At 37.4% G+C, this 133,835-nt stretch overlaps 1 protein-coding gene and 1 pseudogene across 1 annotated transcript; one reads left to right on the top strand and one right to left on the bottom strand.

Annotated features, from left to right (window-relative positions):
* Nucleotides 1-18,426: 18,426 nt before the first annotated feature.
* On the bottom strand, nucleotides 18,427-87,829 carry LOC138171483 (Golgi phosphoprotein 3-like). The gene is made up of 4 exons (XM_069100990.1): nucleotides 87,334-87,829; nucleotides 61,373-61,504; nucleotides 42,386-42,500; nucleotides 18,427-20,409 (listed from the first exon to the last, which is right to left on the bottom strand). The coding sequence occupies exons 1-4, from the start codon at nucleotides 87,559-87,561 to the stop codon at nucleotides 19,985-19,987; spliced, it is 900 nt and encodes a 299-aa protein (XP_068957091.1). The 5' UTR covers nucleotides 87,562-87,829; the 3' UTR covers nucleotides 18,427-19,984.
* LOC138171478 (splicing factor 3A subunit 3 pseudogene) lies at nucleotides 47,057-48,783 on the top strand (annotated as a pseudogene).
* Nucleotides 87,830-133,835: the final 46,006 nt, after the last annotated feature.

Genomic DNA, 133,835 nt, shown 5'->3' with positions numbered 1-133,835 from the left:
TTTCTCTAATCAATAGTGATTTAGAGCATTTCTTCATGTGCTTATAGATATCTTTAATTTCTTTCTCTAAAAATTGCCTGTTCATATCCTTTGACCATTTATCAATTGGGGAATGACTTGTATTGTTATAAATTTGACTCAATTCTCTGTATATTTTAGAAATGAGTCCTTTGTCAGAGACATAGATTGTAAAGATTCTTTCCCAATTTCTCACCTCCCTCTTAATCTTGGTTACATTGGCTTTGTTTGTACAGAAGCTTTTCAATTTCATGTAGTAAAAACTATCCATTTTACATTTTATAATGTTCTCTAATTCTTGTTTAGTCATGAAGTCTTTCCCTCTCCACAAGTCTGATAGGTAAACTATTCCTTGTTTTCTAAGACTGCTTACAGTATCAACCTTTATACCTAGATTATGCACCCATTTAGACTTGATTTTGGTATATGGTGTTAGATAATGATCTATGCCCAGTTTCTGCCAAACTACAATCCAGTTTTCCCAGCAGTTTTTGTCAAATAGTGAGTTCTTATCCCAAAAACTAGGGTCTTAGGGTTTATCAAACAATAGATTACTATAGTCCTTGACTTCTGAATCTCATGTGCCTAATCTATTCCATTGATCCACTCCTCTATTCCTCAGCCAGTACCAAGTAGTTTTGATGACTGCTGCTTTATAATACATATTGAAATCTGGCATAGCTAGTCCACCTTCCCTAGCATTTCTTTTCATTAATTCCCTTGATATTCTGGACCATTTATTCTTCCAAATGACTTTTGTTACTATTTTTTCTAACTCTATAAAGTAGTTTTTTGGTAAATTAATTGGTATGGCATTAAATATATAATTTAATTTAGGTAAAATTGTCATTTTTATTATATTAGCTCGACCCAGCCATGAGCAATTGATATTTTTCCAATTAGTTAGATCTGACTTTATTTGTGTGAAAAGTGTTTTGTAGTTGTGGTCATATAGGCCCTGGGTTTGTTTTGGCAGGTAAATTCCCAAATATTTTATAATGTCTACAGTAACTTTAAATGGGATTTCTCTTTCTATCTCTTGCTGTTGAATTTCATTGGAAATATATAGGAATGCCGAGGATTTATGTGGGTTTATTTTATATCCTGCAACTTTGCCAAATTTATTTATTGTCTGAGTAGTTTTTTACTTGGTTCTCTAGGATTCTCCAAGTATATCATTATCATCTGCAAAGAGTGATAGCTTAGTCTTTTCTTTGCCTAATTTGATTCCTTTGATTTCTTCTTCTTCTCTAATTGCTACTGCTAACATTTCTAGTACCAGATTGAATAAGAGGGGTGATAGCGGACACCCTTGTTTCACCCCTGATCTTATGAGAAATGCTTCCAGCTTCTCCCCATTACATATAATACTTGCTGATGGCTTTAAATAGATGCTACCTATTATTTTAAGGAAGGATCCATTTATTCCTATACTTTCTAATGTTTTTAATAGGAATGGATGTTGTATTTTGTCAAAAGCCTTTTCTGCATCTATTGAGATGATCATATGGTTTCTGCTAGTTTTGTTGTTGATATGATCAATTATACTGATGGTTTTCCTAAAATTAATCCATCCTTGCATTGCTGGAATAAATCCTACCTGATCAAAGTGTATTATTCTTGAGATAAGTTGCTGTAGTCTTTTTGCTAGCATTTTATTTAGAATTTTTGCATCTATATTCATGAAGGAGACTGGTCTATAAATTTCTTTCTCTGTTTTATCTCTTCCTGATTTAGGTATCAGTACCATATTTGTGTCATAAAAAGAATTTGGTAGGACTCCTTCTTCACTAATTTTCCCAAATGGTTTGTAGAGTATTGGAATCAATTGTTCTTTAAATGTTTGATAGAATTCACTACTAAATCCATCTGGTCCTGGAGATTTTTTCCTAGGGAGCTGACTGATAGCTTGTTCAATTTCTTTTTCTGAGATGGGGTTATTTAAGTAATTTACTTCCTCTTCAGTTAATCTGGGCAACTTGTATTTTTGTAAATATTCATCCATTTCCCTAAGATTGTCAAATTTATGTGCATACAATTGGGAAAAATAATTCCTAATTATTGTTTTGATTTCCTCTTCACTGGAGGTAGATTCACCCTTTTAATTTTTGATACTCATAATTTGGTTTTGTTCTTTCTTTTTTTATCATATTGACTAAGGGTCTATCAATTTTATTGGGTTTTTTTTTTCATAAAACCTGCTCTTAGTTTTATTTATTCATTTGATAGTTCTCTTAATTTCAATTTTATTAATCTCTCATTTGGTTTTCAATATTTCTCATTTAGTATTTAATTGGGGATTTTGAATTTGTTCTTTTTCTAGGTTTTTCAATTGCATGCCCAATTCATTGACCTCCCTTTTCTCTAATTTAATCATGTATGCACTCAGGGATATAAAACTTCCCCTAGGAACTGCCTTTAATGCATCCCACAAATTTTGGTATGTTGTCTCATTATAATCATTCTCTTGAATGAAATTACTGATTGTTTCTATAGTTTCTTGTTTGACCCACTCATTCTTTAGGATTAAATTGGTTAATTTCCAATTAGTTTTTAGTCTGTCTTTCCATGGCCCTTTATTGCATATAATTTTTATTGCATCATTATCTGAAAAGGATGCATTTAATATTTCTGCCTTACTGCACAGAACTGTGAGGTTTTTATGCCCTAGAACGTGGTCAATTTTTTTGAGTATGTGCCATGAACCGCTGAGAAGAAAGTATATTCCTTTTTATCCCCATTCAGTTTTCTCCAGAGATCTATCATATCTATCCTCTCTAAAATCCTGTTCACCTCCTTAACTTCTTTCTTGTTTATTTTGAGGTTAGATTTATCAAGTTCAGAGAGGGGGAGATTAAGGTCTCCCACTAGTATAGTTTTGCTATCTATTTCTTCCTCTAATTCCTTTACCTTCTCCTCTAGGAATCTGGATGCTATACCACTTGGTGCATATATGTTAAGTAATGATCTTGCTTCATTCTCAATGGTGCCTTTTAACAGGATATAGTTTCCTGCCTTATCTCTTTTAATTAGGTCAATTTTTGCTTTTGCTTTATCTGAGATAAGGATTACTACCCCTGCTTTTTTACTTTAGCTGAGGCATGATATATTTTACACCAGCCTTTTACCTTTACCCTGTGTGTATCCCTCTGTTTCAGATGTGTTTCTTGTAAACATTATATTGTAGGATTATGATTTCTAATCCATTCTGCTATCCATCTCCATTTTATGGGAGAGTTCATTCCATTCACATTTACAGTTATGATTGTTATCTGTTTCTTTCCCTCCATCCTATTCCCTCCCCTATTAATGCTCATATTTTCCCCCTTCTCCCTTCCCCCCTTAATAGTTTTCCTTTTTACCACCCCCTCCCCCAGTATTCCCTTTTCCTCCCCCCTCCCCTTTCCTTCCCCTTCCCCCTTCCTCTTCCCCCCCCCCCAACCCCCCCCCCCCGCTTTCGTAGCCCTTACCCCTCCTACTGCCTGTAGGATATTTTTATACTTAATGAAGTATGTTATTTCTTCTTTGCACTAAGAGTGACAGGAACAAATCTTATGTGAAGCTCCTTTCCCTCCCCTCTTTCCCTCTAAAATGATACTTTTTGCATTTCTTCTCCATAGAGTCCTATGCTTAACTGGTTGTTATTCCCTCCTTGCACCATAACTAATGAGGCAAAAGCTCATATGATTCCCATCTCCCTCCCTTCTTTTCCTCTGCTATACAGTTTTTATGCCTCTTTATGTGGCATAATTTACCCTTTTCCACTCATTCATTCCCTTTCTTCCATTGCAGTCCCTTTGTAGCCCTTAATAAGATTTTTTTTAATTGTCGTTTTGTATTTTATACTCATACCCTCTACTTGTCTATTACCAGTTTGCTCTTATCAAATAGCAGCGTGTGTGTGTTTTCCTTGTTTACCTTTCAACGTCACTGTTGCATCTCATAATTGGAGGGTGAATTTTCCACTGAGCTCTGGCTTTTTTTATCAGGAAGTTCTGGAACTCTGTTATATCATTGAATGACCATTTCTTTGCCTGGAAGAATATGTGCTCAGTCTTGTTGCGTATATGTTCCTTGGTTGTAACCTGTGAACTCATGTGTTCTTGACTCCAGACTTCGTGCTCTCTCCACTGTGCCACTTAGCAGCCCAATGGATACATGACCCAGATACAAAAAGTCACATTATAAACTAATAATTATAAACTTGTAAATCTATGGATGGGTTAAGAGTTCATGATCAAACAAGGGATAGAGGGAATCACTGAAGATAGAATGGCCAATTTAGATTACATAAAATTTAAAAGGTTTTGCACAAGCAAATCCAATGTAATTCAGATTAGAAAAAAATCTTTGGAGTAAGTTTCTCTGATAAAAGCCTAATTTTTCAGCTATATAAGGAACTGACTCACATTTATAAGAATGTGAAGCATTTTCTAGTTGACAAACAGTTGAAGGATATGAACAGGTAGTTTTCAAGAGAAGAAATCTAAGCTCTTTACAACCATGTGACAGGACACTCCAAACCGCTAACTATGGAAATGCAAATTAAAATCAACTCTGGTTCTACCTCACAACCACGTTTGACAAAAGCTGACAAGAAAGGACAATGACAGATGTTGGAGGTGCTGCAGGAAAACAAGTACACTGAAGTAGTGATGGAGCTGTGAATTAACTCAGCCATTCTGGAGGTCAACTTAGAACTATGTCTAAAAAGTTAGATAACTATGTCTCCCTTTAACCATTATTAGGCCTATACTCCAAAGAGATCCATGAAAGTAAAAAAAGGCTGTTATGTCTCAAAATATTTATAGCAGATCTCTTTGAAGAGGCAAAAACTGGAAATTAAGGGGTACCTATCAAGTGGGGTATAGTTGAATAAATTGTGATATAATACCATGAAATATTATGCCTTAAGATATTAAAAAAGAAGTGGTTTCAGAGCTGACTAGTATAAATTGATGAAAAGTGAAGTGAGCAGAACCAGAATAATTTATACTATAATATCACTATAAATATAAATAACTTTGAAAGACTAAAAAACTCAGAGCAATTCAACAATCAACAATTCCAGATGACTAGTATTGAAAATTATTTCCTACATCCTGATGGAGAGGTTACAAACTAATGCATAGAAAGAAGGAAAAAAGGAAGAAAGGAAGGGGGGAAGGGAAGAAGGGAAGAAGCAAGGAAGGGAAAGAAAGGAATGAAAAAGCATTTATTAGGTGTTTATTATGTGCAAAACTCTTTGCTAAGAGCTAGGGATACAAATAGAAGTCAGTCCCTCCTCTCAAGGAGCTCAAATTCTACTAGAGGAAACAATGTATTTGTAAGGTTTAACTGCAAGTCAAATGGAAAGGTACCACATTCCTTAGATTGCAGTGGCAAAGCAGCATAATGAGTCTTCTTTAATTATAAAAATCCTATCAGTCTCTGATGTTGAATTGATGACAAGTTGCAGCTGCCAGGCTGCTTTTCAACAGGAGTTGCTTCTGAGGATGATGGCATTGGACACCATACTGGAAGCATTTGCTATTCTCCAGATCATGGCTTCTTAATCCCGGGCTGTCTATTAGGATCTGAAGGAAGATAGTGATAAAAGTGATGAGATGATACATTTACTTGACTGGCACACGTTGCCTCCCACTTTACCCCTCAGGGTACCCTGATGCTTCAGCTCAGTTGGTTTGCCTGCAATGTCTGTGGCAGGTGGTGATAAATGAGATAAAAATAATTAATAATTGAAAACAAATGTATTTTAGGAATTTTTTAGAAGATTAAGTAATTACATAGCATATACAATATTTGAGACTCTATCTACCAAGACACACATAGGAAATAGATCAATACAACAGCAAAACATTCTTTGCAGAAATATACAGGCCTAAATAAGTAAAAAAAAAAACAAAACGCTTATATGCTAGTTCCTTAATGCTAGTTTCTTCTGTCTTTTTTCTATAATTTTTCCTGGTTTATTTATCTTTGCATAAAGCTCTTTGTATATTATCTCCCCTTTCAACTGTGAGTTCCTTGAAAGCAGGGACTGTTTTCTTCACTTTTTTTTGTATGTCCAGCCCTTAGCACAGTGACTGGTACATGGCAGATGCTTAATAAATGATAACTGAAAGGAAATAATGACAAGTAGGAAGGGGGCTTGGCAGCACCAGATCTCAAGCTGTATTACAAATCAGGAATAATCAGAACAAGTCAGTATTCCGTAAAAATGGGAAAAGTCAATCACTGGAAAGGATGTGATATACAATATAAAGAAGTAAACAAACTCAGTAACCTAGTAATTTATAAACTCAAAGACCCAGCTGCCTGAATAAGGACTAGCTATTTGACAAAAACTGTTGGGGAAATTGAATGGCAGTCTGTCAGAAACCAAGCTTAGATCAACACTTCATACTGTATACTAAGATAAACTCCAAACAGATGCAAGATCTAAATACAAAAGGTTACTTTATAAACAAATTAGAGGAATAAGAAAGAAATTACTCTGTAGATCTACAGACAGGGCAAGTGTTTATGACCAAACAAGAGACTGAGAGGATCAAAGAAGATTAAAAAATAGACAACTTAGATTACATAAAATTAAAAAGGTTTTGCACAAATAAACCCAATTAATCTAATATCAGAAAGGGAAACAGTTAACTGGGGGAAAATCTTTGGATCAAATTTTCCTGAAAAAAGATCTCATTTTCAAGCTATATAAAGGAAGTGATTCAAACTTAAAAGAATAAGAACCATCCCTAGGCAAAGGAAAGATGGTGGAGTAACAAGCAGAAATAGTGAGCTCTCTATCCCTACTCCCAGGATGGGGATGAGAAAAGTTCAACAGAACTAAAATATGTACCAGATCAAATCTATTCAGGAAATGCAAGAAAACATAACCAGTCACTTCTTCCACTGAAACTGGCAAAGCGAGATAGGTCTGCAAACAGTGGGGACAGGATCTAGCCAAGAGTATATCCATGGAACACTTCAGCAGAAGGAGGTGTGCAACCAGGCAAGAAGAAGGTCCCACAACTGTACCATGGTTCTTTGACTTCATTCATGCAGGGTATGGGAAAAAGTGACAACTGGTAGCTTTTTCTCCCACTACCCAGTTCTGGGTCACAGATCCAGGGCAGACTGAGAAGGGGAAATGTGTCCATGGGTGACATTCTGGGATGAGGAGCAGTAATGGATCCTAGGCTGTGTAGTGAGACAGGAAAAAGTTCAAAGGCAAGCAGTATGAATGAAGTACCGACCCTGGAGTCAGGAGTACCTGAGTTTAATCTGGCTTCAGACACACACACAAAGACATTTCACCAAACAGGGAAACAGGTGGGAAAGGGGAGAAGGGAAGAGTGAGAATTAAAGGAAGAATAGGATAAGGGAGATATTAGCCCTAAATAAAACAAACTCTAAGGAAGTAAAAAAAAAAATTATAGTTCTTTTTGAAGTGGCAAAGAATAAGAAATCTAAGGGGGATCATCAATTGGAGGAATGGTTGAACAAGTTATGTTATAAATGTAACCGAATTAGTGCTATAAGAAATGATGAAGGCGATGATTTCAGAGACCTGAAAGAATTGCATGAATACACAGTAAAGTGAAACAGAACAATTTATATAATGAGAATAATATTGCAATAACAACTCTGAAAGACACAGAAACTCTGATCAACACAAGGACCATCATTCCAGAGGAGGAATGATAAAACAAATTACCTACCTCCTGTTATCAGTAAAAGATTCTGAGTAAAGAATAAGGCATAGACATAGACACAATCTTTTGGACAAAGTCAAAGCAAAAATCTGTTTTGACTACATACATTTGTATAGTTTGTTTTTCTTTCATTCTCAACTGGGGATGGGATGAGAGAAGAGAGGACAAATTTTTTATTGAAAAAACTGAATTTTAAAAAACTTTTTTAAAAATTAAAAAAAAAGAGCCATTCCCCAATTGATAAATGGTCAAAGAATTTCTTTAATGGAAAAAAAATTAAGCTATTTGTATAAAAAGAATGTTCCAAATCAATATTACAGAAACACAAATTAAATAAACTCTGTGCTTCTATTTTATACTTATCAGGGTTGCAAAGTTAACAAAACAGAAAAATGACAAATGTTGAAGGGACTGCAGGAAAATATGGATACTGAAGGGATCTGTGAATTGGTTTGGTCATTCTGGAAAGCTACTTAGAACTATACTCAAATAAAACTTATATGAACTGATGCTGAGAGGCAGCTAGGTAGCGCAGTGAAGGTCCTAGAGTGAAGAGGACCTGAGTTGAGGGAAACACACTAAACAGATTTAGTGAGGGGAAACACACTAAAGTGAGGGAAACACACTAAACAGATTTAGTTTCACGTGGAATCCTATTTTTTGTGTTATGGTATGTATATCGAAATGTTCCTTTAATGATGTTAAGGTTAAAAACAAAATAAATAAACTTTAAAATGTAATTTTTCCTAAAAATCATGAAATATGCAGGTGAAATACTCTTACAGAATATTTAGCTGAAAAGATTGGAAGTTTTCTTATAACATCTGGTTCAATTATGAAAATAAAACTATACCATTTCAATTCGAACAGGTTCTTATAGACCATTTGAAGGCAAAATTCGCCATCATACTATGGAATTTTAAATTGAGTTAACTTGTGATAGAAAACAACAGTATGTTGTCATAAAAGTTTGATCTACATACTACTAGCTCACAAGTATTTTGTTCTTGGTTTGTTTCAATGAATGGCAAGTGGTAGCAATGATTAGAGAAATGAATTTTAGTCATACTAGGACATGCTCCATTCAGTGCGAAATATTGTTGTTTTGATAAGTGAAAATACCTGCCATTTCTTCAGTGCATCTTCCTTTATCCACATGATATGGTCAAAGGTAATAGAATTCCTTTTTTTTAAAAGCTGAGAATCAATCTGCAGCTTTTAGAATGCATGCACTGTTATGCTTTTTAACCTTTTGCCAAACAATGCTTCCATATTTCTTGAAAACATGTGTCTCATTTTCAAGATCTGAGGATTTTCCACTGGAAAAGGGGAAAGAGAAGGCTTGAGGAAAACAAACACACAACTTGGCTGATTTCACAGGGAACAGATTTAACAATACAAACTACATTAAGTTAAAATGAACTAGGCCAAGGATTCTTAACCTTTTTTTTCTGCTGTGCCCCTCTCTATCAGTCTGATGAAACCAATGGACCTTTTCTCAGAATGTTTTTAAATGCCTAAAATAAATACACAGAATTATAAAGGAAACCAATTATACTGAAATAATTGCAAAAAAAAAGTTTACAGATTCCAGGTTAAAAACTTCTACACTAGACACTGTTCTTTGCAACTAATCCCCTAGTACCATTTCTGAATTGGATGGTCACTAACTAACCTCTTCTTCAATCCCACTTATTACCTGAGTGGTTCTGTACTGGAGAGGAACTCTAGCACTCTCTAGATGAAACCAACACCTTCAGACTCCATACTAACATTTTTCATTAAAATGCAATTACATTAGAAAAAACTTTTTACAAATAGAACTCATTTCTGTAGCTCACAATTCAGTAGTGGAAAACAAAAACAAAAATAAAAATAAAAATATCCTAAGATTTACTTAGTAAGAGGCAAGAGAAATCTATATATACTGACTCATAAAAAAAAAACAGGATATTAAAAAGGAATCAGAAAGTTTCAGTGTATATTGAACAAGGCCAAAAAAAACAGGCCAATGGGATTAGCATCCCCAAACAAAAGCAGAAGGATAACTTTTTAGAGTGGACAGTACCATACAAAGGAAGGGAGGGCTAGACAAATCTTCCTACACAGTAGACATGGTGGACAGCAGACACCTTGGCTGTGGTAGACAGTAGGCACCTTTCCTTTTGTATTCATTCTGAGAAGAATTCACTGCTGCACCTTTCTTCTAAGTTGAAGTCAAAATATTTTCCCTATATTCCCCTTCATGGTATAACTTACCTCTTTGAGACAATGGATATAAGTAGAAGTTCTGGAAAAGCAAAGTGGCAAACTTTGGCAAGTGGCAAACATAAGTTAGAAGAATTCCTAAAGGTTCTGTGCTGCATGTTAGAGATTTTCTACCAAAGTAATTATCTTTTCTTAAAGCCATACTTTCTGGAAGATCAAAACCTCTAGAAACTGAACTGATAATCTAACCTAACTAAGCTCAAGCAAGAACATTCAGCCTCAAAAATTAGTCAGTAAGACTAGACACCAAATCCTGCAGAAGAAACTAGTCAATCTAAACCTTGATCTCTCAAAAGACAATGGTGGGGGGTGGCCAGGTGGCGCAGTAAGAGCACCGGCCCAGGCACTGGGAGACCCAGGATCAGTTCCAGCCTCAGATACTTGGCACCTACACAAAAAATAACTGGCCGTGTAACCTTGAGCAAGTTACTTAACCCCAATTGCTTAAAAAAAAAAAAAAGACAATGGTGGGATGGAACCAAGATGGTAGAGTAAAGTGAGCATTTTTGCTGAGCTCTCTCAATATACCCCTCAAAAAAAAAACCAGACTTTAAAAAGCTTATCAAACTGAATTCTGAGGATAACCAACAAAACATCATGCTAAGTTACTTTTCCAGCCCAAGACAGAGTGGAAGATGGAGAGGTCTTTGAACAACAGAGTGGAAACTGGGTAGGAGCTCATTGTGGCAGAAGTGGCACCAGCTGCGGGCTGGTGTTTGTAGCAGCAGCAGCACCCACATCACACAGGGATGATAAAGGAACTGAAAACCTGGTCAGAAATCCTAGAGTGCCTGTACTAGCACTGGGTGCAGGATCTGGCACCACTTGGCAGCTCCATCACCCAATATCCAGGGCAGAGAGGAATTATTGTAATCTCTGTAAGGGCCAGAGCGTAAACCAGGAGAGCACTGACCAGAGCACTCTCCAGATCATATCGCTCTACAAGCACTGAAAAATTACAGGCTCTCAGACCTGGCTATAAAAGCAGCATAGGGACATAAAAGCCTGTAGATCAAGATAATCACCTCCAGAATGGAGAAGGACACAACTCAAATATAAAGTCCAAAGTCAAGAAACACATTGAAAAAATAAATAACAACAACAAAAAAGAACCTGATCATAAAAAGCTAATATCGTGACAAGGAAGGTCAAGACAAAACTCAAAAGATAATGACTTTAAAACATTTACAAGCAAAGCCTCAAAGAAAAACGCATATTAGACACAAGCCCAAAAGAATCCTTAGAAAAACTGGATAGATATTTTCAAGGGAGGAAAAAAATTAATTTTAAAAATAAAACAAAAGTAGTAGAGGAAAAACTGGGTAAAGAAATGAAAATACAAGAAAATTATGAAGAAAATTAACAACCAATAAAGATAAAATTAAAACAATTATGCTATTTTACCCAATTACAGGCTGGTAAAACTGTCATTCTAAGTGAGCTGGATGAAGTTTTTAAAATGTAAACTATCCAGATTAACAAAAGAAAAAAAATGCTTAAATAGCTCTGTTTTTTTAAAAAAGAAATTGAATAAGCCATCAATGTGCTGCCTAAAAAAAAATTCCCAGGACCAGATGAGTGAATAAAGAACTAGTAATCTCAATACTATATAAACTATTTGAGAAAAACAGGTAAATAGGGATCCTACCAAATTCCTTTTATAACACAATGGTAGTTTTGATACCTAACCAAGGGAGAGTGAAAACAGAAAAAGAAAACTATAGACCAATCTCCTTAATAATTGTCAATGCAAAAACTTTTAAATAGTAGCAAAGAGATTACAGAAATATAGCACAAAATTCATTTACTCTGACGAGGTAGGATTTATATTAGTAACGAAGAATAGGCTCAATATTAGGAAAACTATGAAAAATTGACCTTATCAATAACAAAAACAACAAAAACCTTACAATTACATCAAGAGATTCAGAAAAAGCCTTATACAACTCATTCCTGTAAAAAAAAACAAAACACTAGAAATCATAGGAACCAATGGAGCATTTTTTGTTTGTTTGTATATTTTATTTTCCCCATTTACATGTAAAGATAATTTTTAACATTCACTTAAAAACCTTTTCCCTCACTATAAAATATTCTCTCTATATCCCTTCTCCCTTCCCTGAGATAGGAAGCAATTTGGCATGGATTATACATGATCAATTATGCAAAACATTTTATCATTATTAGTCATGTTATGAAAGAAACAAATCTTAAGGAAAAAATACAGAAAGTGAAAAATAATATGCTTCGATTGGAGCATTTCTTAAAATAACAAGTAGTATCTATCTAAAACCAAGAGCAAGCATTATGTATAATGGGGATATAAACTCGATGCCTTCCAAATAAGATCAGGAGTTAAGCAAGGACACTAATAACACTATTATTCAATATTAAACTGGAATGCTAGCTACAGCTATAAGAAAAAGAAATTGAAGGAATAAAAATAAACTACAAGGAAACAAAAATATCACTCTTTGAAGATGATAATGATGGTACAGAGAACCCTAGAGAAACAACGAAAAGATCAGCTGAAACTATTAACAACTTCAGTAAGTTGCAAGATATAAAGTAAATCCACATAAATTGTCAGTATTTTTACATACTACCAACAAAAGCCAGCAGAAAGAGACAGAAAGAAAAAATTCATTTAAAATAATGGCAGACAATATAAACTACTTGGGCACCTACCTGCCAAGATAAACCCAGGGATTTTATGAACACAATTACAAAAAGCTTCACAGAAATAACAGATCTAAACAATTAGAGAAATATTAACTACTCATGGGTAGATTGAACTAAATGTGTTAAACAAAAAACCCAACCTCATTTGTAAAATGAGCTGGAGGGAAATGACAAACCACTCTGGTATCTTTGCCAAGAAAATCCAAATGGGAGCACAGACGAGGAAAAGGCTAGGCCAAGATAAAACAATTCTACCTAATTTACTTATTCAATGCCATACCAAACTACCAAGAAATTATTTTATATAGCTAGAAAAAATAGTAACAAAATTCATCTGGAAGAACAAAAGGTTAAGAATATCAAGGGAATAAAAAAAAAAAAACAAGATGGCAGCCTAGTAGTACCATATTTCAAACTATATTTTAAAGAGATAATCAAAATAATCTGGTACTGGCTAAGAAACAGATGGTAGATCAGTGAAATAGATTAGGCACACAATACAGGGCAGGAAATGATCATAGCAATCTTGGTGTTTGATAAACCCAGAGATTCAAACTTTTAGGGTAAGAAGAATTCAACATGACAAAAATTGCTGGGAAACTTCTAGAAAACAATTTAGCAGAAAACTAGGTGTAGATCAGCATCTCACACCACATAACAAGACTATATCAAAATGGATAAATGATTTTAGACATTAAAAGGGTCATTAGTAAATTAGGAGAGCATGGAAAAATCAGTCAGATCTGTGGACAAGGTAAGTTTATGACCAAACAAGATATAGACAGAATCATTGGAAATACACAATTTTGATGACATAAATTTTAGAAACTTTTGCACTAAAATTGAGAGTCAAAATTAGAAGGAAAAAGGGAGCAAACTTAAACAGCAAGTTTCTCTGATAAAGGCCTTATTTTTTCAAATATAATAGGGAGCTGAACAAAACTTGTAAAAATATGAACTATGTCCCAGCTGATTACTAGTCAAAGATATAAACAGGTAGTTTTTAGAAGAAATCAAAGCTATTAAGTCATATGAAAAAATGCTCTTAACCACTGATTAGAGAAATCCAAATTATAACAATTCTAAGATGCCACCTCATACCTAATCAGACAGGCTAACATGACAGAAAAAGAAAATGACAAATGCTGGCAGGGATACAGAAAAACTGGAACACTAATACTCTGTGGGTGGAGTTGTGAACTAGTTCAACCATTCTGGAGAACAATCTGGAAATATGCTCCAAGACATATAAAACTCTGCATATACTACTACTAGGTCTGTCTCCCAGAGATCAAAGAAAAGGGAAAAGGACCTATTTGTATAAAAATATTTATAGTAGCTTTCTTTGTAGTAGCAAAACATTGAAAATTAAGGAGATGACCATCAATTTAGGGAACAGCTGAATAAGTTGTGGTACATTATTGTGATAGAATACTATTGCACTATAAAAAAAATGGTCAAAAAAGCCTGAGATTTATGCATACTCATGCAAAATGAAGTGAGCAGAACCAGAAAAAAATACCGTGCACAATAACAGCAATATTGTAAAAATGATCAACTGTGAAAGAATTAGTTACACTAATCGAGACAATCATCCAAAACAATCCCAAAGGACCCATGATAAAAAAATATGCTATACACCTCAAGAGAGAATTGCAGATCGAAGCATGCTTTTATTTTCTTTGTTTTCTTTTACAAATATGGCTAACATGGAAATAGTCTGCATGATTTCACATGTATCATCTTTATAAAATTATCTTCTTAAAGAGGAAATTTGGAACTCAACATTTTAAAAATTCTTATATTGCTAGTGCCATTAAGAGAAATCAAGATGCTGTTAAACAGATCCAAACAAATGAAAGAATAGAAGGTAGTGTGAAACATCTAATGGGAAAAACCACTGACCTGGAAAACAGATCCAGGAGAGATCATTTAAAAATTATTGGAAAGCCATGATCTAAGAAAGAACCTAGAAATCATCCGATCACCTCCTGAAAAAGATCCCAAAAACTCCAAGGAATATTATAGCTAGGTTCCAGAATTCCCAGATCAAAGAGAGAATATTACAAGCAGCTAGGAAGAAATGAGTTGAATATTGTGGAAACACAATCAGGATAATACAGGATCTGGCAGCTTCTACACTTAGGGATCAAAGGGCTTGGAATATGATATTCCAGAGGGCAAAGGAGCTGGGATTAAAACCAAGATGTCACCTACCCAGCAAAACTGAGTATCATGTTTCAGGGGAAAATGTTTATTCAGTGGAATAGAGGACTTTCAAGCATTTTTAATGAAAAAACCAGAGTTGACTAGAAAATTTGACATTCAGATACAAGAAGCAAGAGAAGCTTGAGAAGGTAAACAGGGAAAAGAAATCAGAAGCCACTTATCAAAGTTGAACTATTAAAATTCCTACATGGAAAAACAATAATTGTAACTGATGAAACTTTTCTCAGTATGAAAATAGTTGAAGGAAATATATATGCATATGTATATCGAAGGGTATATAGGCGTATGAATACATGTGTGGATGTGTGTATATATGCTTACAGGTATACATAGATAGAGGGCACAGGTCCAATTTAATTGGAAGGGATGATATTAAAAGGTGAAATTAAGAGGTGAGAGAAGAGAGGAGATGGGGAGAGACAGAATGGGGTAAACTATCTTATTTAGAAGAGGCAAGGGAAAATGGTTTCAATGGAGGGGAAGAATAGGAAGGCAAAAGGGAATGGGTCAGCCTTATTCTCGTTGAATTTGGCTTGGGTAGGGAATGAAATATACACTAAATAGTGTATATTTCCCTACAGGAAAGTATATTGTATAGTGTATATTTCTCCTACAGGAGAGTAGGGGGGAAGGGGATGAGAGGGGGGATGATGGAAGGGAGGGCAGGCTGGGGGGGAGGGAAGTTGGAAGCACCCATTTTTGAAAAGGGATGGGATCAAAGTGGGAGGTGGGATAGGAGGGAGTCTTTCACAAGTCAATCTTTCACAATATATCTACTATGTTAATGTTTTGCATTAGCTACACATGTACAACCTAGACTGAACTGCTTATCTTCCGAGTAAGGGTGGGTGACAAAGGAGGAAGGAAATGAATCCACCATGCCCTACTGGAAAAAATGAAGGGGGTATCGGAGAAGATATGGGAGAGAGCAGATTGGAAGAGGGGATATCCTGGGGATTGCTATTTTGGGGTTGGTGGGTAGGGGAAAAACGGGGAGAAAATTTGTAACTCAAAATCTGGCAGAAATGAATGATGTAAATCAGAAGTTAATAAAGCATTTGAAAAATGAAAAAATAAAAAACAATAACTCACAATCAAAAAATAAAGATCCTTATATTTTACATGCAAATGGGAAATATTTAAATAAATTTAAAAGAATTTAAAAATAGAAAAAATAATTCAGTTTAGTAAAAGATGCACAAAAAAAACCTGAAGAAAGTAATTCCTTAAAAATCAGTATTGGTCAAATGGTAAAAGTACAAAGACCTCAGTAAAGAAATAAGTCCTTAAAAATAAGAATTGGCCAACTAGAGGCTAATAACTCAGAAATAAAATAAAAGACTTTGGGAATAGCTAATCTTTATGAACTGCAAGAATGAAAAGTAAAGCACAGGGATAAAGATACATGTATTTGAGTAAAGTGCAGGCCAAGTAATGCCATCTGCCAACTAAGGCCTTAATTCTAAAACAAAAAACATTTATTAAGGTTTGCAAAATGCTATATTTAGAATCACAGATTCAATAGCACTGTATAACCTGGAAAGAGACTGTCAATCAGCTGCCTTGTGGTTCCATTCATCATCCCTAAGATTTCCCTGACTGAAACACCTTTGTCTAGTCACCATTTTGGGCCTACCCTCTTACAATGTTAATTCCTTGAGGGAAAGGCCTGCTTTGTTCAATTTTCATCTATGTATCCCCACAACTTAGAATAGTGACTGGCAAATAAAAAGGGATTAAAAAAATCATTTTTTTCCCATAAGAGGGAACTTCTCATAGTAAGTCTCAATGAGCAACAGAGAATACATTTTAAATGAATGTTTTCACTTAAAATGATACTGACCCCTTGGCAAGAGCCCAGTAATACATTAGAAGTAAACCAAATGGATTCTAGTATAATGAAGAGAGCACTAGCTCTGGAGTCAGAGGCGCTGGGTTCAAATTTCATCTGTTACTTACTAAAGTGACACTGGACAGGTCACTTCGGTCTCTGTGGGTTTCTGCTATCATATTTGTAAAATTAGGGAGGTAGACATCTAGAACTCTGAGGTCCTTTAGAGCTCTAAAACTATGAATTTATACAGTAATTAAGGCCTGCCTTAAGCCAAGAACAGCAACTATCCAGGCAGCAGTAATGTTTAGTAATTGCAATTTAATATATGAGTCTCTGGCTCAATTTCAGTCCTGTATTATTAGATCACGTTATTTAAAAGTAATACTAATCTTTTCCCACATATTCAACTAACTCAGATGATAAGTGTGAGTTATCAGATGGATTTTTATAGATTACTCTTAAAAAATCCTCAGATTATTTGATTCTCAGACCTGCGGAGCAACATCTACAAATCCATGAAAGAATATTCAACAAGCAGAGAGAGTAACATAGTCACATAGTCACTCTTCTGCTTCTCACAGGAAAATTTTTATTCTTCCAGGAAATAAAGTATTGGGACTTAGTGACCTTCTATGCCTCTATTTTTTGAGTTTCAAAAATGAGTAATAGTACTAGAATTCCAATTCAGATACACAAGAAGGAAATGATCCAGCAGCACCAGGACTTGGTGCACTATGTTCTGAGGTAATACCTTAGAGGGATTATACTTCTTTCCTCTCTATGCTTAGGAATAAGCACTTCATTATGTGAAGGAGAGTATCATATTCAACATGCCTGAGTATCTAGATATTATCCTTCTAAAAGAATTCTCTAAAAATGACACAAACTTTTAAATAACCTCACTATAAGTTTTTTTTAATGCAGTAAAGTGATGAACTCTCTCAAGATAATAACAATATAATATCAGCATTTATGTAACACTTTAAGAACTGTAAAGCACTTTACAAATATTTCACTTGATCCTCACAACAACCATTGGAGGTAAGTGCTTTTATTATGCCCACTAACCCAATCATGTAGCCAATTCTGAGGCTGGATTTGAATTCAGGTCTCCCTGACTACTGTGATAGCTACCTGCCTCAACAGATATACAAAATACTGGAAATGGTTTACTCATTTTATGAGGGAGAAAAAATACATTAAATTAGCATCTCACACTTTTTGTCACTTTAAGTGAACTTTGAGGAAAAATGGAAAATATGTTACAGCTGCTGGGGCGGCCAGGTAGCACAGCGAGTAAGAGCACTGGCTCCAGTGTTGAGAAGACCTGGAGATCGAATCCCGGGCTCAGACACTTAGCACCCACCCAGAAACACCTGGCCGTGTAACCTTGAGCAAGTCACTTAAGCCCAATTGCTTAGGGGCGGCCAGGTGGCTCAGCGAGTAAGAGCATCGGCTCCAGTGTCGGGATGACCTGGATCAAATCCGGGCTCAGATACTCAGCACCACACCCAGAAATAACTGGCCATGTAACCTTGAGCAAGTTACTTAACCCCGATTGCTTTAAAAAAAAAAATGTTACAGCTGCACAAAAAAATAATTACAATTATACAATGTAACATCAAGTTACTAATTTCCTACAAATGAAACCTATCTGGAAAACAAAATTACAAATGACATGCTTGCTCTGGTTCAGGCACTTTCAAGATCATAGTTTATTTATTATTTCAGGTAAAAAGCTAGTATACAGATTAGGGATCCCTTAAATTTCAACTCTAGAATTATACACCATCTAGTATTTTTGCCCTCAATGTTAAACAAAATAATTCTAAACACCTGAAACCCCAATATTAGTAGGTACTATGGTGATAAAAAAAATCTGATGTTTTATTCTTCAATGTTTAGTATTTACATTATGAAATCAATGGTGGTATGATAAGCAGTGGTAAAGTAATGATAAGTAAATTTTATAAAGCCAAAGTTTATAATTTTACAATAATGAGCAAATCATCATAATTATAATATATAAAAAATGAAAACATAGCAGAGCTTCCTGTTACATAAATCTTAATCATCTGAGCTGTAGTCATTACTCGCTAACAATTTACATGCAACACCTGCGAGGATTGACATTTGCTTCCCACCTCCCCGACCCTGTCCCCCCCCAAAAAGTGTTAAGTAGGTAAATGACATTTAAGAGACAAACATTAACTTACTTGCAGACAAAATTTTTTTAAAAAAAACCATACTCAAGATCAGTACTGGTCACAAGCCTATTTCCATACAGAAATTATATGAACGGGATGATAAATGTCCAAAATGTAGATGCATAGGCAGAGTACCATGAATGGCACAGCTCAGTAGATACTGGGATCAATTATAAACATAAATGTAGCCACACACACACATTCTTTCTTCCCCTTAGTAAGGAGGTCACGGTTTTGACCAAATGGCAATGGTTGAAGCAAGGGGACATACAGGTGTATAACTAATAAAATCTTGAAAAAATACTTTGATTGAGAGGAATAGGATCAGAAGGGGACTGTTAATATACAATTCAAACTATATACAGAATATACTGGAATGCATATTTCATTCCAAACCTGTTACGTGAAACAACTGGACCTTTAGACACAAACTTTCATTTTGATTTTTAACTATTAAACCATAGTATATGTATATAATAAGATTTACATTAGAAGCAAAACTTCAAGGGGGCATTTTACATAAGTATTTAATGTGCTGTTTTAATTTAAAAATAACTTTGCTAAATACACATCTCAACTGAGGTCTATGTATAAAATGTCCTAATAGATACAGATATTTACCTTTGGTGAGTTAAAGGCCTTTTTTGTGAACTTGTCTGAATTGTACTGCAGAACGCTAGAAATACAGACACATATGGAACAACTCAAAGTGAGGTAATCCAAAAGATGTGCATGTGGGAGTGGAGGTACTTTGAAAGTAAAAGCATAGTAGAAACAAACAAAAATTTACATTAAGAACAGCAAGCAACTTGAGTTCAATACTAAATGGAATGCCAATATGGCAGCATTTTTTTTAATAACAGAAATAGGAAGGTGTCTCGTACCAGCAGAATCTTGCACACACACAACATACAGGAAAAGCCATCTCTATTGTTTCCATAAAACAAGATCCGGTTCATATTGTGAGAAAAGTACGAATTACAGAAAACAAGAAGTCAATAGAAGAGAAACAATATGAAAGGAAAGTCCAACAACAGTTATTTTGTAAAGGCTGCAACTACAGCCCACAGGACCTCATTTGTGTTGGCCTTCATACATTCAACTTCTGGGTCTAAATCCAGAAGCTGTCGCACTCTCTTTGTGGCTAAATCATATTGCTCATCCAGAAGAGGGGCAAAAGCGTTCTCAAGGACATCAGAAGCATGGGCGAGGTAAATAAGAGCCAGCAAGCGCTTGTCCATTCGATGAGGGTCATTCACCCATTTGTCAAGAACAGCTTCTTGAACTTTCTTGATGAGGCGTTGCTTAATGTTGTTGTTGGTGAGTGGATGTGTTGTCATGTCAAAAAGGAGGAAGTTCTGTTTCTCTGTTGTCAGTACACCTTTTTCCACCAGGTTTTTAGCTAATCTTTCACGAACATTTCTTAACTGGTAGTGCAATTTCAACGGATTCCATGTCTCACCTAAACAAAAGATTTCAGAAGTTAGAAAATAATTAAAATTTCTGATCAAAGGTAAACTTAATACTCTGATAGTGAACAAGAAAATTAATTTTAGCAAATATGTTTTTCTAGAGTAATGGAATATACATATCCTACTATTAAAGCACTCTTCAAACCAAAGAGCCAATACAGAAAATTGCAGGCTTTAACTCAGTATAGAAATGAATTAATTTTTTTGGCATCTTTAAAAGTACCAAAGATAGCAAGGCATATCTAAAAGCTAAATGAGAAGATTTTACTCTCTAAAAAATTCATTTTGGGAATCTGAGACAGATTAGAAAAAACAATTGACTTCCACCGTAATAATCTATTCCCCAAACAACTTTAGAGGTGATGAAATTGAGAACCAGCCTTTCTCAGTCACTGCCAGGCTCTGAACAAACATGTAAAGTGAATTCTGGTCAAGGATAAATTTCTGATGATTTTAAATGTACATTTCCTTTTGGGAGACAAATACAAAAAGCATTATCTGTCTAGAATGACAGAAAATTACAATGCCTCATTTAAAACCAGATAAGCTCATCTCAATGGCCTTTCCTTTCTACAGTAATTATACCACTTTGCAGATCATTCATGGCACTTCAGTGCACTAAGAGTGCAGAAACTTGAAGTGGTAATATTTCTACTTGAGAACAAATATAATTTGCTTTTCTTGAAGAGATTAAAGGCTCCACTTGATGAATGATAATTTTATCTATTTTATGATTTATTTTTGGTGCAAATTTCAAATTTGTAATAATTCCTATTCAATTTTCCTATTAAAAGCAACTTAAAATTTTTTCAAGTTTATTGTATTGCTCTTAGCAGAAAATGTAATCAATAAAATAAATGCAATTGTTTACTTCAGTACCTACTGTAAAAAATAATGCTATATTTTAACATTAAGAAATTAGCAGTTATAGGGTGCTAGGTGGTACTGCAGTTAGTAAGGGCACCGGCCCGGAGTCGGGAGACCCAGGATCAGTTCCAGCCTCAGATACTAAACACCCACACAAAATAACTGGCCGTATAACCTTGAGCAAGTTACTCAACCCCAATTGCTTAAAAAAAAGAAAAGAAAAGAAAACAAATTAGCAGTTGTAACCCCTATCAATAGGCAGGTTTAGTGGTACTGAATATACAAACCCTACAAACCAGAAATTCACAGATTCCATAAAGGGAATTGGAAATACATACTCTAAAAGGGCCTGATTTTCAGAAATCAGATTCTCTGCCCACTCACTGAGAAGCAAAAGGAAAGATCTAAAATCTCTAGTCTATTACACAGGATCAAACTGCTGCCCATCCCTTGTCACTGTTAACTTTTGATTTATCCATGAAGGCAATTCTAGAGAAGAAAGTAGGCAGCCTAAAATATTGCATACAGCAGCCTTTGGGGGTATGAAGACTGAGTCACTCCCAAATATAATGTCTAGGTAGGGCCCATCTAGGTTTGACATTTTAAATAGTGTATAATGCAAACATTTATTAATCAGTGTTTGTTAAATGATACTAACTTTAAAATTTAAAAATATTTTGTGGTCCAATATGTAATCGATCAAATTCTATTTATGTTAAGAGGAACATTTGACATTTCTCTAGTGTCCAAGACTTTAAGTACACATTGTTAAACAATATACATTACTGAGAAAAAAATCAATATACATTACTGAGAAAATTCCAGTGTCTGTGAAGGTCTACAAAAAGTTATCATATCAACTGCTTTAATATTGTACTCTGAACCAGGTCTCAAGATCTACAGTTCAATTCAAGAGTGCCAGTAGCACTCCAACTTTATTAAGCCTACCAATATCTCAAATGGATGGTTTCCTATTTGGTGTCTTTTTCCCATGGTGGTGTCTTTTAAGAAGTGAATGAAAGTCACTGCATCAATCTGCACATTCTAATAACCACTTTGTATTATCACAAGAGGTTTTTACTTATAATAGTAAGTATACAACTGGTAAAACCAGATTACATCCAATACTATTACTAAGAAATACTGTTCACCTATATTGCACATGTATGAAAATGATACTTTAACAAGCCTCCCACTTTCTGTTGGAGAGTACAATAATGTGAAACCTAAAAGCATGGTTATTTTAGCAAAATAAAAGTTTCTACTAGTCCAAAGACTACTACAGATAACTGCTTCTTTGATATTTGAAACTTACTATAAGTCATTTTTACTATACCAAAGCACTTTTACCACAGCTATCATTTTTTTTGGGATTTTCTTTTAAACCTATGGAGACAGCAATCTTAACATAAAATAGTCCTCTCAGCATGTCATAGATAAAAGATGTTGCCTGTAGCATCTGTTGGTAAAAAAAAAAAAAGGACTTTTTAAAAAACTATATGCTTCCAGGGGCAGCCAGGTGGTGCAGTGAGTAAGAGCACCAGCCCCAGAGTCAGGAGACCCGGGATCGGTTCCAGCCTCAGATACTTAGCACCCACACAAAATAACTGGCTGTGTAACCTTGAGCAAGTTACTTAACCCCAACTGCTTTAAAAAAATTATATGCTTCTTTATGCATTCATAGGAAACAATGTTTAGAAATGTATTGTTTTCAGATAATTTTTAATGATTTAATAATTTTCTCAAATAATGTATAGGCTTCTTTCTGTAACTGTAGATTCTCATTGTGAATTCCCTGCTTGTTCATACATTAAGTGCATATGCAATATTAAACATGCAAGTTTAGTACTTTTGCCTGTTAATAACAATTTCATATGTGTAACATTTTGGTTGAGGTGTTTAATGGTGGAAAAGTACTACTGATAAGGGAAAGCCCCAGGAATGGCATGGCCAAAACTCAAGAAAAAAAATACTATGCTAAGCATCCAGAAAGTAGCAGTTCAAGTACCAAGGAACCACAATCAGGATTACATAAAGACCTGGAAGCCTGTATTTTGAATGAGGGGGTGGGTCTTGGAATACAGTATTATAAGAGGCTAAAATAGATTTAAAACTAAAAATAACATCTTGCAAAGTTGAGTATAAACGTATAGTAGGCAAAAGAGGAAATTTTAATGGAAGAGGACTTTCAAGCATTTCTGATGAAAAGACTAGAGTAGGAATTTTAAAATACAACAGTCAAGAGAAACTCAAAAAGGTAAATTTATCGAAGCTACCAAAAGAACTGCACAATGATGTATTGTCAACATTCTAAAAGGGAGACAAGAAAGAAGTGTCCTTTCTGAACTTTAATGTCATCAATGGATATTGAGGGAGCTAAATAACTTGAACACGGGAAAGAGAATGGAAGCTAAAAGGTATATATATACTAGTGTAGAAGAGTAAAAAGGGGCAGAATTTGCTATTTCTCACACGAGAGAAGAGTCTACAAACACAGATGAATAAGTTGGGGGAGTAGACATCAGATACCTGAAACAAAAGAAGATTGTGTGCATACACCACACACACACACACACACACACACACACACTTCTCTGTCTCCTTGGTATAGAAACATACCAAACTTAAAATGGAAACAGTGATGAGCGGTGTTAATAGGTAGAAAAGGGAGAGAGAAATTAAAGGGAGCAAAGAACTAGAGCATAAAGGTACCTTAGATTGCTTTTAGACAACTGGAGAATAACTAAAAATGTGAATGTAGTGAATGTAGAATATTGCCCTGTAAGAAAAGAAAAAGAAAACTTCAGAGAATCCTTGGTAATATGAATTAAATGGGAACAATGACTAGAATATGTTCTAGAAGGGCAACTACATTGTAAAGAAAACTTAACACTTAAACTTTGGTCAATCATGTTACTAAAGACCTATGATAAGTTACTCATCTCCTGACAAAAAGGTGATATTGTTTGAGCTTTCTTTCCTTTTGGTTTTTAACTGGGAACAAGGGGAATGCAAAGGGGAGGCGGGTGTTACATAGACCTTTTTTAGTACTTAGAGTAAAGTTGGAAAGGAAGAAAAACAAGATGGTTTTAAAAGTAAAATATAGTATTACCTATTTTTTCAAAGCAAGGTGTACGAAAGATGCAGCTTCACATAGAAATCATTTTTTTGAATCTGTTATGTATACAGAAACGTTCTCTTTTTTGGTGCTTACGGTCAGAAGGAAAAAAATTCCAAGGAAGGCAGTACATTGGACTGTATCTAAGAAGAGAAGACCAGTAAAAAAAAGCTTAATGATGACAGGACAAAACGATTAAGGGAGGAGGTAGAGGGAGAGAGATAAAAGGAAAATGTCAAGTGGCATATTTAGGTTCATCAAGTAGACAAGGAGAAGATGTAGAAAGTATGATTAGGCATTAATTCAAGTGAAAAAGACACAGGGTTTTTAAGAGGAACACAAAGAGTGTGACTTGAGCCAAAAAAGTTAAACTACATTAAGAGAATTGTACTATCTCAATCTGGTGATAGAACTGTCATCCTTTCTACCTTACTCAGGTGACATCTGAAGTCTTGTGCTCAGTTCTAGCTAACACAACTTAAATATGATAGGCTACAGTGGATCCACCAGAGTGTTGGAAGGACTGAGGAACAAGCCTTGGTCCCCTTGCCTAAGGATCCACCCCGTGTTTCAAAGCCCACCTGATGATAAAACAGGGTAGGCTAGATACTGAAAGGACCTAGGGGGGGCGGCCAGGTAGCACAAAGCGTAAGAGCACTGGCTCCAGTGTTGGGATAACCTGGGATCGAATCCAGGCTCTGATACTTAGCACCACACCCAGAAATAACTGGCCGTGTAATCTTGAGCAAGTTATTTAACCCAGATTGCTTAAAAAAAAAAAAAAAGGACCTGGGGGGGAAAAAAAAACATCTAGGACATCCTGAGATCAGGTTGAAGGGAAGAAACATGTAAACTACCAAAAATTATATATAGGCATAGAAAGAATTGCTTTTTTAAAAATCCTAATTATAACAACAGTTGGTATAATTTAATTCAATTCAACATTAAGTACCTACTGTGTACTGGTGATATGAAGGAAAAATGACATAACATGTTCACAAATAACTATAATTAAAGTCAGAATATGGTAAATGCACCAGAAAGATAACTATCTAAGGACTAGGAGAGGATTAAGAAAGAAAAGCTTCACGTAGTGGGCTATACCTGATCAGAGAATAGAAAGATATTTCAGAAGGCTGAGATATAGTAACAACACTTACATAGTGCATACTACTTATCCGGCACTGTCTTAAGTGCTTTACAAATATTATTTCATTTGAGTCCCCCAACAACCCTTATAATCCCCATTTTACTGACGAGGAAACTGAGATTGAGGTTAAGCAACTTGCCCAGAGCACAAACACATACACAGCTAGTAAGTGTCAAAGGCCAAATTTGAACTTGGATCTTCCTGACTTCATCCACTGTGCCACCTAGCTACAGAGACTGATTTCAGGTAGGGGTAAAATGGCCTGTGCAAAAGAAGGCAGTAGAGTTCACCTAGTAAACTATGGAGCACGTGAAGAGACTTAGGAGACCTCACATTAAGAACTGTGCTTTAGAGTATAGAGAAAAATAAGAAAAGGAAAAAGACTGCTAAATCAAATAGAAAGAATTCTTTTGAAAATGGAACAGTCCATAACAGATTTCATTCCCAAGAAAAAAATAAATTATTAGTGCTACTTGATATATTTTCTTTCTAGAAAGAAATAAAACTATCTTCTTTTATCTAGGACATAGCTACTGTGTTGCCAAAGGAGAGGAAAAAAGATTGGCTTCCAGAAATGAAAAGGTAATGGGCAGGCTGGCTGTTTCCCAAATCAGGGAGCTAGGATACCATTAGTTGTAAATTGAGGGTGACTGTGGGCCCAGTTTAGAAAATAAATTGCCACACCACTGAGATCTTGGCTGGCCAGTGGGGAAAGGGGGAGAAACAGGAGGGACATCTCTATCTCAAATTTACTAGTATAACACCACTATAGCCAAAGTCAGAAAAAAAGATTCCCAAGCCCATAGGATCCTGGAGTATAAAAAGGGCCTCAAAAGTCATCCAGGCCAACCCAGAACTGACAAGGAATCTCCTCTATAACATTACTGATAAATGGTCATCTAGTCTCTGTTTTAAATCTCTCCAGGGAGAGTATATATCACTCCATGAGGCAATTTATTCCACTTCTGAATAGCCCTAGTGATCAGGAAGTGTTGCTTTATATTAAACCTACCTCTTAACAACATCCACCTTTGCTCCTACTGCTGTCTTCTGCAGCCAAGCTGAACAAATCTAATTCCCCTCCAATAAGACTTCTATCCTCACAAAGTTAGATGACTGCTATTCTATTCTGAGTAGCAGAAAATGAAAATTAGAGGTAAAATGAAGGAGTCCTATCTAGAAGGGTATAGTTAAACAGAAAGAAAGACAATATAAACTTTTCATTAGGAAACTTAAAAGGGAAACCTAGGACAAAGCTAAAAATCCTACCTACTCTGGTAGGTAAAATTCCACTGACTTAGAACACAGTATCATTCTCACACGCGCATGCGTGTGTATACACATACACACGAATATACACAGGACAAATTTAAAATTCTACACATATACAAAATATATAAATGTTTATATGTTGGTACAAATCATTACATAAGAGATGAAATTTGAGGGAACTGTCAATCAAAATTTTTTATATGAAATTACAAAAGAGGGTAGAATTTGTTTTATAAATCTCAATAAAACCTTTTTGTAAAGGAAATTTTTGCCCAAGTTATCTTTAGTAAATATATGAAATTTCATATAATTCTAATATATTGGGGTATACTGGTATGCCTTAAGCAAAATGGGAGTAGAAGACAAATTAAACCTAAGTCCATATGAGATGACATTTATTAGGGCTAAAATATCAGTAGGACTGGAAAAATTCCATAAGTCATTTAAAATTTCTGGCCAATCTTTAAGAAGAAACTATGTTAGACTGATAGTTTGCTTCATGATTCTCATGAAAGAAAATTTTTAAATTCACTCATAGTGATGTCACAAAACTGGGTAAATGTGGTAGTCTGATGACACCTTCTGACCAAACCACTCAACTGCAGGACAAAAAAAAAAAAAGGAATAGTATCGTTTTTCAAAAACTCAAGTTTTTTTCCCATTAACCTGCCTATATAAACTTCTGCTGTACGTAAGCTACTTCTCTTTATTAAAATCCAATCATATGCAAATCAATGAACAAGTATTTATAAGTATCTAATATTAAATAAGGTAAACACAAAGGCAAAAAGGAGTGTTATCCACGTAAACAATATATACACACATATGTAAAAAAGTAACTGCAATAAAGGAAGAGCATTAGCAGCTGGGGGGATCGGCAAAGCCCCATGTGAGACACTGTTCTTTAGCTGAGCTTAGAAAGACACTAGGACAACAAAGAGATGAGGACAAGAGTGCATTCGAGGCCTGCAAAAAGCACAAGTCTCAAGGATTTCCACAAGGCCAGTGTGAACTACGTGTGAGTGAAGGGGATTAAGGTGAGATAAATGTGGAAAAGTACTGTAGATTGATTAGTGGTGGCAAAGAAATGGAAACAGGGAGCGCCCATCAAATGGAGATGGCTGAACAAATTATCATTTACAAATGTAATAGAACACTACTATACCACAAAAAACGATAAAAGGCATGGTTTCAGAGAAACCTGGAAGTCTTGTATGAACTGATGCAAACTGAGGCAGAACCAGGAAAATAATTTATAGCAACAACAAAACTGTAAAAATGAACTTCAGAAAACTTAAAAACTATGAACAATGAAATGATCAAGTATGACTCCAGAGGGCCAAAAATGAAAAATTGTACCTATCTCCTGACACTTGTGCAATCAACTAAACACACAGGCTAAGACACACATTTTGGAATGTGATCAACATAGGAATACTTTGGCTGACTAATAAGCATGTCTGTTATACAGATTTTACTACGGTTTTTCCCCCTAGCGTAAAACAGTTCTTACACATTTCCCTAAATCCAATCACTATCCCTCTCGGTATCATGGCTTTTCTAAATAAAACTTGATATTCCTTCTAGAATATCCTCTCCCTTTCCCCAGCCTCTCAGAGGAAAGCTTTGCTCTCCTATTTCACTGAAACAAATGAGGCCATTTCTCTTCTTCCCTCCTCCTCATCCCACACAGATGCCTTCACCCATTATTTCCTCCTTGACCTGACTCACATGAAAAGATGGCTCTTCTTGCCAAGGCACACTCTCTTACTGCTTGTACAAATGTTTCCATTCCATCTTGTCTTCTCTAGCGACTGCCTCCTCTATCATTCCTAACTCTCTTGTTAATCTTCAATCTCTCCCCATCTACTAATTGCTTCCAAACTGCTCACATACATACTCGTATCTCTCAACCTCAAAAAACTTCCACTAGATCGCTCTCACGTATCTCTTTAGCCTCTTTTGTAGCTAAACTCCATGAAAAAGTTGTCTAATGGGCATCTTCACTTTGCTTCCTCTCATTCTCTGCAGACTGGCTTGTGACTTAAACACTAAACTGCAAGTATTCTCTGCAACGTTACCAATGAACTTTTAGACAACAAAACTAATGTCCTTTTTTGAATACTTATGCTTCCTACAGTCTTCGGGACACTGCTGACGGCCCTCTTCTCTTGGATACATTTTTTCTCTATAGGTTTTTGCAGCACTACCATCTTGGGTTTCTTCCTCCAAGCAGAATTGTTCTTCTTCCGCTTCCTTTGCTGGATCTTCATCTGCATCATGCCCTCTAACCACAGGTGCCCCTTCAAGGTTCTGTCCTAAGCCCTTTTCTCTTTTTCCTCTACACCATTTCATCTGATGATCTCAACAGCTACCAAGGGTGCAATTACAATATCTTTAATGACTCCCAAATCTATTTATTCAGCCCTAACCTTTTTCTTCTAATCTTGTCCTGCATGTCCAACTTCCTATTAGACATCTTAAACCAAATGCTCCATAGACATCTTAAACACATCCAAAAAAAGGAACTCACTATCTTCACCCTCCAGCCCTCCCTTCTTTTTAGTTTTCCTACTGCTGCTCAGGACCCCACCATTCTCCCAGTCACCCAGGCTTACACACTAGCGATTACCTCCCAACCTCTGTCATTTCTGCCTTGGTAGCATCTTACACACACCCCTTTATCTCTTCTAACACTGCCATCATCCTGGTACAGGTCCTCATCCCTTCAGGCCTGAACTATTTCAACCACCCTTTGGTTGGCATCTCTTCCTCAAGCCTCTTACCACTCTGGTCAGTTTTCTGCCCAGCTTTCAAACTGAACTTCCTAAAGTGCAGATTTGACACTCTCTCTCTTTATCTTTCTCTCTGTCTCACACACAGCCTCCTCCCTGCTCCCCATTCAATAAAATCCCGTTCTATTATCTACATGATCAGACATAAAATCCTCTGTTTAGCATATAAAGTTCTCCATGACCTGGCCCTCTTCTACCTTTCCAGTCTTCTTCTATCTCACCCCCACATATTCTATGAGTCTGTGACACTGATCTCCTTGGATATTTCCTGACTCTAGGTATTTCCACTGGCTATGTTGCATATACAGAATGCTGTCTCCATCTCCTATCTCCTGGCCTCCCTTGTTTCCAGTCTCAGCTAAAATCCTACCTTCTACAAGCAGTCTTTCCTGATCTGCCCATTCCAATTTATTGCATATACTGTCCATGCACAGCTGTTTTTATGTTTTCTCCCCCACTGGACTGTGAGCTCCTTTGAGGGAAGTGACAGGGTTTTGGGGGTTTTTTTGTTTTGTCCTTTTTTTGCCTTTCTTTGTATTTCTAGAGCTAAGTACAGTGCCTGGAACAAGTCAAGTGCTAAAATGCTTCATGACAGACTAGGGAGTGGAGGTGGGGAGAAGCGAAGAAAACATTAATTTTTAAAAAGCATACTAGAGTAAATGGTAAAGGACTTTAACTGCCAGATGGGGGAGTTTGTACTTTATCTTAGCAGCAGCAGGAGACTACTGGAGCTTTCTGAGCAGAGGAGTAATAACAGTCATTGCTGTGCATTAGTAATATAACTTTGGCAGTTGTGAAGAATGAGGAGAAACGAGGTAGAAAGGCCATTTAAAAGTCCACCAAAATAATTCAGGCTACAGATGATAAAAGTATGAAGCAGGGAGTTTGCCATGCAAGTAGAGAAAACAAGAGATGGAATATGTGCTATGACTTCCTCTGGGCAGCATACTTCAGCTCGGCATTAAGAAGACAGATGGTAGAGGTAACCCATTTTAGAGGAACATCATTAAGGGAAGAGCAAATAGACACAGGGGCAAGATATTCAAGTGATCAAGGCAGTATATAGTTAGGTAGTTTAGCAGAGGGCAATTACTGGAAAGGAAGGAAGGAACGGGACAAGAAAACTTTACTGCAATAACTGAGGAAGATGTAGGAATCGAAAGTGTTTCACTGAAAATGAAAACTAACTTGGGAAGAATAAAGCAAAGGGAAAGATGGAAGAACATGACAATATAATTAGAGAGGAATTTCTGAATTCAAGATTATGGAGGTATGATAATTTAGGTAGATGTATATCTTTCCAATGTCACAGATTCAGGAAAGGTTAGCAAGCCTTCCAATGAGAATATGCACTCAAAGAACACAGATCCTGGAAGTTTAGTCACTTCCCCCAAAGCTGAAAGGTACAGTATCTAAAGTATAAAAAAATTAGAAATATACATGAACAGTAGACTGGAACACTGGGTTTCTCATCAGTGAGAATTCTCCATATTCATTCAGACCTGGCTATCTTCATGCTTCCCTGCAAAGTTCTATTACTCCTGAGCTCCAGGCTCTGACTCTGATTCAAAATTCAAGCTTCCACTCTAGTACCCTGGTATTCTAATCTCCATATATCCAGGCCAGACCCACATCCCCCACCTTCCAGTTATTTTTTTGGCCTGCATATATATATATATATATATATATATATACACACTCTTCTGTAATAGTAATGGGAATTTGAAGATCTTCCCTGCCCCTTAATAAGCCAAATGTAATCACATGGAACCTGTGGTGAGAAGAATTTGCAGGAAGGGTGGAGCAGAGCCCAGAAGAAGCTGGGAGTCAGAGCACTTAGTATGGGGGGGGAGGATAGAGGGAGAGAGAGAGAGAAGATGCAGGCAAGGAGACTTGGGGGGAAGTTGTGGTATGGTGTTGCCCTCTCCAGTGTTAATTTGCATAGATTTCTTTGCTGTTATGATGGATTTGTTTTTCTGGTGTCTGAATAAATAAATGTTTTGCTTCTGTCTTCTATATGGAGTCTATTATATTTTGCAATTCAGAACTACACCGGCATATTCAGTCGCTGTCAGTGCTGTGAATATTGCTTTGGTGATACACCTTCTCACCTCCTTACCGCTCAGCTTTCCAACTCTTAGCTCTAAGAATAATCAAATCAACACTACTACCATTACTAGAAAGAAAATATCAATGAATAACTCAACAACTCCAATCACAATCCAAATCCAATCCATCCATGGGACTTTCTGACTGAAACACTCCTCCCCTTACTGTTTTTAATTAGTCTTCTATATCAGAATACAGGCAGCTTAAAATTATTAACTGTTTTGCTTGTTTATAGTAGTATCACCAACACTCATCAGAATCTGGAATATAGTTAGCCCTTAATAGATGCTTTTTCATTCATTTTTTGTTTATATGTGTGTATATGCATATATATGGACACACACACAGATAACATGTAAGTATAGATATACGCATATAAATTGAGGCACAGCAATTAAGTGACTTACCTATATTAAAAGCATACTCGGAACTCCTGATTGATAGTCTCTAAATGGTAACATTTATGCTATAAAAGGGGTCTATATGTGGAAGGTCAATTTGAACTTTGATACTATAATTTTACCTGTTATTCAGAGGAAGAATGCACTGGTGAAAATTCAAATCTGTGAAAATTTAATTTGCTGCATTTTGTACTCAGCCTTTTCTTCAGCAGAGCTTTGATTTTATCACCTCCGGAATTCTTACCCAACAGTTCAAATCACAACTTTACCACATCTTCTCATCCTGTGCTGTTCTAATCCATATCCTCCTATAATATTATACAGAACAGAGAGGCTGTCCATCCATTAACTTTCATTTTACTTGTCATGACTGACCTACCTTTCTTTTTGATCATACATGCTGTGACCACATCTTTTATGCCACTTCATAAAGACAAATCATTAACAATAAAATGCTAAACTCTACTTATGCCCACCATACATCTTCTCCAATACTCTTTAAGTCACTTAAGATTCTGACTCTATAGGTATTGTCATGTTCCATAAATCAAAGCCATATGCCTATAGTAGAAAAATACTGGTGGGTTTTTTTTTTCAACTTATTCATTTATTTTTAGTTTTCAACATTCATTTCCACAAGATTTTGAGTTAGATTTTTCTCTACTCCCCACCCCAAGATAGCAAGCCTACTGAATACCCCTTCCCCCAATCTGTTCTCTCTTATATCCCTCCCTCCCCCATTTTCTAGGGCAAGATGGATTTCTATACCCCAGTGCCTGTATATCTTATTTAGGAGAGCAAATCTTGCCTCAGAAATGTCCTACTGTATGATTCTGGGCAAATCATTTAAACTCACTCAGCCTCAGTTTCTTTATCTCTAAAAATAGGGATGATAATAGCACCTGCTTCATAAGATAATTGTGTGAAGGTCAAATAATATAACATCCATAAAGGGTTTTGTGAATCTTAAAAGTGCTATATAAGTCTCTCTGTACCACGCCGCCCTTCAAGTTTCCTCATCTATAAAATGGGTATAATAATACTTGTATGACATCTCAGAAGAATAATACTGGTGTTTTAAAAAGAGTTTTTGTGTCATATTAATCTAAGACAGTTGAAAGAGCTTCCTCCAATGAAATCCATACCACTTTTCTTCATATTCAGTTCTGGGTCCAGATAGTCTATTTGAAGTATCTGTCCAAGGCCTATGTAACTTATGCCTTAACAGGCTGACAGCTATATAAAAGTCTGGGCAATCAGTATTGTCCCATCTTTTTCTATTTTTCCTAAGTGGATTGGTAAGTCAGTTTCAATTTCTTTTGAATGACCATGGACTTCACTGAAAAAGCTCTACAGTAATTTGGGCCTCAGATGTAAAAAGCAGTATGTCATCTGAAAACATGAACTCACCATTTTATAGGGAATCCCTTCTTTATTTGAATTCTGTCTAGGATATTCCCTTAAGACAGAGTCATTATCTTGTACTGATAATCAGGAGGACACTTTAGAGGAAGCAGAAGAGTCTGTCATACTATTTGCTGCTCTAAATTAAATACTTCAAGAACATAACCAGACAATAATACAAAAATCTTGTATTCTCTATAGCTTTCAAATGGGACTACTGTAGAAAATCGCTTAGTGAAAGCCTATTTCTTTTTCATCAAGGGTACCCAGTAATATGTGTGTAGATAGTAGGGACGAGAAAAGAGAATAGGTAAGTAGTTACTATTGTCTTCTGGATTTATCATTTTTGTAATAATATCACCCTGTATTTTTTTCTAGCTATTCAGAATATTCCCCCTCTTTCAGAGGGGTTAGAAATTGATTCCTTAATGCTTTTAACATTGTGTCACCACTGAGATTTCACCTGCATGTATCTGGTGTAGCTGTTCCTCTCATGTCTGTCTTCTTTAGTGATATTTCAATTATTTTATCCATACAGTATATTAGGGACAAAGATCATACCCTCATGTATCTAGAGCCTGAAGGGATCTTAAAGGTCTTCTCCTTCATGTTGAGGTCCATGGTGTGTGCAAGCAGACCACAATATAAAAATAATCAAATTCCAAAGCCATCCTTTGGACAGTCCAACAACTCCACTAGTATCTTTGTGATGATAGGAGAAAACAAGAAAGGTTCCCAGAACTCTGGATGGACTCCCTTCCTATGGTGAATTTGTTGGGAAGAACTGAAGGAGGATTAGGAAACTGTCACAGGATGGACAGGCATCCTGCATGGGTTGACATCTACATTATTTGAAAAATATCCTAATTGTTAATAAGATCAGAAAATACTGAGCTCCTCAAGGGTAGTAACTATCTCATTGTGTCTTTGTATTCCCAGAGCTATATAAGACTATTGTGCCTTGCACATTCAGCTACTAATTAATAATTTAAATCCATAGATCACACTCATAGATTAAATCTGGAAGGTACCTTGGAGATTATTTACTCCCAGTGTGTAGTCCTAGGGTTCAGCAACTTTTAAAAAAGTTTGATAACTATATTTCAATATAATAGATTTCCTTTATAGTCTTATGTCTTTTAATTTGTGCATTTAAAAATATTATTCTCAGAGAAAGTCCATAAAGTTCACAAGACTAACAAAGGCGTCTGTAGCACCAAAAAAAGTTAAAAATCCCTGCTCTGGTCTAACAGGCTTATTTTTTAGGTAAGGAAACCAAAGCCCAGAGATGTTAGTGACGTACCTCAAGTCACAAAAGTAGCAAGCCAAAGAACTGGGCTTCAAATCCTAGTCCTCTAACTTCAAATCCAGTTTTCTTTTCACTGTATTGTTTAGCTCTATTTCAAAAGGTAATATTAAGTTTCATAACAAATGCAACTTAGGGATAATTTTGTCCAATGAAACAGATTAACAATTTAACTGTGGCATTAACAGGAAAAAAAATGACTGCCAAATTGAGTATTATGCCAAACTTTCAGTATTTCTACTCCACCAGTACTGTTTTATGAAGTGATAACTGTTCTGTGTCTTCTATGATCTCCTATAACATTTTGCTAGTAAGTTTATATTTTAAATCATTGTGGTCCTTGGTTGCCGTGTCTCTGGTAAGATCATGTATTCACTGAAGCGATGTATGGGCTTTTTTAGTTTTCTTGTGGTGATGACTGCTTTGTATCATTTGAATTTCTAGAGGAAATGGTTATGGTCCATATTAGTGTCTTTTTCATGACACATTTTTCCATTTTTTTTTTCACCACCAATCTCTGGATAGGACAGGTGGAGGTACTTTAACTGTTTATGGTTAACATCTCCTCTTTATCCTCCAAAATTTGATATTTTTAGTTTGGTTCTAAGCAAGTCAATTGTTTCACAGATACCTGATTTGTAAATGATGCCTACACTGGTCACCAGTTATTTTCTGTTTTTTAAGATGAGATAACTTTCTTTATTGTGAGTACTGGTTAGTACTTGCCATGTCTAGTACCTCCTGATTCTCTTCTTAAAAAAGTCGTCAACAAGCCTTTGACCTCTTTGTCCTTAAACACACTTTCCAAAAATTTTCAGTGTCTTTATGCCCACTTTTGCATTGAAGTCATGAGGTATTAATATACGTTGACTTGATTTGGAGGACCTTGTAAAGTTCTTCATCGAATTTTCTTTCTTTAGCTTCTGCAACATGTTGGTTCAAAAACTACAATTAGCAATATAATGCTCTTTTTGCATTTGTTCATGTTATAACCATTGCAAGGTGAGGTAAGATTCTTATGAAATGAAGTTTCACATTCTATTTAGGTGCATAATGAAACCAACTCTTGATAACTCCTTTCTTTGTCTCTAAATAAGAAATTATGAGCCATCCTCCCTTCATTTATCATGAGAATTTTAATATTCTTGGGGTTCAGTTCTTCCAATACCATATCAACAGTCTGATTGTCATATTCAAGCTACCAGTGGTCTGAAATCTATGTGACTCTTAGTATCTCCTGCCCTCCTTTTCACCTCTGTTACTCTCATAGAAGAATAGAAAGGATGCAGTAAAATCTTAAGGGCCATTTAATATTCTACTTATGGGATATCAAGGACCCAAACCTACTAGAGATGCACTTCCCTGAAATTAGCTAGGCTTGCCTTTAGAGACTGCCATCTATTTCAAGGACCATATTCAAAGCCTTTACTACTTGCACGCCTTTTTTTTAGCAGTCTCAAAAAACTGAGCATTAGATGGGCATGGCAGCACATGTCAGTAGTCTCTGCTGGGGGGGAGGCTGAAACTGGTGACCACTCAATATTTGATCACTTGAGTTCCAGAGTTCTGAGCTGCAATATGACTAAATTCTGAATGGGTGTCCACACTAAGTCCAGCACCAATATGTGAGCCCCCAGGAATGGAGAGCCATCAGGCTGCATAAGAAGGAGCAAACTGGCCCCACTTAGAAAAATGGCACAGTATAAAGTTTCTGTGCCAAGCAGTACTAGGGTCAGAAAAGGCTTGCTGCACTTCCAGCATGGATAAGATAAGAAGATTCAGTGTCACCAGATCCCTCAAAGAAGAACTCAATGCCATATTGAATCACTGGAATGGGACTTTTATGGAAGATTCAACCTATGTAATTATACATTTTCAAAATCAAACTAGATTTTGGGGATGAGTATACAACTCAATATAAAGCATTGTGTGTGTGTGTGTGTGTGTGTGTGTATTTTAGTCAGTATTTAATAATATAAACCCTTCTTTCTGATATCCTGGAACACTCTCCTCTGCTTCATATATATTTATTTAGTTAATAAAGCTTCTGTAAACAAAATGTGTCAGTAGGATGCACAGACCACTAGACACTTAAATGTTTGCTAAATTCAATTGTTACCAAAGGCATGACAGACGTAGCAAACCTATTCACCTTGTTAAGCAACTAAAAACTCTATTATAATCAAGTGGATTTTTAAACAATTTGTGTTATCTTTGCTAAACAAAATTACTAATACTCATCCAGAAACCAGATAATGAACTTAGTTCTGATGTAATTTTAGTAACAGAAGGGATTTACTGAATTACTCCCATCTAAGAATTTCTAATAAGAAACTTATGAAAACCTGCCCTGTGAAAATCAGTACTCTATTTTTGCCACTAAAAAAAAATTGTAAAATAGTAGAGATATACATACAAGTTCATAGGATTTAGAGTTGGAAGGAACCTCAACAATCATCTAGTCCAACAAAGAAATCCCCATTCTAATATACTTGATAAGTAAGTTTATCGAGCATCTCTCTGCTTGATGAATTTCTAGAGGTAACTTTCACAAGACAGCACATTCCATTTTCAGATGGCTTTAACTGTTAGAAAGTTCTTCCTGACATCAAGCCTAAATCTAACTTTTTTATAACTTCCCATCCAATGCTTTGGTTTGTTTTCTAGAGTCAAAAAGAACAAGTGTAATCCCCTTTCCACAGAACAGTTCTTCCAAAAATTACAGACAGCATCATTTTAACTCCTTAGTATTTATTTTCTTTTACAAGCTCAGTTCCTTTTACTTTCTTTTACTCCTCAGTTCCCTTAAAAAAAGTCCCATGACATGGACTCAGGGTCCTTCATCAAACTGATCAATGAGATTGAAAACACACAAACACACACACACACACACACACACACAAAATGCTTTATATTGAGACTATTACCTAACTTTCCTTTTATATAAGTTAAGTAATTATTTGTTGCTAAATAGTACCGCTGAATCACACCATGAATAACTCTAGGCTACTTTAATTTCAACTCTTTCCTAATCTTTCAGAATAGGATGACATTTCTGAAACTCTTAAGAATAATTAGCTGTATAAAACCTACAATGACTAGTTATCCATTTCTACACCCCATAAGGTGGAATCAACTAATGAAGTAAAAAGGGGGTAAGGTGGTGTAAACTATAGGCTGACTTCACCCTCCAGAAGGGGAAGAAGGAAATGGGTAAGCATTCTATACTTTCCCCTCCATATCAACAAGATTGGAATCTAAATGCTTTCCAACTTATGTCTCATTAACTGAAGATCATACTTCAGATGTAGTCTGATTAGGACAAGGGTTCTTAAGTTTTTTTGTGTGGTGGTTCTCTTGGGAATCTAATGAAACCTACAGATTCTTTCTCAGAATGTTTTTAAATGCATAAAATAAAATAGGATTGCAAAGGAAAGTTACAGTGAAATACAGTCATTGAAACAATGAAAAATAAATTCAAAGGCTCCAAATTAAAAACTTGTGGATCTGAGGATAGTACACGACTACCACCTCTCTATTCCTGAGTTCCCTTACTGTAGGCAAATATAGGTTTGACTGAGACTATGCCCATTCAGTACTTAAGGCTAGGTTAGAAATGAAGCAGAGAAATGGACTCTTTACCTGGTTAAAAAAAAATATATATATATATATATCTGGAAGGGGGAAGACCCTCAGGGTTTTTGGCCAAAACAGAAACAATTACTATTTACATTCACTCTGAGCCAAACAGGGTCCAAACAATGACTAAGTAGGCCTTGGCCTGGAACCTATAGGTGGACCAATCAATAAGAGTCAGAGTGATTTGGGTTTAAGGTTTGATCCTTCAGAAAAAAAAGATTTCGGCAATTTTTACATTTCCTTTGAGCAGAACACACAGCAGTATGAGTATGACGCCCAAGGAAGAAAGGAAATAAGACTCCAATTCATTTTCATGTCATGGCATCACCCACCTGATGGGAGAATGAAGGACCAGCAGCAGCAGCCAAACAATATCTCATTAGCTGTTTTGGCTTATACATCACACTGAACATACGTATCACAAAGACCCCTAGATATTTTTCAGAGAAACTACTATCTACCCCATGTTTCTTTCCTGTACCTGTGAAGTTGGTTTTTTAACTCTATTGAATTTCATCTTTTTAGATTCAGCTCAATGCTCCAGCCCAGAGGTTCTCAAAACTTCTTTGGCTTACCACCCCCTTTTCAAAAAAAGAAAAATTACTCAGAAATCTACTTTCTTTAATCCTTTAATGTTTTTTTTAATCTGCATCATTTTATTTATTTTAGTTTTTTTAATTTATTTTTAGTTTTCAACATTCATTTCCACAAGATTTTGAGTTACAAATTTTCTCCCAGTCTTTCCCCCACCCTCCACCCCAAGATAGCGAGCCTACTGAGTACCCCTTCCCCCAATCTGCTCTCTCATATCCTCCTCCATCCCCTCTGTAACTTTTTAGTAGGGCAAGATGGATTTCCATACCCCAGTGCCTGTATATCTTATTTCCCAGTAAATCTGCATCATCTAAAAAAATATATTTTTAAAGGATGCATCTCAAATTTAATAATTTATTGTAAATTTTAGGGTTCTTTCCTGCATTGAAATTTTGATGACACAATATTTCATCACGTAACCTGATAGTAGCTTTGTAAACAAGTCACTACATGCCCATATTCCTACTCACCTATGCTAGACTTCCCGACAATGCACAACACCTCCCCTGCCAATTGCTTAAGACTTGTTCACGAACTTGACCACTGGGTCAGTTATAACTTTTATTTGGAAAACAGCATGACTACTACAGCTTTAACTCTGTTATATAACAGATGAAACATGTATGGTTTTTTAAAATGTTCTTCTCTTCTTTCCTTTTGCTTCCACTGACACCATTATTTTTATTCAATGCCCTCCAATTGCATCCAAGGCTACTATCCCACTCCCCCATCATTCCAGCACTTCCCAGAGGGCAGTATTACCACTTTTGGGAACCTCTGCCTAGTCTTTCAAGATCCTTTTGCATCTCGATTCTTCCATTCAGTGTGTTAGCTAGCCCTTACAGGTGAATGTCATCTGTAAGTCTCCAAGATATCCAGCATACTATTCATAAATTTTACCCAAGTCATTGCTTGGATGTTAACAACTTGTTCAGCAGAAGCACAAAAATCAAACATTCTTGGTCCCAGAAAAGGAAGCAAAAAATTGAGATGCAGGCTGCACAATAGTACAATTAAGTGGAATTAGAGATGGTCAGACCCAAAGAGGAGTTAATTACTATTTAACTAATTACTAGTTCAATGTAAACTTGGAAGTCTCCAGTGGACTGGTACTTGGCAGTTTGTTGTCCACCGTTTTTATCAATGATTTGGATAAAGACATAGATGCAAACTCATTACATTTGCATGTAAAACAAATCTGGGACAGAATGCTAACAGAATGATTAACAGAATCAGCATTTAAAAAGATCTAGGTAGGTGGCAATACAGGAATTAATCTAAAATAAAAGTCATGGGGAAATCTTATGCTTAGGTTTAAAAAAAATCAACTTCAAGTTTGAGATGATAGGAAAGTTAGATGGCAATTTAGAAAATATCTTGGTGTGAATGAACTACAAATATTAATGACCCAAGAGTATGATATGGCAGTTAAAAAAAATAAATCTAGGGGCGGCTAGGTGGTGCAGTGATTAAAGCACTGGCCCCGGAGTCCTGAGTTCGGTTCTGGCCTCAGACACTTAACACCCACACAAAAAAAACTAGCCGTGTAACCTTGGGCAAGTTACTTAACCCCAATTGCCCTCCAAAAGGCAAAAAAAAAAAAAATGAATCTAATCTTGTACCAAATTAAGAAAAATTGTACTGTCGAACACTGCTACCACCTCCTGACAGAGAAGCAGTGGACTCAGGGTGCCAAATAAAGCATATTTTGGGGGCGTGGCCAATGCAGAAATTTGTTTTCTTTGACTATACATATTACAAAAATTTTGTTTCCTTCTTTTTCTTATGGAAGGAAAACAGATTTTTGTTCAGTGAAAAAAATCTAATTAAAAAAAATAAAAATTGCATTATGTAAATCTTAGTGTTAACAAGCAGAATCCACTATTATTTTTAGCTCATGTGTTTCAAAGTCAACTCTAGTTCCCTCAGTAGATAAACTGTCTTAAGAAGATTTCTTATGGAAGTACAATAATGTTTTAGATGACTACATCCTCTGAAACATCCACCATTTACCCTTTTGTAAAATGCCCATATTGAAGTAGGTGATCTTTGAATACAGATTAAAAATTTATCCTTCTGTAACAAATAAAATCAGTAGTCTAAGTTAAAGAATTTTCAGCATATAGGTTCAAAGGTTGTTTCCTTGGAAGGTTTCAACATTTCAGAAAAAGTATAAAACCAAATATCTTACCAAGTACCAAGTTCAACAACACTGGAATCTTGTTTATTCTTTTCTATTTTAAATAAAGGAGTTATTTGACCAATTCTTAAATTTGCACCTTTAAAAATCTTTCCAATAGCATCACCTTCCTCCCAATTACCAGTACTAAACCAAAAAGTTCATTAGGGGCAATCAAAGGCTACACTTTAGATGAGGATGAAGACTGGCTTTACTGGCTATACTCAATATATACCATAATGTACAATATAAGACATATGAGGTGTAAGCCTTCCTATTATAAACAAATTCCTGTGATTACAGTCATCTACAAAGTTCTTCCTACATATACTTAACAAAAAAGTGTATGGTATGGAGGTGACATCTTTCTTTACCTCTCCTGAAGTACATACAAATTACACTGTCATATGAGACACTTTCCACTAAAACTGACTCTATTCCAAGTGACAAAGTTTGTAGTAAATGGGACCGTTTAAATTATTCAGGATATAAAGTTGGAATAGATAAGCATCAGTCAGTAACTGAAATCTTGTTTGTTTTCTTTTTTCATTTAACTGATACATTATTGAGGAAACAAAATCTTTGAATATCTTTTTCCATTTGAAACATTTCTAGACACACATGTCACACACTAACAATCCAGTTTATTCTCATATAGAGACGATTCCTCAAAGTAATTATAAACCTTTCAAAATAAGCAGTTTTAAATATACTACTTTGAATACTAACAGGGTCAGAAAATAAATTCACATACAAGTTATGATTTATATAAAGAGGAGATATTTTGGCTAATGAATGTGATTTTCTAGTTTTTATATAATGAACTAATTCTTTTAAGTTTTATATTATTTTACATATATTTTTTTCTAAAAACAAAACCCACTGTCTATTCCAACCTCTGTTCTTCCCCCAATCACCCAAAACACCTAGGGTCCCTAGAATAAGAATTCTGAAAACCATTATCATATCAACTCATTACTTAATTTCTTTCAAGTTCTGTTTATATAAATGTTACAGTAATCTATTTAAATAAGCTTATAATTATGAAACAAGATTATTTCCAAATAACTACAGTAATTTTAAAAAATTGTTAACAAAATTCAATGTTCATTTTTTTATCTTTACAGCTTACCACTAAGCAGTTCGATCCAATTCTGGACTGTTTCTGGAGGCTGAGTTTCTTTAACATGTTTCAAAGCTTCATCGAGTAAAACATCCCCAGTTGGAGCATCTGACTTACAAATCACCTAAAGCAGAAGCAGTAGTAAATGAAAAAAATGCAGATTTTAAAAATTATTTTATCATTTGATGAAAATTGAGGAAAAGTTAAATTGCTTATTTGTTTACTGGGACTGGGTCTTCCTGTCTTTCCCAGGCTGGAAGTTGGTTCCTCAAACATGGGAGCTTTGACTTCCTTTTTCTAACCTGGGCTGGTTAGATCATTCTTATTAAGTCTGGTAATCCCCCACTCCTGGAGGCTGACCAGGAGACCTAATCAGCAAAGCCTACAGCAGCCCAAAACTCAGAAACTAAAGTGATCCACTAGCCTCCCCAGCAGCAGGAATCAAATAACCAGAAATGCCCCCAATAAAGTAACCCATAACCATGAAAAAGCACATTTTACATTTCAGTGCATTATTAAGCAGTGACATTTTATTATTCAGTGGTTATTTACAGCTATTTTTTAAATAAAAGGCCAAAAACTCACAACATAAAATTTAAATAGAGAAGGTTCCTCTAAAGACACGAGTGGTATCAGTAATTACCCAAAAAGGAAAAAAATGTCCAGCAATAAGGGCAGCTAAAAGAAAGGAAATGGGGATAATTCAGATAAGGCAATATTTGGAAGACTGTAAGAATTGATGATATTATGTCACAGGCATTTTAAATTAAGAGTAAAATAGTGGAAAGAATCCCATCCTGCAGGGTGGGAGGAGAGAGGTTAGGGAAGGAGAAGAAGGTATGGCTCAAAGATTTATCTCCTTGAGACAATGAAGTGATTATCACTGAGAGGAGTATGAGATAAAAGTGTCCAGGACTCACAGGTCCAAGGGTAGGGGTATAAGGAGCCAAGTGAAGGAAAGGGTGTCAGGGGAAAGAGATTAGAACTTCAGTTGGACCCCAGAGGAAAGACCTAAAAGTAGCTAGCTACAGAAACAATTTAGGCTCGGTGTCAGAAAAAATTTCTTAACAATTAGCATGGTTCAAAAGTTAAATAGGTTGCCTTGAGAAGTGTGTGTAGGGGGGGGCGGGGCCAGCGGTAGTACTCAACCAGAGGTTAAAATGACCATTTATCAGGTTATAGTATAAGGGTCTTGTATAGTCTAAGTCTTGTCTAGTCTAGTCTAGTCTAAGTATAGCATAGCATAGCATAGCATACCATAGGTATTAGGATTCTTTAGTAAGGGAATATATTTGAATAAGGAAGATGATTCACTTCATCTGAACTGTCTTAGGAAGATTCTGAAGATCACCTGGCAAGATATCATACCCCACACTGAGGTTCTCAAGCTAAACTTCCAAGCATTCAAATCTACTGCAGGGAGCACAACTCCAATGGAGGGGGAGGGGGGAGAAAAAGGGGGGAGAAAGAGAGGGAGAGGATATGTTGTTCAAATACCAAACAGGTTTGCCTAAAATAATTATTCTACACAGAACTCACACAAACAAGGCAAGTGCTCAAACTGGGGTCAGAAGTGACACAAGGACACTTCCAAGATCTCTCTAAAGAACTCTGGAATCAATTGTGAGACATGGGAGAAACTGACACAGGATCCTGTGGCATGCCCTCACCGAAGAGGGTGCCGTGTTCTGTAAGTAAAGCAGAATTGCAGCAGCCCAAAGGAAATGTGAGATGCACAAATTTAGAGACCTATGTTCGTATGAACTATCTGTTTCTAACCTGTGGTAGAGCCTTCTGAGCTCATATTGGTTTGACCAGCCACAATCTGTTACACTGTACCATGACCCAGACATAGCAATGCCATTTTGCTCCTCCTCAAAAACAAAGGACAACAAACAACTATAATATAGTATAAGGGTTCTTTTTTTTTTGGAGGGGGGAAGGCAAGGCAATAAGGGTTAAGTGACTTGCCCAAGGTCACACAGCTAATAAGTGTGTCAAGTGTCTGAGTCCACATTTGAACTCAGGTCCTCCTAACTTCAGGGCCCATACGCTATTTACTGCACCACCTAGCCACCCCTAGTATAAGGGTTCTTGATAGAAGATCTAGTCCTTTTCAGCTCAAAAATGCTGATTTTCATTTGGTGATCCATTTGGTAAATAACATGTGATATGGAGATATGAAGCCTATGACATAGGTGGAAGAGTCATTTAAAAGCAAAGTCAGTCTAGAAAATCCAGTGCAATCTGATTCAGGTAGCTACACAAAAATAAAGCCTGTGGGAATGAGGTAAGAAAGAAAGCAGCTTCCAAAGACTTCAAGGAAATAGAGCGTGAGGATCTAAAAGATCTCTAAGTAAGGTGTGAGGGAAGCATTATAGCCTGGAAAGAAGTAGGTGATGATGATGAAAAACATGATGAGAAAACAGAGACTATGTCCTGGAGGAACGTACACTCTTGGCCCTTCTTTCTCCTAAATGGTGACTGGCTTTCCCTGAACTTTATTTCAGCAAAGGCCCAACTATCCTGCACTTTACTCCTTCTTCTGAAACCACCTTTCCTCTCAAACCATACTCCTATCAATTCTTCCAATATTCCTAGTTGGACTATCAATCAACTCCCCCAAAGCCCCACTCCCCAACTCAGTGAAGTGCCCTTCCTTGTCCACTTCAGTTAAGTGGTCCAATGAACACAGCAAGGGACCTGGAGTCAAGAAGGCTTAAGTTCAAATTTCACCTCAGACATTAGCTATGTAACTACCATGGGCAAGTCATTTAACTTGCCTCAGTTTCTTCATCTATAAAATGGAGATAATAATGGCACCTACGTCCCAGGGCCATTGAGAGGATCAAATGAGTTAACCTAAAGCAATCCTGATGTAGGTCCCCACCACCTCAAACATGGATCAGCCTTCTGATGGTCTCCCTTCCTCAAGTTTATCACCACTTCAGTCCATCTTTTACTCAGTCAGATTTATTTTCTAAAGGTCAAAAGCTGATTGTGCTAAAGTGTAGGTCTGACCATGCCTCTCTGTCCCTTTTCAATAAACTCTACTGGCTCCCTATTTTCTCCAGGATCAAATATAAAACATAGTTGAAGGGAATATATGTGTGTGTATACACATACATATATATGTATGTACAGCAGGGTATATGTGTGCATGAATATATGTCAGTGTGTGTATGTGTGTACATGTATACATAGACACAAGACACAGACTCAGTTGAATATGAAGGGATGATATCTAAAAAATAAAATTAAGAGGTGAAAGAAGAATATATTGGGAGAAGGAGAAAGGGAGATAGAATAGGATAAATTATCTCAAATAAAAGAGGCAAGAGAAAACTGTTACAATGAAGGGGAAGAGCAAGAAGGTGAAAGGGTCAACCTTACTCTCACTGAATTTAGCTTAAGGAGGGAATAACATACACACTCAATTTGGTATTTTACTCTACAGGAAAGTAGGGGGGGAAGGGGATAAGAAAGGGGATGACAGAAGGGAGGCCAGATTGGGGGAGACAGTAGTTAGAAGCAAACATTTTTGAAAAGGGAGAGGGTCAAAGTAGAAAATCGAGTAAGTGGGGGCGGGATAGGATGGCGGGAAATATAGTTACTCTTTCACAATATAACTACTATGGAAATGTTTTTTGCAACTACACATGTACAACCTATATTGAATTACCTGTCTTCCCAGTGGGGGTGGGTGAGGAGGGAAGAAGGGAAAGAATCTGGAAATCAAAGTTTTAAAAACAAATACTTAAAATAATTATTTTTTACATGCAACTGGGAAATAAGATATATAGTCACTGGAGTATAGAAATCCATCTTGCCCCACTAGAAAGTTGGGGAGGATATAAGAGAGAACATATTGGGAGAAAGGGTATTCAGTAGGCTTGCTATCTTGAGGTGGGGGGTAGGGGAGAGATGGAGAGAAAATTTGAAAATCAAAATGTTATGGAAATGAATGCAGAAAACTAAAAATAGGGGCGGCTAGGTGGCTCAGTCAGTAGAAGGCCAGCCCTGGAGTCAGGAGGACCTGAGTTCAAATCTGGCCTCAGACACTTAACACAAATACTAGCTGTGTGACCTTGGGCAAGTTACTTAACCCCAATTGTCCTCCAAAAAGAAAAAAAAACTAAAAATAAATAAATATATTTTTTTAAAGTATTAAAAAATTATAAAACCAGGGGTGGCCAGGTGGCTCAGCGAGTAAGAGCACCGGCTCCAGTGTAGGGATGACCTGGAGATCGAATCCCGGGCTCAGACACTCAGCACCACACCCAGAAATAACTGGCCGTGTAACCTTGAGCAAGTTACTTAACCCTGATTGCTTAAAAAAAAATTATATATATCCCTTCATAACCCAGCCCCTCCTTGCCTTTCCAGTCTTCTTACACTCTCCATCAAACTCCCTCCCTGACACTTATTCTTCATTCAGTTGACAATGGTTTTCCTTGAGGTTCCTCAAACAAGATACTCCATCTCCTAGCTCCAGGCACTGAAACTGGCTATCACCCCTGCCTGAAATTCTTTCCCTCCTTATCTCTGCTTCCTGACTTCCTTCAATAAGTAAAAAGCCATAAATGTTTACTGACTGATTCCCCTACATATGCTAGTTTCCCCATTAGAATGTAAGCCCCTTAAAAATCTTGGGATGGGCGGGGGGGGTGGGATGGGGGTGGAGGCAAGATGGAGACCATATTGGAGCAGCAGCGGCGGCGCTACCATGAAGAGAAGGAGCGCCTCATGGACGTCAGGGCCAAGGAGATGCTCATTAAGAAGTCCACGCTCCGGGACCAGATCAACTCAGACCATCGCACTCGGGCTATGCAGGACAGGTATATGGAAGTCAGTGGGAACCTGAGAGATTTGTATGATGACAAGGATGGGTTAAGAAAGGAGGAGCTCAGTGCCATTTCAGGACCAAATGAATTTGCAGAACTCTATAATAGACTCAAACAGATAAAAGAATTCCACTGGAAGCACCCAAACGAGATTTGTGTGCCAATGTCAGTGGAATTTGAGGAGCTCCTGAAAGCCAGAGAAAATCCTAGTGAAGAGGCACAAAACTTGGTGGAGTTCACAGATGAAGAAGGATATGGCCGTTACCTGGATCTGCATGACTGCTATCTTAAGTACATTAACTTGAAAGCGTCTGAGAAACTGGATTATATCACATACCTGTCTATCTTTGACCAGTTATTTGATAGTCCCAAGGAAAGGAAGAATGCAGAATATAAGAGGTACCTGGAGATGCTGCTTGAGTACCTCCAGGACTACACAGACAGGGTGAAGCCCCTCCAAGACCAGAATGAACTGTTTGGGAAGATTCAGAATGAGTTTGAGAAGAAGTGGGACAATGGTACCCTCCCCAGGTTGGCCGAAAGAGACAAGCAATGCACTGACCCATGCTGGAGCCCATCTTGACCTCTCTGCATTTTCCTCCTGGGAGGAGTTGGCCTCCTTGGGTCTGGACAGATTGAAATCTGCACTCTTGGCTTTAGGACTGAAATGTGGCGGTACACTGGAAGAGCGAGCCCAGAGGCTGTTCAGCACTAAGGGCAAGTCCCTGGAATCACTTGACTCTTCTCTGTTTGCAAAGAATCCCAAATCAAAAGGAACCAAGAGGGACACTGAGAGGAATAAAGACATTGCTTTCCTTGAAGCCCAGATCTATGAATATGTAGAGATTCTTGGGGAACAGTGGCATCTCCCTCATGAAAATGTGCAGCACAAACAGGCACGGACAGGAGAGGAAAGAGAGGAGGAAGAGGAAGAGCAAATAAGTGAGAGTGAAAGTGAAGACGAAGAGAATGAGATTATCTACAACCCCAAAAACCTGCCCCTGGGTTGGGACAGCAAACCCATTCCCTACTGGCTGTATAAGCTGCACGGACTCAATATCAACTATAACTGTGAGATCTGTGGCAACTACCCCTACCGAGGACCCAAGGCCTTCCAGCGGCATTTTGCAGAGTGGCGTCATGCTCATGGCATGAGGTGCTTGGGCATTCCAAATACAGCCCACTTTGCTAATGTGACCCAGATTGAAGATGCTGTCTCTTCGTGGGCCAAACTGAAACTGCAGAAGGCTTCTGAACGGTGGCAGCCTGACACTGAGGAGGAAGATGAGGACTCCAGTGGAAATGTTGTGAAAAAGAAAACATCTGAGGACTTGAAACGCCAGGGACTGCTCTAGTGTCGTGAGTCCAAGCTCCGTGACTTGGTTGAGCATCCTAGGATTTGACATTTTTTATTCCACACAGGCACATGTTCCCAAAGACTGCTGCGTGATCCAACATTCTAGCATGTGTCTTGTGAAGATAAGAATTGTGGACATAGTGAAGATTTGAAATATGTTTAAATTTTTGTTTTATATTAAAAAGAGTTCTGCAAAAAAAAAATCTTGGTATCAAATTTCTCAGATAAGTGTTTCATATTTAACATACATAAACACCCGATACATGTGAAACCAAAAGATATTACCCAAACAAAAGTGGTCAAAAAATAATCAGTTCTCAAAAGAAGAATTACAAACCATTAACAACCAAATGAGAAAATGCTCCAAGTAACTAATAGTAAAGGAAATGAAAATCAATACATTGCTGAGGTTTCAATTCACACCCAGCAAATTGGCAAAGATAACAGAAGATTGGAAGTCAATGTTGGAGAAGTGAGAAGACACACTAGAGGATTATTTGGTGGAACATGAACTGGTTTAACCATTTTGGAAAGCAATTTGGAATTATGCAAGTAAAATGCCTAAAACATCCATACTTTTTTGACCCAGAAATTCTACTACAAAGACTATACCCCAGGAAATCAATTTTAAAGGTCAAAGTCCCTATGTGTGTCAAAATACTTATAGCAACCCTCTCTGTGATAGCAAAGAAATGGAAATAAAGTGGATGCCAATTAACTGGGGAATGGCCAAATAAACACTGGTATATGGAGTGTAATCCAATATTATTATGCCCGAAAGAAGATTAACAAATGATAAAGCCAAAGAAACGGGAAGATTTACATGAACTGAATAGATATAAAATAAAGGAAAGTGAAGAAAACGATGTGCAAATGCAAAAACATAGGAGCGCTCCAGCGGAAATTCCACCTTCCCCAATCAATGTAAAAAAGGGACTCTGAACAAACTTTGGAGATGCAGAACCCACAAAACGACACAGAGAAGCTAACCTCCCACTGAGGACAGCCTGGCAGGCCGGCAAGAATCAGCCAGCTCAATGCTCTGGGAGCCAAGCCCAGGCCCCTGTGAGCCAGGGGTTTTAACCCCAGGGCAGGCCTGACCAGCCACCTGCTGGAGGGACTCCAGATCAGCAGCAGATGTGGCCATTTCCAAAATTATCAACACAGATGCAAAGGACAAAGTGAGACATCAGTGTAGTCTGGTCTTTAGGACGTAGTAAGTAGAAGTACATGGCTTTTGCCCCCGGGGCAAGAAGCTGCCTCTCCCCCACCTTTCCATAGCCAGCCAGCACCATGTGGCAGCTTCAGCTCTTGGCCTGCAGAGTGTACGGGGACCAAGCACCAGTCTGAGGGGTAATCACTCTTGCTTTAACCTGCTTGGATCTGGATTGCAGTCTAGGGTGAAGGTCCTGGGGTGTGTGTACAGCTTGCCAGAGTGTGTGAAGGCCTCGGACAGGGCATCCATGTGATACCTCCAGCAGCTGAGAAAACCCCAGCACTGGGGACGAAAGCTCCCCAGTCTGGTGGCAGAGTCCTACTGTGGCAAAAAGTCCAGGGGTCAAGTGACTGAGGGGCAACATGACCAGGCAAAGGAAACAAAGCAGACAGAAGATTCCAACATTACACTCCCCTTTTGGGGACAAAAAGGAGCAAAGCATGGAACAGGAGGGAGACAGTGAAGTCAGAACTCCCACATCAAAAGCTTCCAAGGAAAACTCAAGCTGGTTACAGGCCATAGAGGACCTTAAGAAGCAGATAAAAGAAGTGGAGGAAAAATTGGGAAGAGAAATGAGAATGATGCAATAAACTTATGAAATGAGAGTCAACAGCCTGACTGAGGAATATACCACCTTAAAAAAATAGACTAATTCAAATGGCAAAAGAGGCTCAAAAAGGCAATGAGGAGAAGAATGCCTTAAAAAAAATTTGCCGGATGGAGTCTCAAAAGCTCACTGAGGAGATTCGTTGCTTCACAATTAGACTGAAGCAAATGGAAGCTAATGACTTTATGAGAAATCAAGATGCTGTTAAACAGATCCAAACGAATGAAAGAACAGAAGGCAATGTGAAATATCTCATGGGAAAAACCACTGACCTGTAAAATAGATCCAGGAGAGATAATTTTAAAATTATCACACTACCTGAAAGCCATGATCAAAATAAGAACCTAGAAATCATCCTCCAGGAAGTTCTCAAAGAAAACTGCCCTGATGTTTTAGAACCAGAGGGCAAAACAGAGGTTGAAAGAATCCACCAATCACCTCCTGAAAAAGATCCCAAAAAGAGAACTCCTAGGAATATTATAGCCAGGTTCCAGAATTCCCAGATTAAGGAGAGAATATTACAAGCAGCCAGGAAGAAACAATTTGAATATTGTGGAAACAGAAGCAGGATAACACAGGATCTGACAGCTTCTACACTGAGGGATCGAAGGGCTTGGAATAGGATATTCCAGAGGGCAGAGGAGCTGGGATTAAAACCAAGAATCACCTACCCAGCAAAACTGAGTATCATGTTTCAGGGGAAAATATGGCATTCAGTGGAATAGAGGACTTTCAAGCATTCTTGCTGAAAAAAACAGAGTTGAATAAAAAATCTGACATTTAGATTCAAGAAGCAAGAGAAGCATGAGAAGGTAAACAGGGAAAAGAAATCATAAGGAACTTATCAAAGTTGAACTACTTACATTCCTACATGGAAAAACAATATTGTAATTGATGAAACTTTTCTCAGTATGAAAATAGTTGAAGGGAATAGAAATATATATATGTCTATACATGAAGGTATATGGGCATATGAATACATAAAAAAAATGAGTTGATGTTTTCTAGTTATAGTCCTTCCAGCTTCTTAAAGGGATCTGTTTCTCAAAAGGAGCATCAGACCCAGTGTCCTAGGGAAAATTTTAGGTGTGCTAGAGTCAGCTCTGAATGACTTACTACATTTTCACTGTAAGCATTTACACCTCAGAGACCACACACACTACAAATCAGGACTTGATTTGTTGTTCTGTTGATACGTGCATATATCTGGGCTTAGAGTAAGGAAGACAGGAGTTCAAATGTGGACTCAGGCACTTATTAGCTGTGTGACCCTGGGCAAGTCAACTCTGTTGGCCTCAATTTCTTCATCTGTAAAATCAGCTGAAGAAGGAAATGGCAAACCACTCCAGTATCTTTGCCAAGAAAACTCCAAGTGGGGTCACAAAGTCAGACACAAGTGAAATGACTGAACAACAACAAATATATCTGGAAGGAAAGCTTGTTGTTAAACATTTATTAGCATATCCCTAGCATAGGTAGAATAGTACAGATTCCCATTTGCTGGCAAGTCTGGCTCTGAGAGTTTCCAATCTATCAATCTTTACATCCATCTATATAGTAGGAAAGTGGGAAATAGGGAATACATAACTAATTTTGCCCTCTCTTTGCAGAGGCAGGGAATTTTAAAAATGTCTTGAATTTAACAGAAAAAGAGGTAGAAAACATTTCCAGGTACAAAGCAGAACATAAAAAGAGGAATATACGTGAAACTATGAGCCTCTGTTATGAACTTGCTTTTAAAATAAAATATTTATAATCAATTCAGCTTATTACTTTCAAAGTTTCCTTCCTGTCTGTATTTTTCCCTGTAAATGTCCTCCTGTTCCTTTCTATGGATTTTTAAAGATACTTCCATGACCCTCTTTTATCATTTTCTTTTTTTTTTTAACAACCCTATCAATAGCTGCCCCTCCCCAGTATGCCATTTTACCTTCCTGTCTGCCCCCCACATCAAAAAGGGAGAAACATAATCCCTGCCACAAATAAGCCTAGCCAAGCAGAACAAATCCTCACATTTGCTATGTTTGTATATATGACTCACTCCTAACTTACCTCTTTTGGAGGCAGGAAGTCCACAGGTGTTACACTTGTTTTCAGATTTTTTTCAATGTAGCTGTCAGTTATCTGTTAGGTGGGGGGGAGGGGGGCCTCTAAAAATGCTATTTGTCATATGGGATGGCTCTTTGGGGGAGGGAAGATACTTGGGATACTATGGCAATGTAAAAGCCAAAATGTGAATAAAAAGTTTTAAACATAAAAAAAAAACAAATGCAAAAATATACAAATTACATATACATACACACATACAATATACAAATGTAAAAAGGAAAAAAAAAATAAAAACCAAAAATGAATGTTGCAAAATTTAAAAAAGACAGGGGCAGCCAGGTGGCTCAGCGAGTAAGAGCACCAGCCCCAGAGTCGGGATGACCTGGGATCGAATCTGGGCTCTGATACTTAGCACCACACCCAGAAATAACTGGCCATGTAACCTTGAGCAAGTTACTTAACCCCAACTGCTTTAAAAAAAAAAAAAAGAATGGACTGGAGTGGGGAGAACTGGGTGGCAATCAGACGAACTAGCAGGCTACTGTAAAAATTCAGGAGGTGTGGGCATGAACAGGGTGGTAACCATTTTGGAAGAGAGAGGTAGTGTATGCAAGAGAATTGCAGAAATAGGCAACAGATGGTTATAGGTAGGGATGAAAGGTAATACGGAGTCATGGGTGGCACCTAAGTTCTGAGCCTGAGGCAGGTAGGTGGATGGTGGTACCCTTGACAGTAGAAGGGAAGAATGAAAAGGCAGAGGGTTTAGGGATAATGAGTTCAGTTTTGCATATATGAATTCAAATAGGTTCTGGGTAATCAAGGGTTGCCTGTTATCTTGCTGTAGAATTTTGGGAGAGGAAACTAAATAGCAACACTGTGATTTTTTGGATCAGTATGTTCAGTTTCACTGTCACTGATTTCATTCCTGAAATTCAAGAATCATTACTGTTACACTCGATAGCAGCAGCTCCTTTTTAAACAGCTAATTAAGATTTGTAATAAACTTTTTACAAGCATTATCTCATCTGATCCTCATAACAACAACAACAACAACAAAAAAGCAAGCATTGTTATCCCATTTTACAGACCAGGAAAGTGGGGCTCAGAAAGATTGTGACTTGCCCAGGATTATAAAACTAGTAGAACTCGGGTCTCCTCTTCATTACAAATTCATGCTGTTTCTTAATATACTATATACACTATATACATGTATATACACACATATACATATGTGTATATATAAGGTACATACAGATAGATGAAAAATACATGGTTCCTGCCCTCCAGAAGCCAACAATCTAGTAACATTTAAACTATACTGCACCACAGAAAAATAACTCTACTTGGGACTAACATTTTGTGACTTGTCACTGATAAATCAGAAATTTTTTCTTTTTTTTTTCCTTTTAAATGTATAATTCAAAAAAATGTGCTTTATTAAATGTTATGTCTCAGGCAAGTCAGGCTTTGGTTACAACAAATGCTCTTCTTCCTCAGATGCCATAATCTCCTTCTCTTTAGCAGAGGCTCCACCACGGCAGCAAGAAAGGCTAACTGTCTGCCAGAGGCTGTATAAGTGGTAGGCCCCAGTGGGGCAGCATCAGTGTGACTCCTGCTGCACTGTGAGCCTTTCTATACAAAGCAGGTAATGAAGCCCACATGGAAGAAATACTTGGTCTTTCTCTTCCTTTGTCTTACTGAGAGCCACACACTTCCTAGTAAGCAGATGGATGAGTTTGCAGTAAAGCCATTCAGCTTGCTGTGCAACCCTTAGGGCCCCACGTACTGGACCATGAAGCCTTGCTATCTCCCTTTAGAACATACCTCCTACATTAAAATATTAGAACTTAATGAGAACAAGGACTTTGCTCACATTTCCCCCAGGGATTAGCAAAGTTCTTGGTACACAGGAAATACTTAAGCAAATTATTTCCCTTTCCTTCAATGATTATTTTCTGAGGGTCTAAAATGTGCTTTCTGTTCATGAACCTCAGCAAACTAGACAGGTCCATCACCTATACCTAAAGCCTTTCTGACTTAGTAGGACCTATCAGAACCATGACTCTGCTGAGATGGCCTTTGAGAGCAGAGGGTGACTTATCTGCCGTAAGTCTTCATGATATACTTTGGCCACAACAACTCAAAACCATCTACTAAGGCTCTGTGATCTGTATCAGTAAAAAGAATACCCAAACCACTGAAAACACAAGTTCTTGAGCTTCTGTAAATTACATAATACTTAAGTTTTCCAAATAAGGGAATCCAAATAACTGGAGCTAATCAACTTACATACCAAAACTTTTAAAAATTTCCCAATTACTTTGATATGTATCTTCCCAAAACATATCACATACTTAATCTCATCTAAGTAATCTAACAAAATATGTTAAATAAGTAATTTCACAGCTATCACTTAAAGCAAGTCTTCTAAAGAAGTAATCTGATCCATAAAGAATGTGTAGGTCTGATTCCAATTAGTGAAAGATAACATTTTTTTAAAAAGCTTTAAAAAATTTCATTAAAAAAACCCAAGCTTATTAATTAGCAAGAAATAAAACATTTTATTCTTTATTTCCAAATAGCTCTCTGTATCTTTAAAATCCAATATCCTCTTCTCTCTTTTAAAAATATACATAAGATAAAAGTCAAAATTGAATGGTTATAGAACCAATCTTCAATACATATTTGTATGAAAATGGTTTGGAGCAAAAGACTTATCAGGATAAGAATTATTTATGTTCCTCTTTAAATGGAAATTCAATCTGATAGAGGAAAATTATCTTAAAATGTCAAGAATATTTTTAAAACATAAAAGTGCTATTCAATTATCACTAACATCTTTTAAGTGTTCGAATTTTTAAAAGATAGGAAAGAAAACTTTGCATCTCTCAAGTCATTTAGGAAATTAGCATAAAAGAGAAGAGTAGGAACTTAGTGCCTCATATTTACTTCTATATTTATTAAGCAGTAAAATATAATAAATGTTTTAACATGCTACAGTTCAAGAAAATCAGGAATTTTGACTTCATACTTTCATTATTTATGATCAATGACAATGTAACTACTTAATTTTCCTTCCTTTTCCCCCCTTTTGAATCTCACCCTACCTTAGTTTTTCATAATTCACAGATCTAGAACTGGAAGGGAGAGACGTGACAACAGACCACCTAGTCCAATCCCCTCCTTATTTTACAACTGAGGCCGACGGAAACTAAGTGACTTACCCAAAGTCACCCAAGTAGCAAGCTGTCAGAGGCAGGTTTTGAATTGGGTCCTGGAAGAGGCAGAGTAGAAGCACGACCTCCGAGCGGCTCCGGCTTCCACCTTCCCCAATCAATGTAAAAAGGGGACTCTGAACAAACTTTGGAGCTGCAGAACCCACAAAATGACACAGAGAAGCTAACCTCCAGCTGAGGACAGCCCGGCAGGCTGGCATGAATCGGCCAGTGCAGGGCTCTGGGAGCCAAGACCAGGCCCCACGAGCTGAGGTTTTAGCCCCAGGGCGGATCGGACCAGACACCTGCCAGAGGGACTCCAGATCAGCAGCAGCTGTGGCTATTTCCAGAATTATCAACAAACAGATGCAAAGGACAAAGGGAGAGGTCAATGCAGTCTGGACTTGGGACCCAGTAAGTGGGAGTGCATGGCTTTTGCCCCTGGGGCAAGAAGTCACTGAGATGCCTGCACAGCCAGCCAGCACCATCTGGTAACTTCAGCTCCTGGCCTACAGAGTGTAGGGGAACCAAGCAACCAGTCTGAGGGGAAATCACTCTTGCTTTAACCTGCTTGGATCTGGATTGCAGTCTAGGATGGAGGTCCTGGGGTGTGTATCCAGTTTGCCAGAGCCCATAGAGGCCTCAAGAGAGGGCACCCATTTAATACCTCTGGCAGCTGAGAAAACCCCTGTGTTTGGGACGAAAGCTCCCCAGTCTGTTGGCAGAGTCCTACTGTGGAAAAAGCCCAGGGGTCAAGTGACTGAGGGGCGACATGACCAGGCAAAGGAAACAAAGCAGACAGAAGATTCCAACGTTAGACTCCTATTTTGGGGACAAAAAAGGAGCAAAGCATGGAACAGGAGGAAGACAATGAAGTCAGAACTCCCACATCAAAAGCTTCCAAGGAAAATTTGAGCTGCTTACAGGCCATAGAGGACCGTAAGAAGCAGATAAGAGAAGTGGAGGAAAAATTGGGAAGAGAAATGAGAACAATGCAAGAAAATTATGAAATGAGAGTCAACAGCCTGACTGAGGAAAATCACACCTTAAAAAATAGACTAACTTACAATTGGCAAAAGAGGCTCAAAAAGGCAATGAGGAGAAGAATGCCTTAAAAAGCCAAATTTGCCAGATGGAAAAAGAATCTCAAAAGCTCAATGAGGAGAATCACTGCTTCAGAATTAGATTGGAGCAAATGGAAGCTAATGACTTTATGAGAAATCAAGATGCTGTTAAACAGATCCAAACAAATGAAAGAATACAAGGCAATGTGAAATATCTCATGGGAAAAACCACTGATCTGAAAAATAGATCCAGGACCCCAATTGATAAATGGTCAAAGGATATGAACAGGTAATTTTCAGAGAAAGAAATGAAAGATATCTATAAGCACATGAAGAAATGCTCTAAATCACTACTGATTAGAGAAATGCAAATCAAAACAACTCTGAGGTACCACATCTCACCAGTCAGATTGGCTAAGATGACAAAACAGGAAAATGACAAATGCTGGAGAGGATGTGGGCAAATTGGAACACTAATGCATTGCTGGTGGAGTTGTGAACTGATCCAGCCTCTATGGACAGCAATCTGGACTTATGCCCAAAGAGTTATAAATACTTTCATATCCTTTGACCCAGCAATACCACTCCTAGGGTTAAATCCCAAAGAGATCATAGAAGTGGGAGGAAGACCCATATGTACAAAAATGTTCAAAGCAGCTCTTTTTGTGGTGGCAAAGAACTGGAAATTAAAGGGGTGCCCATCAATTGGGGAATGGCTGAACAAGTTGTAGTATATGCATGTAATGGAATACTATTGTGCTATAAGAAATGAGGAGCAGACAGTCTTCATATTTACCTGGGGAGGCTTATTATACAAAGTGATGCTGAGTGAGAAGAGTAGAACCAGGAGAAATTTGTACACAATTACAGACACAACGTATGTGTGATGACCTGAAGTGATATAAGTCAATCCCAAAAGACTCACGATGGAGAGAAATATATGCATCCAGAGAAAGAACTAGAAAGAACTGAGTTTATATCCAGGTAGAAGCAAAATACCTGATCTTTTTCCTTCTCTTGTTTGCTTTTATGTCCTCTTTACCATTTTTTATTCCATCTGATACAATCCGTCTTTATAACCTGACTAATGTATAATGTGAAAGTATTTACAGATCCTATACTTGACTATATGCAGCCATGCGGGGGAGGAGAGAGAGGGGGACAAAATGTGAAACTCAAGGAACTGAATCCTGTAAACTAAAAGGAAACAAACAAATTAATTAAAAATAAAAATTTTAAAAAAGGAAAATAGATCCAGGAGAGATAATTTTAAAATTGCACTACCTGAAAGCCATGATCAAAATAAGAACCTAGAAATCATCCTCCAGGAAGTTCTCAAAGAAAATTGCCCTGATGTTGTAGAACCAGAGGGCAAAACAGAGGTTGAAAGAATCCACCAATCACCTCCTGAAAAAGATCCCAAAAAGAAAACTCCTAGGAATTTTATATCTAGGTTCCGGAATTCCCAGATCAAGGAGAGAATATTAATAATAGCATATTATAATAATATATATAATATAATAATAGCATAATATAATAATAGCAGCCAGGAAGAAACAATTTGAATATTGTGTAAACACAATCAGGATAACCCAGGATCTGGCAGCTTCTACACTGAGGGATTGAAGGGCTTGGAATATGATATTCCGGAGGGCAAAGGAGCTGGGATTAAAAGCAAGAGTCACCTAACCAGCAAAACTGAGTATCATTGTTTCAGGGGAAAATATGGTCATTCAGTGGAATAGAGGACTTTCAAGCATTCTTGCTGGAAAAAAGAGAGTTGAATAGAAAATGTGACATTCGGATACAAGAAGCAAGAGAAGGTAAACAGGGAAAAGAAATCATAAGGAACTTATCAAAGTTGAACTATTAACATTCCTACATGGAAAAACAATAATTGTAACTGATGAAACTTTTCTCAGTAGTTGAAGGGAATAGAAATACATATATGTCTATATATGAGGGTATATGGGCATATGAATACATATGTAAATGTGTGTTTATATGTTTACAGGTATACATTATCTAGATAGAGGGCACAGGACCAATTTAACAGGAAAGGATGATACTTAAAAGGTGAAATTAAGAGGTGAGAGAGGAATATAATGAGAGGAGATGGGGAGAGACAGAATGGGATAAACTATCTCATATAGAAGAGGCAAGGGAAAATGGTCACAATGGAGGGGAAGAATAGGAAGGCAAAAGGGAATGGGTCAACCTTATTCCCATTGAATTTGGCTTGAGGAGGGAATGAAATACACACTAAATAGGGTATCTCACTCTCCAGGAGAGTAGGGGGGGAAGGGGATGAGAGGAGAGATGATAGAAGGGGGCAAGCTGGGGGGGGAGGGAAGTTGGAAGCACCCACTCTTGAAAAAGGGACAGGATTAAAGTAGAGAATAGAACAAGTGGGAGGTGGGATAGGAGGGAGGGAAATATAGTCAATCTTTTACAATATATCTACTATGTTATTGTTTTGCATTAGCCACACATGTGCTATCAACTGCTTATCTTCCCAGTAAGGGTGGGTGACAAGGGAGGAAGGGAATGAATCTTTAATTCAAAGTTTTAAAATCAAATGTTTAAATATATATATATACTATTATTAATACTATTTTACAAGTAACTGGGTAATAAGATATACAGGCACTGGGGCATAGAGATCCACCATGCCCTACTGGAAAGGGGTATGGGAGAAAATATGGGAGAGAGCAGATTGGAGGAGGGGATATCCTGTGGGACTGCTATTTTGAGGCGGTGGGTAGGGGAAAAACGGGGAGAAAATTTGCAACTCAAAATCCGGCAGAAATGAATGATGTAAATCAGAAGTTAATAAAGCATTTAAAAATGGAAAAAAAAAAAAAGAATTGGGTCCTGATTTCCAGATAAGCACTCCTTCCCCTTTAACACACTTCACCAGCTTCATATTCTCTAATCAAATTAATTTTAGGAAACTTCATGTCTGGGCATAACATTTTAGGAAGAATATGGAGGTCAGCGTTTAAAGGATGTAAACAAGGATGGTAATAATGGGTCTCCAGCTCATAACATGAGGACTAGATAAAGAAACTGGGTAGTTTACTCTAAGCAACAATGACCTTGAGGTATGTGATAGCTGTTCTAATGGGCTGTTTTACAGAGGAGGGATTAGATATGTTTTGTTCCAGAGGGCTAAGAGCAGTGGTCAGACATTACAAAGAGGAAAATTTAAGGGGAAAGTGAAAACTGGGGTTTCTCCTTACTAGACGTCTCCAAGCAAAAACTCACATGTCATTTCTTTGAGTATGTTACAAAAAGAATTCTTGCTTAGATATAGATTTGATTATATAGTGTTTGGGGTCTCTTCCAACTCTGAGATTCTGTGATGTTAAGACAAAAACAATCTGATTAAATTAACTAGCACTAAGGTATGAATGACTGATAGCCCCTTTAACAATCTTACCAAAAGTGTTTTCATTTTTTAAATGAGAGTGGTTAACACACATTTCTATCAGGCACTATGAAAAATCATGAAATAGTATTACTTACAAAAATGAAAACACTTAGTATAACTTTTACACAGAAAAAAAATAACTTTTACACAGACAAATAGTTCTGGTTTTAGGATTGGAGGTAATTTGGAGAAGAAGCCAATTCTAGGAACCGGACAAAGAAGATTTTGTGGTCCCTACCTAGTTCTTTTCTCTACAAGAAGAAAATGAGTACCATGATAAATTCCACATTTTCTAATAGTGCCACATTTTTATTTATAAGCATTCTAAGTGTTAAGGTATAAATATCAAGAATCTCTACAGTACAAAACAGGAATATTCATTTCATTCATATATACATATATATGTGTGTGTGTGTGTGTGCATACACACATTTAATTTTAAGAAGGTGATGTTCTAAACTTCCCCTCAAAAAAAAAAAAAAAACAACACTCCCCACTAAGGAATATGGTAATGCAGATTACACAAAATAAATATGGTTTTCTTATATTCAAGAACATTTTAGAATTTTCTGAGAAAAATCCAAGGCACTATACTCTGCTTTAAGAAGAGGAGGAAAGGAAGAAAGGGGTGAAAGACTCACTATAGAGTAACCAACACTGAACACTTTCATTACATCAAGAGAAGTAAGAGCTGTCTACCTACACAGAGACTTAATTCTTAAGAGTGTTGAAAGCTGAATTCTGGCAAGTATTCAAATGTTACTAAAAAAGATAAATAGAAACAGGATAGCTGGCTCATGAATAGCAAACTTTTGTGGAAAAAAGAAACATTTTGCCAATTCTTTCAGAATTATGATTTCAGAAGCAGTAATTACAGCTGACACTCTATGAAAAGACCTCTCCTAACTTAGCTTAATGAAATGAAATATATTATAAAGCACAAATGTACAATAACCTAATATATTAGTCAGAGGTTGGAATCTTTTTAAGGCAAGAAAGGATGGATACAGACTACTTTGAGATAATGTTAGAAACATTTTAATTTAACTGAACCAATGTTTACCTATATCACATATGGGTTTTGATGGAGAAAAAAAAGTTTCCTCTTTAATTTCAAAACGTTTAATTAGTTGTAATATTTTTCATTTGGAGACAGTTTCCATGTTTAAGTTTCTTATCCAAACACTAAACAAAAATACCCTTTATCTTACCTTTCTTGTTAAAAGACTTTTGCGCCTCATTCCACAAGGCTCCAGTTGAAGGCGCCCTCTCAAAGCTAATTCAATTAACATACAGCCCCGTAATCCAGATGATATACAGTCATTCCAAAATGATGTGTAGCCCTGTTTAAAAAAAAAATAGTGGTGGTAAAATATTTAATTTTCTTTTAATTCAAAATCAAAACTGCTGTGGGTATACAACAAAGTTTCTTGCAAAATGCTATGTCTTTCTAGCCCTTTACTAGTCATACCCTCAATATTCATACAAAATATATCGCAGCATAAATATATTTATATCTCAACATATCTCTATATAAAATATTGAGAAAGTCTACTTAAGGGAAATTATTCTTCTAAATTTAGTTCCCTTATATTCTTTTAAGTAGAGATGAAAAACTAGCTTCACAAACAGAAATTTAATGCATACCACTGAGAGGAAAAGTTTTGTCTCCCCCTATAAGGTATTCCTTACATTTATTATGACCAAAACTTCTGATTTTAAATATTGTTCTTTTTTCTTTACAAATCATCTAACTGCCCCAGAAGTTCAAATATTTTGACAAATACTGAAATCAATCTAGTCAGGAATACTACAATGAAAGTATGCACAAGTCACAAGAAAATAAAAGCAATTTAAAATAGAAAAGAAGAAACATTACAAGTACTCATGTCTGTCTATATATGTAGCGAATGGAACAAAGCAGTGGCAAATCTGACTATTGTATACCACCTCCATATAAAATATCACATTATGATATGTGTACACATAAATACATATATATGTATGCATGTATATACATATATATGTCCAAAAGGATTTAACTTTTATCAGTGTAACTAAGAATTCTCAACTAAACCAAGGGATAGAGATGATAAAAAAAAAAGACAATTTCAATTACATAAATTTAAAATTTGCGCATGAACAAAATCAATAAAGCTATTAATAAGTAGCAGTGGATGAGAAATACTGGCACCAATTATCTCTGAAGCAAGTCTGATATCCGAAATACATAATGGAATTTACATACATACATAACATAACCAACATCCAGGTCCAAATAGATAAGTAGTCTAACAAAGGAGGTGAGCAAAGCTTTCAAAAGTACTTTAATCAACTACCACATAGAAGACTGATCCAAATCATTGATTACAAAAACAAAACTGAGGTCTCTCCTAACTAGCAAATTAACAAAAATAACAGAAGCCAGGAATAATAAACATTAGTGAGGCTGTCAAAGGATAGACAAATTGGGACAATGAGGTGGCACAGTGCATAGAGCAGCAGCCCTGGATTCAAGAGTCCCTGAGTTCAAATTTGACGTCAGACACTAGCTATGTGACCCTGGACCAAGTCACTTAACTCTAACTGTGTGCTGCCCCCCCAAAAAGACAAATTAATAGGTTATATTGATGAAGCTATGAAATGGCCCAACTATTCTGGAAAATGAGTGGGAACTAAAGTGTTCTTACCTTTTAACCAATTAGACTACTGAGAATATACCCTCAAAAGGTCAAAGACATGACAGTGATATAACACAGTCTTTTATCATTTTCAAGGAAAGATGTGTGTCTTTAGTAGGATATCCAATGGATCCTTGTATTCTGATTAATTTCACTGCTTTCTGTTTACAAATTTCATCCACTTCAGAAACCTAACAAGAATAAGGGACTTTACCATCAAAAACACTGTAATAATTTAGAACTCAAGCACTTCTGTTCAATTGAAAGAGGAGACTATCTGGATGCTAAAATAAGTCTGTGATTGTGAAATCACTGCAAAAAGAATTTTTCCTTAAAAAAAAAAAATGCTTTACAAGTCAGAAAAATAACCTACTCATCCTAAACCCCTGTTATCTATGTTAACAGAGCCTTGTACAATTGATGAGTGAATGAAAAAGCATCCCTTAAGTACTTAAATTTCTCCCAGCCCCTCCCCCCCACTTAAGAAAGGTTAAAATTCTTGTTTTATCTCTGTTAAGATTGCTTTCCCAGCTAAGTTTAATAAAATAAAGTTTCTCCGCCTACTAGGCCAGTAACTTCTAATCATCAGTGAAGCTAAATGTTATTGAAGTGCCCACCAGAAATTATACATCAAAGCCCCCTAAAACCTGCCAGAAGGGGCCCCTACCAGGGTCCCTGGAAACCACCTGATAGGCTATAATAGTGAGGGAACTTTTCACATGTGTTGCTAGAAACATACCCCAGAAACAAGTCTGTTCTTGTTAGGTACCCAAGACCTTACTAGAAATGGTACCCCTCTTGGAACCGCATTTTGTTGATTAGCAACACCTAGTTCTATAAAAATGCATCTTACAGGAGGCTTGGGGCTGTCTCCCTTATTAGGGAGGCAGTCACCGAGGTTAATAAACACTCCTATAAACTGTAATTGGCACTGCTGTCTTGTTATTTCACAGATGTCCACTTCATTATCTTTGTTGTAATATGGTCTTAACTAATTTTCAATATACGATATAAGAGTTATGATTTGCCGTTAGGAAAGTATTTGAATGGATATTCAAAAACTCACAAGAGCTGTATGTTTAACATATTTAGTTTATACTGGAACTATTACTTCTAGGCTATGCATACTTGTTTGTCAGAAGTACATTGACTAAAAGGGCTAAACTGGCCTTTACTATATGACATCTATTATAAGATCTCACTTAAAAGTTCTGTAGAGTAGTATTTAGATTTAACTTTTACTAAAGCCTAGAATAAACAACTGTATCTGCCCACCTTCAAGCTTTCATTTCAGGATCTAAATAAATATAGTTAAACAGAAAATGCTCCTCTGTTTATGGTCCTTGATACCAATTTGCCTAGGGACCATCTCGAAGTCTTCAGTAAAAACTTTCTGGAGTCCAGATCACAGGTCTACCACCATCACTCAACAATCTACTCCCTTTGAAGTTCAAACCCTTTGACATCACCCCTTCCTCATCATTATGTGGTCATCTACTAACCAGGACACTCCTACCTTCCTCATTAACTTCAGCACCTAGCAGGCAGTCAGTCTATATCCTGCTTCATTATCTTATGACCCTTCTCCAGAGTTTAGTTTCACAGTTCCTACACCACGTCAACTTCTTTGACATTGATCTTGACAACTTTAGCAACACATGGGGATGATTGTACTTCCAATTTCAGTAACACTTAAACTGCTGCACTGCCACCATTACACTCAACTCCAAAACTGCCTTCTCTGATGTCTACATCCTTTCACTTCATCTACAACTTCACTCCTGAACCTGCTCTCTGCTTTCTGCTCCCTTCAGCACTTCCAGGACCCCGATTCACCCCGACTTTGACTCATTTTTTGACTTTACTTGCCTGTCAACAATTTTTAACATTGTATTCTATACAATAAAGAGAAACTATTTGTTTAAATGAAATACAAAATAAAACCCCTTAAAATCAAAGCTAAGGTAAAAAAGGAGACAGGTAGCACTTAGCTATCTATGATGAGTCATCACGAAGTTAAAATTAAACTAAAACCCAGGAAAATGATAGAACCAGCAGATATGACTGCTGAGGTGCCATAATTAAGCTCTGAAAGATTCTAGAGAATCGGAGAAAAATCACAGGGGTAGAAAACGGCAAAGAGAAAAGCTTCTGCACAAACAAAGCCAATGTAACCAAGATTAAGAGGGAGGTGGGAAATTGGGAAAGAATCTTTACAACCTATGTCTCTGACAAAGAACTCATTTCTAAAATATACAGAGAATTGAGTCAAATTTATAAGAATACAAGTCATTCCCCAATTGATAAATGGTCAAAGGTTATGAACAGGCAATTTTCAGAGAAAGAAATTAAAGATATCTATAAGCAAATGAAGAAATGCTCTAATTCACTATTGATTAGAGAAATGCAAATCAAAACAACTCTGAGGTACCACATCTTACCAGTCAGATTGACTAAGATGACAAAACAGGAAAATGACAAATGCTGGAGAGAATGTGGGCAAATTGGAACACTAATGCATTGCTGGTGGAGCTGTGAACTGATCCAGCCTTTCTGGAGAGCAATCTGGAATTATGCCCAAAGAGCTATACATACTTTTATACCCTTTCATCCAGCAATACCACTCCTAGGGTTATATCCCAAAGAGATCATAGAAGTGGGAGGAAGACCCATATGTACAAAAATGTTTATAGCAGCTCTTTTTGTGATGGCAAAGAATTGGAAATTAAGGGGGTGCCCATCAATTGGGGAATGGCTGAACAAGTTGTGGTATATGCATGTAATGGAATACTATTGTGCTATAAGAAACTAGGAGCAGACAGCCTTCATATTTACCAGGAGAGGCTTATACAAACTGATGCTGAGTGAGAAGAGTAGAATCAGGAGAAATTTGTACACAATTACAGACACAACGTATGTGTGATGACCAACTTTGATAGACTGGACTCTTCTCAGCAATGCAGGGATATAAGTCAATCCCAAAAGACTCATGATGGAGAGAAATGTGTGCATCTAGAGAAAGAACTAGAAAGAACTAAGTTTATATCCAGGTGGAAGCAAAATACCTGATCTTTTTCCTTCTCTTATTTGATTTTATGTCCTCTTTACTATTTTTCATTCCAGCTGGTACAATCCGTCCTTATAACGTGACTAATGTATAATGTGAAAGTATTTATAGATCCTACACTTGACTATATGCTGCCATGGGGGGAAGGGAAGGGAGGGGGACAAAATGTGAAACTCAAGGAATTGTGGAATTGAATCCTGTAAACTAAAAGGAAACAAACAAATTAATTTAAAAAAAAACCCTAGCAACCCAGGGGAAAAAAAAAAGGGCAAAGAGAAGAGAGTCTGCAAATTATATGCCAAGGACTTTGACTTCAACAGCAAGCAAAATTCTAGAATATATTAAATGATCAAAAAGAGCCAGTATGGCTTGATTATAGTTCATGCCTAACAAACCACTTTCTTTTTTGAAGAAGATACTGTAGACCATTTTAGGGAACCTTTGAGTGTATTAGCATAAGCAATTCCCAAAGAAAGAAGTACTTCTACAAGTGCATATTAGCAACTGCATAGCAACTTACAAAAATTTCCTGGAAGTAATGAAAAGTTAAATGGCTTGCCCAAGGTCGCATCACCAATCAGTGTTAAAAAAACATAAGATCAGGTATTCCTGCTTCCAAGAGGGGGCCATCTCCAGTTGTCCTAATCTATAGTTGGTCTCTGGACCCAGACAGCTCTGGCGGAGAAAGTGAGGCTAGTGTCATTGAATGGTCCTCCCTCACTTACATCCAATTCATTTGCAGGTCATGGCATCATCTTCCTGAAGAAAGAAGGACAAACGACTACATCCTACCTCCAAGATCTGCATTCTACTCACTAGACTTCATGTTGCCTTGTTATTTTTCAGTCATGTCTGACACTTTATGACCCCATTTGGGGTTTTTTTGGAAAAGACGCTGGTGTGATCTGCCATTTCCTTCTGAAGTCCATTTTACAGATGAGGAAACTGAGGCAAAGATGGATAAGTGACTTGTCCAAAGTCACACAGCTAGTGTCTGAGGCCAGATTTTAACTCAAAAAGATGAGTCCTCCTGATTTCAGTCTATCCACTGAACCACCTAGCTGCCCTTTGCCTTGTAGACAGAGCTTATCTAATTTTTTTACAATGTTATTTTCCCCCCTAATTACATGTAAAGACAATTTTTAACTTTTTCTTTTATTTTGAATTTTAATTTTTCTCTCCCCCTCCCTTACCTTCCCATTTCCTCAGAGGGTAAGCAATTTGATATGTTATTCATGTGCAATCATGCAAAGCATATTTTCATATTTGTCACATGAAAGAAGATACAGACCCAACGGGGGAAAAAAAGTAACAGTATGTTTCGGATCTGCATTCAGACTCATCAGTTCTTTCTTTGGAGGTGTACAGCATTTTTCATTATTGAGTCCTTTGGAATTAACCATCTTGAATGATTGTCTTCATCAGAGTACCCAAGTCTTTCACAATCATCCTTACAATATTGTTGTTACTGGGTATAATATTGTCCCAGTTCTGTTCATTTCACATGTCTTCCCAGATTTTTCTGAAAATATCCTGCTCATCATTTCTTACAGCACAGTAGCATTCCTTTACAAACATATACTCTAACTTGATCAGGCATTCCCCAACTGATGGGTATCCTCTCAATTTCCAATTCTTTGCCGCTATAAATATTTTTGTACAAATAGTCCTTTCCCCCTTTCTTTGATCTCTTTGTGATAAAAACCTAGTAGTGGTATTGCTGGATCAAAGGGTGTGCAGTTATACAGCCCTTTGATCATAGTCCCAAACTGTTCTCCAAAATAGCTGGATTAGTTCACAATTTTCTTTTTTGCCTTTTTTTTTTTTGGAGGGGGAGGAAGGGCAATTGGGGTCAAGTGACTTGCCCAAGGTCACAGGGCTAGTAAGTGTGTCAAGTGTCTGAGGCCGGAATTAAACTCAGCTCCTCCTGACTCCAGGGCCAGTGCTCTATTCACTGCACCACCTAGCCACCTCCCCAAGTCCACAATTTTCTGTCATGTTAGCCAATACTGTGGGTGTGAGATGGTACCTCAGAGTTGCTTTAATTTGCATTTCTCTAATCAATAGTGATTTTGAGCTTTTTTCCATATAATTATAAATAGCTTAGATTTCTTCATATGAAAATTGCCTATTCATATACTTTGACCATTTATCAACTGGGAATGTTTATCTAAATCTTAACAAACCCTTTTACAGAATCTTTTGTGCTATTCTATGCACAAGAAGAAGAGAAACAAGCTGGACAACAATATAATTCAACAGATTAGGAGCATCTTGAAAAGCCAGACAGAAGGAGCAGTCATTAATGGTTAGTTAGATGTCAATCTGAAGGTGGACAATACATAAGAGCCAGGATTCAATAAGATGAAATTTATTAAGACCCAAAGGAGCTACAATGAAATGACTTTACTATGGACTCATATTTTAATTTATGAAATTATTTTCATATTGTAAATCAATGTATTATTTATTATTAGAGAGACAGGGTGGCATAGTATATAGAGTAGCTTGAAAGGCAAGACAACCTGGTTTCAATACAACTTCCAACACATATCAGCTGCATGGCAATTTTTTTTTCATATTTTCTCCCTCACTAGAATGGTAGCTCCTTAAGGGGAGGGACTATTTTTTTACCTTTTTTTTTTTTAAATCTCCAGCACTTAGCAGCATCTGGCACAAAGTAAACACTTAATAAAGGCTTGCTGACTCTGGGCAAATCACCATCCCAAGCAACACACTAAGACAGTTACAGAGAAAATGCTGACTAGCATTTATAGATAAAGTTTTTTCACTACAGAGTTGCCTATGACAATGAAATAACAGAACCAGTCTCAATTCTCTAATTTTATTACCAAAGATAGAGAGATGCAAGGGACAAAAAGATAGCTGGGATAAATTAAGTCCAAAAATGATCCCAAATTTTGTTATTGAACGATTCTTATTTTCTCTAAACTGTTTTATCTGTGTGGTTCTCTGTCCCTAATTTGATTAACAATTTTCTAACTAGATAAAAACTATGTACAGTGTTATTATCAAATCCATCAGTGGCATGTAAGAAAATCCACAAAGAATGATCGGTTATGACAGATAAACTCTTAACAAAATGAAGTCTAAATAGTACAAATTTTAAGTTCTACACCTAAGTTTAACAGTTTAAGTAAAAAATACAAAGCTTAATTTACCTAAAAGTGGGAAGGGTATGCCTGCTTGTCAATTCAATAAATATTTATTAATGGTTTACTACATGCTAATTTCTGAGACTACAAAGATGAAAAGAGACCATAATCACAGTATGTGAATAGGAAACTACCTTTAAGAAAATTTTATCAAAAGATATAAGATATCTAGAAGAAGGAAAGTAACAACCCCACTATAGTCTATATTAATTAACAACTAAAATATCATGAAAAGTTCTGAGTACCATTATTTCAGGAGGGATGACAGACCAGAGGCAACCAGGAGAATTAGAGAACCACTAACTAACAGAACTGAGGATGTTTATTACAGAGAAGAAAAACTTAAGGGAAATATGCTGGCTATTTTTTTGTACAGTTTTCAGGGGGTGTCAAGCAATAGAAAATCTATTTTAAAAATAAGCAACGGGGGCGGCCAGGTAGCACAGCGAGTAAGAGTACCGGCTCCAGTGTTGAGAAGACCTGGAGATTGAATTCCGGGCTCAGACACTTAGCACCCACCCAGAAATACCTGGCCGTGTAACCTTGAGCAAGTTACTTAACCCCAATTGCTTAGGGGCGGCCAGGTGGCTCGGCGAGTAAGAGCACCGGCTCCAGTGTCGGGATGACCTGGATCAAATTTGGGCTCAGATACTCAGCACCACACCCAGATATAACTGGCCGTGTAACCTTGAGCAAGTTACTTAACCCCAATTGCTTAAAAAAATAAATAAATAAATAAATGAAAATAAAAATAAGCAATGGCTACTCTTATGGAGCATCATTAAGTGGCAAAAAACCATCATTCAAACCAAGTCAGACTACAAATCCAGCATAACTAGTCAGACTTTGTTTTATGCAATTTTTGACCTACAATTTTATCCTTAAGTTCAAACCACCTAATCTGTGTGAAAAACTAGCAATTTGTTTAGTATTGCACAAACAAAACCAATGTAATTAAACTTTCTTTTTCTTATGTATTGTGAGACTAGAAGGGAAAGAATTAAGGGGAAAAAACATCTTTACAGCAAATCTCTGAAAAAAGTCTTATAGCCAAGATATATAAAGAAATGATTCAAATACATGCATGGCAGTCGTTGCCCAAAAGATAATGGTCAAAGGATGTAAAAAGGCAGTTCTCAAAAGAAGAAAATACCTTTTGGTTCAGCAATATCAGCACTAGCCCTCTAACACAGTGATCAAAAGGACCCATAAGTACAAAAAATATTTATAGTTTTTGATATAGCAAAGAACTGTTAACTAAAGGAATGCCCATCAAATGGGGAATGCCTGTATAAATTGTAGGATGTGAATGGAATGGAATATTATATATTATAAGGCATGATAAAAGGAAGACTTTCCAAAAGACCTAGAAAAACTGATAAAACCAGGATAAAACCAAGAGAACAAACAAGTTTCACAGCAACAACACTAAAGAAAAACAACTTTAAATGACTCTGGAACTCCGATTAATGCAATGATATGTCGTAAACCCAGGTGACAAGATACCCACCCTCCTTCCAGAGGTGGTAGGCTTAATATAAAAATCAAGCCATACATTTTTAGATGTGGCTAATGTGAGAATTTGTTTTGCTGGACTATGAATGTTTTATTTTTCTTTTGTTTACCATTCAGTAGGGAAGGAGAGATTACAAATACATGTAAAATAAATATATTTTTAAAATGATTTGTTTTATAAAGATTTTTTAGTGTACATTCAATAGTGCATTAGTCTTACTCTAGAAAGTCAAAGAAATCTCACGTTGATAGTGTACTTCTAAATAATCTTCAAGATTTTCTTCAAACAACAGCTTTCATCTCTAAAAGTATAATAATTAAGCTATCAGAAATGATTATTTTTTAAATTTATTTTTTCTGAATATGATACTTAATTAACAAGTATAAAAGTGAGATTCTACTATATTCAAAGTTAAGTAGATTAGCAACAAACATATATGGAGAAGTTAATTAACTGTCAAATCATTATAATTTAACTCAATTGTTAGTAGTTTGTAGCTGTAGGATTTTGAAGCAAATTTCCCAGCAGGATATGGTGATGGTTTTGTAAAAAAAAGAAAACAAAACAAAAAGTTATTTGTAGAAAACTAATGTTTTTAGTAAGAAAAATTATGTGACAGTGTTTAAAAAAAAATGAAGTCCTAAGAATCGGGTTTTGGGTTTGTTTTCTGTTTTGTTTTTTAAATAAACACTACCGTAAGCTCATTCTGTTCCCCTAATTCCCAAAGCAATCCTACCCATTATTCTTTCTCATAGTCTATCAGATCTTGCCTTCTTATCTCTTTATTTCTACAAACACAAATGGCAATATGACCTAATAATCTTTGCTTAAACAAAGGACAACAGCCTCCCTACCTCAAGTCTCACTCTCTTCTAATCCATTCTACACAGTACAAAAAACTTTCTAAAATTCCAGTTTCATCACATCACTAAAACCAAGAACAGCTCCAAAGTCAATGCAAATTTAGTATGACTTAAGGCCCTCTTCACATCATTCATTGATCAAACCAATATTCTCTACAATATAAATTGCACCCTACAACTATTCCTCCCTAATTATTTTGCAACTTAAACTTTCTGTTCTAATCAAGCAAAACTAATCAATATCCTCTATAAGACTTTTTAGCTACCAACTCTATGTAACCTTATACCTCACACTGGAACTAGAACTGGAATGCACTAGTTGTTTCTACGCCAAGACACACTTAAAGGTATTATAGATTTAGACCTGGAAGAGAAGACAGAGGTCATGTAGGCCAATCCACTCAATTCACCAGAGCAGTTAAGTAACTCACCTAAGGCCACACAAGTAGCAAGTAGTTCTTTCCAATGCACCAAGTTGCCTCCCTTATGCTCTCGCTCACTAGGCTACCATTCCTACAGGTCCATTCCCAGCAGCATGAATACACTAATATGATCATCAGTCAATTTACTAGAAATAAAGCTTTTTTAAAAAAATACAAAAGTAGAAAAAATAAATCCAGTTGGAGGAAGAAAAGATCTAAATCCTGGTTGGGAGTGAGGGAGAGAGGGAAGAGAGAAAAATAAATGGGGAAACTTTTTCAGACTTCAAATTACATTATTATAAAGCAATAATCATGAAAACTACCTAATACTGATAAAAAAAATAGAAAAAAAATCAGTGGAACTGGCTAGAAAAGGAAGAGTCAGAAACAAAATGAACTCAAGAACACAGCATTCAATAAACTAGAACACATTAAATAACCTGGGGAAATAGCTCTGTATTTGGCAAAAGTTGCTGGGGAAATTGAAAAGCAGTCTGGGAGAAAGTAGGTTTAGATTAACATCTTATACCATACATCACAATAAGCTCCAGATGAATACATGACCTAAATATTAAGTTTAGCAAGGAGGGACTAAGAGGGAGACTCTTAACCAAACAATCATGAAATATAAAATAGATAACTGTAATGAATAAAATAATATAAAATAAATAAAGTATAAACTTATTTCACAAATAAATCACACAACTATAAGAGAGAAATGAGCCATGGGGGTTGTGGGAACCTTTTATAGCAAATATTTCTTTTTTTTTTTTTTTGAGGAAGGAAGGTAAGGCAATTGGGGTTAAGTGACTTGCCCAAGGTCACACAGCTAGTAAGTCTGTCAAGTTTCAGAGGCTGGATTTTGAACTCAGGTCCTCCTGACTCCAGGGCCTATTCTATTCACTGTGCCACCTACCTGCCCAAAAATAGCAAATATTTCTAAGGGTATGATAGTGAAAATAAACTGATAACAGAACAGAAATATAACATCAGAAGTTATTATTGCTCAACAGATTAAGTAGTCACAGGATATATGTATATACATAGATATATATAGATATGTATATACACAAAATATATATTATACACAGATATATATATATACACATACATATTTAACAATTTTTTTCTAATTACATGGAAAGAGTTTTCAACATTCATTTTTGTAAGATTTTGAGTTGCAAATTTTTCTCCCTCCCCCCTCCCCAACTCAGCAAGCAATTGGATCTATAGGTTATACATGTACAATTGTGTTTAAACATATTTCCACCTTAGTCATGTTGTGAAAGAAGAATCAAGAACAAAAGGGAAAAACAACGATAAAGACAAAAAAAACAACAACAAAGTGAAAATAGTATGTTTGAATCTGCATTCAAACTCCACAGTTCTTTCTTAGCATTTTCCATCACTAGTCTTTTGGAGTTGTCTTGGATCATTTTATTGCTGAGAAGAGTTAAGTCTAACATAGCTGATCACAACACAATGTTGCTTTTACTGTGTACAATGTTCTCCTGGTTCTGCTCACTTCACTAAGCATCAGTTCATGTAGTCTGCTCATCATTTCTTATAGAACAATAGTATTCATCACATTCATAAACTACAACTTCTTCAGCCATTCCCCAATTGATGAGTATCCCCTCAATTTGTATATATTCTATGTCTCCCAATTTTTTTGTGCATGTTAAATTCTGTCTCTGCAACTGGAAGTTCATTGAGAGAAAGGACTTTCTATTTCTGCCTTTTTTTAAATGTGTGTCAAGTCAACAAGCATTTACAAGGATTATTATGTGTAAGATATTGTGTTAAGGGATAGGGATACAAAGTAAGGCAGAAGACAATTGTTGTTCAAGGGCCTAACAGTCTAATGGGTGTTATCTCAGAATAACGCTTTAAAGGTAACAGTTACTCAAACATGTTTTTAACTGACTGACTCAGAAATAAGAACCTGTGGCTATTATCAAGAGGAAAAAAAACCAAACAAACTTGATGTTTTTAACTTCTAGCATCTAGCACAGTCAACCAGCATTTATTAAGCTTCTACTATATGTCTGCAAAGGGAAAACAGTCCCAAGACCTTGAGAATATATTTGGGAAGTAAAGGGAAGTGTTAGCAAAGGCCTTATGCAAAATATGGACTCTGAGGTGAATTTTGAAGGAAACCAGGGATTTCAAGGAGTAAGGAGGAACAACATTTTAGGTATAGGTAAAAAAACAGTGCAAAGGCAAAGAGACAGGAAACGGGAGTGTCATGCACGAATGGCAAAAAGGGCACTATATCTGGATCACAGAGTTCATGCAGGGGGTTATGTGCAAAAAAATTGGAAAGATAAAAATTGGCCAAGTTGTGAAGAGCTTTACATGTCAAAGAGAAGAGTTTATGTTTGTTTCTAGAAGTAACATGCAAAAACTGGGATCTGAATAAGGGGGAGTAACATGGTCAGACTTTTGCTTTAGGAATATCACTTTGGCAGCAGTGGTGTCAGACTCAAATAGAAAGAGGGCCATTAATCTGTACATAATGATCACTTCAGGGTGTACATTTTGACTCAGTTTTAAAATGGAAATTTTAAAATCTATGCTTTCATTTATTTCTTTACAGTGTTAAATATTTACCAATTACAATTTAATCTGGCTTGGGCTGCCCTCTGGAGTGTTTGACATGTGTTTCACACTTTTGGTAGAGGGGATAAAAGACTTGAGGAAGGGAGACCATTAGAAATATACCCATTATCTTGATGGGGGAAAAGTATTCTATTAATAATACCAATAATACCTTTTACATAATACAGGGAATATTTGACAGTACAAATGATATCATCAGATGCTACCTGGAGGAACAAGAAAACACAAGGAAAAAAAAAAGGTTATATGACTTATTGAATAAATTTTTAAAAGAGGAAAAAAAGATAAGGATCTTCATCCTGGATCATAATTCACAAGAAAACAAAGGGGTGGCCAGGTGGTGCAGTGAGTAAGAGTACCGGGCCCCAGGGTCGGGAGACCTAGGATCGGTTCTGGGCTCAGATACTTAACACCCACACAAAATAACTGGCCGTGTAACCTTGAGCAAGTTACTTAACCCCAGCTGCTTAGGGGCGGCCAGGTGGCGCAGTGAGTAAGAGTGTAGGCTCCAGAGTCGGGAGACCTGGGATCAGTTCGGGCCTCAGATACTCGGCACCCACACACACACAAAAATGAGCAAGTTACTTAACCCCGATTGCTTTAAAAAAACCAAACAACTCGGGGGAGGCTAGGGGACACAGTGAATAGAGCACCAGCCCTAGAGTCAGGAGGACCTGAGTTCAAATTCGATCTCAGACACTCAACACACACACACACACAAACTAGCCATGTGACCCTGGGCAAGCCCCCTCCAAATAGCAAAAATAAAGAAAAAGAAAATTCCACGGAGAAAAGTACTCAATTTTGGTTAAAAAAAAAAAAGAAAAGAAAACCAACAACGTTAACCTGTACCCTGGTTATAAACTCTTTCATGGAAACAGATTTTATACTTCATATTCAAATAGTGTTTATCTATATTTCAATCACTTTAATGATTCCAGTATAAAGAATTAAGACAAAAGGTATATTTAAACTATTCTATTCTCGATAGTAAGAAAGCATTGATGCCTTCTGTAACTTAATATACTGTTAACATCTTCATCCCACAGTTTCTTCCTGGTTTTCATTAATTCAATAAATATTTAAGTACACGTCTTCCTTCTCCTGTTCTTGATCCAAAATTTAAAACAATAATAACAACAAAATCAATCAACCAGAATTGATATCCAAATACATTATTCTAGAATTTATAATCAACGTGGAATTTACTTACAAGTAATTTTTCAACTATGTCTGTCCCTCACCAAAACTGCTAATCACATACTCATGATGTCCTGCTAACTCGGCAAATAATCTTACTAAAATACAACAATCAGTATGTCTCATGTTCACGTGGATTAAGAGCAGCAGAAGACATAAACCCAATTTCTATGCAGAGGTAGGAGACAATGGGTATGGAACAATGCATCAAACTGTCAAGACTTTCTCAATGCATTAACTAGATTTGCTAAATTTATCTTCTTATTCTTATTCAGGGATAGCTCTGTGGAAGAACAGGGGAGGAATATGCTGGCAATGTAGGTGATGTCAAAACAAAATGTAGCAAAAATATGTTTTTTAAAATAAATGGACAATAGCCACACATTCATTCTTTATAGTTGTACAAACAATAGTATTTTAAAGACGTAGAGGTCAGCAAGGACTGAAATTCATAACCTTAAAATTTCATTTCAGCAAAGGATTTTTTTAGCCTTCTCTCTCAACAAATCTATACTAACCACCATAAACAAGCAGTAGAACAAAGATTATGGAAAAAAGTATATTACAGCCACTCATTCCATTTAAGCCAACATAGTTCTTGGTCATGAGGTGGAATGCCACATACTAACCAGTTTGGCTATAGCAATTTACAAGTGGTCCAATTCATATACTGCATATAGTCTCAGAACAGGTTCATCTTTTATTTCTCCTAAGCATCTTTTGATGTAGTTAGCCAAAAAAAGGGTGCAGCTAGAGGTAAAGTTAAAGAATCCAAGGTCCTGTATCATTAAAAATTGTTATTATAAACTGTGCTAAAAGAAGTCCGAAAGGGTCATCCAAGTTATTTTACTGGACTTTTATATTAAACACAGCTTAAAATGAGTGTACCTAATATGTTTGGGCTTGGGTAGCTTTTTGTCAAACAAAGAATTTTTAAGGTATCCATTACAATGGGAATGTATTAAATGAAAGCTAAATTAGCTCTTTCAAGTATCCGAAGTTAAAAAAAATAAACCATAAAGGATGATTAGAGATAAATAATTTTAAAATATTAGAAGATAGTTTCTCCAATTTAGTTATTTTACTGGGGCTGTTTTCTCAACATAATCTCATTTTTACATACTTAGCACATCTGTTTAACAATTACCTGCTAGAATAGATTTTAGAACACTAAATCCAACACAATTCACATGTGTATAATATTAAATCAAGTAACTAACTTGATCAGTGTTTTCTTCAGCACATACTATCAAGAAAATATCATGTCCAATGATTATAAATACAAGATCCACACTGAATTAAGATATATAACACACGATTCTTAAATTTACTGGAAGGCACTATGGTATAATGGAAAGAACAACAGGCTACCTACCACCTATGGAACCTTAGAGAAGTCATTTTCCCAAGTTTTAGCTTTATCTTTTGTAAAATCAGGGATTAGACTAGATAGCTTCTAAAAACCCTTGCAGCTCTAAGCCTACAATTCTAACATAATCAACTTTCTACAGTACAGAAAGTTTGATGTAACAGTAATAATTGAATTAATGAGGATACATTTCAATAATTTACCTTGTTAGCAACCCAGTCACTAGAAAAAGAAATAAATACAGAAGGCTTTAAAGGATACATTAAAAATATCAGAAATGGTCAATAAAGAGTACTAAAATATCACTAATACCAATTCAAATTGTTTACGTTTCTTTTTCTTTTTTAAAATAACAAATTCTTTGAAGGAGCTTTTTTCTCTGAGAATGTTTTAATTAAGTAGTGCCCTGTTATTCACTGGAAGTCATAATAACAATAACAACTAGCATATAAAAGGACAGGGAAAGGGACTACACTTCTCATTTTATTAATATATGAAGAAACTTTAAAGGATTTTCAAGGTTGTTTACATAGTTTTACAAACAATAAGACCACCAAGTCCAAGAGAACAAATAATCATCAATTTAAATGTTCTGCAATAGTTTGTCAAAATATCATTTGATAGCATTTTACTATTTACAAAGCACTTATGCCAAGGAAATCCTTAAATTTGCTATGATTACAAAACAAAATTTATCCAATCTTCCTTAAGCAAGATCTTAAATTATTTTCACTCTAAATATGCTTGCAGAGGCAGAGAAATGTATTGCTACAATAAATATCAGAAAGTTTTAAAGTCAGAGGGAGTCAAGTAAAAAGGTTTCTGGTTAACATAAACCAAAATGTGCCACTGAATATAAATTCTGGACATTTAAAGGTTTCTTAAAAATCTAAATTTGCCCACTAAGAGACTAAGGATCTTTCATATTATAAATCTGACTCTATTCCACTAGATAATCATCAAAGGATATGAAAATGGTTCTCAAAAGAACTGTAAACTATTAAGCATATGAAAGAATATTGCATATCACTGATAATAAGAGAAATAAATCAAAACAACTCTGAAAACAACCTCTTATGCAGCAAATTGGCAAAGATAACCAAAAATGTCATTACTGGAAGGCTGGTAGAAAGACAGACAGTATTGCATTATAGCTGGAGTTGTGAATTGACACAATTTTTACGGCAAAGCATTATGCTAAGAAATTGTTAAAAATGTGTATACCCTTTGACCCAGAGATTCCAATGCTAAGCATATACCCCAAAAACTTTAAAGATAAAAAGAATACCATAGATATCAATATTTTGTGGTAGCAAAGAACTAAAAATTAAACAGATGACCACTGATTAGGAAATGATCAAATTAACCATAGTGCATAAAAATAATGGAAATGTTACTATACTATAAAAAACAGCAAATAACAAAACAATGACTAGTAAAGCATGGAAAGATTTATATGAACTGATGTATACTGAAATAAGCAGAATTAGGAAAACAATATACACAATGACAACAAAGTAAATGAAAAGAACAACAAAACAATCTGAACTAAACGTTATTTAAAATCACAATTATTGGACATGTCCCCAAGAAGTATGAAAAGACTCCACCTCACTAAGACTACCTAGGCACCATTCTTTTCTGATGTGTTGATTGGCTTTAATGAACTGGGGCTGTTTTTTCTTTTCTTCCTCTTCTTTGATTTTTGTTATAGGAGATGGCCCTCTGGAAGGGGGTATGAGAAGAGATTCAGGGGGAAAGGCAGGTGATAAAAATAAAAATATCAATAAAAATCTTTTAAAATCTTAACAGCTTTGGTCTGCAATTAAAGTATTAACACTGGGTCTAAATTCACTAGTGCTAACTTTATTATAAATATGATCAATTTCTTTTTTTTTCTTTGCTTTTTGGAGGGCAGTCGGGGTTAAGTGACTTCCCCAAGGTCACATGGCTAGTTTTTGTGTTAAGTGTCTGAGGCAGAACCCAGGTCCTCCTGACTCCAGGGCCGGTGCTCTTTTCACTGCACCACCTAGCCGCCCCGAAATATGACCAATTTCAAGACTAATGTACAATACAGGTCCATAAGTACACAATTTTCAACCAGGTTTCTGTGCATTTTCAACAGAGATAATAATGTTAGCTCCTACCAAGTTCCTAACTCATCTAAAAAAAAAAAACCAAAATCTAAATAATATTCACAAAAATTACTGAAAATTGTGATTTTTAAAAACCTTAAAATTCACTGTCTTTTAAAAATAAAATTATCACTTAAAGTTTTATTATTTTTAAGGATATTTAGTTTCAAAGCATATATGAATCTAATAAGATTAATATCATAAGCCACATGAAACTCCATTCACTATTTTACTGACAGTATACACCAATTATTCTTCAAATTAAAAGATAGAAGGGCAATACTAATGTTTTAATAAATAAATGCTTTTCCAAATAACAGAATTATTCCCACTTTTGATATATTATTTTAGTAAGATAACTGGTTTAACCAATAACAAGTCACAATGAAATTCTCTGTGTACTTTTCTTCTTGGAAAAAAAAATGGATCAAAAAGTTAAACCTTAGCAGTCATCTAGCTCAGTCAGTAATCTCCAAAGATGAAATGATATATTTGCAAAGCCTTCATCATAGTGCTTGACATATAAAAGGTATAAATGCCTAATCACTCCCCCATCCCCTTCTAAGAGATGTGGGAAACCAGGAATCCTGAGAAGGTCATGGCGTGCCCCGAGAGATATGTGACCTACTGGTCAGATGACCTTTATTGTGTTAGTCAATTGTGTCCAACACAACCATAACTATCCTTATTTCCCAACATTCCCCCAACTGTACCCCTTTGGGCAAAAGTAGGTAATAATTGGTCTCCTCAGAGCAGTTATAATTCAGAAGTGGCAAAGCGTCTAGTAGATAAGCCACTGTACTTGGAATGAGGAAACCAGGATTCAAAACCAACTCAAATTCTTACTAGAATATAGTGACTGTGGGCAAGTCATTTAGCCTCTCTGTATCTCAATTATGGTCTCTTCCAGGTCTAAATCTATGCTCCTATGTCGTAACCTAAATACTACTAGGAATCCACAGCAACTGTAACAGGTCCCACCTTTCTACCCATCCAATCCAATCTCATTTTGTCAGCCAAGCACTCTGAGAGGCTGGCTCTCTGCACTCTGGTGAAATGAAAGAGAATAAGAACCCTTGATATCTAACCCCTCCTCCATAAATGTGAGGCTAGTTCAAGGGTATCAAATTCAAATAGAAACTGGGGCCACCAATCTGTATATAAGGATCCCTGTGGGCCTGCATATTGACTTAGTTTTAAAATGTAATGTTACCAATTTTTAAAAAATTCATTTGGTTAAATATTTCTCAATTACATGTTAATCTGGTTTGGGCTACACTCAGAAATGCAGGCCAAGTGTTTGACACCTCTGGGCTAATTCTTTCCCTAAAAGAGAAAAAAGTTGATTCCAAGACTTAATTGTTAGGGGCCCCAAGGCTGTTCAAGCCACATAGCAATAGAAAAAGCTTCTGGGTGGCCTCAGACTTTGTGGAGGGGCTTTCTGGTCACCAAAAGCCCATCCAAGGATTTGGTGGCTGTTCCAAGGACTCAACATACTCTGCCTTATTGACCAAACTCTCCAGTACAGAAAAGAAAGGAGCTAAGTTTACCAGAGCTAAGTGTTGAAGGACTGTATCCTTTCTTATGCAAACATTTCTAAATAATTATGATTACTTTTGGAACCAGGAAGCAATACCAGGTCTCTTCACAGAAAGACCACTGCTCACTCACATTTTCTTAAGAAATACTTTATTATCTAAATCTCTAATCTCTGCTTCTATGATGCTATTTCAATCAATTTCAGTTACTGGGGAAAATTTTGGTGTTAAAAAATATGTACTTTTGTGGAAGCAAGAAGCACCAGACCATTGAAAGTACTGCATATACAGGGGGCAGAGTTAAGATGGCAAAATAGAAGCAGGACCTCCCCGAGGCTCCAGGTTCCACCTTCCACAATCCATGTAAAAAGGGGTCTCTAAACAAACTTTGGAGCTGCAGAACCCACAAAATGACACAGAGAAGCTAACCTCCGGCTGAGGACAGCCCAGCTGTCCGGCAGGAATCGGCCAGCTCAGCCCCACGCCAAGGCTTTAGCCCCAGGGCGGGCCTGACCCCAAGGGGCTCCAGATCAGCAGCAGCTGTGGCCCTTGGCAGATTTATCAACACATAATGGCAAAGGACAAAGTGAGAGGTCAGTGTAGTCTGGACTTTGGAACCCAGTAAGTGGGAGTGCGTGGCTTTTGCCCCCAGGGCGAGAAGCCACTGAGCAGCCTTAACAGCCAGCTGCGCCACATGGCAGCTTCAGCTCCCGGCCTGCAGAGTGTAGGGGGACCAAGCACCAGTCTGAAGGGTAATCGCTCTTGCTTTAACCTGCTTGGATCTGGATTGCAGTCTAGGGCAGAGGTCCTAAGGTGTGTATACAGCTTGCCAGAGTGTGTGGAGGCCTCAGAGAGGGCACCCATCTAATAACTCCAGCAGGTGAGAAAACCCCAGTGTTTGGGATGAAAGATCCCCTGTCTGGTGGCAGAGTCCTACTGTGGCAAAAAGCCCAGTCAAATGACTGAGGGGCGACATGACCAGGCAAAGGAAACAAAGAAGACAGAAGATTCCAACATTAGACTCCTATTTTGGGGACAAAAAGGAGCAAAGCACGGAACAGGAGGAAGACAGTGAAGTCAGAACTCCCGCATCAAAAGCTTCCAAGGAAAACTCGAACTGGTTACAGGCCATAGAGGACCTTAAGAAGCAGATAAAAGAAGTGGAGGAAAAATTGGGAAGAGAAATGAGAATGATGCAATAAACTTATGAAATGAGAGTCAACAGCCTGACTGAGGAATATACCACCTTAAAAAAATAGACTAACTCAAATGGCAAAAGAGGCTCAAAAAGGCAATGAGGAGAAGAATGCCTTAAAAAAAATTTGCCGGATGGAATCTCAAAAGCTCACTGAGGAGATTCGTTGCTTCACAATTAGACTGAAGCAAATGGAAGCTAATGACTTTATGAGAAATCAAGATGCTGTTAAACAGATCCAAACGAATGAAAGAACAGAAGGCAATGTGAAATATCTCATGGGAAAAACCACTGACCTGTGAAATAGATCCAAGAGAGATAATTTTAAAATTATCGCACTACCTGAAAGCCATGATCAAAATAAGAACCTAGAAATCATCCTCCAGGAAGTTCTCAAAGAAAACTGCCCTGATGTTTTAGAACCAGAGGGCAAAACAGAGGTTGAAAGAATCCACCAATCACCTCCTGAAAAAGATCCCAAAAAGAAAACTCCTAGGAATATTATAGCCAGGTTCCAGAATTCCCAGATTAAGGAGAGAATATTACAAGTAGCCAGGAAGAAACAATTTGAATATTGTGGAAACAGAAGCAGGATAACACAGGATCTGACAGCTTCTACACTGAGGGATCGAAGGGCTTGGAATATGATATTCCAGAGGGCAAAGGAGCTGGGATTAAAACCAAGAATCACCTACCCAGCAAAACTGAGTATCATGTTTCAGGGGGAAATATGGTCATTTAGTGGAATAGGGGACTTTCAAGCATTCTTGCTGAAAAAACCAGAGTTGAATAGAAAATCTGACATTTAGATTCAAGAAGCAAGAGAAGCATGAGAAGGTAAACAGGGAAAAGAAATCATAAGGAACTTATCAAAGTTGAACTATTTACATTCCTACATGGAAAAAATATAATTGTAACTTATGGAAGCTTTCTCAGTAGTTGAAGGGAACAGAAATATATATGTCTATATATGAGGGTATTGGGTATGTGAATACATATGTGAATGTGTATATACATATTTACAGGTATACATAGATAGAGGGCACAGGACCAATTTAACAGGAAGGAATGATACTTAAAAGGTGAAATTAAGAGGTGAGAGAGGAATATAATGAGAGGAGATTGGGAGAGACAGAATTGGGTAAACTATCTCATATAGAAGAGGCAAGGGAAAATGCTTACAATGGAGGGGAAGAATAAGAAGGCAAAAGGGAATGGGTCAACCTTGTTTCCATTAAATTTGGCTTGAGGAGGGAATGAAATACACACTAAATAGGGTATCTCACCCTCCAGGAGAGTAGAGAGGAAGGGGATGAGAGGGGGGATGATGGAAGGGAGGGAAGGCTGGAGGGGAGGGAAGTTGGAAGCACCCACTTTTGAAAAGGGACGGGATCAAAGTGGGAGGTGGGATAGGAGGGAGGGAAATATAGTCAGTCTTTTACAATATATCTACTATGTTATTGTTTTGCATTAGCCATACATGTACAACCCATACTGAACTGCTTTATCTTCCCAGTAAGGGTGGGTGACAAGGGAGGAAGAGAATGAATCTGGAATTCAAAGTTTTAAAATCAAATGTTTAAATATAAATATATATATATACTATTATTAATACTATTTTACATGTAATTGGGCAATAAGATATACAGGCACTGGGACATAGAGATCCACTGGAAAAGTCAAAAGGGAGAAAATATGGGAGAGAACAGATTGGAGGAGGGGATATCTTATGGGACTGCTATTTTAGGGCGGTGGGCAGGGGAAAAACAGGGAGAAAATCTGTAACTCAAAATCTGGCAGAAATGAATGATGTAAATCAAAAGTTAATAAAGCATTTGAAAAATGAAATTAAAAAAATTTTTTTTTAAATTTTAAAAAAAGAAATAGTTTACTATAAATAGCACTTAGCTAGCACAGTACCTTAGTACATAGTAGGCACTTAACAAATACTAAGATACCAATGTATACAATTAAACTTGGTTTATAGCTATTTAATTTAAATACATGAATTCCAACATAAAAAATATCAACTTCCCAGTAATACCCTGTCTTCTACACTGGCTGTCCTAAACCATTAATTGCCATGGATTTTTCATTTTATATTGTAGATACTCTTGTTCTTCAACCAGGGCTCTTTCTGCTACACCATGATGTTTCTCAATAATCTCTGGCTCTAGTCATCCAACCAATTCGGAACCCACCTTACAGTACTATCATTCAGTCTACACATTTCCATTTGTGAGACTGTTAAATGCCTTGCTGAGATCCAAGTTATGTATACCAGAAATCTATGAATCTAGTAACTATTTTCTACTATGGAGGGGAAAAAAATTGAGTATCAAAATCAACTATGCTAACCCTCCACAAAAGTATAACCTCTCAAAGCAGATGCAAATCTTTTCTCTAATTATGGCTAGTGTTGAGATCAACAAGCTATCCTGGATAGTCACATTTGGGCTATTGTGAGCATAGTGAAAAGATACTGAATTTTAAGAGTCTGGGAGTCCTGGGTGTGAATTACTGCTTGTATGGTCCTAGGCATGTCAGAGAACCTCTCCTTGATTCAATTTCTTATACATGAAATCAGAGGATTAGATTTGATCTTTAGAGTCCCTGTGAGTTCTAAATCCAATTACTCTAATCATACCAATCACACTGAAAGCATAGTCATTCTTAAAATGAAGGAAACACATAGCTTAAATTACTTGGAGCCTGATTCTACCACTGAAAAATACTGAACTGTCTAAATTTCAAAATAACAAATAAAATCAAACGAGAGGCTTGGGGATAAATTATCTTCATGGGAAAAATAAGAATGCAGAGAAAGCCAAAGGATTTAAGCCTTCACAAAATGAAAACAGACCAATTAAATTTCTCACTGGTCATCTCAAAACTCTAGAAGTTGTTATAGTATTTCCGTAACATTATAAAACACTGGTTTTCTGCTAAAATGTTCCAAGTAATTTCTTGTTTCCTTTGATAGATCTTTAACCACCACAATCCTACTATCTGTGGTCAGTCCAGAATTTGAAGATTCTCTTCAAAGGTTCTTTCTCACCTTGAGTCTCATCAGCTACCAAGAGTTCAATTATCTTTATGCAGATGATTGATTCCCAGATCAATAAATCTAGCCCTAGTTGGTCTCCTAACCGCCAGTCTTTTGTCACCAACGGTCTACTGAATAGCTCAAACTGGATGCCCTATAATCATCTCCAAAATAGAACTCATTCCTTGCCATCTCCTGAATTTCCCCTACAGCTGTCAAGGAATCCTCCCCTGGTGCCCAGGTTCACAACCTCGATGTCATTTTAAATTCCTCACTATCAAGGCCACTAGGTGGCGCAACGAATAGAGCACTGGCTGTGGAGTCAGGAGGACCGAGTTCAAATAGGACCTCAGACACAACACAAAAACTAGCCATGTGACCTTGGGCAAGTCTCTTAACCCCAACCATCCTCCAAAAAGCAAAAAAAAATCCTCACTCTAATTCACCCCACATATCTAATCAGTTGCCAAATTTTGTCGATCTTTCTTATACATCCACCCTCTCTCCACTCACATAGTCACAACCCTAATCCAGGCCTTCATCACCTCTCACCTGGAGGACTACTAAAGAACCTCCTAATTAATTGGACTTCTTGCCTCAAGTCTCTCCTCACTTCAATCCATCCATTCAGATGCCAAAGTAATTTTGCTAAAGTGTAGCCCCATACTCAACAAAGTCCAATGGGTCCCTCTTACCTGCATGATCAATTACAGAATCCTGTTTGGTATTTAACACTCTTCACAACCTGACACCTTCCTACCTTTCCATTCTTCTTACACACTACTCCTACACACTTTTAAGAACCAGCCAATACTGACCTACTGTTTGCTGTTGCTAACAGAAGCCGTTCTATCTCCAGCCACCTGTTCCAAGTGTTCTCCCTCCTCCTTGCCTTAGAATTCCTGGCTTCTTTCAAGACTCAGTTTGAATGCCACTTCCCCCAGAAAGTCTATCTTTGGCCTCTTCTATTCCCCAACCCCACTTCTTTCCCCTCCATACCCCCAGCTACTAGAGTCTTCCCTTCCATCTTTTACAGGTTTCCTCGGCTATCAGAATTAAAGCTCCTTAAGGACAAACTTTTTACCTTTCTCAGTATTCCCAGTGCTTGACATATAGCAGAAGTTTAATCAATGTTTTCTGGTTAAAAACAACTCTTGTGCAATACTGCATTTTCCTTTGACATTTATGAAACAGATTAAAAAGCAGGCATTACTACTCATTTATGCTCGGAGATTGAAAATACACCAAGTTTAACTTGGTCAAAGACAGTCACTGATTTATAGAACCAAGGCTAAGCAAGTGAGTAGGAGGCACTGCAACGCGCTAGACTAAATGCTATAAAGTTAAATTTGAGTTTTTTTATGTTCCCAAACACCAGTATTCTAAAAGAATTGCAATATATAAATGAAAACTGAAAAGTTAACACAGAATATAACCTAACAGATAAAAGAAAGGTTAAATTTGGATAGGAAAAAATGTCTCACAGTACAGAAATTCTATGCCCATATTCACAAATTCTGAATATACAACAGTAAAATTTACTGATTCTTCTTTTGAGTTTGTTCCTCAATACAGCAGGCCCGTATTGTTGCGTTAAAATAAACCTAAAATAAAAAAAAATAGTCTGTTGAGTTAAAATAAACTTACACTAGACTTGAGATGTAGCACTGCCCTGACAAGGAAATCATGTCTATTTACCTCCTGTCTTGACCAAAATGTCACCAGCAATACTGGTAAATTCTTTTTAAAAGTTCAATTCATCATAAGAAAAATTACAGGTCATTGAAAAAAACTATTCTGGCACATCAAACTCTAAAAGCATTTCTTTTTAAAAGAGCAAGAATTTTTAAAAGCCTTTTAACTTTACAAACTATTTTACTGCAAGATCAAATGGCAATTCTCACGATAAACTTTCCCATAAGGAAATAATACCCTGCCAAAGTCTGGTGGTAAAAAAGTCTGGATTCTTCCTTATTTATCTCTTCTCACCTACTGACCAAAAATAAAAGAACCGGACACATTGAAAGGCACAGAAAGCTTCCTGGACAAGCTTCAGCCAACTACGAGTGCAGGGTTCAGGGAAGGAAAGCAAATTGCACAGGATTCTGGTCCTTGTTAAGCTGCCACTAAAATTGCTTCTAGACGTTCTGCGTGGACAGCGCCCGTAAAACTTTTATCTGGCCTTCCAAAGGGCCACGACTTTTTTCTCCCCGCACACACAGCATCTGCGGCTGCCTGGAGATCGGGTTCTGGGGCCTCCCTGGCCTCTCGTGAGCTGGGGTGGCCGGAGCCGGCCCCCCGCCCCGCCCCTCCCCCGAGGACCCCCGCGCCCGCGCCGCTACCTCTCGGTCCTTCAGGCCCAGCAGCAGCACCTCCTCCATCAGCGTCAGCCGGGTCTCCTTGGAGTCGCCCTGCTCCTCGTCGTCCGGCTCATCCCGGCGGCTCTGCGCGTCGTCGCCGCCGCCGCCCCCCCCGCCGCCGCCGGCCGCCCGCTCCTTGTCGGCGGCGCTGCGCGAGGCCTCGGTGCGGCGCTGCACAAGGCCCGAACTGCGCTGGGTCAGCGAGGTCATGGCTGCGGCCGGGGCCGGCGGCGGGTCGGAGGGCGCCGCCTCGCCTTCGCTCCCCGCTAGCCCGCGACGGCCCGCACGGGCTCCGCTTCAAGCGCGGCAGCGACGTCCGTCAGCGCCGGCGCCCGCGGGAGTCATGAAGGATGGGCCTCGGGGCTGCTCGCTCGGCGGCCGGGAGAAGGCCGGCGCGCGGGCAGGGAAGGGGGCTCCTGCTTGCGGGGGCGGCGGCGGTGACGGGCGCGCCGAGGGGGAAGTGGCGGCGGCGACTTTCCTCCAATATGGCGGCGCGGGCTGATGTCACCGGAGGATGTGGCAGAGTCCGTAGGGGCTGGGGGGGGGAGGGACCGGAAGAAGCGAAAAGGGACGGGGGGGGGGGGGGGGGGGGGGGGGGGGGGGGGGGGGGGCCGCGGGGGAGGGGCGCGGGCTGCATTCCACTCTGTCCCGCGCCACTTCCCCGGCCCACCCCCCCCCCCCCCACCCCAGCTTCCCAGCCCTCGAAGCCACCTCCCTCATCTCGTGACTGCCTCGGGGCCCTTCTGCGGGCTTCCCTCCCCGCTTCCCCACTCTGGGCATGCGCTGGGAAAGTGACCCAGCGCAGAGAGGAATGCAGCCCGCGCCCCTCCCCCGCGGTACTTCCTGGGAGAGGGGCGGGTGCTGGGAGGGGGGAGGCGCAGAGGAGCTGGGAGGGCGGGGCCTTTAAAGCCGGCGTAGTCTAGGGAAAGTCAGTTAAATGCCCGGGCTCAGTTTCCTAATCTACAAAAAGAAGTGGTTAGACTAGGCGGCTGCCGGGGTCTAGCTCTGCGATCTTGTGATTTGTCCGCTGAAGTCATGGCTCCGCTGCTAAGATTTCTGGAAAGAAAGACAGAAAGAGCCTAGGGCCAGGTTCCATCCAGAGAATCCAGGAGGATGTGTGATCTGATGGTCTAAATAAATGCAAGCGCTTCTGCCCGAGTTTACAAGCTTGTGATATCTGTGACTGAGTAAATCCGACACTATTATCTTAAAAGTAAATTGCATAAATCGTTTTGAAATGAAATTTTCTACTAATTACAGAAAAGAAACTGAGGTTCCGGTTCTTACCTATCAGTCTAACAAAAGGTGACCAAAAAGGGAAACTGACAACTATTAGAAGGTCTTCGTGGGGAAAACAGGCAGGTTAACCTACAGCTGATGGAAGTATGAATTGGTCCAGCCATTCTGAAAAATAATTTGTAACTATACCCAAAATACCACTAAACTGTTCATGCCCTTTTGACCCAGTAATACCACTACTAGGTCTATACTCCCAAAGAGAGCAAAAGAAAAAGACATCTATGTACAAAAATAATCTTATTTTTGTAGTAGCATAGAGTTGGAAAACTGAGATTCCTATAAATTAGAGAATGGCTGTAGAAAAAAATATATAATATATAAATGTAATGATATACTGTTGTGTCATAAGGAATTCTGAAAGGGACAGTTACAGAAAAACTTGGAAAGATTTATATGAATTAATTTGGAATGAAGTGAGTCACACCAAGAGAACTACTTATCTAATAACATTTGTGAAAACAAGCAACTTGAAAAGATTTAAGAACTGTGATCAATGGAGGAATCAACTATGATTCCAGAGGACATGTGATATAACCTGCTACCTTCCTGCATCTTGGTAGAGATGATAGAGTGCAGAATGAAACATTTTTTGGGCTTGGAGAATACAGAATTTTGTTTTGAATAGTCACATTCATAGTTTTTCTTCTGTTTTTATTATTATTACTATTTGCCAGTGAGGAGGGGGTATGAATGGGAAGGAGATAAAATTGATTTTTATTCTTTGAAAAAAAGGGTTTTTATTCCTTCTTCCATTATTCTTCCATTATTCCATTCTTCCATTATCCCTTATTCCATCTTTGACCAATCTACTTACTTGATATGTACATAACCATACATACACACAGAGAGAGATGAAAACTTCCAAAATATTCAATAAACATTCTTGAAAATTTATGGGAGGACATGGACAGGAATAAGACAGAATCAAAAAGATTGATTATGATATCCACATTGATAAGATCACAAATCCATTGTACCATTGAGGTATGGAACAGTCGTATTTAAATTCATACTATTTTAGAGCTGAAAGGAACCTTGGAAGATACAGTCTGACTTCCTAGTTTGACTAATGAGGAAACTATGACTCAGAGAGTCCAAGGTCACAGAATGGCAGAGTGAAGGCTAGAACCCAGATTTCCAGACTCCTTAATCAAGTGTTTTTATGACACCACCTGAATTCTTATTTAGTTTCATTCAATGTATTTGTATACTTTGAATACCTGTAAGTTTAATTAACTCTTAAGTTCCCAATAGTTTGGTAGGAGTTCTAGCCCTTTTGAATGTAGAACCTACCCTAATGTGACAGGACAACAAGCTAAGCTCAAAATGTAATAAGGAGGGGGTAAGCTGGATTGCAGTGGGAAAATTGTGTAGCCCTTGTGATTTCAAGCTGCTCTGTGACACAATCCCATTTTTTAAAAATACCCAAAAATTCTTCCTGTGAGATAGACAACCTTGACTACTGCGATGGATGGTAAAGAGGAAATAACAATAGCTCATATTTATTTATATAGTGTTTTAAAGTTTGCAATATGCTTCTCACGTATCTCTTTTGAGCCTCACAAAAGCCCCGTCTGTCGTGAAATAGATGTTGTTATATTCCCATTTTATAAATGGGGAATCTGAGGCTGTGAGACTTATTACGAAGTGTCCCTCAGCTAACCAGTATCTGAGGCAGTGTTTGAACAGAGGGCTTTCTGATTCCAAGTCCAGCACTCTATTCACTACACCAAGAGGCCTCCCTAAGAGGAAGTTAAAAGACTGAGAGAAAGGTTTGGGGGTTTATGGAAGGACCTGGATAAAAACCTTGCTTGTTTTCTATGCTAACGAGAATGACCCTTACAGGGGAAATGACAAAACAAAAATGGCTAACGAGAGATGAACACCCAAAATAAGCAAGGAGATAATAAGAACACATCTAATTGTCCTTGATCAATCCATCCATCAAGAAAGTATTAAGTACCTACTATGTGCTAAGCTAGGTTACAAATATAAATATTGAAACCGATAAAGAATAAATGTTGTTTGTCCTTCATACTAGAAGACCACCAATGATATCATGATGCCGATCAAGGTACAGTGTGACCAAATGTGGCTAATCAGACCAGTACAAACTCAGAAGGCTCTACCATAGGGCGGGCACAGTCTGTCTGAACATTTGGGATGGTGATATCTCTAGATTTACACATCCTCTTTGTGCTACTGCAATTCTGCTTTGCTCACAGAGCACAGCACCTTCTTTGATGAGGGCATGTCATTCTGGGCAGTCCTGTGCCAGTGTCTCATGTCTTAAATTGATACTAAAGTTCTTCAAAGAGACCTTGAAAGTGTCCTTGTATCATGTCTTATGATGTCCATATGACCACTGGCCTTGTCTGAGTTCTTCATAAAATAGTCTTTTAGGTAAATGTATGTTTGACAGGCTACATAGCCATCCTTTCAGAGTTGCACTCTGCAGTAGAGTTTGAATGTTTGGTGGCAGTTCAACTCAAGAAAGGACCTCAGTGTCTGATACCTTATCTTGCCAGGTGACCTTAAAAATCTTCCTAAGACAATTCAAATGGAAGCAGTTCAGTTTTCTGGCATGGCACTGTTATACTGCCCAGGTTACACAGGCATACAATAATGAGGTCAGCGCAGTGGCTCTGTAGACCTAGTTTGGTAGGTAATCTAATACGTCTTCTCTCCCACCCTTCGCTTTGGAGTCTACCAAACACTGAGCCAGTTCTGGCAGTGTGTGCATCAACCTCATCATAAATGTGTACATCCCTGGAAAGCATACTGCCAGCATAAGTGAACTTATCCACAGCACTCCAAATTTCTCCATTTACTGTGACTGATGATTCCATGGATGGATGGTGTGGTGCTGGATGGTGGAGGATCTCTGTTTTCTTGGTGTTGGTTGTCATGTCAAAATTAACACAGTGTCAGAGATTCGATCCATACTCTTGCATCTCAGGCTCAGAGGCTACAGTGAGTACACAGTCATCTATGAACAAAAAGTCATGGAGCAACTCTCCCTTCACTTTAGTCTTGGCTTATAACTTTTTCAAGTTAAATAATTTATTGTCAGTGTGGCCGCTGACCTTGATGCCATTTTCATTGAAGGCATTCTGAAAAACATTGTGCTAAAAAGCTTGGGAGCAAGCACACAGCCCTGCTTCATTCACAAATGGTGACACAGAAAGTGTGAGTGCATCCTCCTTCATCCAGAACCTGTGCAAGCATGCTGACATGAAACGGGCATACAAGATTGATCAACTTCTACAGGCAACCAGATTTCACCATGATACTCTACAAGCCCTCGCAACTGACAGTATCAAAGGCCTTGGTCAGGTCAATGAATATTGTGGACAAACTTCTGTTCTTCTCCTGGCATTTCTCCTGCAATTGTCAGGTAGCAAGCACCATGTCAACTGTTCTTTAGCCCTTTCTGAAGCCACACTGGCTCTCAGGTAGATGACCATCTTCCACGTGAAGGATCAGCTGATTAAGAAGAACTCTGGCAAGAATCTTGCCAGCAATTACTGAAAGAGACTAGTCTTGTGATTTTCACAGGACAGCCAGTTTCCTTTTCCTTTATAGAGATGCGCAGTAGATGCATCCTTAATCTCCTGGGGGATGACCGCCTCTTGCCATAAAACCCAGAAAAATTCAGTCCACTTCTGTATAAGCACTGGACCCCCAGCCTTGTAAATCTCTGCTGGAACAGAATCAGCACCACATGAGAGGAGCTTAAAATCTCTTCATCAGTTGGAAGTTCAGCTAGAGAGGGATTGATTCAGTGACTTCAGCACTGATTGATAATGGTCTGTTGAGAACACTGTAGAAGTGTTTTTAGCCCACCTCTCCAGGATCATGTGCTCATCACCAATTAGTGTGGCTTTCTCAGCACTGAGTAGTTGAGATTCACCATAGGTCTTTGACCCATAAATGGTCTTCAGGGCATCATAGATCACTTTGGATTGTTACTATCAGTGTAAAACTGAATTTCATCTGCCTTTTTACTGAACTAAGAATCCTGCATCTCTCTAAGCTTTGCTTGCACTTTACTTTTTGATGGAGTTAAATGCTGCCTTCTTAGAGATGGACAAACTGTCCTACTGTGGAGTTCTTTTTCATTTAGCAGTTTCTGAATTTCCCCATCATTTTCCTCAAACCAGTCTTGATGTTTCCAAGTGTTCTGGCCCAAGTGAACAAATGCAGCGCTGTACACTAAGTCTTGGAAAGCTGTCCATTCCATTTCTTCTCCACTATTGCTAATTGTGTGCTAACTCAACTTTCCCTCCAGGTCAGCAACAAGCTGTTCACACTTGGCGAAGTGCTTTAATTTGTTGATGTTGAGTCTCCTGATCCTTATCTTGCCTTGGGGCCCCTGCTATTGTTGAATGGGAATGAATGGTTCCAGAACTCTTCACCACATGTCACCTTTGCCACTCTCAGATCCGGCCTGTCTTTTTTCACAATGATATAATCTATTAAATGCCAGTGCTTGATGCTAGGGTGTACCAAGAACATTTTGTTGCTTTTAGGTAAACAGAAGACAATGTTGGTGATGTGATGGTCACGAGTCTTCAGTTGTACATGACCATCCAACTCCATTCTTCCCATTGACTCCCTGCTATGTCTAATAGTCTGTGTCTTCTATGGCTTAAAGTCACCCAGAATGACAAGCTTGTCCTCTTTCAGCACATTGATGGTGAGGGTCTCCAGGTCTCCACAAAATTTTTTTTTTACCTCATCAGGGTTCATCATGGTGGAGGCATACGCACTGATGATAGTAGCTTGCTACTTTCCTACAAGTGGCAGTCACATCATCATGAGCCTATCGTTCACTCCTTTTAGGAGGCATACAAGCTTGCTGACTAGATTAAATCTGAGAGCAAAATCTACAACAGCTTCACAGTGTTTCTCATCATAGCCAATTCCAACTTTAGGAAGCTGGCCTTCATCTACCAGCCTTGTTTCACTCAAGTATGCCATTTGGATATTGGAGTAGTTTACCATTTCTTTTTCCAGCTTCTTTTATAGATGAAGAAACTGAGGCAAACAGGGTGAAGTGACTTGCCCAGGGCCACACAGCTAGGAAGTGCCTGAGGCCAGATTTTAACTCAGGTCCTCCTGACTCCAGGCCTGGCACTCTCTATCCACTGCACCACCTAGCTGCCCCCAGAATAGTTAAATGGTAAAATAATGAATGATGGGTGATGTCTTGAATTGCAAGTAAATTGGATTTCAGTGAGGCAAAATTACACAAAGTCATCAGCCTCACTCTTTCTTCCAGAGTCATCAAAGGCCAGTGGCAAGACAAAAGTCAAGGTGACTGGCGATGGTCCAGGAAGCAGTATATGACCGTGGGGTCTTCAATGTCTGACCAAGGGCCACAGCTGCCGCTTCCACTGCCTTCATGGCTCATTGGAACAAGTTGCTCTCATGCACCCATTCCACCTGGGGAAAGTCTTCATTGGCTTGGGGTAGACATCCCACTAATTCACCAATGGGTTTGAGGCCTGTTGGGTACCCTCAACCGGTAATGATAATGGGAATCTAAACATCTTCACTGCCCTTGGCCCCTTGATAGGCTTAAGTGAATCTGAGAACCTTCCTTGATTTGAAAATATACTCTGCCCCCTAATAGGCTGAATGTGGTCACATGGAGCCTGTGGCAGGAGGTTTGTTTTTTAGGAATGTCCGCACCTTGTTACTTTGTGATTGGGCAGTGGGTCGTAAGGGTTGTGATATTCTCTGACCCGGGAGAAGGCTATATATATATATATATATATATATCCTGATGTGAGGCTTTGCTTTGGGGCTCACTTTGGGAAGAGTTGTGTGATTTGGCCAGATGAGACTCTGGGCAGCCATTGAGCCCCCTGGCTTTGAAAACCCAGATGTTGGTTCTTCCCTCTCTGGTAACGTTTAACTTGGTATGGATGTAATGGTCAGACAGCTGGAAGCCCTGTCTGCTGGTCTGTTTCTCTGCTGTATATTTTTGTCAGCTTGTGTAGTGAACTTTCAGAAGTTTCTCAGCTTTGCTAATGAAATGTTCCCCTTCCCTATATTATTATCTGAAAGGCTACAGGGCAGACAAGCAAGAGGATGTATTATGAAGGGAACATTATGGGGTCCCTTGACCTCACTAGGTGTATTCCCCTGACCTATACTGTTACCTGCAAAGGTTACCAGGCAGATAGCAAGAGGGTGGGTAATCTTTTTTGTTTATGCCTCCAGATATGGTCCTAGAATAATACCCTAATAAGTAACTAACCTTAAGCAAGAGTAAATAGTAAACAGGATTAAGGGAGGCTCCTTCTACATTATTTGCATTTCTTAGATGTAGGATCTTTCTACCTTGTCTGCATTCTTTGGGGGTGTCTACATTCTCGGGGGGGGGGGCATAAAAACTCTGTGAGCTCCTTGTATCTTTGGCTCTGTATGACTATTGATTACACCCTCTTCTCGTTATTCTCACTGCTCCATAGCCCACCAACTGTGCTGGCGGAAGTAAGCTTGTAACTTCTGTTTGTATTCTCTGAAGTTCCGGGTGCTGATTTTTTCCCCTGAACTAGGTAAATGATATATATGTTTGATTAAAGTAAGATTGTTAACCCATTTTGAGTTGCTTTCCTTTAGAAGAACAGATCTAAGAACCTGTGCTAACAGCCATCCTGGGTATGCTAGGGTGCTTCCTGCTACACAACCTGGTTTAACCCATCCGCTGTGATGGTGTTACTGGAATGTGGCCACTGTGCATGCCACAGCTTCTTGGAGGCATAAAGCGGATGAACAGCCCTGAAAAGGGCTTAGCAGACCTTCACACCAAAGGTGCTGGTCCTCCCTGAACACTCTATATATCCCAGAGGATAAACACAAATTAGTTAAATATGAGGTAGTCAATGAATTCAAATCTTCTGGCCCAGAAGAACTACATTCTTGGATACTGAAAGAAGTAGTAGATATGATTGCAGAGGCACTGGGAATCTTGGAAAACAAAAGATATTGAAATATTATTTGAAGATCCTGGAAAACAAGAGAGGTACCACAAAATTGGACATGGGCAAGTACTGTCCCAATTTTCATTAGAAGGGAAGAAACTACAAACTACAAGCGAGGGAGCTTGAAAATTTTGGGAGAAATTCTAGAAACAATCATTAAGGAGATGTTTACTGGACATCTGGAAAGGAAAATAGTTAAAAAGAGTGAGAATTGCTCCATCATGAATAGGTTATATCAGTCTAACCTTCTTTTTGGCAGAGTTATCGAACTAGTAAATGAGAAGAATACAATAGATACAATTTACCTAAAATCAACAAAGCTTTTGATAAAGTATCTCATGCTATTCTTGTGGAAAAGATTGAGAAATGTAGTCTAAACAATAGTAAAATGAGATTCAGAACTGACTGGATGGTAAAACTCAAAGAATAGACTTTAATAGTTCAATTTCAACATGGTTAGAGGTCTCTGGGGAAGTATCCCAGAGATCTGTGCTAAGCCCTCTTCCATTTAAAGTGTTTTTTTAGTCAATTACTTACATAAAGAAATAGGTGACATGTTTCAAATTATATTTGTGGTTGGCCTAAGCCAGTAAACTGGATGACAGAGTCAAGAGGCAAAATCTACCCTATCCAGCCCTAAACTCTGTGCTGACCTCCAGTCTTGAATCTCCAACTGCCTATTAGATATGTCAAACTGTAATATTTCATAGACATATGTCCAAAATGAAATTCATCGTCTTTCCCCCAAAACCCTCCCCATTCCCAAGCTTCCCCATTTAGGGTACCACCATGCTCCTAGTCACACAGGCTCACAATCTAGGTGACATCCTCTACTCTCTTCCCATCATAATCAATCTGTTGCTAAGACCTATTGATTTTATCTTCACAGCATCTCTCCTATATGCCCCCTTCTCTCCTCTACATTGCCACCACCTCACACATAGACTATTGCAGTAGCTGGTCTCCCTGCTCTGTCTTTTCCCACCCCATCTTCTACTCAGCTATCAAGTTGATCTTACTAAAGTTCAAATCTTACCATGTGGCCCTGCCCCCTTTCGCAAGTCCAGTGGTTCCTTATTGCCTCCACAATCAAATGTAATATCCTCTGTCGGGTTGAAGCCCTTCATAACATGACCCTTCCCTACCTTTCCAGTTTTCTTATACCTTTCAATCCCTCCTCCCCAGTCTTGTGTACTCTGCTATCCAGTGACACTGCCCATTTTGCTATTTCTAGCATATAACTCTAAGCATCTTCACTTGTTATCCCCCAAGTCTGGAATTCTCTCCCTCCTCATCTCTCACTTCTAACTTCTCTGAATTCCTTTAATTTTCAGCTAAAGTCCTACCTTCTCTAAGAAACCTTTCCCTGTCCCTAATCTTAGTACCTTCCCTCTGAGTTAACCTCCCTCCCATTATATCCTGCCTGTTGCCTCTTGTACATGTTTGTTAACATGGCGTCTCCCCCATTAGACTGTGAACTCCTTGAGGGCAGGGACTGTCTTTTGCCTTTCTTTGTCCCCTCAGCACTTAGCACAGTGCCTTGTACATAGTGTGTACTTAATAAGTGTTTATTGACTGACTGACAAAAAGTCTTGATAATCTAAAGCATTGAGGCGAAACTAATAATGCTGATGTTAATTCAGAATAAATGTAAAGTTTTGTGCTTAGATACAAAAAATCAACTTCATAGGTACAATATTTGAGAGTTGTGTTTAAATTGCAGTTTATTTGAAAAATACTTAAGCATTTTAGTGGACTGCTAGCTCTATATTAATTAGCAATGAGATATAGCAGCCTAAAAATTCATGTAAATTTTGGCTTCATTAAGAGGGAAATCATTTCCAGGAATAAAAAAAAAGAGAGTCCCTCTGTACTTTGTCCTTGTCAGACCTTATCTAAAGTGCTATGTTCAGTTCTCGGTGTCACAGATTAAGAAGAACATTGGTAAGTTGGAAAACATCCAGAGCAGACAGCCAAGATGGTAAAAGACCTTGAGCCTGTGTCATATAAAGATCAGCTGAAGCTACTGGGCATCTTTAGCCTAAAGAAGAGAAGTCTCAGTCAGGAGATAATAGCTGTCTTCTGCACAGGAAGGGCTGCCACGTGAAAGATTGATTAGATTTGTTCTCTTTGATCTGAGAGGACAGAACCAGTAACAACAGGTACAATTTGCAAAGAAACAAATTTTGGTTGAGCTCAGAAAAATTCTCGTAATCATTAGTTAACTAAAAATTGAATGAGTTGTCCAGAGAGTTGATTACTTCCTCCTCTTTGGAAATCTTCTATTTGTCAGATATTTTGTAGTGGGGTTCCCCTATGTCATAAACATACAGTCATTTATAAAATGCACATCTTGCACCCATCCTCCAGCCTTTCTTCATACCCAGTTCATCTGACCTCTCTATCTCTGAAGAGCAGCCTAGCAGTTTAGTAGACAAAGCATCTCTTCCTCACCATTTCTTTTCCCCCTCAAAGGATGACCCATGAAGACCTAACATCCTTTCCCTTCAAGATGTAGCGCACGGACTTTGTCCCCTACTTTTTCCTCTCTTTCTCGGCTCTATTAACTCCCCTGTAGGCCATCTCTTCCTCACCATTTCTTTTCCCCCTCAAAGGATGACCCATGAAGACCTAACATCCTTTCCCTTCAAGATGTAGCGCACGGACTTTGTCCCCTGCTCTTTCCTCTCTTTCTCGGCTCTATTAATTCCCCTGTAGGCCTTCTCTTTCTCACAAATGTACAAATTCTCTTAGTTTTGCTTTTCTTCCTTTTTCAATTTGGGTGGAGGAAGAGAAAACATTTTTGTTCATTGAAAAAATAAAATTTAATATGTGTATGTATATGTGTGTGTGTCTCAAAGGACAGAGTGCTGAACCTGGAGTTAGGAAGACCTGAGTTCAGATCTGACCTCAGACTACAGCTATATTACCCTCAGCAGGTTACTTAACCCTCTTTGCCTCAGTTTCCTCATCTATAAAGTGAGCTGGAGAAAGAAATGGTAAAAGTACTCCAGTATCTTTGCCAAGAAAACCCCCAATGGGGTCACAAAAGTCAGACAAGACTGAACAATAACATACCAAGGAAATATTCATTTTACAGTGCAGTATAGAACCAGTGCCACTGAGTTCTAAAACTGTTAAAAATGGCATGCCCTTTTTAATTACAAATGTTTCATCTACTCTTCACCTTCAAATTACACTCACTTTTCCTCATTTTGTATGTCACTATGTATATGGAGGAGACATATATATGGGGACATAAGCTGTAAGAAGACTGGAGAGGTAGAGAGGGACCAAACTATGAAGAACGTAGAATGCCAAAACAGAGGATTTTCTATTGGTTCCTGAAGGTGATAGGAGACGACTGGAGTTTACTCATCAGTGCAGTGACATAGACTTGAGTTTTAGGGAGATCACTTTGATAGCTGACTGTAGGGTGAGACTTGAGGCAGGCACACCCACCAGCAAGCTATTGTAGTAGTCTAGGCATGAGGTGATTAGGGCCCGTACTATTGTGGTGACATTGTCAGAGGAGAGAAGGGGGCATATCGCAGAGAGGTTGCAAAGGTGAAATAGACAGGCCTTGTCACCAGATTAGATAAAAAGACTTGAGAATGAGGTGTTAAGAATGACATCCAGGTTTTGAGCCTGGCACACTGGGAGGATGGTGATGCCCTAAACAGTAATACGGAAATCTGAGAGAGAGTAGGGTTTGGGGAGAAAGACGATGAATTCATATTTGGGTATGTTAAGTTTTAAGTATCTACAGAACCAGGGGCTGCTAGGTAGCACAGTGAGTAGAGCACCAGCCCTGAAGTCAGGAGGATATGAGTTCGAATGTGACCTCAGACACTTGACATTTAACTAGCTGTGTGACCTTGGGCAAGTCACTTAACCCCAGTTGCTTTGCCTTCTCCCCTCCAAAAAAATTTTAAAAAATACCTAGAGAACCTACAGTTCAAGATGTCTGATAGGCATTTGGAGATACAAAATTGGAGAGCAGAGAGCTGAGTGCTGGATGAACAGATCTGAAACTCATCAGTATAGAAATGATCATTGAATCCTTGGGAGTCAGTGAGATTATGAAGTGAACTAGTATGAGGAAGAAGAGGAGCTGTGCAGAGCACAGTAGGGCGCTTAAAGTTTGTGGGTGAGACCTGGATGAAGATTCAGCAAAGGAGACTAAAAAGCAGATAGGAAGAGAACCAGGAGTAAGGCCTCTCTCTGTTCCAAATATCATTACAAATGACATTATTCATCTTTAGAAGTGTGTTTTAAATTCCAAGCAAACAACTACAAAACTGAACTTTGGGAACACCATAGTGTAAGTTAAGAACTGCATTGCTACCTGTTATTGTTTTTTGTAGCAGTAGTAGTAAATCTCCATTAATTTTGAATGGCCCTAATAGACCTTGAATTTCTTTCCATGGCTCACTAAGAGCCATCTTTTATCTCTTTGCTATTCTCTGGAATTTGCATTCAGTTGGGTATATCATTCTCTTTTTCCTTTCCCCTTCCTTCTTTCTTCAATTCTTTCTAAAGCTTCATCAGACAGCCATTTTGCTTTTTTTCTCTTCTTTTTCTTGAGAATTTTTTTTTGTTTCTGCCTCCTGTACAATACTGTCAACCTCCATCCATAATTCTTTAGGCTCTCTATCCACCAGATCAAATCCTTTAACATTCATCATTTCCACTTCATATTTGTAATGGATGTTATTTAGATTATACCTGTACAGTCTGATGGTTTTCCCCATCTTCTTCCATTTAAGTCTAAATTTTGCAAGTAAGAAGCTCATGATCTGAGCCAGTTCCAGGTCTCATTCAAAGTGACTGACAAAGAGCTTCTCCACATTTTTGTAGAACTGCCTTTTCGGTTGTTGTTTGCTATGACCACCAAGTTATCTTCACAATACTGTTAGTCTCTGCCCTACTTCATTTTGTACTCCAAGGCCAAACTTCCTCATTATTCCAATTTTAGATTTCCTTGGACAGCAAGAAAATCAAAGCAATCAATACTTAAAGAAATTGACCATTCACTGGAAGGACAAGAACTGAGGCTGAAGCTTCTGTATTTTGGCCACATGATGAGAAGACAGAACTCGTTGGAAAAAACTCTTATGCTAAGAAAGATTGAAGGCAAAAGAAGAAAGGGACAAAAGAGGATGAAATGGAGAGAGAGTGTCATGGAAGCAATGAATATGGGCTTTGACAAATTTCAGGAGATAGTGGAGGACAGAAGAGCCTGGCATGCTGTGGTCCATGGGGTCACAATGAGTGGGAAATGACTAAATGACTGAACAACAATAGACACTTATGGGATGACCTGAGGTTTTGGAAGATTACTCCATAGGAGCACAAACTCTGAAGCGTCCTATTAAGTTGTAAAGTTTTTAAAGTTATAGGTTCTGTAACAGACAACATCAGCTGGTCCATAGACCATTGGCCACCAAGGAATGCATTTTTTTTCCTACGAGACCAACTCTTCGAGAAGGGGTTCCAATGTTCTTTTATTGTGGGCAAGCCTGTGCTGATGAATCATTGATATTTAGAAATATTGTAACATTACAGTAAACACTAACAGATTTGTATAGAAAAGGTTACTAGGTGTTTAGTCATAAGTCTCCAACAAAATCCTAGTAAAATTTTAAAAGAAATAAGATCTAGAGCTGTTAAATTTGAAAGGTTAGTTGATTACTTCTTTGATACATGCCTCAATCTCAGTTTCTCCAGAAGTATTTAAGGTTGATATAGTAATGTATTTGCAGACAATAGATATGGTGCAAAAGCAAAGATCTACTAGGTTTACTTTAACAATAACATTTAAAATGAAAAACCTTTTTCTTTTATTAGCCAAGCTTTCTTTTGGCATTTGATCAACATGTTAGTTAAAGCTGTAATGCAGGATTCTGGAATTCTCTGAATCTGCCCTTACCATGAATAAACTAAATTGTTAAGTTATCATGGGCTAGGTACAAAGATAATTTTGGAGACCAGGAGCTTTGTTACCCAGAATATTGATGAACTTTTCACAAGACCATCTTATTCTTAATGAAAAGTTTTTTTTAACTGTGAACTCAGATTGACCTTCTAAAGTTTTAGAAGGTTAACAGACTTTTAATTCTCTCTTGTTTTTGAAAACCTTGGTTATGAGAACTCCTAGTGATTATTTTCATAATTGGCTCAAGATATTGGGTTTATTTGGCTTGGAGAAAGTGATGGAAGTGGAAAGAAGGAAAGAAGGGGAGGAGAGAGTCAATTTAAAAACTTTTAAGTCTACAAGGTCTGGGTAGGGAAGAGCAGCAACTTAGTTTCTACTGAGAAATGGGCAACAAGGAATGCATTTTAGTTGCAAAAGACAAAGACTGTTCTTAAACCCAAGGCAAAGTCTAATGACTATTTATGGGCACAACATTAACTTCAATATCAAGGTCAAGGGGCGGCCAGGTAGCACAGCGAGTAAGAGCACGGGCTCCAGTGTTAAGAAGACCTGGAGTTCGAATCCCGGGTTCAGACACTTAGCACCCACCCAGAAACACCTGGCCGTGTAACCTTGAGCAAGTTACTTAACCCCAATTGCTTAGGGGCGGCCAGGTGGCTCAGCGAGTAAGAAGAGCAACAGTTCCAGTGTCAGATCCGGGCTCAGATAGTCAGCACCACACCCAGAAATAACTGGCCGTGTAACCTTGAGCAAGTTACTTAACCCCGATTGCTTTAAAAAAAAAAATATCAAGGTCGAAATAATTTTAGGCCAGGCACCTATACTCCCTTCCTCTTCCATATTATTGGTGCTCTCTGACTTGCTCTGCCCTACTTAGACTAGTAACAAAAGATTTAGGTTATATGTTAAGATAAATATTTAAACACATGTTAGGATAAATATTTAAACATGCTACCTAGAAAAGCTGTGGAATCTCATCTGTAGATTTTTTTTAGGCATGGCAAAGGCAGCTGGAACAAGGAGACTGAAGAATTAGGTGACAATTTGAGGTCCTTTCAACTTTTATAATTCCACAATCAATGTCAGCAGGTGCTAACAACTGTTTGATTGTTTTCCACTTAAATAATCTACATAGTTTTTCATTGATTCTAATCATTATCCCCACCTCCAATCAACAACAGACACACACACACACATCTGCCTTCTTTTAGAATTTAAATTTGTTTTTTGAGCCCTTTGGTAAATAGGCTTATGATCCAGTATATCCAAAATCTGCTTGTTTTAAAATCATCTACTTATTTGTTAAAAAAAAAAATACGGCATTAAATGCTAATAAGCCAATGCCTGTCCTCAACCAAAAAAGAGGTGAAAATGGTGAAGCATAGGCAAATTATGTTTCTTAATAGGACTCAGTTGGAAAGGAAATCATGATTATGAATCCAATGGGATAATTGACAAGCAAATACCCTTACTTTGGACATCACTTGTTATGCATTCTTCCCAACAGATGCACAGGAATAGTACTTATCTTTAAAACTAAAATATTATCATTATTATTATTCATCTTGATGTTAGCAGAAGCTACATAATATTTAAATAAGTAATCAGATAGTTCAATTCAGTCAAGACAAGTCAATTCAATGAAACAAAGAAGTCCAAAGTAATTAACTAAATTTGCCAGTTGTTTGACTGAATTAACCAGAACCCTCTGTGGGACCACTGGGTCAGAATAAATGTACAGACACAAGTGCTAAAGTATTTATTAGGAAGTGAGCTTTTAGACCACTCTCCATCATGAAGGCACACCTGACTAAACTAATCCAAAACATTTTTTGACTTTAAATTTTAGAGAAAGGGAAAATAAAAAGAAACTTCCATACATGCTTGGGGAAACAAAAACTTTGTTAAAAAATTTTCACTATTAAAAAATGTATTGCACTTATAGTACATGCTTTTTTTCCTCTTAGCAGTGTGCCCCCTTCTCTGATCCCAACTTCTTTCAAAATCCCTTAGGGGAGAAGGAGAGAGAAGGGGAAGAGGTACTTTTTAATTTTAAATTTTTTTTCCAAATAATCTCAAGATTTCCCCCCTAGCAACTAAATTTTAGTCACGCCATCCAGAGATCATCTTGTGTACTGTTTGGAAAGGCAGATGAATATGACATAAATGGATGAACCTGCTACAAGCATAGAACCCTCTCAGATTGCTAGATGCATGTCTTGGAGTCTCATGATCTCATCTACCCAAAACAGACAAACTTCTCCAAGTTAACAATTACAGCTCAGTGACAAGGTTTACTCATGGGAGAAAAGTGTAAGTGAAAGTAGTGTTAATAAAAGTGCACTAAATAAAAGGGTCACTACTCACTCAAATTTTTCATAGACTCTCAGTTAATTCATCAAACTGGAGCCCCTCTAAATGAAAAATTAGGCTCAATGAATGTTTTCTTTTCTCCTGGTTCCTGTTTCAGATGATTTCCTCTGACCTCTTTCTCTTTCAAGCTTTGTAAAGTTCTTGTCATTTCATTTCACCTATTTACTCTGTCCCAATGCCATTGACACTTCATTGTTCTTAACCACCAATGCATTTTACTCTGCTTCTCTTTAAACACCCACTGTTAGCAACAGGGTCAACAATTTCATTTTGTTTTGTTTTTGTGGCTGCTCAGTGCCAACGGCTTATAGCTGTCATGGAATACTCGAAATCCCACATTCTCTGCAATTTGCTGTGGGAAGGAATAGCACATTCTGTACTGTGGTTTAGGCTTTCCAGAAGAAGCACCCTGAGGCCAAGATTCTCTCTTATTCTCTTTGTACTGGGGCTTTCTCCCTCAGGCCTAACACAGAACCTGTGCATTGTTCCATAAAAGCTGGTGCTACTGAATGGAGGAGATTGATATCTGTCCCTTAAAACTCCTTCCCTTGCTGCTTGACTGATAATAGGTAAAGAGGGTCAGTGTGCAGACTTCTGAGGCTCCAAAGTGTCCTATTCTCTCTCATCCAGCTTTTGGTCTCAAGTCTTTGGGAAGGGATATCTCCTTAAGATAATAGGATTTAGGGGGCAACTAGGTGTCTCAGTGAATAGAGCACCAGCCCTGGAATCAGGAGAACCTGAGTTCAAATGTGGCCTCAGACACTTAACACACACACAAACTAGCCATATGACCTTGGGCAAGTCACTTAACCCCAATTGCCCTCTAAAAAAAAGATAATAGGATTTAGAGCTGGAAGGGACTTGATAGAAGTTCTCTAGTCCAGCCTCCTCATTTTTTACATAAAAAGCTTGAAGGTCATAGAGGTTAAGTAACTTCCCTAAGGTTAGAGAGGTTGTAAATAGCAGAACTGACATTCACAGCCAGATCCTTTCATTCCCCATACATTAATATTTCTACCACAAGGAGCTGCCACCCTTCAAGATAATTTATAAAAGAAATCCAACTCCCCCTCCCCCATGTCCACCACCAACCCCAGCTTGTTTTTGGTAGTTTACCTTTCCATAGCTCTCTCCTAGGAATTCAAAATATTTTACAAGTCTGGATTGCAAATCTCTATTTATCAGTCAATCAACAAACATGAAATGTCTACTATGTGTCATGCCCCTGAGTATAAAAGTAAGCCTGTTCTAGCCCTGAAGGAACTTGTATTCTCCTTGAATTACCTTGCAAATACTGGTAATAATAACTTTTTTGCTACAATTTACTTATATTACAGTAAAAGAAAAATTACTGCACTCAAAAATCAAGGAAATCCCCTTCACTTTTCTCTAGAAGTTTTTAACTTGTTGGAGTAAAGATTAATTAAGCAGACTATTTAAAACTGTCAAGAAAAGCAAAATTTTGGAGAGTAGTGGTACACAGATACCATTGGGTATAGTAGAACAGATCACAGAATTTGGACTCAGAAGACCTGGGCTAAAATCTGGGCTCTGATATCACCTGTGTAATTTTGGACAAATCCCTTACCTTTGTGGGTGCCAATCTCCTCATTTGTAAAATGAAGGGGTTGAACTTAATAGCTTCTCAGATTTTTTTCCAACTTCAAATCTCTAATCTCTAGTACTCTGATTTTATCTCACATCTTTTTATTAAAACTAACCATAATTATGCTTCAATTGTCTCATTTTTTCTTTTTTCTTTTTTTTTTTTTTTATATTTTTAAGCAATCGGGGTTAAGTAACTTGCTCAAGGTTACATGGCCAGTTATTTCTGGGTATGGTGCTGAGTGTCTGAGCCCGGGATTTGATCTCCAGGTCATCCCAACTCTGGAGCCGGTACTCTTACTCGCTGAGCCACCTGGCCACCCCTAAGCAATTGGGGTTAAGTAACTTGCTCAAGGTTACACGGCCAGGTGTTTCTGGGTAGGTGCTAAGTGTCTGAGCCCGGGATTCGATCTCCAGGTCTTCTCAACACTGGAGCCGGTGCTCCCACTCGCTGTGCTACCTGGCCGCCCCGTCTCATTTTTTCAAACTGAAAAAAGTTGATGAAAAAAGTTGGCACAGAATGTAAACTGTGACCTCATATTCACAAACTCTTAGCAGTTTCATAATCTTTCTTTCCAAAGCTTTAAAGTCTCAACAGGCTGGTATATAGACAAAATGAGGAAATAACAAACTATACAGTCAACTCTATTAACCACTTGATAGCCTAGAAGATATATGTAGATAACCCCAAATTGGATATAAGTAAAAAAAATTTTTTTATGTAGCATTTGGCTTTGGAATGTGTTTTTCTATTTAATTTGAACGTTAATGTATATGATATTCTGAGAATTCACGGCAGTCTTGATCCCTGTTTAATTCTTCTTCAAAAGTATCCCAGTGGTTAGAATGCTGAACTTGGAGTCAGGAGGGCCAATGTTCAATCCTCCATCTACATACAGTCAGGAGCCCTGGACCCTAGGCAACTACCTTAAGCTCTCTAACCTGTTTTTTCAACTATATAATGAGAGAGTTAGGCTCCATGCCTTCTGAGGTCCCTTCACGCTCCAAATCTATGATAATAAGGTCCTATTCACAATAAGGACAAATCGCTCTTTCTCTCAGGTGACTTTTTTTTTTTAAAGCAATCGGGGTTAAGTAACTTGCTCAAGGTTACACGGATAGGTGTTTCTGGGTGGGTGCTAAGAGTCTGAGCCCAGATTCGATCCCCAGGTCATCCTGACACTGGGGCCAGTGCTCTTACTCGCTGTGCTACCTGGCCGCCCCTCAGGTGACTTTTCAGAACCAGGTGAAGCCAGAACTAATCTCTAAAATTTTTCATAGAGTAAGGACTGGCTTGTTTTTTGAGTTTTAAATAGCTTTCCTGCTCTCTTCAAAATAATAACAAATAGAGTTGGTAGTTAAGTGGAGAAGGTACTAACGACCAATAGAAGAGATTCTAACTCCTAAGTTATGGCAGCTTCTTCCCCCCACAATATAAGTAATAGCAATGATATATAAGAATTAGCTCTACACCATATACAATAAAGTCCAAGTGGGTACACGACTTAGATATACAGGTTGATACTATGAACAAATTAAGAGAGCAAGGAACAGTTTATCTGTCAGATTTATGGAGAATAGAGGAATTTATGACCAAACAAGAGATAGAGAACATTATGAATTGCAAAGTGGATAATTTTGGTTACATTAAATTGAAAAGTTTTGTACAAACAAAGCCAATGCAACCAAGATTAGGAGGGAAGCAGAAAATTGGGAAAGAATTTTTGCAACTAGTGTCTCTGATAAAGGCCTCATTTCTAAAATACATAGAGAACCGAGTCAAATTCACAAGAATACAAGTCATTTCCCAATTGAAAAATGGTTAAAGGATATGAACAGAGGAAGACATTAAAATTTATATATGGTCATATAAAAATGCTCTAAATCACTATTGACTAGGGAGATGCAAATCAAAACAACTCTAAGGTACCATTGGTTAACATGACAAAACAGGAAAATGATAAATGTTGGAAAAGATGTGGGGAAGTTGGAACACTAATTCATTGTTAATGGAGCTGTAAGATGATCCAACCATTCTGGAGAGCAATTTGAAACTATACCCAAAAGGCTATAAAAATTTTGACCCAGCAATACCACTTCTAGATCTGTATCCCAAAGAGATCATAAAAATGGGAAAAGGACCCACGTGTACAAAAATATTTATAGCAGCTCTTTTTGTAGTGGCCAAGAACTGGAAATTGAGTGGATACTCATCAATTGGGGAATGGCTGAACAAGTTGTGGTACATGAATGTAATAGAATACTATTGTGCTATAAGAAATGATGAGCAGGTAGACTTCAGAAAAACCTGGAAAGACTTATATGAACTGATGTTGAGTAAAGTGAGCAGAACCAGGAGAACATTGTACACAGCAACAGCCACAGTGTGTGATGACTGATTTTTATAGACTTGGTCCTTCTCAGCAATGCAAGAACCTAAAACAATTCCAAAGGACTCATGATGGAAAATGCCATCCACATCCAGAGAAAGAACTATGGAGTCTGAATGTAGAGCGAAGCAGACTATTTTCTTTTTTTGTTTGTTTGTTTTTTCTTTCTCATGGTTTCTCCCATTCATTATAATTTTTCTATACACCACCACCAATGTGAAAATAGGAATGTATATGTAGAGCCTATATCAGCATGCCATCTTGGGGTGGGAGAAGGAGGGGAGGGGGAAAAAATGGAAAACTTATGGAAGTGAATGTTGAAAACTAAAAAATAAACTTATTTTAAAAAATAATTAGTTCTACACTCATTTTATGTCAGAGAACTGAAATAAGATTTAGCTTACTTCCAGACACAAAAGCAGGAACAACTCTATCTGAGAAAGAAGAAAGAATATGATAGGTCCAAAATGGTAGCCATAACATTAACATTAACTCACAAACATGGTTCCAGCCCAGTAGAGATATGCAACATCGATTTCAATAGTGTAATCATTTCATGTTCTTCTTTGTTCACTAATAGAGGTCTTGCCATAGAGCACTTCAAAGTTGGTAACATGTTCTACATATTGTAACCCCTGATATATACATTCCCTCATTAAAGTCCTCCTGCACTAAAGGTTCATTTTTCCCCCTGTAAGTTAATACTCAGTTTTGCTGGAAAAGTTATTCTTGGTTGCAAACTATATCTTTGTCTTTTAGAATAGTATATTCTAAGATCTCCTTTGGTTTATAGTAAAACTATCAGGTCTTGTATGGTCCGGATAGTGTTTTTTTGGTACTTGAACTGCTTTTTTTTCAATGTTTGCTGATACATAAATATGTATGGGTATATGTATTGCTGCTATTTACATTTCTGATACATAAGTATGTGTGTATACACACACACGGACCTTTGGATTTTGCCTATGATATTCCAGGGACTTTTCTTTTGGGAGTACCTTTCAAGAGGTGACTAGTTGATTCCTTCTATCTTTACTTTCCCTTCTGGTTATAGTAGATTCAATTAACTTTAATTTATGATTTCTTGAAATGAAGTGCCTAGGTTTTTACATTTTTAAAATTTATTTTTAGTTTTCAATATTCACTTCCATAAGCTTTTGAGTTTTCAGTTTTCTCTACTTCTCTCCTTTCCTTCCCCCCTCCCCAAGATGACATGCAATCTGATATAGGTTCTACATATACACTCATGTTAAACATGTTTTCATGTTTAAACTAGTCATGTTGTAAAGAAATATAGAATCAATGGGAAGAACCATGACAAAGAAGAAACAAAACAAAAGAAAAAAGAGATCAAATAGTATGCTTCAATCTGCATTCAGACTCCATAGTTCTTTTTTGGATGTGGACAGCATCTTCCATCATGAGTCTTTTGGAGTTGTCTTAGATCCTTGCATTGCTGAGAACAGCCAAGTCTATGAAAGTTAGTCATTGCACAATGATGCCCAGGGTTTTTAGAAATCATGGGTTTTCAAAGAGCCCAATGGGGTTTTTTTAATTAAATTTTATTTTTTTCAATTATCTTGCATTTATTTTTTTTTCCCTTCTACCGCCCTCATTCCCACTGGGGAAGGGGGAGGTGGAAAAAAACAACATTTCTTTGGTGTCCTAGTGGCATCCTTGGATCAGCTAATGACCGCATTCACATGGCGAACCAAGGACAGACTGAACATCATTTCATCACTCCACAAGGAGCCTGGTAAAAGAACGACATTGTGCCTAGGAGAATTTCTTCAGCTCCCCTATGAATGGAGGAAAAGGACTTCTAGCAGCCAGGAACTGTGAGATACCCCTTTGCCACATGTGCTAAGTCTGAGCCCACATTCTCCTAAACTCTGTATGTATTTGTGGGAGAGTGTGTTGCAGACTTTTGATGTGATATTTTCTACCAAATGTTCTTACTGTACTTCCTCAGTAAGTACCCCAATCTAAAAACTACTTAAGACCAGTTGACGAAATGATTTTCAACTGAAAAACCTGAGGGGAGGCACATTGGGGGGAGGTCAAGCTGAATCACCCAGCAAAGGAATGTCCCTAGAGTCCTGATAGGGAAATATAGCCTTACTCTGGACCTAAGACTCATTTATGAGAGGTATAGTTGGGATAAGGATGTGCTGGAACTTTCCTGGGCTATGGTACCTTATATAATAGCAAAGTTATAATAGTCTATTTCTGCTTTGACAAAGGCCAGCATAGGGGTCTGAGGTCTGCTTGCATTCTAAACCATTAGAACAGAATCAGTAGTAAACTGGAGATGTTTGTTGATCAGATTCCCCCATCTATGCCTCCTCTGGCTCTCAGAATCCATTCCTTTCAATTGTCACTATTTTTAGTCACCTAAGTGCCTTTCAAATTAGCCTCAAAAAGTAAGCAGCTTTCCATGACTCCAACATCCTATACTATTTGAAGATAAATGACTTTATAAAAGAATGTATTGAATTTGTTTGTCAGAAGGCAATCTCAGTTAATGTGAACTGAAGTGACAGCCTCAGGCAGTAGCTAATGATTTGTAATTAGCTTTTAAAAGGGTATAATTGCAGATATCAGTTTGGGCGGGTTATTTTGTTTGCTTGGTTTGAGCTTTTTTTTTTTTTTAATTGGATCTACGGTTGAAAAAAAAAAAGATTAAATGCCAGTTTGATGGACAGACTTCAGCTAATTTCATACAAATGATATTTTGATTTTGAGCATGTCACCATGGAAAATAGAGGTAAGTACAATTAAAGTCCCAGCATATCAGCAGATCCGGGATATATTGTGATATAGACAAAATGGGGGGGGGGAGGGACATTTTATTTTTTAAATACAATTTTTGATTCTCATAACAACTCTGGGAGGTAGGTGCTCTTATTATCCCCAATTTACAGATGAGGAAATTGAGTCAGATAGAAGGTAAGTGACTTGTCATATAGTTAGTATCTGAAGCAGATTTTGAACTCAGGCCCTCCTGACCCCAGGCCTAACTCTCTAGCCATTGTGCAATCTCCCTGAAAAACAAAAAAGAAAATAGGACAGGAAACCTTGAGTGTCTCTTTGATGCTACTTATTTTTATGAAATGTATTTTTATAGTGCCCTACCTCCCTTTTCTGCACCTTTCTCCCACTTCTGAACTCCATTACCTTCCTTCAGATGGGAGAAATTATAAATGAACTCTTAGTGTTCCAAAATTATCCTTCCCTCCCTTTTCCCTGTGCCTCCCCCAGGATCTATCCCTTAAGTGAGACGGTCTCAGCTTGGAAGAAAAAACATAATTAAATTCATCAAAGCCGAGTGCTAATGACTGACAGTTTAATGCATTAATCTTTCTAGGATATTCAAATTTTAAAAGAGGAGACTGTTAACTTAGAGGAATACCTTATTTCAGATGGCGATGATTTCAGACTAGGCTGCTGGGGGATATAGTGTAAATAAAAGGGAGGTCTTCTTAGTTCCCCTCAAATTATACCACATAGCCCACTGCCGACTCGGCTACCAGTAAGGATAACTTGGTCATATTTCAAGATTAATCAGTCAAAAAGCATTTAGTAAGTACTTATAGTGTTCCAGGTATTGGGTCACAGAGACAAAAAAGAAGTCTTTGCCCTCAAGAAGATTGTAATTCTTTTTTTCACAGTTCAAAAATTTTGAACCTAATATTAAGCAAAATAAGCATTTATAAGATTATACATAAAACTGCAAATCTCTATTATATACAGCTTACTTTTTTAGGAAATAATAAATTCAACATGTAATTTTTGAAACTGTCAAGCTTGTCTGTATTTCTTCTGGTTTTCCTTCTATCATCTTTGGTACATTTGGGGGAAAAATGCGTCTATGACAGTCTTTTTTTGTGTGGCACAACCTCATTGATAGCCTCCCTCTTTTTTCAATCTCCCCCTCCCAAAATAGAAAAAAAAAGAAGCAAACAAACAAACCAAAAAAAAAAAAAAAGGACCCAAATCCTTGCAACAAAAATATGTAGTCAAGTAAAATAATTTCCTACATTGACTGGGTCTGAAAATATGTTTTATTCTGCACCTTTAGTCTATCACCACTCTGTTAGGAGCATGCTTCATCATTAGCCATGTGAAGTAATGTTTAGTTATTATATTTATTAGAGTTCTTCAGTCTTTCAAAGTTGTTTTTCTTTTAAACATTGTGGTTAGTTGTATAAATTATTCTTCTGTTTCTACTCACTTCGCTCTGCATTAGTTCATACAAGTCTTCCCAGATTTCTCTAAAACCATCATTTTTGTCATTTCTTGCAGCATAACAATATTCTATTACATTCATATTTGATAATTTGTTGTCATTTTCCTAGTTGATGGACAAAAGTTTTTAGTTTTCAGTTCTTTATTATAACAAAAGATTTGCTACATATATATATACACATACACACACCCACACCCACACACACATATATATATGAGTCTTTCCCCTCTATTTCTGATCTTGTGGGGGCATAGGTCTAAGAGTAGGTATAGTTTAGTGACATTTTTGGCCATAGTTTAAAATTATTTTCCAGAACTGATGAACCATTCACTGTTCCAGCAGCTCACTAATGTACCTGTTTTCCCAAAGGCTCTCCAACAGTTGTCATTTAAGGAACTTACAATTCAATCAGAGGAGACAATAGATTCATGTAAATTATTGGTCCTTTTTTTTGCTAGAGCTAAATAAACCTACTTTTGTTGACTGTAGAATGGCTTAGGAGCATCTCATTTTGTTTCAACACTGAACTGGAACCAAAAAATACTAGTCTGAGTCACATATGTCCTTAACAGTTGATCTACATGTACTCTAGCACCTCAGACCTCTCACGTAGAGTATAAAGTCACCTATTTCCTGGGATAACTTGTTCACACCAACCCACACCTTGCAATTACACTCAAATTCATTTATTATGGGGAGAATACATTCTCTTACTCACTATTATAGCTCCTGACCCCCCATAAATGTGCTTCCATTTATACAAAACCAGTTATAATAATGGCACTTTTAGATTTCAAACATAACCATTCAACAATTAGGCCAAGAAATAATATCACAAATCCTTATATATTTAAACAAATTCAGGAAAAAATAAATATATCACAATCCATGCACAATCCTAGTAACATTTTCCTACCAATGTACTCAGCATTTCTGAGAGAAGATAGACTTACATCAAAACCTGTCAAGAAGAACATCAGTGAGGAAAGCCCATGTGCTTGGGGTAACACAACTCTGGAACTGTCGGCTTTGGCATCCTACTTCTCTCTCAGGAACTGTGCATAAAAGTTTCTTAGTGAATGAACATAGCTTTTCAGCTGAATGAGCACATCACTTCTTTGATTCTCTGTTTCAAAGCTGTCTCTCTGCTCAGCTGGGCTTAAGCCTCAACATCAACTGTGCAACTATCACTGACAGTTTAGCTAATGCAATTTTGAACCAAACCTTTCCCTTCTCTCCTTCCCTCCTTCTCTCTTTCACCTTTATCTTTTTTTCATGCAGATACTAGATGTTCTCTGCAAAATATCCTCACCTCAGTTTACAATTTGTAAATTCTCATCTTCTGTCTATAATAAGATAAATCACATTTGTGCCATAGTCATAAAAGAGTTCTAGTGGGCCTATTATTACAGTATCCTACAGATTGTCACATTCAAAACAACTGCCTCCGAACTCTGAATTAGAGAACTTTTTCTCTTAGAACTCTGAGCAAAGCAGAATAAACTCAATAACAAACTGCTCCAAATGGAAGGAGACAGTACCATACAGAAGAAATCAAGCTGTACTAATACCTAATATACAGATTGATTAGTATACAGACCGTCACTTGGTCTGGGTGTTAGATGATCACAGGACACACAGGTTACAGAAGGTATCTTGGGAGAAGGGTAGGAATTCTATAATGCAAAGAGGTCGACAATCATGCCCTCATTTGTTCTTTGCCTTTATCCTATTACAGTGTATTATAAATTATACATGCCTAGTTAAGTGGATTTATGGATTATGCTATTTAGTTTTAGCTAAAGAAACCTTTACAAAATAGACAAATGTCTTCAAAAAAGAGTCCATCAAAGAAACAGTTACTGGTAACATGAGCAAAAGCAAATGAAAAAATGGTAGAATTGACACTTCTACTCCTTAAACTCTTCATCAGCTATATTACAAAATAAAAATGGTAAAAAAAAAAAATTAGATTGGACAAGAGGTCAGACAAAAAAACAAATTTATCAATAAGATGACTTAAAATATGGATTTATATTCACTATTATTATCTATAGACTTCTTCCTAAGTGTGTATTGTGCTTTGAGATATTGGGTAATGATAATATAAAGCCATTATGATCGACAACACATTTTTTCAAATTCAATTTTATTTCATTTTTAGCTCTACACTGAAATGACATTTAAGCTTTTATTGCCCCAAACAATGCAAATATGTCACCTTTAAAAACTCAGGTCCACACACTTAAAAAGCTTGGAAAGAGAATTTCCTACCATGTTTAAAAATTTTTCCAGATAAGTCTCAGTGGGCTTTGAACTCATTTGTTTAAAATACAAAGATGAAACACTTTTCAACTACTATGCAAGAATAGTTGATCGATATCACAGAATATAGAAATTCACTAGCTAAATTTTTTTTTAAAGCATCCTTTGCTTTATTTATGGAAAGAACTGCAAAACAAGTATCATGATTTAGTAAGCACAGATAATAATGTACTTTTTTATTTGGATCTATGTATTTTTCTGTCATTTTTTCCAGCTATAAGTCATTAAAAACAAGTTTGTAAGTCAGCTAGCATTTATTAAATGCCTACTCTGTGCCAGGCACTGTGGTAATCACTGTGGATACAAAGAAGGCGAAAAAGAAGGCTCTCAAGGAATTAATAATCTAATCAAGGAGACAATATACAAAGAGTTGTGCATTAAGGGGATATACAGAGTGTCCTTTTTAAGCTGCTAAAGCTTAAAACTGCACTAAGACCTTGAGGACACCCTGTTTACAGGATAAATTGGAAATAATCTCAGAGAGAAGCCAGTAAACTTAAGGAGGACTGGGAAAGGCTTTTTGTAGACTAAGACTTTTGCTGAGACTTGAGGTAAGACAGGAGGAGCAGATAAGGAGGAAGAGTCCCAGGAGTGGGGCATAGCCAGTGAAAATGTTGGGAGTTGGGAGATAGAAGGTTTTGCTTGAGGAGAAACAAGGAGGCCAGTTTCACTAGATCACAGAGTCCATGGTGGTCGTGGTGGTAGGGAATCACACATAAATAGACTGGAAAGGCTGGAACCGGCCAAGTTATGGAGGGTTTTAAAAGTCACACAGAGGATTCTGCATTTGATCCTGGGGCAATAGGAAGCCACTCAAGTTTGCAGAATGAAGGGGGAGGGACTACATGGTTAGACTTGAGTATTAGAAAGACCAACATATTAGCTGAATGGATGTAGCCCCAAGCACCCCAGAGTCCCCAGGGTGGCTGCTACCACAGGTTCCTGGATCTGCTTTGATAAAGGAAAGCAACTCAAAATGGGTTAACAAGCTTACTTTAATCAGTCAGACATATATCGTTTACCTTGTTCAGGGGAAAAAGGTCAGCACCCTGAACTTCAAAGTATACAGGCAGAATTATCAAGACAGAAACAGATCAAGTAGACAGCTTTCCAAACTGTCCAACCATTACATCCGTACCAAATCAACATCTGGGTTTCAACATCTGGGTTTTTCAAAGCCAGGGGTTTCTGGACAACGGCTTCCCAGAATCCATATGAAATCACAGAACACTTCTCAAAGTGAGCCCCAAAACAAAGCTACACATCAGGGCTTATATAGCCTTCTCCTGGCTCAGAGAATGTAACAACCTTCTGGATCCACTGGCCAATCAAGAAGTATCTACTGAAAAACAAGCCTCCCACCCCAGGCTCCAGGTGCACTTCAGCCTAGGGGCAGGGAAGATCTTTAAAATTTACATTCCCATTATAATGGAGGAGAGACTACAGTGGGGAGAGACTTTAGTAGTCCAGGCATGAGGTCTTGCACGAGGGTTGAGGCAGTATCAGAGGAGAAAAGGGGCATAGGTGAGAAATGTTGCAAAGATAAAATTGATAGGCCTTGGCAAAAGATTGGATGTGAGGAGTGAGATTGAGGTGTCAAGGATGAAACCAAGGATGTGCACCTGTGGGACTGGGAAGAAAGTGGTACCCACCTGTAGCAGCAAGCACCCCAAGCGTCCTCAGGGTTTGCAGCTACCACAGGTTCTTGGATCTGCTTTGCTAAAGGAAAGCAACTCAAAATGGGTTAACAAGCTTACTTTAATCAGTCAGACATATATCGTTTACCTTATTCAGGAGAAAAGGTCAGCACCCTGAATCTCAAAGTATACAGGCATAATTATCAAGACAGAAACATCAAGTAGACAGATTTCCAAACTGTCCAACCATTACATCCATACCCAGTCAACATCTGGGTTTCCACATTCTGGGTTTTTCAAAGCCGGGGGACTCTCAACAACGGCTTCCCAGAATTCAGATCAAATCATAGAACACTTCTCAAAGTGAGTCCCAAAACAAAGCTACACATCAGGGCTTATATAGCCTTCTCCTGGCTCAGAGAATGTAACAACCTTATTGACCCACTGGCCAATCAAAAAGTATCTACTGAAAAACAAGCCTCCCTCCCCAGGCTTCTGGTGCACTTTAGCCTAGGGGCAGGGAAGATCTTTAAAATTTACATTCGCATTACACCACCACAGTAATAGATAAGTTAGGAAGAGGGGAAGTTTGGAGGGAGTTCAATTTTGGACACATTAAGTTTAAGATGTCTCTAAGAGAATCTGATTCCGACAGGCAGTGGGAGATTTGAGAATGGAGGTCTGGAGTGAGATTCAGGTTGGAAAAATACATCTGAGAATCATCTGCATAGAGATAATAGGTGAGACCATGAGAGTTGATGAGATTACTATGAGAAATAGTAAAGATTAGAGAAAAGAGAAAAGGGCCAAAGTAGTAGAGTCAAATTTCGGAATAAATGGAACTGAGAAAAACAGTTTTATATTATTCATAAATAAAATGAAAATTATCCTTTAAACTTGTTATTTCATCTTTTTCTCATTCTTTTAAATGTCTATTCCTTGTGATTTATAGTGTATATTATACCTTAGTATAGTATTACAGGTATAGAATTTATAAATAAATACTGGGAGTGGCTGCTCAAAAATTGTTTACTGATAAGGATATGAGATTAAAAGTCCAAAGATCACTAGACTAGATGGTCACCAAGGTTACTTTTAGCTCTTAATCAATGATCTCATGATCTTATAATACTTTATTTAGCAGAGTTTTCTCTAGAAGTTCTTGAGCCAAAGATATGGTATATAATACAGAGAGATATCATGGATATCTCTTGAATGAGATGCCTAAGATCTCCATTTCTTACATATGAACACACACATGTAATTTATGTTACATTTATATGCATATTGTTGTTTTGGCAATTTAGATAGCATTAGTAACTTTGAAGAGTGCATTTTCAGTTGAATGATGGGGTTGGAAGCCAGACTGTCAAGAATTAAGACAAGGGTGAGAGGAAATTAAGTAGAGGCACCTCTTGTAGACAGCTTTCTAAAATTTAACTACAAAAGGAAAGCAAAATGTAACACGATAATTAATGGAGATGGATGAATCAAGAGAGGGTTTTTTTGAGGATGGGCCTACTAGGTTTTGACCATGCTCCAAAGCATTGGGTATTCTTAAAAACAATGCTATTATAAATATACACACATATGTTTCTGTGTATACATATGCATACACACATACATATATAATGTATATATACCTATACATACATATGTGTATATTTCTATATACTGACACATATACATACATAAAGGGGCAGCTAGGTGACACAGTAGATTGAAACTGGGCTTAGAATCAGGAAGACTCATCTTCCTGAATTCAAATCCAACCACACTTACTTGCTGTGTGACCCTGGGCAAGTCACCCTAACCCTGTTTGCTTCAGTTATTCATTTGAAAAATGAGCTGGGGAAGAAAATGGCAAACCACTCCAGTATCCTTGCCAAGAAAACCCCCAAAATGGGGTCACAGAGAGTAAGACACAACTGAAACAACTGAACAGCAACGATCTCTCTCTCAACCTTCAGTTTTACATCTCCACCTGCCTTTTAGACATCTTGACTTGGATGTCCTGCAGATATCTTAAATTCAACATGTCCAGAACTGAACACATTATCTTTTTCTCCAAAGATTCCTTCTTCCTAACTCCTCTATTACTGTAGAGGGCACCACTTTCTTCCCAGTTTCCTAGGATCACAACCTGTATGCCACCCTTGATTCCTCCTCTCATTCCTCATCTAATCAGTGAAGCCCTATGGTTTTTACCTCCCAATATCTCTCCTAAATGACCCCTGAGACTTTTAAAAGAGGCTGAAGTGAAGTTTCCAGAGGACAAAGAAGGGGAGTAAAGGCAACTTCTTCGGTCTTCTGCAAGTGAATAGGAATATGGAAAATAGAAAACCAAGGGGAATCATGGCAACTTGAAATCTAAATTGTTACCAAGATCTAGCCTTACTGGTGGGGAAAACATAGTGGGATTATGGGATGCGGGACGAATAGAATTAGAGCTAGAAGGGAGGAAACCTGTTGGATTCCATGTCAAAACAATATCTTATCTTCCTCCTGTGATTTCCAGAACATCACCAGGTGAATCATTTTTCATTTCCAAGGTAAGTTCCTGGGCCCTATTGTAGGTCATTACATTGTTATGGGACCTTTTGGATATGAAATATCCAAAAAAAGGGCATTGCAGTTACAGGGATCAAAAACTTCTACCCCAGTGAAAGGCAGGATAGATAATCTATATAGATTATATGTTATCTATATAGATAATATGTTTTCCAAAGAAAAATGTTATCACTGGGGAAGTTGCTTTGAGGTAGAAGTAAAGCTGCCCTTTAAAAGATATATTCTCTTGTTTGGATGAACCAAACATGTGAGAATGTTAGCTGTCAGCTTTCATTTGTGAAGTGTCCTTCAAGTAGCTCAGGAGGTTGAGTCCTGATCTTAGCTTCTCCCCACTCAAGCCTCACTTTAGGCAGCTGGGTTTGGCAATCAGTTTTCTGTTAGGTTTTTTATCAGGTGATAGAGAATTGATTTCTTTTAGTGGGGAGAATGTTGGTTAGCGTTGTTTCTGAAGAAGTGCTCCTGTGATCCCTCCCCTTCAATTTTTAAATAATAGCCCTTTACATCTGTATAGCATTTTACTGTTTATAAAGCATTTCCCACACACCTGGCCTAATTCGATAGTCACCATAACTAGTAAAGCAGGCACACCAGGTGTTATTATTTTCATTTTACAGATAAGGAAACTGAGGCTCAAAGAATGGTACTTGTTCAGGGTTACATAGGTAATAAGTGTCAGAGACAAAAGCAGAACCCAAACCTTCTGTTTTCAAGTTAAAGTGCCTAGTCGAATCCCAATATTTTACAGATGATGTAATCTTGTGTCAAGATCACACAATTATGGGACAGCTAGGTGACACAGTGAATAGAGCACTGACCCTAGAGTTCAAATATGGCCTCAGACACTTAACGCTTACTAGCTGTGTGACCTTGGGCAAGTCACTTAACCCCAACTGCCCTGCCTTCCCAACAAACAAGATTACACAATTTTTCTAAGATCACATAATAAATGGTGACCCCAGAACTAGAATAATGACCTCAGTTTTCAGTCCAGTATTCTTTCCATTATATTAACCCTCTGCTCTTTGGTCTAAATTTGGTCTAGATTAGTCTAAAATTAAAGGGATTGCCTGGATTGTTTGGGACAGGTGATGGCATGGGTCCATTGCTATAATCCAGGCATGAATTAATGCTTTGTTGAGTAAATCTGCAGTTATTGATTAAAAACTTCATTTCAAAAGATTGAAATACAGTTTTGTTCTTTTATTTATATAAACACGTGTAATAATCTTTATCAAGAGGAACAGGGTGCATTATGGTTTTGCTTGTTTTGTTGGTATGCAAAGTCAAGCTACAAAGAACCCTGAACTACAAAGGATTACATGATGCCATCATTCCATTTGAGTGGTTGTATTTCAAGACTCTGGATTACCTTCCTTTCTTTTTTCTTTTCTCCTTCTTTCTTTCCTCTTCTCCCCTCCTTCCTTCCCATCTTCCTTCCTCCCTGGCTTCTTTTTTTTTGGAGGTGAAGAGAATGAACAAAAATTATATATTATATATATACAAATGCACATACATACATATTACATATGTGCATATATAAACATGTCTATGTATAGTGTGACAGGTGTGATAGTTATGGAATATAAAGATCCCCCTGTATTGCCTTGGTTTTCAAATTGATTGTGTTAAAACCCAGAGCTTGCTAATCCCACCTGTGGGATGGACTTGTTGATGTGAAAAGAGAGTCCTGAACTGGGAGGAGCTGGTGACATAGATTTGGAGAGACAAGAGAGAGGCAGAAGAACTTTTTGGAAGCAGCACCCTCGTGGAGGCAGAGAGAGACTGAGAGGATTGCTGAGGACCACTTTGAATCGCCCTGGACTTTTGAGACCTGCCCCCTGAGCTGCCAAGGACTGAGCAAACATGGCTGTTTTGCTGGTACTTTGTCTGTTTTGATGTTGTTTTGCCAAAAGACAGTCCTGTTGTTGAAGAGGCCCTGGAACCTGGCTGTTGGCTAAGAGCTCCTGAGACTGTCCTGCAGACAGAGAGTGAATACTGTCCACTGGTGAAGGACAGTGCTGTTGTTGCAGGGGTCTGGGAACCTTTCTGTTGGTTCAGAGCTACTGAGACTGTCCTGCAGACAGAGAATAAATATTGTCCACTGGTGAAGGGCAGTGCTGTTGTTGCAGGGGTCTGGGAACTTTTCTGTTGGTTCAGAAGCCCTGAAGAAGGATTTTCTTGTTGTATGTTTACAGAAATCCTGGGAGAGGGTTTTGCTAATGTTTTCAGGGGTTCTAGGACTGTTCTGCAGACAGAGGATGAATTAATGAAGAGACTGGCAATGTATCTTGTGGTCTTGCTAAGCCTTGTCTCCCCAGGAACTAAGATTGCTGAGAACTTGCCTCCTGTCAAGATGAAGAAAAGACCTCCATTTGGGTATTAAGTGCTGTGCTTAAACTTGATGTAACTCTGGGGTAGATTCAATTGTGATCCAGGGGTGGGGAACTTTTGACCTTTTTGTGTTCTATGGTTGAACAAATGAATATACTTTACTTATGTTTGGAAACTAATCTCCATTTGAGAAGAGGGGTTTTGTGATGGACTAAATGAAGGTATAGCCTAGGGGTGGAGTAGTATTTAGAACAGGGACTTTGTAATTGATTGAATGATTGGAAGGTCCTGGGGTGGGGTAGTCCTTGGAGATTATTTAATCACCCTTAGTAAATGCTGTATTTGGAATGATGTCATGTTTTGATCTTCTCTGTTCTTGGTTGGTCACTGAGTAAAATGGAGAGCACTTATGCTGGTATTCTGAACCTTGGGGAGTTGCCTTCCTTGGCATTACAGTACAACAGGGACAGCTTAGGCAATTGTAGACAGTGCTTAGTGATTCGTCCCTTATTAAATTGTGAACTTTTTGAGGGCAAGGACTATTTTGTCTTTCTTTGTATGCCCAGAGCTTAGCACCTAGCACATAGTAGGTAATTAATACATGCTGCTTGACTTGACAGGGAACTTTGGACCTAGGAAAAGAGCATGAGGAAATAGAGCAAGAAAAATAAAAATAATTATATATATTTACATGTCCGAGCCACTAAAGTTGTGAGTCAGAGAGGCAGATGTTAAGATTGTCTATCCCAGGGGTGGGGAACCTGTAGCCTCGAGGCCACATGTGGCCTTCTAGGTCCCTTTAACGAAAGGATTTGTTCTGTAAAACTTGGACTCGGTCAAAGGGCCACACTTGAGGACCTAGAGCTTCCCCAACCTTAGTCTATGCACTCCAACTAGTATTAAGACACTTGGCTGGCTAGGTAGGAGGGAAATTATATATGTGTAGATATGATACCTGTATATATACAGTAGCAAGTTGCTCAATTAGTCATTCTCATCAAATCACTGTACAACCCATCCAGATTTACACGGCAAAGGAACAAGAAGTGACATTTACCTCAACCCTTTTCAATAATTAACAGGAACCTGTTCAGACAATTGTATTCGAGGCAGGCTTTGTCCCTCCCCAGCCACCTCCACCTGTTTATAAATGAGCTGTGGATGTGCCAGCCTTCTTGACCCCTTAGGAGTTGAGAGTCTTGATCCCTAAGGAACAGGGAGGAGCCACAGTAAAACATCTCCAAGAACCAGTATTTCCAGACCTGTGACCCTGCTGCCACTCCCTGTCCCTTGGGCAGTAAGTCCTTCCATTCTCTTTTCTGTTCCAGTCCTTTAATAACACCACTGGCCTCCATATCATGAAAAACAAGGAACTTCATATGTCTATGATTGAGCATGTTCTCACATTCCTATGGGCTGCACCCTCAGCTACATTCTAGGCTTAGAGTCCAAATATATGCTAGGAAAGAGGATGATCAGAAACAAGCATCCATATTCTGCTTCTTGATCATCTTTCTCTGGTCCTGATATCTGGGGGACCTTATTCCCCCTAGAGCATAACCTCCAAACCTTACTTTGCAGTTTCTTCATGTGGAGGAAGAATTCACAAGAGAAACTTTTTCGTTTTGCACAAGTAAACAGTTTCTTCTTTCAAGGATTCTTCAAACATCCCTTAGAAAGAGAGTTTCAGCAACTTCCACCCAGTCACGACACTAATGAGTGGGGATTCGAACCTAGGTCTCCTAACTCCGGTTCTAGTACACTATACCACATCAGCTATGAAGCATAAAAGGAACCATAGTGGGGCAGCCAGGTAGCACAGCAAGTGAGAGCACCGGCTCCAGTGTCAGGACGACCTGGAGATCTAATCCGGGGCTCAGACACTTAGCACCCACCCAGAAACACCTGGCCGTGTAACCTTGAGTAAGTTACTTAACCCTGATTGCTTTAAAAAAAAAAAAAAGGAACCATAGAAAGACATATGAAATCATATAAAATGAGATTAATACAGAATACAAATAGTATATAGATTTACAATGACTTTTTTAAAACAGATTTATAATTACTTAATCAAATTTGGGAGGAGTCATAAGCAAAATTTTTTGTTGTCTTTAAAAATCTATAATTTCTTTTTTCACCTAGGTTTGGAATGAGAGGGCTGGGATTTGAATCCCAGTATGTTTTACTTACTAACTACACAAGCAGGGTCAATTCCTCTTTACCTTTGCTTCCTCATTTGCAAAGATGAGATAGCCCTAATAGATGATGATCTTCAAGGTCCCTTCTAGTTCTGATCATATGAAAACATATTCAAAATGTAAAAGTTCACATTTTAGGATTTTAGCAGATTTTCCTCATTTGTTTTGATTATTTTCTCATTAACCTTTTTGTGAATGTTAAGTTTATTATAATGATAATAATAATTTTTAAAATTATTGAGGGATAAGAAAAGATTCCAGAAATCATTCATGAAATTTAAAAAAATGTATACACGTTGGATGAATACATTCAAGAATTCAGTTTCATTTAGACCTGCTCTATGAAGTCTTCTAGTGATGTAATTTAATAAGAAAAGGCAAGTTAGTTGATTATAAATACTCTCAGTGATCAATAACTGGATTCCTGGTAAAGAGTAGGAAGCATTCCAGTAAATATTCTGTGTATATTTCTTGGCAAACTTGTCATTAGTAAAAAGTAAATTAAAAAAAACTAAATATGCTTGATCTTTATCTGAACACCATCTCTTATTAGTCACCTCAGGAAAGTACCAATATCCTATTCTATGTCTGTTTCTCTGCCTATGATATTATACTAGACGATAAGAACAATGAAAAACAATCTCTACCCTCGAGGAATTTACACTGAGACACAAATAAGTATGATACAAAGTAGGAGGCAATAGGGGTAAAGGAGAGATCTAGATAGAATGCTATAAAAAAATTGGAAAATGGTGAAGTCACTTTCAGGTAGGGAGATCAAGAACATTTTCTAGAGGAGGGAACGTAAGAAGTGGACCTTAAAAGCAAAGGATTTCACTAGATAGCCGTATGGAAGGAGAGCCTTCCAGAAGGCAGACCCAACCTGCTTAAATACACTGAGGAGGGAGAAGTAAAGATAAGACCAGAAAATGACTAGTAGTTCAATTGGGCTGGAACTTAGGGTAGGTGAAGGGGTTAGAAACATAAGTAGAAGTCAGATCATGATAGGCCTTGAATGGCAGGCTGACGTTTCTGTATTTTACTTCATAGACAACTGAAGGTTTTTGAGAAGGGGTTAGAGGCAAACAGTGGGAAGATTAATTTGGCAGCTGGGTGAAAAGATTACAAAGGAAAGAGACTGGAGGTAGAAACACAAGTTAGGAGCCTTGGTTAGGCAAGATTATTTTGGCATCCACTGAGCTATGAGAGTCACAGCACCCTCTATAGTGTCTACTTTGCAATCTTTTCCTAATGTATATTAGAATCTCTTTGCTATTTGAGACTTTTATAAGTACAGGTGCTATTCTTTTCTGGGAACATAACTGAACTAACAGTGATCGAGAATGTATCCATGCATATACGCATCTCTCTGTAGCTATAATGGTAAGTGCCGCCTCATTTCCCCTAACATTAGGATTACTGTGAAGCAGTTGAGGGAGAATAGTTACATGAAAGAGTAATTGATAGGGGATTTCAAAAACCCTGAACCTTACTACAAAAGAAAAGACAACACCAAATAGTGTCTTGTAGAAGATGAAAATAATAATAAAATAAAATAATATAGATAGATATTCTAATAATAGACTAGAAAGAATAATATACATAAAGGTCATGCTAAAACATAATCTTCCTAATGTAATCTAGCAGGATCTGCCTTGTCTTTTTATCTCCACAAAGCTCTTGTGGGCAAAGGAAATAACTTACAAGAGGAAGGCTGGTCAAAAAAATTCTGTGGTTTTTATCAGGAGAGAAAGCTTGCATCTCTCCCCTCTAAGGTAAGGTGGAAACAGGAATTACTCAACAGGTTTAAAGGATGGTAGCTACTTTTTTTTTGGTCATTTCAGTTGTGTCTGACTCTTCATGACCCCACTTGGAGTTTTCTTGGCAGAGATATTGGAGTGGTTTGCCATTTCCTTCTCCAGCTCGTTTTCCAGATGAGGAAACTGAAGCAAACAGGGTTACATGACTTGTCCAGGGTCACACAGCTAGTAAGTTTCTGAGGCTAGATTTAAACTCAGAAAGATGAGTCTTCCTGATTCCAGGCCCAATGCTCTGTCCACTGTACCACCTAGCTGCTTAGAATCTAAAATAAATAGGTTCCAATCTTTCTTCTGACATTTACTAGAACCAGTTGTTATTGTTCAATTGTGTCTCACTCTTTGTGACTCCATTTAGGTTTTCTTGGCAAAGATACTGGAGTGATTTGCCATTTCCTTCTTCAACTCATTTTATAGATAAGGAAACTGAGGCAAACAGGGTTAAGTAACTTTCCCAGTGTCACAGAGCTGGTAAGTGTCTGAGGCCAGATTTGACCTCAGGAAAATGAGTCTTCCTAACTCCAGGCCCAGTACTCTATCCACTGTGCTACCTAGCTGCCCTATTAGAACCAGAGGGCAAAGTAAAAATAGAAAGAATCTACTGATCCCTTCTCTAAAGAAAACTGAAATTAAAACCCCAATAAACATCATAGTCAAAATCCAGAACTTCATATAAAAAAAAAAAAGAAATACTGCAAGCATCAACAAGGAAAATGTAAGTACTGAGGAACCACACTCATGATCACACAAGATCTGGCATTTTCTACTATAAACAAAAGGACATCTTGGATTACAATATTCCAAAAGGAAAAAGAAGTAGGCTTACAGTTTAGTAAAACTGAGTACGATTCCATTGGGAGAAAACAGACCTTTAATGGAGTAGAAGACTTCCAAGTATTCCTCACAAAAAGACCAGAGTTGAGTAGAAACTGAAATACATACAGAGGAGTTGAGAAACATTAAAAGTTAAACATATTTTTGCAATTGGAAATGTTTATAACAAGGATGATGTGCTTACATTTTAATAAAGGAAGAGGAAAAAATGTTTCCTAAGAACTCTAATGTCATCAAGAGTCATAGAGTTATTCAAAAAGACAAAGGATCTGAGAGTGGTTTTGCTTTCTTTTAATGATATTAAAAGAGGAAAGAAGAGAGAGCAGAATAGGAATACACAAGAAGAAAGGAAGAGGAAGGTAGGGGTTGAAGGAGGCAGACAATATCTAATATAATCCAATTTCTGCAAACAGTTTATGTGATTAGAATTGTACATTAAATGTTTGATTAAATTCACTCATAAATATACCTAGTCCTGGGGTTTTAAATCTCTGCATTTTATATTTTTATCAGTATTAATCCATTTCGTTTAAATGATAACTTTTTGTTAGCATATAGTTGGAGAAAATAGTTTCTAATAATTTTCCTTATTTCCTTTTCAATTCTTGTGATTTTCTTCTTTTCCCCATTTGATAATGGCAATTTAATTTTCCTCTCTCCTTAAAAAAGTAGACTAATTTATGAGATAAGATTATCCAAGAGTCCACTGATTAGGTACTGCGGTCAATCACTGAATCAATGACCCAAAGAGTTACGAAAAGATATGAAAATGCATTTCATTCTTTGCTGGTGGGAGGTGGGAGGGCACAACAGATGTGCAACACTATAGCTTGTGTCAGACTTTTCTAACTTGCTAGTTAATTTTTATGAACTTAAAAAAATTTCTCTGTTATAAAGGATTTTACTCTCTGGGAGGTGGAGAGGTGAGATAAAATGGGAAATGTGGGTGATAAAATGCATTTAAAAACCCACATTCTAACTATAGTTTTGAAGGATACCTGATTTCATTCTTTATGATATTTTTATGGTCTGACTGACCTTTTATACTCAGGCCATGTATCCATTTTGAATTTATTGTGTTAAATAGAGTTAGATATTGGTCTAGACCTAATTTCTGACAAATTGATTTCCAGTTTTTCCTTTAAAAAGGAAGTCACTACTACAATAATTCATGTTCTTTTGGTTTATTAAACATTGGATTACAGTCTTTAGTTAATTTTTTTGTGGGTTTTTTTTGCTTATTTATTATGTTATGTTCCCCTTCAATTATATTTTTACTCTTTATTCCCTTGAGATTCTAGTCTTTTTGTTCTTCCAGATGAGTTTTGTTACAATTTTTCTTACTGTTCAATATGTTCCTTAGACTACAGTCTTAGTAGAAGGTCAGGAGATATGAACAATTTATAACTACTTTTTCCTCATTCCAATTTGTTTTCCAGAACAGTTGAAGTAAGTAATAACTCCAATAATGGTGAATTAATACCTTCCCTTTCCCATTCTCAATGAATCTTTCTACCTTTTTGGGTCTTTGCTAGCTCAATGGGAACGAAAAATCTCAGAGTTGTTCTGAATTGAATTTCTCTGATATCAGTGATTTTGAACATTTTTTCAGATGACAATTATATTTCTTCTTTTGAAAACTATGTCCTTTGACTACTTGTCTATTGAACATCATATCATACATACATACATTTCTGACAAATCCCACTAGATATCAGATATCAGGCTTTTATCAGAAATATTTAATGTAAATATCTTATTCCAGTCTATATATTTTATCTTATGCTAGCTGCATTGATTTTACTTCTGAAAACACTTTTAATTTTACATATTTCAGATAGTCTATTTTACATTATATGATCTTATTTGTGCTTTGGGTATAATTTTTTTGTCCTAATTGTAATTTTGAAAGAAGAAACTTTATATTCTTTAATTTCTTAACTTTTGTTTTGAGATATTATATGAACCTCAACAGACTGATGTCTAAACTATCTACAAAGCATAATGCCCTCAAAAAAGTTAAACAAAATAGCATAAAAGAGTGATTATAACATGAAACTTTTTACTCCAACCATTTACTAATTAAAACTATTTTATTTCTAATGATGCCCTTTGGTTTTGATATCATGTTTAGATTTGAATATGTCCTTTCCCCTCTTCTCTCCTCCTCAGTGAACCATCTGCTTCAACAAATATTTTAGAAAGAGGTAAAAAATAGCCCAGTAAAACTAACCAACATATCAATTGTCAGAAAATACAAGCAATATGTTATATAGCATGAATTGTCATATATTGCTTACATGTTTGGAATTTATACTACTCTGAACTTCTTTTTAATCAAAACTGCCTTCCAGTTTCTCTAATAGTTCTTGCAAAATAACTTCTCGAGTCTCTTGCATGTTTTAGTTTCTTGGTGTAGCAGGTGCATGGACATGACCACAGCCTTTCTCTCTGGGTATCCTCTCCTAGACAACCTGCCCTTGCATGGGCACATGTGGGATTTCCAGAACAGGGTCACTATCAAGCATCTTTTGACTCAAACTCCCTTGTGCTCCTTAGGGGTGATACATTCTTAATACTTGGTACTACGTGATACACCAGTGAATTTCTCATTCACACAAAACTTTAAACACGAAACATTTATGTAACAATAAGGCGTAAACAAGAGAATTATAATGTTATATCATCTATATTTAGAACTTATTATGCTGTTATTTTATTTATATTTATTTATATTATATATTAGTTATATTTATTTTATTTAAGCCAGGGAACTGCATAGCTCCTCAGGTTAACTCTCTGGGCAAGGCAAGCCCAACCAACTCTCCATGCTCTAGGATTCTGCATTGTCCAATCAGAGGTCAGGAAAAAAGAGAACTTTTTTTTTTTAATTACAGTCAAGCAAAGCTTACAGCTTTCTAGAAATTGCAGACAAACCCAGCCAGCTCTTCTGCTGTGTTGTCCATTCACCTCTCTTAACATTTATAACATCATAAGCCCTCCCTCACTTAAATCCAATTTACCTGCATGTCATATAGCATCATCTCCCTGATGTCCAGGCCTTCTTTGAGAATGAAGGACAAACAGCAAGCAGCATATTTATAACTAAGCAGCTGCAAAGCCTGAATTTTTATCCCTGCTTTTCCCTTTCACTCCAGAGAGGAGCCAGCAAAGAACACTCAGGTACCTCAGAGAGGCTTACTTCTCTTCAACTAGTATGGTCAAACTGAAATGGAAATGGGGGCCACTGAACCATACACAAAGATCACTTCAGGTCACATGTTGACTTAGAAAAACATATTCACATTGCCTATGTTCTATTGTATTTTAAAAATTAAAAAAAATATTTCTTTATTACATATCAATCTGTTAGAGGCCATGCTTGAGACTATTCTTGTTTGATACCTCTTTCTTAAACTACAGATGGTTGCTGAAGGGCAATACCTGAAAATCCAGCAGAAGTCCACTCTGCTTTAAGCCTATCACTCAGTCTTTTCTTCAATCTGCAAAATAATATTCCTCTTCCAAACAACTTCTCTAGTACAAGAGCTAAGATCTCCCTGTCAGATGACTAAGCTGCTGTTTTCTAAAACCCTCTCCTGTTATCTCAGTCCCAAGACTCAAGCAAGTTTAACAATTTAAATTTAAAGTTCTTTGGCTACAGTTTCTAGCACAGTTTGATTTTTAAAAATATAATATTGGTCATAAATAGATTTTGTGGAATTTGTTCTAAGAGGTTAGTTTGAGCTTAATTTCTGCCATGTTCCCTAGCAGTACCTATGCAAATTTCTATCATATTCTCCCTTGTCAGTCTGGTCCATTGTTCTACTTTATTTTTTAACCAATGACTGATGTTTTTGATGACTTCTGCTTTATAATATAGTTTGAGGTCTGGAAGTATTACTTCCCCTTAATTCCTACCTTAAAAAATTATTTCCCTTTATGTTATAAGCTTTTGTTTCTCCAAATCAATTTGTTATTACTTTATTGAGTTCTGTAAAGTATCCTTTTGATAGATTGATTGCTATAGTATTAAAACTATAAATTAACTTGGATAGCATTGTCATTTTTATTACATTGAAATGGTCCAGCTAGCCAAGAACACTAAATATTCCTCTAATTTGGGTTGTTTTTTATTTCTTTAAGGAGTCCTTTGTAATTGAATCTATATACATATTTTGTATGTTTTGGTAATTTGATCCCAAAATACTGTATATATGTTGTTGTTTTAAATTGGATTTATCTTTCCATTAGTGCCTCTTAAATTTTATGACTATATACAAATAGTTCACTTTCATGAGTTTAGTTTGTAGCTTACACATTGTTGGTGCTATTATCTCAATTAGTTTGTTGATTCCCTAGGATTTTAAAAGTAAACCATCATGTCGTCAGCAAAATAAGGATAGTTTTATCTGCTCTTTGTCCATCTTCACACCTTTAATTCCTTCCTGTTGGTGGGGAGATAGTACAGTGGATCAAGTGTTAGATGTGGAGTCAACCAGCTTCAGACAATCAATAGTCTTATGAGCCCGGGCAAGTCACTTGATCTCTGTTTGTCTTGTGGGTAATAACAGTACATACATTGTAGGGTTGTTATGAGAATCCCGAGATACCAATATCTGTAATATTCATAAATTAGCATAATACCTGGCATATAATAGGCACTATATAAATGCTTATTCCCTTGTCTTGTCTTGTTATTGCTGGCATTTCTAGAATTATGTCAAATAGTGAGTAAAGTGGGGATCCTTGCTTTACACCAGTGTACCCTCTTGCATATGAGGCTTGCCTTTGGTTTTCAGTTGGATACTTTTATGATATTAAAATAAAATCACCCCATGCTTATACTTTAGGATTTGAGCGTAAGTATTGTACTTTATCAAAGACTTTTTTTTTCATCTACTAATTGATTACTTTTGGGGTGTTTTAATTTTTTATTTTTTGGAGGGGGGAAGGCAAGGCAATTGGGGTTAAGTGACTTGCCCAAGGTCATACAGCTAGTGTGTCAAGTATCTGAGGCCAGATTTAAACTCAGATCCTCCTGACTCCAGGGCCAGTGCTCTATTCACTGCACCACCTAGCTGCCCATGGGTGTTTTTATTTTTAATATGCCTAATGATAATTTTATTCATGTTGAACCAGTCTTAAATCATGATAAAAATCTGACTTGGTCATCATGAATAGTTTCTCAGATGAATTGCTATAGTCTGTTTGACAAGTTTTTAAAACTGGCATTCATTAGTGATATTGATCACTCCCCTTCTTTGCTTTATCCTTCCCTGATTTAGCTATTAAGATTATATTTGTCTGTGTTTTTTCTCAGTTTTCGAGAATAATTTGTATAGTATCGATATTAATTGTTCTCTAAAAGTTTGGTGGAATCCATTAGAATCAAGAGTATTTTTTTCTTTAGTAGCTCTTTTCCATTTAGTTCTATTTTCTCTTCTGAGATTGGATTAAGATTTTGATTTGTTCTATTAGTTTGGTATGTTATATTTTTGAAGGCACTCATCTATAGTAATTCTTTTGCATTCTCAGTGCTGTTAGAACATAACTCTGTATAGTATGCTCTGATAATTCATTATAGTTTTTCTCATTTTGTTTGTGGTATCACCTTGTTTGACTCATATTTTGTTAATCTGATTTTTTGCCCTCATTTTTTAAAAATCAGGTTAGCTAAAGGTTTACCAATTGTTAGTCTTTTTAAAGAACAATCTTTTTTAAAAAACTATTTCAATGTTATTAGATTATAGGTCTTTTTTTTCCAGTTATGTCTCACTCAGAAGTACTTCATTGATAGAAATTTCCCTGTGTCCCTGCTCATGTGTTCATTTTATGCCCTGTCCTCCCCCACACTAATTTTTTTTTCCCATTTGCCATAGAACCTGATCTGTGGGTCCATTCCCTCCCATCCTTTTGGATGCTCCCAGAAGCTTTGACTCCCTTCTCCTGAGACAGCATGTTGTCCATATAGGCACAGTACACTCTCAGGTACAGTGGTCTTTCTGGGTACCAAATCCTTGCAATTTATATCCATTGCAATAAATAATAATAATAATAATAACTAGCACTTATATAATGCTTTAAGCCCTGTGAAGTAATTTACAAATGCTCATTTTATTATTACAACAACCTTGAGTGGTAGGTGCTATTATCCCCATAGTACAGATGAGGAGACTGAGGCTGAGAGGTTACCTGCCTTGCCCATGATTACATAGCCAGTAAGTATTTCAAGCAGGATTTTCAAATCAGGTCTTGTTGACGCCAAGCCCAGCATTCTTCTCCACTGTACCAGCTACCTAACAAAGGTTCCTATATCCCTTCTCCCCTTTTATGTGCCCTCCAGTTTTCTAGTTTAATCCCACAAAATATGTTGATTCAACTGTAAGGTGTCGGGTGAAGTTTTAAGATTTTAGTCCAAGATGTTTCAGGTCTGGTAAAGCTCCACGTTCATCTGTTCATCTTTATCCCTTTGTGTGCTTTTAGAAAGTCATCTTTTAATAGTGCCTGTTATTTCCTTAAAAAAAAAAAGCCTCTTATCAATCAATAAACATCTATTAAATACATACTATGATCCAGGTACAGTACTAAGCCCTGAGGATACCAAAAGAGGCATACCTGCCCTCAAGGAGTTGACAATCTCAGGGGGAATACATCATGCAAATAAATATATACAAAGCTAGCTATATTCAAGATAAATAGGGAATAATGAAAAGAGGAAAAGCACTGGAATTAAGAGGGTTAGGAAAGGTTTCCCCTAGAAGTTGGGATTCAAAGGAAACCAGGAAGTCAAGAGGTGGATTTCAGGGAGGAGAGCATTTCAGTTATGGGAGACAGCCAGAGAAAAGGTCCAGAGCTGAGAGATGGAGTGTCTTGTTTGTGGAACAGCCAGGAGGCCATGCTGAATAGATTGCTTTATTTTTCCAGTTTGTTTTCCTTTTAATAGGTTCTAAAAAGGGGACAATTTATTGTATTACATATGCTTTCTTTGTTAGTTGTATTTATTTACCTTTGTGTTTCTGGTTTTTGAGGTGTTTGAAAATCAAATAATTTGGGGCGGCTAGGTGGTGCAGTGAGTAAAGGGGCAGGCTGGAGTCAGGAGGACCTGAGTTGTGATCTGGCCTTAGACACTTAACGGACACACACACACACACACACACACACACACCCTCTAGCTGTGTAACCTTGGGCAAGTTACTTAACCTCAATTGCCCTCCAAAAGGCAAAAGGCAAAAAAAAAAAAAAAAGCAAATAATCTGCTCTCTATGGGGAGGCAGGGAGGAATGCTTCAAATGCCTCTCTTTGATCTAAAATCTATCTTTTTGACTGATGATTACATTCAGGTATGCCGGCAAAGTCTACAATGCAGCAAGGACATTACTGATTGGACCCCAGAGAACAGAACTGAAAGCTCACACCGACTGCTGAGCACCTTAGGGCTCGGCTGTCCACCTGCTGCACACAATTCTATTTTGAGAAGTTTTGGAATTAGTGAGGACTGGAAAAAAGGTCTAGTTCTCCTTATTGTTGGTCACATGACCCAGGTGTTGTTCACATGACTCAGAAATCTTTCTTTCCTTACATTTTAATGGAAAAATGTTTTCTTCACACAGAGATTTTTTCTTAAACAAAAATATTTCCCCCTTCTCTACCCTCCTCCTGCTCATCTCAACCATTATTTACATATGAAATGGGCAGGATCTTCCATCCTTCACATTCTTTTTCTTTACACAAATGAACTTTCTGTCCCTTTCACACTTGCAACCACACTAGCACACAGGGTGGGCTGCTAGCACAGGCTCTTTGATCTGCTTTTCTAAAGTAAAGACAGCTTTATTTTTTTTAATTAAATTTATTTATTTTTAGTTTTCAACATTCATTTCCACAAGATTTTGAGTTACATTTTTTCTCCCTATCCCTAA

This window comes from Petaurus breviceps, unplaced genomic scaffold (genome assembly GCF_028583685.1).
Source record: "Petaurus breviceps papuanus isolate PSGF00001 unplaced genomic scaffold, PetGlider_PUasm1.0 128, whole genome shotgun sequence".
In the NCBI taxonomy this organism is placed as follows: Eukaryota; Metazoa; Chordata; class Mammalia; order Diprotodontia; family Petauridae; genus Petaurus; species Petaurus breviceps.
Note: the sequence above shows the minus strand (reverse complement) of the source record. Positions and strands in the feature narration are given on the sequence as shown.

What these genes read in the sequence shown, in the direction of transcription:
- LOC138171483 (XM_069100990.1), bottom strand. Translation starts at nt 87,561, where the DNA reads ATGACCTCGCTGACCCAGCGCAGTTCGGGCCTTGTGCAGCGCCGCACC. An exon ending in AAAGTCTTTTAACAAGAAAG is followed by an intron (nt 42,501 to 61,372) that starts GTAAGATAAAGG and finishes CTTCTGCTTTAG; the next exon opens with GTGATTTGTAAGTCAGATGC. An exon ending in TTGGATCGAACTGCTTAGTG is followed by an intron (nt 20,410 to 42,385) that starts GTAAGCTGTAAA and finishes TCTTTTGTTTAG; the next exon opens with GTGAGACATGGAATCCGTTG.